Raw genomic sequence first — 144,179 nt, 5'->3', positions numbered from 1 at the left:
AAACAAGCTCCAAATGTGTTTCTAAGTGTGTAAAATGCCTTTTAGTTCAAGCTTTAGCATATATGTATCATACCGAAGCATTTTTAGATAAATAAAATAGAATATTTTATTGACAGAAGCGAAAATCATGAATGAAAGTCATGACTTTGAGATAACTTTGGTAGTTTTGCATTGTTTTTGCAGCTAACGAAAATTATCCATTTTGTACTTGATTTCTTCATCCAAAAGCCTTCTAAAAGCATTAACAAAAGTCCAAAAATGCATCTAATGAAATCTTAAAATAAAATAACACAAATTAAGCCTAAAAATATCAAATCAAAGCCAATAATTCAAACTCAAAGTATAATGCATATTTTTCTAATTTGAATAATCAGAATATATATAATTGAGCCAAAATAGATTAGAATCTAATGAAAATATGCTTAAATAACATGAAATTCTAGAGGTTAACACACCCTTAAACTTAGACTTTTGCTCACCCTTAAGTAAAACAAGCAATAAAATAGCTAGATTGACTAATAATCCATCTATTAAGCATGCATGAAAATATCCTCACTAGTTGCTCAAAATGTATATTAAAAAGGACAGCATTGGAATAAAATGCCTAATTCACAAATTAAGATCATGTTTTCTAACAATTTAGAAATGTGTGTATGACTAGAAAAAATTCTCCAACAACTACCAAGTCAAAATATAACAACTTAAATTGCATAAAACAAGCTCAATATTAAGACTTTGTATGACCAAACTCTTCCTCTCTCTCTATGAAAAGGTTACTTCATATAATCTAAAATCAATAGGACTTTGCAAGCTTATAGCGTGGCCAAAGGTTTTGGGCTACTTGAAAGAATAGGATAAACAGAATTCAAAAAATTGAGATAAATGACAATGAAAAACAAACCATTCCATCCTTACTAGCTAAATCCATTCCCCTAAATTTATCACAAATATCATTCCTTTTACTTCAAATTTATTGAGATTGAAACTCTTTTTTCTTTCTTTTTTTCATTGCATTTTTTTCCTTGTATATCTCTATTTTTTTTGTACTTTTTTTTATAACAGCACAACTAGTAATATTCCATACTTTATTCACATTCCTCACACCTAAATTTACAATAACAACAGCTCTTGTGACAACCAAACCAATCTTCACCACAAATTATATCTTATTGCTTATCTTAAGAGCAAGGTAATTAATGGTTTTTCAAGTTGTGAAGGTTAGGGTCTAATGTGGGTGTCAAAAAAGGAAATTCACATGGTTTTTCAATTCAAGGCTCAAAAGGAGTTCAAATGAAATAATTCAATAAGTAGGCTTGAAAGGCTTAAAAAATTTGAAAGAATGCCTAAATCATTTTTCAATGTCATGTGAAATATTAAAATGGCTCAAGAGATTCCAAGATAGGTTCTAGAGTTTTTCAACTTAAAAAAGATAATGCATGTTAACTTGCCACAAAATTCCCTAATAGAGGCATTCAATGATTCTCTGATTTAAAAGTGCACAAGAAAATTTTCACAAATTGCCAGAAAATAAGCCGTAACATTACAAATCAAGCATGCTAAAATATTGACCACAACTTCCTATAAAAAATATGTCTAAGCAACATTCATCTAGCTCAACTTTTAGAAAAGAAGAACAATAATATTTAAGCTTTAAAATTGAATTTTATGTCAATTTAGCCAAAAATACCCTTACCTCCAAACTTAAATTGAATAGTGTCCTCACTATCAAAAGGGTAAAATGAGGGCCTTTACTCATACAACCTAATAACCAAAATGAAGTTGCATTGGAGGTACACAAATCAAAACTTATAACATTATCTAAAATATATCCATAGGCAATTAAAATACAACTAACTAATCCAACATTTACAATAGAAATCAAGTTGTCATAGAATAACTAGTTGCAAGAGATCAGTCAAACATTATCTAAAATATATCCATAGGCAACTAAAAATACAAAACAACTAATCCAACATTTACAATAGAAATCAAGTTGTCATAGAATAACTAGTTGCAAGAGATCAGTCAAGTTATACCTGTTAAAGTATTGATCAACCACCAAAAGATCAAAGTTATCCCTAACAAAAGATGTTAAAAGGTAATATTTACTCAAAAAAGAGATAATTAGTGACTTGTCAGAATTAAACAGAAATAAAAAGCAGTAATTAAAGAAGGGTGAAGCTAGTCAACGTGAGCTTTCTAATCTTGGTCAACATTAGTATTGGCCTCCTCTTCTTCCTCTGGCAATAAAATCTTTGATGTAATAATAGCTTAATGTGGTGGATTCTATAGTCAATGCAATCAAGTTAGCTCTAGAGGCCCTTGTGCATATTCTATATCAATGCTATGGGTTGCTCAGTGTAGACTTAAACATTAGGTGGATCAATGCCTTATGCCATTCGCAGCTGTTCTAGCATGTTCCTTGTTTCTCATCACATTGAATTCATTATAATTGAAACTTTGGCAAAGGAGGGAGAATATAGTCTCCTTTGAGTAGGTGGAAAACTCTTTTCTAGGCACACTTGAGTAATCAAGTATGGGATCCCAATGCCTGCTTGTGATATCTGCTTCTAGGCAACTTTTGAACTGTACTTAAACATGATCTTTAGAAAGTCTGCAGGTTGCCTCATCATCAAAGCATATAAGAGGGCAGCTTGATTAAATCATCACATCACTCATGTGGGTTACTGGGATGACATTAGAAGCCAAGGAATGCCACCATATATGAGTTGTCTTGTTCAAATATAGCATAAAATGCTCTTTGGATTGTCGTGAGTGTTATATATATTAGAAATCATCTATGGAAGAAAGGTTATACACCTTGAAAAATGTGTCCACAATGATCTCCACCTATTTTCCCCTTATCTTACATTTCAATTATCTTCGTAAGCAATATAGGCATTATAAGCTTCAACAAGTGGCTTAGAGGCATGGCTCCTTTCATAAATAAGGCTTGCATGCTATTTACATCATGCAAATTAGTGTTAAAATTTTCAAACTATTTCAATGGGAAAGGTCTTTCTTAGACAATCTTCCGCTCCTTCAAATGTTGATCAAAATAATCTTGAATTGTATTACTGGCAAAATAGGTTTTATTCCTTCGTATGCCTTAAAGCTTTCACTAACGTCAATAACTTTGGCCTTTTTAGAAACTAGGATACTTTTCCTACCCATGGCCTACATAAAAAGCATAAAATGCAATAACTAACAAAAGTAAAAACAAAAACATTCCTCATGCAGTCCAAAATTCACAATAAATACAATCAATGAGCTCAAATTAAAATCATGAAAGTGTCCAACAAAAACAATTCAACTCATTTGTGTTCAATAAATTTAACTCATAACAAGCAAGAACAAACAATAACCATTTCTATCCCTAGGCCAAGGTCAAACATAATGTGACATAATGACAATTTCATTCAAACCAACATATTTTCTCAATCAACAATGCAATCAGCAATTTTCACAATAGTTGAAATTAAAATTAGTACCCACAACAAATTCTAGACCTCATTGTTAAAATTTCAAGCTACCTAAAGGCCTAAAAACAAAATATCTTAGCAAAATGTGTTATCACAAAGAGTAGCAACAAAATTTTCATAAATGCAATTCCTAGCATTCAAATAGCTAGTCAATATGAATTTCTAAAACTTACATTAGTCCATTATCATTAGAATAAAGACAACTTAGAGCAGTGAGAATTGAGCATCATCAAAATAGTAAAAAACGTTCCCTATACATCCAGAAATTCACACAATAATATTCAATCAAAGAGGTCAATTTAATTCATTCAAAATATCAACAAGGCATTTGCAAATATCTAACAATCTAATGCTAAAAATGTAATACCTATCACACCCTCATTGCCCAAATATCTATACCTTAGATCCAAATAATTAAGATTCAAACTTAAGGAAGGCTACAAAATTATGGAAAGCCAAGTAAAACCCTAAAAGTGAGAAATAGGTAGTGTTACTATTGCACATCTCTTTCCCATTTAAATCACAAAGAGAATAGGACATGTGAGGGCTTTTTCTTCAAAGAGAAAACCTAGTATTTTCAAATTAAAGAAGGTGGACGAAGTCATGTGTGAGAAGAGGATCACGGCTCATGCTTCAAAACAATGGAAGTACCATAGAGCTAAGATGCTTTGAGTTGCAAATGGTGAGGAAGAGGATGAAAGTTGATAGTGGTAATTGGCAATGGAGTGAGTTTGAATGAGAAACATTGCTATGGCAATTGAGGAACTTGAACTTGAACGATTCAAACTAAATGAATGTAGCTAGGGTGGATGAGTGATTGGGAGCTTGGGTTGAAGAGATAAAGATCGATGAGGTGATTGAATGAGATACGTTGAAGGCATATGAAACAATGGTGCTTGTGATTTATAGGCAGATCAGTGATGGGTTAAGAAATAGAGAAGATAATGGTGAGGAATTGTAGCTTAAACATTTGAAAATGAAGCTATGAACCATGAAGGAGGGTTGTGGCAGAGTAGTGAATTAGAGTGATAGTAGCATAGAGGAGAAGTGGTCTTCAGTAGAGGAAAGGAACACTATGGGGGAATGGAAGGGTGCGATGGATGACTATGGTAGAATAGAGAGCTAAACGATGATGGAAAAGATGAGAGGCAGAGGAGACAATACATAAAAAAAGAAGAATTTAGAGTTAAAGATTGTGTGCATTTGATTCAAATTGGGGCAAAAAAATATTTTTATTTTTTTGAAAAAGAAAATAGCTATAGTAAATGTAGCTTTAAATTTTTTTAAGAGTGCTACAAAACACATCACTTAATACACACACACACATACACACACACACAAAATTTAAATAACCCCACAGTTTTTTTAATAGGCCCAAAGTCATGATTTCAACTTAGTCTTAAATCCAAAGTCATGAGCCTAAAGTCTTGATGTTAGAACTTTTGACAGCAAATTCTGTAGCATTTTTTTCTCCATAAATCTAATTTGTTTACCCCTTAAAAACCTCTCCCAAGCATGGTATTCACTCCAAAATTAATCTCTAACTATCACCCATTAACTATAATAATTTCTCATTCAATTAAAATGCAATCAACCCCCAAAAAAGAACCATTTTTCATAAGAATCAAACCATAAAAATTGCATTTACTTCAATAATCTCAAAATAATTATCAAGATAAGTTTATAGTCATAAAAACAACTTAAATAGCTTGACTTCCTTGAAATTTTCCCTTCTCTTGAATCTTTTGGTCTTTTACCACAATACTTGATTTTCTAAAGGCTCATACTGTCTCATATCTTCATTCATATCTTCATTTAAACTTACAATAGACACAAGATCACGCATAACTTTACTAAAACAACTAAACTACAAAGAAAAAAAAATAAAGATAAGGTTAGAGTTTGGATTGCCTTCCAAGTAGCGCTTGGTTTATAGCATTCAGCCTGACTATTCTCTTCTTCATGAGGCATCAATAAAGGCAATGTGATTACTTCATAGTCTACCTCACCATCCTAGTAATCTTCAATCATTGGCCCGTTAACTTTGAATATTTATCCTTCAAGGCTTTTAACTCAATAGCACCATGAGTGAATGCTTGGACTATAGTTGTACAAGAGTACTTTTTAGCTTGGCTCAAATATCTTGAGTAGAAATCTCTTATCATGCCAACTCTTTGTCTTCTCCTTTTAGTGTGCACTTCTTATAGGTATTGAACTAAACGTCTTCAAGTTCATTCAGTTAAAGGAGTCTCCTTTCATCCATGACCTTATAATCAAAATTGAGCTTTTGAATAGCCCAAAAGCCACCATTTCCAATTCTATCTACTAGGTAGATGGAAATCCTTCCCAATAAAATTGGTATAGAAACATACCGATAAAGTTTTGTAAGCCATTATAAGCCCACAATGCATTGTCAAGTTTGGTAGACCAATCCTTTTTTTGTCCACTCCCACCATCTTCTCAGGCATCTTCTTAATTTCCTAATTAGAAATCTCAGATTATCCATTAGTTTAGGATGGTAGGCAAGTCTAATTTTATGCTTAACACTAAATTTCTTCAAGAGAGATTGAAAGTGGTTGTTATAAAAATGAACACTGCCATCACTCACAATAGCTCTTGGTGCTCTAAAACCAGTTGAAAATATACTTCTTCAAGAACTTGAGCACTACTTGAGCATCATTAGTAGGAAATGCTCTACTTCAATTTATTTTAAGACATAGTCTATAACAACAAGGATATATTGATTGTTTAAAAGACTTTAGAAAATGGTCCAATGAATTCTATTCCCCATACAATTAAATAATTCAACTTCAAGCATATTTTAGTGCCATTTTATTTCTTTTAGAGATGCTACCCCATCGTTTGGCACCTATCACACTCCAATACAAAGTCATATGGTATATTTGAATAATAAAGGCCAATAAAAACCACTTTACAAGATCTTAAATGCTGTCTTGTCACCCCCCAAAGTGGCCTTCATAATTAGAAGAATGGCAACACCTTATAATTTCTTGTTGCTGACACTCAGGAACATACTTTCTAATCATTTGGTTGGCATATTGGTGAAACCGATATCGCTCTTCCCATATGTACAACTTACATCATGTAAAAAAAATTCCTTTTGACGAGAATTTAACTCAAAGAGCAAGATTCATAAACAATAATTGATAATATCTGCATAGTATGGTGTTTGAATGTTGTTGTAAAGTCCCAACTCAATTCAAAAACTTTATCATTCCCAAGCACCCAATTAACAAATCAAAACACAATAAAATTAGAGTAATAGCCCTTTATTTATTTTAAAATCATGGGATTCAACTTTTAAAGCATATATTCAAATAAGAGGGCTAGCAAAAGCACAACACAATTAAACAACTCGATGAGACATAACTTCTTAACCTTGAAAAAGGGCCATGTGTTGTGGCTTATACCACATGCGTCGTGACATGTGGTATAGAGGAAGAAAGTTTATTTCTATTTATGACATGTGCCCTTGAGGCCACACGGTGGTCGCAGCACATATGATAGCAAATCTTTCTATCATATGATAGCTTAGAAGATAAAATTCTGCTGTGCGCCATTTTCACATCTTCTGACGTCCGATAAGAGTAATTCAAGCACCCACACAAAGCTTAAAAACATATACTAGCTAATGGAATAAGTTTAGATTCAATCTGATAGTCCGATCTAAAATTAGACAACCTAACTATAAAAAGGTCACTTTTCTTTCTTTCAAAAACTTTTACCTTAAGTGCTCAATTCTCACTATTTGTCCTATTAGACCATTTCGGGCCTTGAACTAAGTGCAAAAGAACCACTACACTTGATTGACACCTCTATCACATATAACATTATTTGTGTCCATTTTGGCCTCTCAATGCCATAATTACACACACTTGTGGACTTATATAAGGAATACACATACAACACATATTCACACACACACACACACACACAACTAGACTTGTTCCCACTTCTAACCCTCCGACTCTTACATATAGGGCTTTGCCTTATCATATGGTCAGGAATCACACAAATTTGACTCTTCCAAATGGGGCTCTGCCTCACCATTATGTCAAGTTCTCATATCACAACATAATTCACTATCAATACATAATCACTACATCAATTCACATAGCTACAAGTGGAACAAGTTACATAACAATAAAGACTTGCTTGAATAACAACTAGGCCTACCCATGTGCCCTTTACTAGGGCACTCTCAGCAAGATTGCACATATATGCATATACAAGCAAGATTCATAATTCAACTAAACAACACATTCACTTATGCATCCTAGTTGGCAACTCCAAACTCTATACATACTTTATTTATACACTCATTTATACATATGGTAATCATACCATTACCAAATGAAGCTATTATTTCCTTCTTTCCTTTCCTGGCCTTCTCGTGCTTCTTCACCTATTTTTAAAAGTAATGGAGTGAGACATACATCTCAGTAACTTAGAGATAACCCCAATTATTGGTTAGTAAGTAAAATCATAGACAATCGATAAAGTAGCATATGTATCAATAAAAGCAATATCATATGCATATGCAATAATTCATTCTCATCAATCTCATTATGCTCATGCAAACTCATTCCTAGTTCCACTTAGCGGAGTAATCTCTATGCTCGAACTAAGACTTTCAATCATATGGAATAAGGCTAATTATACTACTACTTAAACACCAGGTAATTCTCTTCATGTATGGGTGGTCTCCTAGGTCTGTCATGATGGAGTTAAATTATATGCTCCAGATCATCAGGACTTCCTAACCTTATACAGAGTAGGAGACCACGACCCTTTACCCTAATCTAGGGTAAACTCATAGATCATTCAATATCCTAGGTCCATCGTGGCAGAGTCAAGCTTTACGCTTTAGATCATTAGGATTCTTCTCTTAGGTTTGGATCATCAGAACTTCTTGGACCTCTCTTCACGGTAGGGCTATGTCCCCCCACCATAGTCTAGGGTATTCTTACAGATGCGATGCATGTCAATGCACATGCCACCTTAAATTCATTTCAATCAATAATCACACACTTGCATGCATTCTTTCACAATGTTGCTACTCTACTAGTTCACAACACAATTCACATAATTATATATAAAAATACTTGTAAACAATTTCACAAACAAACAAGTAAAAGGGTTACTCTAGTTACTTTTAACCTTGCTACTAAGGGTTACTAATCAAAACTAAGCTCCCAGGGGCGTAGATTCTCACGAGCAATTTTTAAAGTCATGTCACTCATAAGTTTTTGCATATTGGGCACACTAACAGCTAAATCACGCAAGTGTGAAGAAGTACTTCACACATGATTAAGAACTTGTGTTGTATGCTACCTTTTACTTTGTCTCTACATGTAAAACCATCTATAAAAGGCTTCATTATCTATGCAAGTTTAAGTACTAGTACTTTATTGTTTTATAACAAAGTGTAAAACCACGCATGAGACTGATAGTAGCCATGCATGATTTAGCACTTGTTGAATAATCACACTTTGTTTTGTTAAGTCTTAAAACTTCTCTAGTCAAGCTAAAATTGTTCACATGTATGATCATTGATTCACAAATCTATATCTCTTGATCATACAAAATCTTGCTTGTGTTATGCCTTATTCCATGTGTGAATATGCATAAAACAAGTTTATGTATTAGTACTTGTAATTTCACATGTGATATGTTTCTAGTTCCACGTGAGTTTTAATCACATTGAATGGCTTTAGCATTCTATCAGTCATTTCATGTGTGAGAGAGTAGGGGTTCCATGAGTGATTTGTCACATAGAACTAATGATAGTTCATTATATACAAAACCACATATGAGAGCAAGTGGTGCATTCATAAGTTTTAGCACCTTGATATGTTAGTATATTCATAAGTGCAAAACTATGTGAGAGAGCAATATGGTACCGCATAAGTTTTAGCATCTAGAATTGAATGTATATTTATGAGTGCTAAACCACGTGAGAGAATAATGAAGTACCACACATGATTAAGCACACATAACTAAATGGTTACTCAGAAGTGTAAAACCACAAGTGAAAGGACATAGTATTCACACGTGATCTGTCACACTCAGTTTTATGAAACTTCCTCAGTGTAAAATCACGCGTGATTATACTAGTCACTCAGAAGAAAATATACCAATGGATAGAATTATTGTTTCAATGTTTTATTAACTTCTAAAAACTATATAAGTGATTCAATTTGAACTAGAATAGAGACTAATGGTCTTTAAGCAAATAAATTATCATTTGTGCATTCAAAGAGCTTTCAAATTATGATGTTACGTATTGCATTCATTCATTATTCTTGAAAAGAATTGTGAAAAGCTCTTAAAGGTTTATAAGCTTTTATTTGTATTTTCATCTATCTTTAAGAGAGTTCTCTATAAAAAGCTATTGTTATCATCTCAAAAATCTTGAAAAGGAATTTTTCAAGTGTTGTAATAACTTGTTAGATTGTAGCAAGGTGTGTTAAGTGAATCAAGACAAGATTAGTCTTGAGAGTTGTACTATGGTGGCAAGCACCCATTGAAGGTTGTGATTTTAGTTGAAAATCTCAAATGTGATCTTGAAAACTGGATGTAGGCCAAGTTTGTAGCTAAACTAGTATAAATCTTGAGCGTGTCATCTTTTTCCTTAACTTTTTAGCTCTTTACTCCTTTCAAGTTTTCAAAACCCCCTTGGGTGCCAGCCTATCCTAACATTTAAGACCTAAACAATAGCTAATACATGTCTAAACAACAAGAGATTGAAATATAAATATGTATTCATTTATTAAAACCTTAAGGCATAAACACAAACACTTAGAGTATACAACTAGTTCAAGAATCAGGTATATATCTCCTTCTTTAAACAAGAAATTCAGTCAAGATAAGACAACTAAGACCTAGATTGAATCATCAAGAATACAAATGAAAGAATTAAAGAAGAAGATGAGAAGAATCACAACAAATGAAATGAAAAGCAAAGTTTGAAAAACTCAAGCATAGGCTTCATCTCCTTTAAGAGATTTAGGAAGATCTAGCTAATCATAGTAGTTTTCTTCATAATCTATGTAGAGATTCCTCCTTAAATTCCTTCATACCTTCAAACCTTAATTGAGAAGAGGATAATGTTGGCTAGATGTGAAGAGAATGATAGAAAATAGAGAGAAAATGAAATGAAGGCAGATCTAGAATTGTTAATTGAGAGAATGTGTGAGTGAGGAAATTAATGTGATTTGAGTGAGTCCACTTTATGAATCACATCTAGCTCACTTGGTCAACATGTAAGGGTGTAAAATAAGTGAAAGTGAGTGGTTTCTAAGTGATAAAAACTAAAGATAAATATAAAATTACTTAGCAATGTGGTTAAGGAGTTAAACAATGCATGTGACCACTAATCAAGCTAGATTAATTTGAGTGCATTGATAACTCTTCTTGTAGGCTTCCATACTTGATCAAAACTCACTAACAGTTATAAATACATAATCAAAGGGTCATTAATGGATTCTTGGTCAAAATCCTCAATACTTAGAGTCATTAAAAGCTCTTTGAATTAACTCTTGCACACGTGTCATTCTAGGGTCTTCTTGCTTTGTTGTTTGTCTTGTAATCCAATATTTTGGCCATTTAATCTTTATCAAAATCCTTGTTTGCACCTACAATTATATACATAAGAGTGATTAAATCATGTATGGAAAATTTTAAATTAAAACTCAAAGCCAATTACAAAATACAATGCCATTTCCAAGCTCGTAGGTTTATAAAACATGACAACCTAGTATTAATATTTTTGTCTTGAAACATCCTATGGCTTATGTCTTTTGATGTCTTTTTGTAACCTAGAATGAAATTAAATCTCAAACTTATTCCATTGATTTTAGGAAGACAAAAGACACAAACTAAGTTAATGTCCCAAAATCGCCTAAAAATTATCAAAATGACCAAAATACCCTTAGGCTATAAGTGAACCCTAATTGATTCAAAGGGCCTAGAAATGCCTAAGTATGAAAGAATTAATCCTTCAAGAATACAATAATGGAAGAATATCATCCTAAAATGTATGCAAATAATGCAATATGTCAATTGCCCCACACTTGTACTTCTGTACTCTTAAGCAAAAACTATCCAAAAATTAATTTAGAAATCAAGAAAGATTAGGTTTCAAACTTGTATCTTCATGCCTTTTCAATAATCAATGTCATACTAAGTACATTTATCATAAAAGAATCTTAAAAAAATAATACACCTATCAACTAAGGTAAAAGAATAACTACACAAGGATAAGTGTTTCTTACTCTCTTTCACATAAGTGTATGGTTATAATTTCACTCATCACCACATGCAAAATGATCTCACCATAGGCTTGTAATCCTCCTACCTCTCGACTACTCAAAAGAGTGTGAAAGTTTCTGAAGTATTGGAGTTTGCTTTAACCAGTAACTTGCTGGGTAAGTTTTATACCATCCTATACTACATTTCTACTCTAATTTCTTTAATTTTGGTCAATAGAGAAATTGAATCAAGGAGTTTTAAGGGGTTAAAATCTAGGAAAAAGGTTTTGAAAGAGCTCTTGGGTGTGAAACTAAGGGTTTGTGTCTAGTATATGGTTTAGTGGTTGAACTTTAGAGTTATGGGCTCAAATTTGCCTAAGTAATTAGGCTATTAAAAGTGAAAATTCTAGTTAAGTGACTTAAGAGGGTGTTTTGGTTATGTGATGATCTAAGAATGTGTTATTGCGATGAATGAGGTAATTGAATCCAAGAAGTATCATTAGAGTTGTTATAAGTACTAAGTGGTGTGGTCTGGTTAATTGTGTTTTGCCTTAGGTGTGAAACTAATCAAGGACATCTTATTGTGTAGATTGGGTAGTTGAGTAACTACTTGTGGGATTCTAAGTTCTTCAAGTAAAATAGTGCAAATGGTAACCCTTGATAAAAAAGGTAAAAGGTAACTAGAGTAACCCTTTTATCTATTGGTTTGTAAAATGATTTACAAGTATTTTATATTAATTGCATGCATTATGTTTTATGAAATGATAGAGTAGTAAAATTATGAAAGAATGATGCGTGTGTGTGTGAGTAATGCTTACAATGTATGCGAACAAGTATGTGCATTTGCATCCACAAGCGTACCCTAAACTAGGGTAGGGCATCATGGCCCTACTCTGTGTAAGGTTAGAAAGTCTAAAAAGGTCCTAAGCATTGATAATAATCTACTAAGGAGGACCCAAGAGTATATGCATCCATGAGTGTACCCTAGACTAAGGTATGAGGTTGTGGCCCTACTCTGTGTAAAGCTAGAAAGTCCTAAAAGTCCAAGCGTTGAGCTTGCTCTATTAGGGGAACTCAGGAGACCACCCATATTTATGATACCTGGTTTGAGGCAGTGGTTTGGTGGGCCTTATTTCGTGTAAGGCTAGAACTCGTTCAAGCATTATGCTTGCTTTACTAATGGGAACTAGGAGTGCATAAGCATAGTGGATGAATGAGCATGTCATTGTGTGTATATCTATCTATATTGCTTTTTATTGAAACTAATGCTACTTTATCTCTTATATTTTATTTTGCTTACTAATCGATAATTGGAGTTTATCTAAGTTAGTGGGACATATGTCTCACTCCATTACATTTATATATAGGTAAAGAGAGGACAAGAAGGTCAAGAAAGGAAGTAAGAAAAGATTAGCTTCATTTGGTGGTAGTGTTATAACTACCTTTATATGTAATGAATGTATAGCTTCATTTGGTGTAATTGTATTGCAAATCCTGACTATATGGTGAGACGTAACCCTATATGTGTAAGTTAGAGGTATAAATTGAAACAAGTGGTGTTGTGATTTGTAAGGTTATGTGTTGTGCCTCATATAAGACCACAAGTGTATAATGTGGCATTGAGAGGTCAAATTATAAATATGATGTGATATATGTAATATGATGTGTCATTAGGTGTATTTAGTCCTATTGGACTTGGTTCAAGGCCTAAAGTAGTCTAATGAGCAAGATATGAGAATTGAACACTTAGGGTGCTTAATTTTGAAAGAAAAGTAGCTTTTTTGCATTTGGGTTTCAAATTTAAGATCGGCCCATTGGATCGTATCCATAACTTGTCTCATTAGATAGACTATGTTGTAAGTTTCGTGTGGGCACTTGAATCACTCCAATCGGACATTAGATATGAAAATGGTAAGCAACGATAATTTGTATCAATATGATAGTAGAATCTAATACATGTGCTGCGATACATGGTGTGCAAGCCACGGCACATACTGCAGAGGCAGAGCACATTGCTCTTTACCACATGCCATGATGTATGTGGTAACCGCTGCGGTGCATGGCCAGTTTTTAGGAAAATATTTAGTTGATTTTTTTAAGTGGGTATGAATCTATACTTCTATTAGCCTTTTTTATTGAACATATTTTCTCTGAAATCAAGATCTCACATTTTAAAAATAAATTAAGGGCTGTATCTTTATTATTATATTGCAATATAAGATGTGGATGTGTAAGTAAAGCCTGGGGTGAACTAGCAAAGTTCCCTATACAAGAGAATTATCACATTTAACGATACTAATACCATAATCTACAAACAATACAATGCTAATTATTTTTAATACAATGCTAATTATCACTAATATAAGTGCTTATATAATAATCACACCTCAATCCTAAGGTTAGATTAATTAATCTCATTAATCCAAAACTATTGGACCTATTTAAACCCTTAAACCTACTCATAATCATAATCTTTACACTAATTTATCACTTAGTTGACCTCTACTATCCCTAATCATCATTAGAAAACACCCAAAAGACCTAAGGTTTTGGATATAATCATCTTATTGCCATAAACATTATTAAAACAACATAAATTACAGTTATTTAACCCTATACAACTTATAAAATTTGGACCTCACTAGTAGAAAATAGGGTTTTTAAACCCCTATATCTTCACCATTTATAGTGCCTATGGTGTAGAAAATAAAGGCGGTGGTATTTTTATAAATAATTTTTTTTGCAATGATATCTACATCGGTTCTATGAATAATTTTTTTTAAAATAATCATTTTTTGACTTATCTACATTAGTTAAGTAGAGTAACTAGAGTAGACATATTTACTATTATTAATATTTTTAAAATTTTTACGATATCTACATCGATTACATGGAGTAACTGTTGTAGATGCTTTTAATATTTTTTTTAAATTTTTATACCATATCTATGACCGGTGTAGATGACTTAGATATCTACATCGGTTATGACTATAATTGGTGCATATATGTTGATATTTTGCGTCAGTTCCATGAATAACCGATATAGATATGTTATCATCTACACTAATTATTGCCAGAACCAATGTGGAAAATAGAATATCTACAATGATTATTGTCAAGACCAATGTAGATATCATTTTTTTTAAAAAAAATTATACACATAATTTAACTTATCTACACTGATTTTGGAATTGGTGTAGATTGTTCAATAACTACAACTACATCAATTAAATAATCAGTGTTGGTAACGTCATCATATTTGTACCAATTGGAAAATCAGTGTAGATAAGCTATTTTAAATAGTGTAGATTTGCCTATCTGTACTAGTACTTAAAGAATGTAACCTTCATCCATCATAAGCCTTAGTGTTTTTCCTAGCTAAAAGAAGCCATAAGAGAAGATAAAAGGGTAGAATAATGATTAGAAAGGTTATTGTGAGTGATTAGGAGCCTAAATTCATACATAATCAAAGCTCTAAGTAAAACCCTAAAAGAGCACTTAATATTTCTCATATATCTCCACCAAACTCCGTTTCTTCTGTTCCATTTTGAACACCATATTTAGATTTAAAATTTTGGTCCACACATCACAGTGGACATCTCATGCACCATGACATATGTCATAGATCTAGCTATTCCACTAAACCCATAATGTTGTGCCCAACACCTACTTTTGACCCCAATTAATACTAATACATGATCTTAGGCTCAATTTTAATCATCATTAAGGGTGTAAAATAATTAATCAACCTCAATAAACCTCATTCACTATTTATTCCTCAATTTAAAACCTTAATTCACAATAACTCTTGTTTAAATCCTCCAGTTATCATCAATGTCCATAATTAGATTCCTAAATTAAAATTAGGATGTTACATTTTTCACAAAATAGAGTATGATCTAACATGCTAGAAATATAAAGAAATAAAGTAGGGATAGAGAAATTACAAACAATGATATATCTTTGTTCAACTTTAACCTCTTGACCTTACATTCAGTACTTAGAAATCTCTTGAGATTTTCTACACTATAATTAGCAAGTTTAAATCAAACACTTTGTGAGCTACTACAATTTCTCACTCTTTATGATGAATACTTCTCTCAAGAGATGCCCCTCTCTTGAATATCACTAGTAGGGATACATCACTCTTAATAAAATACAAGAAAAAATGATTTTGAATTAAATAATACTCTTTCAAAGAGCAAATAGAAACAATGAATATTTAGAATAGACCTTTTTCAAAGAGAAGATATTATAGTGAAGTCTTAAAATAGAGTGTATAAGAGCTTTTCAATGCATGATTCAATGAATCGAATGATAAAATAGTTATAAGCACTTTATCCATTACCTACCAACTTAAATGATGTTGTATTTAAAGTTTTTGAAGAGTTCTACCTATTAGAAATAAGATTATATATGTTGGAAATGCAAAAACACAAAAAGGAGACATTGTGTAGGAAAAGCACTTTATTGTAGAAGCAATAAGTATGTTAAAACAATAGATAACACATTATCTATGGATAGTTACTAACTATAATGAAAAAAAGTTCTTGCTGTGACTAAGACACACAAATTACCCATGCTGTAGCCAATTTCCTACTTTGTGATAGCCACCATTAACACTCATGCTTGTCATGGCCACCAATTCAACTTGCTGCTATGAAGACTGCATTATCAGCATAATCATGATAGCAATCAATTATTCAACCTCACAAACCCATACTTAAGCAATTAGGCCTCCAATTAAAGAAATTCAAGTGTCCATAAATATTCAATTAAGTAAGAAAGTTATTGATACTATTTCTATCTTAATTCAATACCAATTGAGGAATCTTGAAATACTATATGCCTTAAAGAGGAATTAAGCCCCATACATGTAAAGCAACACTGCTTGATCTAATAAATTTCTCTAATGTTGGAAAATATGTGTAATACCTTACACGAGTTGGATTGGAGGTTTTATGAATGCCTTAATCCCTTGCCAAGACGACATGTTCCCTTTTCCTGCCTATGGAAACCTATAAGGTTTATAAAAAACATAGAGTGAGATATGAGAATCCTAGTAACCAAATGACTTAATTGGAACCTAAACAAGTAGCATATGGGAGTGTGTGAAATTTGTGTGACAGGTTTGAATCATATTGTCATCATATATCATCCATAATAGCAGTTTGCATATATGAGTATATGTATATACATTCGCTTTAAACATACCATCTTAGGAAAAGATTATAAGGCATAGTAATCACTCTAGTGATAAACAAATTATCAATTAACTAAACTCTCCATGTACATATGAAATACTTATGTTCAATGCAACCACCTTATATCCTCTTACTAAACCCATAGGCTATTAAATCATATAGGCCTAATACATGTGATTGAAACTAGCCCTCTCTCCAATTATAAGGGGTTACCTAACTAAAGATTCTCATACTCACTCTTAGACCATTGGGTTCTCCTTACTCAAATTTTAAGGTGTCATAAGTTGTTTGACCATATTGTCTAATCTAGGATTAGTGATATTGAGCCTTATACTAGACTTATGCCACACCTATAGGCTACTGGCAATACTAAGCACATTAGTAATATAAATTGCTAATCACCATGCACAAACTCAATAGGGGATACAACACATGGATTTTCTTTGAACTGGTCTTTGGCTAATGACTAGGCTTCGCACACCTCACCAAAATAGTCTTAGAATTAACTCAAAATGTAATAGAAGGTCAATCTAGGTCATATCCTTATTGAGTGGGCTAAAATCTAATTATAAGGTTAACTAATGAATTAGTGACCAAATGTTTGAAGTTGGTTTCTATAAAATTACCAAGCAAAGAACTAAATACTAAGCTAAAATGAGTGGATTCAAAATTCCCTTTAAAGATTTGGAACCTTAGAGATTGGTTGATGAAAGAATCCTTATCTTCTTGATGATTTAAGGCATTAGTGCTTTAAAACTCCCCTTGGCCAAAATGTATTGATCCTAGGACAACTATCTTAAGCCAATCAACTTAGCTAGTTCAATTTTCTAAGTCTTATAAAAGTCCTTAGTTCATTTTGTTGGATGGCGAATGCAGTAAAAGCATTAAAATCAAAATTTAGAACCTTAATTACAATTGCAGACTGATCGAATTCATTTAAGTCAAGGTAGATAGAAGGAATACCTTTTAGAAGTCAAACTTTCAAGCTTTCTTCTAGCATTTGGACCATAGGAGCTGATAACGCAGATTAGCTCCCTCTACTGATATCCACAAAAATAGCTTTTAATATAAATAGCGTGCTAGGGCTCTAAAATGTCCATCCATTTTTTTAAACGTTGAACTTATCTCTTTTTTTAGGGTTTTTTTGTGGCTCTCAAGATATTTTGCTTTCATGACTCTTTCTAACTCTATACTGCTTAAGAAGCATGCCCTTCTCTATATATTATATAGACTAAGATTTTTGTCTTCCTTTATGAATTTTCAAAAGTAATCATAATTATTTTGAAAATCAAATCTTGAGCCAATGAAATAAAATTTAATTTATCTCATAAATTAAATTTATGATATTATATCTTATTTGAATTTATCTCATAAATTCAAATTACAGAACTAATATGATATCCTTTCATATCATGTTAGTTATTAAATTTAATTTATCATATAAAACTAAATTTAAAAGTAACACAATATAATATAATATAATATAATATAATATAATATATAATACACATACACATATCAAACACACAACACACAAATATATATTTTGAAAAAATATATATAAAATATAATATGTTGAATTTTATATTTCATATAAATAAATATATATACATAAATATTTATCATATAAATATTTAAATACATATAATATATATAAAATTTGTTCATCATAGATAAATCATTATATTCATTGAATTTAAACATATTCCATGTTCAATGAACTTGGACATTATAGCTTGAGTTGGACTATTTTTGTGTGCGACCCTATAGGCCCCATATAAAGTTAGTAGTAGGCCAATAATGCTATTAGCCTATAGGTCATAAGTGGTATCTGGCAAGACATTTCAACTACCCAATTTATATGGGGATTGATGATCCGATATAACCTATCATATAATCGTATTACATCCCTTTTGTCACGTGATATTTTGATCAAGTGTGAGACATGGAATTGTCCTCCTTTACTTGACTATTACTTTCTTGATCTCTGAGTGGACTGATTATAATAATGAAAAAACCCTTTTCATTATACTATAGCCATACTTTTTCTCAGTCTTCCTTATCAAGGGTCTCAGCAATATTTGGAGTGGTGAGTGAATTTCTTGAGGTATTTTCAGAAAAGATGTCTAGATTGCCTCTAGAAAGGGAAGTTGAATTCTCAATAGATTTGGTTCTCGGTACAGAACTAATTTCTAAAGCTTTGTATTGGATGTCACCCTCAAAGTTGAATGAGTTGAAGAAACATATTGAAGATTTGCTTGATAAATGGTTTATCAAACCAAGCATATTGCTAGTGTTATTTGTGAGAAAGAAGGATGGTAGTTTAAGGTTGTGCATCGATTGTTGGTAATTGAATAAAGTGATGGTGAAGAATAAGTACTATTTACCTAGAATTGACGATATGTTAGATCAGTTGGTTGGAGCCTCAATCTTTTCTAAGATTAACTTGAGGTTAGGGTATCACCAGTTAAGGGTCTCTGAGAAAGATGTACCCAAGACAGCCTTTCATACACGTTATGGACATTACGGGTTCCTTGTCATACATTTCGTCTGACTAATGTACTTGCAGTTTTCATGGACTACATGAACTATATCTTTAGGCCATACCTAGATCATTTTGTTGTAGTTTTCATCGATGACATTCTAGTTTATTTGAAAGATGAGGAACAACATGCCAAGCATCTTCGGATTGTGCTCTAGAATTTAAAAGAGAATAAATTATACACCAAGCTCAATAAGTGTGAGTTTTGACTGAGGAAAGTCAGATTTTTAGGTCATGTGGTGTCAGTAGATGGAATTTCTATTAATCCACATAAAGTTGATGCTATATTGAAATGGGAGTGACCTAACTCAGTTACGGAGATTTAAAGTTTTTTAGGATTAACTGGATATTACCGACAATTTGTTCAAGGTTTCTCTCAGATTACTTCTCTATTAATGAGATTGACCTATAAAGATAAGCCTTTTATCTAGGATGACAGGTGTGAGACTCCATTTTAGACATTGAAAGAAAAATTGACTATTGCACTTGTACTGATAATTCTAAATCCAAGGCCACCTTATGAGGCATACATTGATGCTTCTTTGAGTAGTTTGGGTTGTGCTAATGCAAGACGGATGTGTCGCAGCATATGCATTAAGGCAATTAAGAGTACATGAAGAAAATTACCCAGCTTATGATTTAGAACTTGCAGCAGTGGTCTTTGCATTGAAAATTTGGCATCATTACTTGTATGGTTCAGTATTCAACATATTTAGCAACCATAAGAGCTTAAAGTATCTTGTGGATTAAAAAGAATTGAACATAAGGCAGAGAAGATGGATAAAATTACTTAAGGATTATAACTTTGAGTTGAAATACCACCTAGGGAAAGCTAACGTGGTAGTTAATGCATTGAGCAAGAAGATGCCATACATAGCTAGTTTGATAGTCCAAGAGCACAATTTGATGGAGGCTTTCATAGGTTCTTAACAAGATGTACCATTGAAAGCCTTAGTGGGTGCTTATACTACTGTGATTAGTAGTGATTTTTGGAAAGAGTTGAGAATGGCACAGTTTGAAGATGAGAATCTTTTTGGGATTCGAGAAAAGGTCGAATTGAATTCGATTAAAAATTTTAGCTTTAATGATGATGGATTCATGGTATATATCAGGATAGAGTTTGTGTGCCTAATGATATGGATTTCAGAAAAGTAATTCTAAGTGAAGCACATTGTAGTAAGTATACTATTCAACTGAGAGTTATAAAGATGTACCAAGATGTTAAGCATTACTGGTGGTTGCCAGGAATGAAAAGAGAGGTGACTGAGTTTATAACATGGTGTTTAACTTATTAGAAAGTTAAAATCGAACATCAGAGGCTGACTGGAACATTATAGTCATTAGAGATACCTAAGTGAAAATATGATAGCATTTCTATGGATTTTGTAAAGTCCCTGAGTCCGAACTATAAAGTCCCGTCTCAACCCATGGTTTATCATTCCACACCGCTCAATCAATAAATCAAAATTAGAGTAATAGACTTTTATTTGTTTTCAAAATCACGAGATCCCAACTTCTTAAAACATATATTCAAATAAGAGGGCTAACAAAAGCGTAAACACACTCAAAAGACTCAAAATATCACAATTTCTTAATCCTAAAAAAGGGCTGTGTACTGTGGTGTGTAACATGTGCGTCGTGGCATGTGGCACAGAACCACATGCTCTGTTCTTGGCTGCATCATGCACGTGTACAAATTTCTATTGTCATTTTGACAATAAAAATGATGAACTTTCAGTTTGTGCCATTTTCACACCTGATGTTTGACGTGCCCACATGAAGCTTATGACGTATACTAGCTAATGGAAAAAATTTGGACTTAATCTAACGGTTTGATCTAAAATTAGACACCTGGATACAAAAAATCACTTTTTCTTTCAAAAACTTACACCTTAAGTGCTCAATTCTTATTCCTTATACTATTAGACCACTTTAGGCCTTGAACTAAGTCTAAAAGGACCACAAACACCTGATTAACTTCATAATACATTTATATCACATCAATAACCCATTTTGGCCTCTCAAAGCCACATACACACTTGTGGTCTTATATGAGGAAAACACATATATAACATATAATCATATATATAATTAGACTTGTTCCATTTTCAACCTTTCGACTCTTACATATGAGGCTCCGCCTTACCATATAGTCGTGAATCACAAATGTACTTGACTCTTTCAAATGGGGCTCTGCCTCACCATTTATGTCAAGTTCGTACTATTTGTGTCAAGTTCCCATCTTACAACACAACACATATTCAATTCATACAATCAATTACAATCAACACATATATACACTAGTGGAATAAGTTACAATATCATACAATTGCTAATGTTCTATAGACTCGACATAATTTCCCTTAATGGCATGAAAGTTTTTGACCTCTTAATTTACTCCAAAATTTTTGGTTTCCTTATACTTGAAATATTGAGCTCCTCTCATCAATCCCCCTACTTCAACCTTTTTTTCACTCCTGTATGTTATTTGGGTTATGGTTTCAACAAGTCGGCATCATGTTACAATAACATTGAATATGCAAAAAGTGTCATTAACAAGTTTCTTTACTAAATTAACAACTAGCATTTTTGAAATAACAAGTTAACTCACAATTTTAACAAGTCAACATTATGTTGTAAAAATAATATATTAAATACACAAAACTATTATTAACAAGTTTCTTTACTCAATTAACAAGTGACATCACTGAAATAAAAGGTTAGGTTATTGTTTTAACAACTGTTTAAAATTATGAATCTTTGAACATTCTAATTTATAACTAATAAATGAACAAGATTGAAAAATGACAAGTTCTATTAGGTTTGTAACAAGTCCACTTCTTGTCATAATCATTAAAAGTTTTGGAAACAAAGTTTATTATATATATATATATATATATAAGTTTATGCATTGTAAAATTAAAGAGATTCAATGGCTTAGTGGTGAATAGATTTCTTGAAGAGTCAAGGGTCATGGGTTCAACTCCCTACCACCTTAGAGAATTAATTCTCCAGCCATCGCTTGCAACTGGAGCTCTCGCTATAAAGGTCTAGTGGTTGTCGTTGCTGATAGAGCTTCAATCATCAACAATGGTGTTTCAATGATGGTGACTAATAGATTTGTTTTTATAATAAATGAAGTTTATTTTAGTCATTTCCTATAAAAATTAATTTCAATTTAGTCTTTGGGTCATCTAGTTAAGATTTTGTTGGGCTTGATCTACGAATAAGTCACATCTTTGGTCTTTAAATGAATTCTCCCTAAAATAAACAAGTTTTGAATGATATTTTATTGATATTAGACAATTTATGCTTCTATAAAATATTTTAGTTAGAATTCTTTTTTGAAAAAAATCTTGCATTGATCAAATTTTAAGTCTTGTGCTACAATACAACTAGCATCTTGCTATGTTCAATTTATTGAAATGCATTTATCCTTATAAATTTATTTGAAACCAATATAAAGATACTTATTGGCATCAAAATAAAATAGAATGTATTGAAACATAACCCAATTAGCAAATGGGTGAAAATTTTATGCAGTTAAAAGACATTTTTTCTATCTTAACTATTTGTACAAAAGCATTTGATATCCTTGAAAGTCTACCCAAGAAGGGGTGAATTGAATTTTATAAAAATTTGATAAATGATAGCTAAAATAGGAAGGAGAGTTTAGAGAGATATCACAAAGTAGAGAGAAGATAAAGAAGAATAAGCTTGTTCATATATTTATCCTGATTCAGCTCCAACAATTTGAGCCTACATCCAGTCCTCAAGTTTTCCTTGAGATTTCTCCACTAACTTTACCAAGATTAGTCTAGGCTCTTAGTAGCCTCAATACAATCCTTGACTTAAAACTAAAGTTTGTATCACTCCCCCTTACAAAGATAATGAAGTAACCTACTTGAACTCCCTGAGTTTATGTTGCTCTGTTATTAATCAGTAAAATAAAGACAAACAAAGTATGTTCAAAAGTGAACAACAACTATTAAATACTCTCACTCAGAGTTGATATATAATCAATGAAGTTTATTGAAAATAAATATATGCTCAGAAGGTTGCTGAACAATAAATATGAATAACTTGAGCTTTTTCATATTTCTTCATGTCTCTTCCATCTTCATAAATATTTGCATTTATAGTTGAACTCGTTAAGGATCTGTTACTCTCATGAATATAGCCGTTAGAGTCAACGGCTTCTTTTCTCTAAGATATCTGAACAATCACTGAATTTGGACAATGGAACAATGCTTTTTGGTGAAGCTTTCTCTGTTACAGCAAGTAAAGGAAGAACGTAACTTTTCATTAAATGTTCTGACAAAGTAGGTGAGAAAGTTATTTCGAAAGAGAGAAGCTTATTTAGGAATAAGGATTTTATGCGTAAGATCAAGGGAGAATGATAATTAAGGACCTGCTAAGAACATTAATCCCAATTACGGACTGTGAAATTTTGAAATCAGAGTTAAGGACCATGGTCCTTAATTATAATAAAAAAATGTAATTTGTGAGGTAGGATTCACTAACGCGACTTAGAAATTCACTAACCCAACTTGAGAAAATTACTAACGTATATTGTGAAAACATGAAACCCCACTTGGAAATGGAATGTTTAACAAAAAGCACCACTTGGGAATTCACTAACTAGACTTGAAAAAATTTCTAACGTATATTGTGAAAAAATGAAACTCCACTTGAAAATCATTAATAAAAAGTGACTTATCCAAATTGGTGTTTTTTTATTAAACAATCGATTTCCAAGTGAAGTTTCATGTTTTCACAATATACGTTAGAAATTTTTTCATGTCGAGTTAGTGAATTCTCAAGTAGCGCTTTTTGTTAAACATTCAATTTCCAAGTAGGGTTTCATGTTTTCATAATATACGTTACAAATTTTCTCAAGTTGGGTTAGTGAATTCTCAAGTAGCAATAATGAATCCCACCTCACAAATTACATTTTTTTAATCACAATTAAGGACCATGATCTTTAACTAGGATTTTAAAATTTCACGGTCCGTAATTGGGATTAATATTCTTAGCAGGTCCTTAATTGTCATTTTCCCTAAGATCAAACTGAGCTCAACTTATCCCAATAACACATTTAGAATGATTCTAGAGATATTATATGATTAATAGACACTCAAAACGTGAAAAGAATTGGTTCAACAAAGGTTACAAAAAACCTCTGTTTTTCTTGCATGAAATTAAGTATGAAAGAATATGATTGTTTCAAAATAGGTGAGGCTCTTTAGGAATAAGGAAGAATATATTAAATGAAAATGCAGAGAGCTTATTTTGAAGTAAATAGCATATATTGGAATAAAGTTACGAAATGATAATTTGAAGGACTTTATTTGGGAATAAGAAGAGCTATTCCCAAATAATCTATTCCTGACTAGACTATTCCTGAACAAGCTAAACTTCAAAAAGACTTAATGCATATAAGCTTATAAAGATCAGACCACTATTCTAAAACAAGTACTGCTATTCTGAAATAGGCTATTCTTGAATAGGCAGAAGGGATGATACTTGGGAAGAAGGGAGACAAACTTGGGGAATAAGCTATTTCGGAATAAGGTCACTATTTTGAATAAAGACTAATGATCAGGAAAATAATAAAGGCACATAGATGAGAGATTTTGATTTTAGGAAAGCTTGAGACACCTTTTAGGAAATATAAGATATTAAGATTAAGTCAAATACTTAATCTTTTACAAGAAACACAAAGCAAGAAGATCAAAGAAGATTTTACATATTTTTACCTATTTAGGAAGAAAGCAATTATTCAAGAACAGCGAGTTCTACAGAAAGTTAAATCTAAGTTGATTAATTCCCTTACAAGATATTGATTCTTAATTATTAAACCTATCAAACACAACCTTCTCTTATTTTGTAATAATCAAAACTAGGGTTCAACATTTCTCCCCGTTTTTAATGATGAAAAAACTAGATGCATTATATTTATCCTAAAGAGAGTTTTGATTCTCCCTTAAACAATTAATAGATAGAGAAATAAATTGAGTCATGAACTGAATAAGCACATATATTGAAATGAAGTAAGAACAATACACAGTTATAACTGTAGAGAACAAAGATAGGCTATTAAAACATATGCTCAATTTTAAACAAAGGAAGGATAAGGTTTGGTGTTTTTTGGATTTAGAGAAGATAGGACCCTTCTTGATCTTTACTACATCAACTCTGGCCACAAATCTTTCACCCAATCATTTGTGAGGATATCTTTCAAAGGTTTCTTAGAAATTTTTAAGGGAGGTGATGATAGAGGCTTAATCAAAGGGTCTTCTTCCTTGACAACTATGGGTTTGAATTTCCTTATAGTTCTCTTCTTTCTGATCACAGGGAATCCTTTATGCTTGTCTGACCTAGAATCCATAATTGCTTTTGGTACTTTACATACCAAAACCACTACCAGAACCACTCTTCAAACTCTCTGACTCTGACTTGTTCTCCCCCTTTTTCTCAGCATCAAGGGGATGAGGAGTCAGGGAAATTGATGTAAAGAAATGAGAAGGTAGTGTAATTGGAGTGATTAGGGTAGCTGTTTTAACCTTCTCTTCTAACTCCTCCTAAGAAGGTTAAGGGAAAAATTAAGGAGAGAGTTTGCCAATCTCACCAGAGGCTAGTAAGATAGTCAAGGGCTTAGGATTCATAAATACTTATGAGTTCTACTTCATAAGGTCTTAAAAAAGAGCTATAGTAGGAACACCTAGAGATTTGGGTGAAGATTTTTGTGAAACAGAAGTCCAAGATGTCACCTCTTCTACATTAGAGTCCTCATTATTGTAGGTATGAGCAATGGCCATAACTGCTTTTAGGGCTTCATTTGCTAAGCTCCCTTTCTGTTTGGGAGATTGACCATCTATGTCAATTGGAGGATTAAGATCAAACTTCTTCTTAGTACCATGAGTTTCTGGAATGCCTAAGGTACTAGGACCCTCAAATTCTTCAAAATCCTTCTTCTCTATTCCATAGGAAGATGTATCAGTAGTGTGTAAGCTTTTGATCTCTTCAAGTAAATCTCCAAGGCTACTGATTGGAGCCTTAAGTAACTCAACATCTAGCTTAAGATTTTACAGCTTAAGTTTATAACCTTCATTCTACCTTTCCAGACACATTGTGAAGACTTCAAATAGGGTCTTGAATCTCCTAATTAGCCATGTTACCGTATGTGTATCTATATTAGGAAGAGGCTTGTCTTCCTAAATAGGTCAATAAGAGGCAGGCATAGAAAGATCAACTATTCTCTTCTTACTAGCAGATAAGTGCACAAAGGAGCTAGGTGCAGTTTGAGGAGCAAAAGAGGAGCTTCACTGTAACATCCCAAAAAATTTAAGACTCAAATTTATTTTAAAAATAAAATAAAATATCTATAATTAAATTAAAATTTAGAATAATTTGATAGAGGTCCAGAGTTTGAATTTTACTAAGCAAAAGTTGAGTTTTATTTTATTTTTAAATATGGGAAAATTTACTAAAGTTGACTCGGGCTTTTGTGCTATAATAAAAAAATGTTAGGCCCTTTCTTGTAATTTTTCCTAAAGTCTTATATTAGCTTTTTTAAGGAGAAACTAAATGCAGATCTACATAGAAAAAAAGAACAAAGAGCATGAGAGAGTGAGAGGAAGAAGAGAGGAGAAAGAGAGGGAGTTGGGCTTGGATTTAGGAAGCTTTTTGACCGTTGTGAGCTTAGCTACACAATAGGTAAACTCCTTACTTCAATCCTATTCTTGTAAGCTTTTATTTTTTTGGATTCTAGGTAAGATTTTTTGAGTTTTTATATAGTGATCTAATGTTTTGAGTGGATAATTGGATGAAATGAGAGATTGAGTTTTTGCTCCTTAATGGTTTAAGCTTATTGATTTAGTTATAATTTTGCTATTTGAGCCCAATAAGATTTAAATTAAGGTTTAGTTTTTATAAGTGCTAATGGTGAAAGTTAGTGACACTAAGTGAAGGTTTTTAATCGATTAAAAATTATATAAATTAAAAATTAGCCTAGTGATGGCTAATAAATGGTTTTGGTGGTTAAGTAGTATTATGTGAACGGTTAGTTTAACATATAGATATTAGGATGGATTATGACTCATTTACTCAAGTTGTGTGGTATGAGTTATAGTCTTCATTAATGCTATTTGTCATGATAAGTGATGTGGATCACTTATATATTGTAGGGATTGTTGGTGAAATTTGTTTGGAAGTTAAGGAACAAGTCGAGTCCTATTTTGTACAAGAGGAACCCTTTTGGTACTAAAGGGTTGAGGTAACAGGAAAATTTATATTTCTTATTACTTTGTTTTAGCTATTTTTGAATAAATATTACTAGCTATCATGCATTACATATTTTAAAAGATTAAATGTGCTCTATAAGGGATTATGGGGTACTACTTTGATTATAGTGTAAATATATTTTCTAATTATTTAACAATAATGTTTTTATGAAAACAAGATTTGTTTACATGTATTGTAATCATAAGGAATAGAAGTTGTACTTAAGGAAGTGTAACTAAGTAAGGTACCTTAGATAGGCTAAGAAATCATTTAAGGGAGATTTATAAATGTTATACTACCTTAGAGTGTTGAAGTGGTCAATACTTGGGAAAGGTAGACACGAATAAAAGGCATGACCTCGGTGGGAGTTCACCAATAAGAAGTTATGGACTTTTGATATTCTATATTATACTGCCAATACTTAGTGTTGCCTTACGTATTATGGGCTTAATGCACTAAAGTGGTTAGTGTATTGAGTGTTCGACACCTCTCAGTGGGGAAGGGAATTCAACATATGAAGTGTGAGGTTGAATGCCTAGGTCAAGGTAGCCCTCACATATAGAGTAAGTCAGGCTGGCTCTGGGAGGGAGTTAGCTTTGATTGCTCAAGATTCGCGTCGAAGGGGCATAGGCGGTTTGGTGGATTAGATTATGCCTTAGATTATGTTTTGTGCCTGTGGAGGTATAAGTAGGTATAAGATTTACCTGCGAGTTAAAGAGTGCCAAGAGGCATTCTGTTGGTCATTAAAGGCCATAACGGCCTATGTCATGCATACATGCATTTTAAATGGCTAAATTATATATTATGTTGAATTTATTATTCGTTTATTCGATTATGGCTTACTTTGTAATAATCAATGTAGATTTTTCTATTCTATTACTGAGACTGTGGTTGTCTCACTCCTTTCTTTTCAATATTTTCAGGTCCAGGTAAAGGAACCAGTGGAGGACGAGGAAAGGAGTAGAGCTAGGGATTGTTTGTGAATTGTAAAGAACTGCAACCCCTTTCTTTTGAGAAAATCTATTATAATGTATTTAGGATTAGGGTGCCAATAGGATGTGATTATGTATATGTGTGTGAATATGTGTGGATTGTATGGTTTGTGTATGAATTTTTATTTGCTTGTAGACTTGTGGCTAGGAAACTTAACTATGGTGTGTGGTTTTGATGGATTTATTTAATAGACTAAGTTTTCACTACAAGCAAATATTTATGTCGGTATATATATGATTCCACAAGCAAATGCAAAGTAGTTGCATTGCAAATAATGTGCTATGGGCAAACATACACCTTAGATAGAGAGAGTGGGTGCGTGGACCCCATAAAGATCTCTGAGCTAAGTGAAAATATTTAGCATGTGTATTCATATATGTCTATATGATATTTGGAATAGTTTTTGGCCACTCTTGTGTGATTTGTGCATTTTGGGGGTTTAGGGTCCATTTTGAAAAATGGCACCCGGGTGGTCAAATTTTAGTATAAAGGGTTTTTCTATCATTTAAATATTATATCAGGTGTTTTTAGTCCTATTTAATATGTCCAAAGTATTCCCACAAGTTTGTGACTATTAGGATAAGATCTAGATAATTTTGAAAATGGTTTTTACCAAAAAACTGTACTTTTACATCCGGGTGTCCAAATGTTAATCCAATCGTTGGATTTCTCTAAAATTTGGGTCACAAGTAAAACCTTTTATAAGCTTCATGTGAGCTTTGGAATCATGTTAATCGGATATTAGACGGAGAAATGGTGTACTCCTTAATTTGGTCCGGAGGAGTTGTCATGACAGCACTTTTGCTGTCATGACAGCAACATTGATGATGTTGCAACATGCACGAAATTCAATTCATCTATTAGATCTTTCCAAAATTTGGTATGCTAATAGTACTATTTAAAAGTGACATGTGAGCTTTGGAATCACTTCGATTGGAGGTCGGATGATGAAATGGTGCACCCTGGAAGTTAGTCCGAATGTGCTGTCATGACAGCTTGATAGCAAAAATGATCAAAATTTTAATATGTCTAATTTTTAATCTAACCGTTGGATCTTTTTAAAATTTGGTATACTTATAGTACCCTTTGAATATGATGTGTGAGATTTAAAATTTCTTCAATCGGAGATCGAATGACAGAATGGTGCCTCCCAAAAGTTGGCCTGTGAGGGCTATCATGACAACAATTCAATGCCGTCATGACAGCATCTTTTTACCTTGTTTTCACCTAGCTTGCTTTCATGCACTATAGGTAAAACCTATAAATTTTTTTTATTTAAAAAAGGGTTTAAATATTTACTTTGCAATCATGTATCTACTCAGTGATTTAAATGGTTTGTTTCCTAAGTTAGTTTTAGGATTAACTCCTTAACCACATTTAGTTTATTTGAATGGTGTGATTTTTGGATAACATTCAGGGCAAGTGTTACATTCACTGTGTCCTTTTTTATGCAAGAAGTTGCATCTTCTTTAGAGTAGTATGTCCTATGATGTCCACTTGAGCAATCTTCCCCTATCCTCTAAGTACTTGATTTTTTGATCTTCCAGAATCTTGGAGATGAGAGAGCCATACAGAAAAAATTTACCAGCTCGCTTGTGATTTAGTAAGACCAATAATCTTGTTACATGGATTTTCATACCTTTAATCATGGGAGTTAGATAAACAAAATCTTCCTAAGTCAGAGTATTGAATCTAGTTTGTTTACCTAAGATAACTTTGGTTAAGATATGATGTAGAATTCTATGCTCTGGAGGCATAGTGGCTAGCTTAGTCATAGGTGGATCAATTAGTTTTCAATAAGGTACTAAAGTCTTCTGCATAATTGGCTTTATGAAGTTGAAATCAAAGAATCTCAGTATAGAGCCATTAGTTAGTAGTTCCAGTAACTCGATCAAGTAATCTTTTGTGATTTCAAACTCTTGGTCTTAGATTTTTGCCTTCAACTTCTTCCCATTATCAAAAATCCAAATAGAACTATAGAAGGCTCATATGACTTCTTCACACATGGGGAGTTTGATTTCCAGCAATTTCTTGTATGGTTCCACATATTTGGTTATATCCAAACCATTGTCATGTAGTACTTTGAAATCTATAGACCAACTTAATTCAAGACTTTTGGGTTGCATCTTGAGAAGTTCTACCTGAATAACCCCTTTATTTAGGCTTCCACAATTATAATCAGACCAGTTTATGCTGACTTTCTCTTTTCCTTTTCACTTTCTTTAATTTTAGACACTGGTTTCTTCCTCATCGACACCTTTAGTTGATCTTTCAACAGTTCCAGAGCTTTATGGTTTAGAAATATAAGAAGGAAATTAGATTGTACCTTGAGCAATATCAAGAGTACCTTAATGTTCTTCACCTTCCTAAGCAGGCTCTTAAATCTGAACTTGTTTTACAAAACCTTTTTTCTTTTGTGCCCTTGCAAATTGCTTTGCTTTCTTCATAACATCATCATGTTTGCTACCAACAGAGGTACTAACTTATATGCTGTCTTTTAATCACAACATCCCTTGCCTCAAAGAAATCTTGGGGAGTAAGATTGCGAGCTGCTAAAGATTTAGGAGTATTCTTGGTGCGAGCAGCTTTCAAGGAAGACCCAGACAAAATTGATGAAGGAGAAGAGTTTGAAGGATAGGTTATGACCGAGTGTGATAGGTAAGGGTTTTTGGAAAATATTTAAGATACAGAGTGAATTTAGTGGTGATTCAGAGAGATATGAGGTTTAGGGCATTCTTTCAAAAGAGGCCAAAGTACAGGAAAGGACTGAGAAAAACATAAACATAGCCTATTTCAAAATAAGAGTTATTAAAGAAACTAGCCGTTATGGAATATAAAACGTCAAAGTTAAAGACATACCTTATCATTCTGAAATAGTTATTACTATTTTGGAATAGTTGTCTTGTGTCTCACATTAAGCTTTATTCTGAAGTGATTTGACTTCTTTGCAAATAGCTTATTCTGAGATCAACATGCTTATTCTGGAATAGCTCACTTTGACTCACATGCTATTCCAAATCAGTTACTTTCTGAACAAGCATTCTACCATCTTCCTTATTTTTAAATAAGTAGCTTATTCCAGAATAGCATTACTATTCCTGAATAAGGATTTTGAACCTTCATTTACTCAGAAACCAGTTAATCACAATCAATCTTATATTAAATAGAAAGATCCTGTACAAACATCTTAAAACACTCTGAAGCTTAAGTTAGATGGTTTTCCATAAAACAATAATTACAATTTAGGATAGAAATACTTACAGCTCATTGGGATTTAGTAGTCCTAATTCTCTCCTTATGTATATAAATTGATCAGTTGCCAATGACTTGGTAAGGATGTTTGCTAGTTGAAAATTAGTAAGGATGAACTCAACCATCACATCTTTCTTTTGTACATGATTTCTAATAAAGTGATGTCTAATATCAATATGCTTGGTTCTAGAATGATGTACTAGATTTTTTGTCAAGCATATTGTACTTGTATTGCGTAATATCCTCCTCCTTCTAATCCCATAATTAAAACCAAATCTCAAGTAATTAGGAAATGGGATTATAGTAATTAACATAATACCAAGTTTTTCAATGGTTAGCAAAATAAGGATCCCAAGTTTACAAAACTAAAATTATTTTCAAAGTCTTATAATTAGACAAATCAGAGTTCACAAATTTGCAGAAGCATAAGATCATTACATATGTGAGTACATTTGTTTAAGAATTTGAAGCAAGAAAATTTTAAGGCATGCACTGCAGCTCATTAAACATGTGCTGTAGCAATTGCATGAATTTTGATAGTAATTTCCACTGTCAATTTGACAGCATTATGGACAACTTCTGACATGCCCTAAATCTCCATCCGACATCCGATTGACGCCAACTAGGTGTCTACAGAAAGCTCTTTCTAAGCTCTAACTAATGGCATTGGTTACAAACTCAAATTCTTTCTAAATCAAAAATTAGACACACTTTTAAAACTTACACTTTTACAATAATTTTCACAAAACCAAGTGTCCAAACCATTTATCAAAAGCCAATAGTCATTGACACCAATTTGACCACATGCAAATCATTAAGATTAACTCATGTAATGCACCATATCACATGAAATACTCATAGATCAAATTTCTACTGCTCAACCCTTTAAGTCTCAAAAACATACCAAGGGAAGTTTACCACAATTTTCATCAAATACTCCATAGTCATCTCATAATATGCTTTACTCTTACTGCATTAGTATTTTGGCCCTATCATAAATAACATATATCATCAACTCACTCTATAGGGTCCAAAATACACTTACAACTTATAATTTGCATAATGCAAGTAAGGATTAAATGAGAATTTCTAATTTGGCAATCAAAATTGTCATACACACATAAATACTCAAAATAAAGAGGCCTACTATAATAGGATTGCGGTCCTCAACCTTTGGGTGATTTTTCCTGTCCATACCTCTTGAGCTATTCCCTATAATATTGAAGATAGTGGGGTGAGTACAACACTCAATAACTAAGGTCCGACTAACCCATACTAATGCATGTCAATCAAATTAAAATGCAAGTGGCAAATAATATCAATACTTTAAACCATGTAAAACATTTGAGAATCTATGTTCACACTTCCAAGCATAATAGTATATACTTGGAAAATAAAACTTTTCAACAATATTCACATCCCAAAAAGTTTGTCACACAATACAATCACACATAATCATGAGTAATTATCACTCAATTCATGAATATTCTCATTAAGGTCACAATACAGACAATCATGTACACTTACTCACTATATGCATGATCACACTTCCTTTATATCCTCCTTATTCCTCTAACATGAAACCATAAGCTATAACACAATGAGATAGTCTATATTCCATGACTTCTCTAGCTTAAATACTTTTGTTAGGATTATTTGACCAAGGCACACCCAACTCACTTATGAGACATGGCTTCCTGCCATTTCTCACACTATGGGATGTCATACATCCTAGGCTAGCATCCTTATTAAACTAATAGATAGTTAGCTAGGTTCAAGTCCCTCGTAAAATAAGTAGGATAATATGGATATTATTAATCCAGCAAACCATCACATAGATGGGGCCTTACCATGTGAATGTTATCATCTACTCCTCTTCCTAGGAGAAATCCCACCTCTCAAGATCATGCAATGCATATTCATGCAATAATTCATACTTTATATGATTTATAGAACTTCACATTTTTAGTTTCATTGAACTTCATCATTACACAAATTATTAGAATTCTTAAACACATTTTTATGGAACTTTAAACCAAATAAGTCATTGAACTTCAATTTTACAATCATTGTACCTCACACTTTCAAAATCATTGAACTCCACTATTCTAAACATCATCGAACTTCTCATAAAAAAGATTCATGTTACTACTTAAATCACAAAGTCATTGAACTTCTAATAAACATAATACAAAAATCCACCGATATTGTACTTAAATCACATCATAAGGCATAAAGGTTACAAAATCAATCCAGTGAATTTTCTAACAAATCAAGCCACATGCATTTCATTTTAATTTACACATTTCAATTATCAATTATAAATTCATAAACTAATAAATACACTAAAGCATAAAATAGAATTTTTTCAGTTAGCTCAAACCTTTGAGAGGTCAAAGGTTTTACCCTTCAATTATTTACTCTCGAAGCTTCTAAGAAGTTTGAATGGTGTCGAAGGTAGTTACTCTACAATCATTTATCATGCAAAACATCAATATCCATTTTTGAGCCATTTTTTTTCACTAACACTTCAACATTTCTTAATACTCAAGATTTATTCTTAACTCATGTAAAAGTATCCATAAGACTTCTTAGCTTCCTTTAACCCTTATTAATAATATTGAGCTCTTAAATGGTCATTAATGGAACCATATTAGTCGCAACCACCATATTTATGAGAATTTTAGACATTTAATGTCTTCCAACTATCAATCATCATAAAACAATAAATACCAAGTTTACTTAGCTCAATCTACTCCTATTAACTCTATTTAAGTCAATAGGTTTAGACCCACAGCCGCTATGGATAGAAAATCATTATTATAAATCAAACCCTAACTCTGCCATCAATAAAAATGGAAGAAGAGAGAAAGATTTAAGTAAAGAAGCTTTCTTTTGGTGTTTATGAGCTCCAAATTACTCTTATAAGTTGATTTATTCAAGCCCTAACTTAGCTCTTTTGCCTCTTTTTTGGTACTTAATATAGTAGAAATTTGACCATACACCACAGCAGCTTATCCACAAGCCGCGGTGTTTGGCACAAAATTGCTTTCATTAGAAATTCTTCCTCTTTCATTTTTGGGTGACCCGATTCTCCTTTGCACCTGTCTTTAGAATTGAAATCAAGACCAAACGTGACCGTTAGGTCTCTCTACCCACACACCTCACTAATAGAATTAATTAGTCTATTTGAGCTTAATTAACCTGGTTTAAAATTAAGGATGTTACATATTGTCACACTTGATTTGAATTTCTTTAAGATTAATTCCAAAATATTTAAGCTATTGCTTCATCCAAAAAATTTGTGAATAGTATAATCCAACAGCAATATATTCTAATTTAGTTGATGATAATGAGATAGTATTTTATTTCTTGCTTGCCTAAGATACAAGTGAGCCACCAAAGAAGTGACAAATCCTACTTGTGCTTTCCTTTTTGTTTTACATCCTCTAAAATCTGTGTCAAAATATCCAATCTAGAATTCACTTCCTCCTTTAGGATACTAAAGTACTAGTGTATTGGTATCCTTGAGATATTTAAATATTCTGTTTACAGCAGTCACATGAGATTCCTTTAGAGATGATTGAAATCTAACGTAAAGTCCTATACTGAAAGAGATATCAGGTTAGCTTGTAGTGAGGCATAGAAGTGATACTATCATCCCTCTGTATAATTTTCAATCATACTTTGTTCCAGCTACATCCTCATCCATTTTAATAGATAAATGCATGGAAGTTTCTCTTCCATTTGCTTGATCCATTTCAAACTTTTTGAGCATCTCCTTTAAATACTTTGTTTGAAAAATGAAGATACCATCACCTTTTTGTTTAATTTGGAGTCTTAAGAGAAATTTAATTCTCCCATTATTGGCATTTTCAAACTCACCCTACATTAGCTTAGAAAATTTCTTACACAAAGATTAGTCAGTAGCATCGAATATTATATCATCCACATAAATTTCTATAATAAGTAAATGTTCTTTTCTTTTCTTAATGAATAGAGTAGTATCAACTTTACCTCGATTGAACCCTTTTTCTAAAAGAAAATAGCTTAGTTGATCATACCATGCTCTAGGTGCCTACTTGAGTGCATATAATGCCTTTTTGAGCTTGAATACAGCATTAGGGTTCTATGGATATTCAAAACCAAGTGGTTGTTCAACATACAATCCTTCGAGTATGTATCCATTAGAAATGCACTTTTCACGTCCATCTGATAGAGCTTAATATCCTTAAAGTAGGATAAGCAAGAAGAAGACAAATTGCTTCTAATCTTGTAGCAGGAGTAAACGTTTCTTCATAATCAACCCTTATTTTTGATTGTATCCTTTGGCTACCAATCTTACTTTATTTCTAACAATAGTACCTCCTTCGTCAAACTTATTTTTAAAAAGCCATTTGGTTCCAATAACTGGATAATCTTTAGGTCTTGAGACTAAATCCCAAACTTGACTTCATTTGAACTGATTGAATTCCTCTTGCATACATCTATCTAGTAGGAGTCAGATAGAGCCTCTTCAATATTTTTGGGTTCAATTTCTAAAATGAATGCTGAGTGACCAGCTACGTTCCATAGATAACTTTGTGTATATACAAGATCACTTATTTCTCTAATGATATGGTTAAGGAGATGATTCTTATTATTCCTCCAAGCCATTGGTTGTTAAGAGTCTGCTTCTATCTTAGATGAAGATTTTGCTTCTCAATTGCTTCTACAATTTTTTGAGATTTTAGAAATTGAGGATTATTGATCATTTCAGTTAACTCATCTATGTCAGAGTTATCCTTCTTTGATGGATTTTCATCAAAAACAACATATACAGACTCCTCTATAACTTTTATTTTGAGATTGAATACTCGAAAAGCCTTGCTCCTATTTGAATAGCCCAGGAAAATTCTCACGTCTGATTTTGCATCAAACTTTCCTAAGGTTTTCTTTGTTGTTGTTGTGTATGTATATGTTACTTCCAAATGCATGGAGATGAGAGATATTTGGCTTTCTTCCATTGTAGAGTTCGTATAGAGTTTTGTTGAGTTTTGGTCTAACATTGGCTCTATTAATAATGTAACATGCTATACTCATTGTGCCTGCCTAAAAAACTTGAGATACTCTATTGTCATTCAGTATAGCTCTAGCCGTTCCAGTAAGTATTCTATTCTTTCTCTCTACTACGCCATTCTATTGAGGAGTTCTTGTGTAGAAAAGTTATGACTAATTCCTTGCTCTTCACAGAAATTCATGAAGTCTCCATTTTCAAATTCTCCTTCATGATCAAACCTAATAGACACAATAGATATACTTTTTTTCATTTTGGACCTTTTTAGCAAAAGTACTGCATATAACGTTTCATCCTTAGAACTCAGGAAAAAGGTCCATGTAAATCTAGAGAAATCATCAACAATAACAAGTGTATATAAATTATCACCAAAACTTTTAAATCTTAAAGGACCCACTAAGTCTATATGTAAGAGTTGAAGGGGTCTTTCAGAGCATATAAAATCCTTAGATTTGAAAGAAGTTTTAGTTTGTTTTTCAAATTAACATGCTTGGCAAATTTTTCTTCTATCAAAACTTAAGGGTAGAAGTCCAATGACTAAATAATTTTTCACTAATATTTCTAGCTATTTTGTATGAACATGTGCCAAGCATCTATGCCATAAAAAGCTTTCCTCATATTTACTCATAAAACATTTTTCCAAACAAGACTCATATTCTAAATTGAATGTATAACAATTACCATCATGTGTCTGGAACACCCACTGTCAATGTACCACTTTTTTTTCTTTGAGACAGTAAGGCAAACCTGCAATTACAAGATCATTTCTTTTTAGGTATCCATTTCTTTTTGGGTCCTTTTTTGTTAGTTGAACTCTCAAGTACATAAGTACCTTTAGGAACCCATTTCATAAACACACTAATGCCATTTTTCTTATAAAGACAAGATTTGACATGATGACCTTTCTTATTATAAAATGCACATGTGATAAAAGGACTAGATGAATGCACATAAGGCTTTAAAAAACTATGATAATACTTTGCTGCCTTCTTTGGTTTTTTCTGAAAGGTGTCATTTGTGGGATTATACCCGATTCCTGATGTATTAGAAATACAACATTGAGAACCAATTAAAATATTTAGCATCTCGATACTTGAAGTGAACTTAGCTAAATCATTTTTCAGGGAGTCATTTTAGTTTTGTAAAGATTTACATTTATCACATAATTCATCCTTTTTAGAAAAGGACTGAATTTTATTTTTTAATTTAGAAATAGTCCTTTTAGCATGTAAAAGCTATTTGGCTTTGTTCTTGAAATAAGGTAAATGAGTCATTAAATTCATCTTGAAGTAAGTTAGAGTTTACCTCATCCGATTGTGATTCAATCAGATTGTCTTCTTCCTTTCATGCTATAAGACAAAAATTGGCTATTTCTTTTTCTTCATCTTCATCTTCTAAAGAACTATCTCCCAAGCTGCAAAAGCTTTCTTTTTCTAAGGTTTTTCTTTCTTCTTCTCCTTTTCTTCTTTCTTTTGCCATTGAGGACAATCCCATTTGATGTGACCAGGCTTCTGACATTCATAACAAGTGAGATGTTCTTTTTGATCCTTTTTGTTGCTAGAAGATCCTCTTCAAAAATTCCTTTTGCCTTTGTAGAATTTTCTTAATGTTTTGACCATCATGGAAAACTCCTCATCTTGATCGGACTCCGTAGCTGAATCATCATTTTCCACAGCTTTCGAGGCAATTCCCTTATTCTTTTTATTCATATCTTTCTTGTATTGTAGAAGTGTTGATTCATGTTCTTCTAAGCTACCAAAGAGAGCAGCGACAGACCTCATTGAACCTTGAGCCTTCGTGATAGCAGTGATCTTTGTTTGCCATTCTATTGGAAGGCTTTTGAGAATCTTTCAAACTTATTCTACTTGAGTGTATTTCTTTTCCAAATTCATGAGATGATTTATGATATGATCAAATTTGATTTGCATATCTTGATGCTTTCTCCTTCTTTCATTTTGAAGGTCTCATATTCATGTATCAAGCTACTCTTCCTATTCTCCTTAACTCCATCAATTCCTTTATGAACTTGCCATAAAGCATCCCACATTTCTTTGGTAGTCATACAATGAGTAACATGATAATATATAGCATGATTAAGTGTACAAGCTATCATAAGCTTGGCCTTAGTATTGAGATTTACAAGACGTTTATCCTTTTCACTCCATTCTTCTTTTCTTTTCTCTCTCATTAGCCCATCATCTCCAATTGTCATCGTGACATATGGATCTTTAGTGATGATATCCAACATTTCAATATCAAGGGCTTCAAGGTACATCATCATTCTGCTTTTCCAGAATGGGTAGTCTTCTCCCTTGAAGGAAGGTGGTCTAGTTGTGGACAATCCTTCTCTAAAGTTATCATCTGTAAAATTAGCCAGTAGTAGGATTTTTGTACTATGACTATTAAGTCAATAATGAGCAACCTTGCTTTGATGCCAATTGAAAGTCCACCTAAGATGGGTGTGAATTGGGTTTTATAAAAATTTGATAAATGATAGATAAAATAGGAAGGAAAGTTTAGAGAGATATCACAAAGTAGAGAGAAGATAAAGAAGAATAAGCTTGCTTAGATATTTATCTTAGTTCAGCTCTAACTACTTGAGCCAATGTCTAGTCCTTAAGTTCTCCTTGAGATCTCTCCAGTAACTTTACCAAGATTAATCCGGGCTCTTAATAGTCTCAGTACAACCCAGACTTCAACTAAAGTTTGTATCACTCCCTTTACAAAGGCAATGAAGTAACCTACTTAAACTCCTTGAGTTTATGTTGTTCTATTGTTAATCAGTAAAATAAAGACAAATAGAGTATTTCAAAAGTAAACAAAAATGTTAAATACTCTTGCTCGGAGTTGATATATAATCAATGAAGTTTATTGGAAATAAATACGCTCAAAAGGTTGGTGAACAATAAATATGAATAACTTGAGCTTTTTCATATTTCTTCATGTCTCTTCCACCTTCATAAATATTTGCATTTATAGTTGAACCTCGTTAAGGATCTGTTACTCTCATGAATATAGCCGTTAGAGTTAACGGTTTCTTTTCTCTAAGATATCTGAACAATCACTGAACTGGGACAATGGAACAATACTTTTTAGTGAAGCTTTCTCTCTTACGGCAAGTAAGAAAAGAATGTAACTTTTCATTAAATGTTTGACAAAGTAGGTGAGAAAGTTATTTCAGAAGAGAGAAGCTTATTTAGGAATAAGGATTTTACGGGTAAGATCAAACTAAGCTCAATTTATCTCAAGAACGCATTTAGAATGATTCTAGAGATATTATATGATTAATATGACACTCAAAACGTGAAAGGAATTGGTTTAGCAAAGGTTACAAAAAACCTCTGTTTTTCTCGCATGAAATAAAGTATGAAAGAGTACGATTGTTTTGAAATGGGTAAGGCTATTTAGGAATAAGGAAGAATATATTAAATGAAAATGCAGAGAGCTTATTTTGAAGTAAATAGCATATATTGGAATAAAGTTATGAAATGATGATTTGAAGGACTTTATTTGGGAATAAGAAGAGCTATTTCCAAATAAGCCATTTCTGACTAGACTATTCTCAAACAAGCTAAACTTCAAAAAGACTCAATACATATAAGCTTATTAATATTAGACCACTATTTCGGAATAAGTGTTGCTATTCCAAAATAGGCTATTCCTGAATAGGTAGAAGAGATGATCCTTGGGAAGAAAGGAGGCTTACTTGGGAATAAGCTATTCCAGAATAAGGCCACTATTCTAGAATAAGGACCAATGATCAAGAAAACAATAAAGGCACATTGACGAGAGATTTTGATTCTAGGAAAGCTTGAGACATATTTTAGGCAATATAAGAGATTAAAATTAAGTCAAATACTTAATCTTTTGCAAGAAACATGAAGTAAGAAGATCAAAGAAGATTTTACGTGTTTCTACCTATTTGGGAAGAAAGCAATTATTCCAGAATAGCGAGTTCTATAGAAATTTAAATCTAAGTTGATTAATTCCCTTACAAGCCATTGATTTTTTATTATTAAACTTGTCAAACACAACCTTCTCTTATTTTATAATCATCAAAATCAAGGTTCAACAATCCTAAATTTTTTTACATAATGTTCTTTTCAACATTTAAAACTAATGAATTGGGCTATTAAAATTTTTGAAATAAATTGATTAAATAAAAGAGATATAAAATTAATATCATTGACTTTAATTCTAAGAGAAGGAATAGAGAAATGAACATTATGTGTTCTAATTCGACCAACCTCTTTGCCTACATCCAATGCCCATACTTAACCCTTGAGATTTTTCATTATATCCTCTAAGATTGGTTTGGGCTCTTGGAAGCCTCAGTATAAATCAGACTCTCCGAGTTTGGAAAGCTCCCCTTATAAAGGTAATGAACTACTCACTTAAATTCCCCTAACTTGAGTTACTGTATTTCAAGAGAATGAAATAGAGGAGATCACTAAGTGATCAACTTTATAGTGAACTTTCAAAAGAGTAGGTATAAAATCAATGAAGCTCATTAGAAATTACTACAATGGCAAAGGGTAGTTGAAAGAATTGAATACCACAATATGTGTACTATTTTATCTTCATCAATGTTTATAAATGAGTCCTTTTATAGTGTCTTGGTGCCAAGTGTCCATTAGACTCATAAATGTTTCCATTCAAACTTGTTTCTCATTAATCAATGTATTGAACACTTTATCCAATGGTTATCCTTGATGATGCTGTAAGTTTTTGAGAAAACAAGGAGGATAGAAGTTTTTCTGACTGGATTATGTGTTTTGGGTTTAAAGCAAAAATGCATTAAATGTTCTAACATCATTACATTGAAGCAAAACTTCAAAATATTGGAGGAAACTTTGAAATATTAAAATTCAAAGTTTTTGGATCAAAGAGATTAAACTTGATATAGTGTAATTTAATTTAATGTTAATATGAACATAAACAAGTTTATAATCAATAAGGAATGAGTTCAAATTGATTGGAAAGACAATGAGAGTGAAAATAAAACAATCATGAGAATCTGATAGACTTCAGCTTATGAAGAAATTTTGAAATATTGAAAGAAACTTCAAAATATGGAGGCTCAATAAAAAAAGAATTAAATACTCCAAAACTTTAGAAGAAAGTTCAAAACAACAATTTGAGTTCAAAGTGTAGAAAATATTTTGAAAGATTGAACAAAACTTAGAAAGATTGAAGTTTAAACAGAGGCTAAGATGAAATCTTTTGAAATATTTAAGAGGTTGTATCAAAAGATTAGAAAATTTGAAATATTAGACAAACCTTTGAAGTAATATAAAGAATATAATAGAAAGCACAGATATTTCAAAAAATTATGTAGAACCTTGAAATATTGAAGAATCAAATGACTTAAACACATATATGTTGAAATATTGACACAAAATTAGAAAGATATTATGGGATAGCATAGGGAAACATCATTCAACATATTAGAAGAAAAATTTTAGAAGTTTTAAAGTTTAGCATAATTGATATTTCAAAATATTTGAGCAAAAACTTCAAAATATTGGAGGAAGTTTGATAGAAATAAAAATTAAAAGTTTTAAGCTATCAAACTTAATTTCTTACTAACTCTTTGAGTAAATTGGACTTGCTAAATACAAAATCTTCTCTAACTTTGTTATAATCAAAACTAGGGCAATATATTTCTACAAAAGGGAACATCAAAAAGCACATAAAATGATCAAGAAAATTACAAATAAGTATCATATAAAAAATTAATATTGATTAGGTTCTTCAAATTGCAAATAAATTTTGGATGAAAATTTATAATTGACTACACTATTTTAATTTACAACCTAGCTACTAGATAGTGTAAAAAATACATTCATCAATAAATCTCACATATACTATTTGAGCAATTAATTTAATCAATGATTTATAAATTCTAGAGCACCATTCATAAATAATAATATTTAAATTATTAATTATTAAAGTATTAACATTTAAAATAATATTATTAAAGTTATGTTGTCTATGACCACTACTATAGAATACTCCCTTACTTGACAATTAAAAACCATTAAGTATTTTAAACATTACTTAATGGTTATTTCAAGTAAAGCTTCATTTACACTTCTGCCTTGTTCCATATGACTATGCTCGAGGGTAATGTCTAAATACTTTACAATTATTTCTAAATAATCGTCAAATAATTTTGGTAAATTCTAACTAATTATTTGCCAAAAGTAATTTATTAGAAATAACCGTCAAGTAATGTCTAAATATTTTACGGTTATTTCTAAATAATTGTCAAATATTTTTGATAAATTCTAACCAATTATTTATGAAAATTGATTAACGATTATTTAGAAAGCAGTTAAGTATATGTTTACTTAACGATTATTTTGAAATAACTGTCAAGCATTTATGGTATTTTTTTTAAAAAAATGAGGGTTTCTTTTTAGTCAGCCCCTGACAAATACAAAGCAATTAAATATATATATATATATATATATCAGCCAGCCAACAATAAAAAAAACAAATGAACCATTATTTATGTTAAAATTACTATTCAAATGTCTTTTATTTCTTATACCTTTTATACCCTAAACCCAAAGGAAGCTCGTTCTTCTTAAAAAGTAATTCTACTTTTAAATACCCAAGTAACTCGGTGAAGCTTGCATCACTCCATCTATGCTTTGCCTTCATGTTGTACAATTTTAACACAGTCGACAACTTTAATGCATTACAACCAACATACACTGATGTCTCCATATCACTTTTCAACTTCTCAAATATTTTCATATAATCCTCAAGGTTCTCTTTAATTGCTTTGGCCATCTGTTCGAGACAATCTTCCTCAAGTGTGCGTATGTCAAAATCATCAGGAGATGATGCACAACATTCACCATGCTCATGGCTACAACCAATATCATCCTTGTCTCACCATGCATTGTCCAACACTTATAACTTTGATCCATCCCATTAATTACTAAGTGTTCTTCACAAGTATGTAGACTAACCCACTTCATAAAGCCACACTTTAAACACAAGCAAACAATCCTAGCAGGGTCCTTCACATGCTTAACTGCAAACTTAATGAAATCCACCACCTTATCCCAATATTCCTTGGACAGACAATTAGCAGACATCCATTCTTTATTCATAATTAAAGTGGCTGGTCAAACTAGCATTTGGTCTTCTACACGGATAAGAAATAATGTTTAACTTTTTTTATTTGTAATTTAAGAGACATAATTGCTATTAATTTTTAAGTTAACGGTCATTTTTGCCCTTAAAATTTTCTTGTATGGTCTATGGGTATCATGAACTTGATTTTAGGTCATTTTTGTTCTTGAACATTTGAAATCATTTGGCCCATTCTGCCACCATTCACATGCTTAACAGTTCATTATTGAGTCCTACCATTTTACATAGCAGGCATTTTAATTTTTTTTATAATGAAATATTAGGTTAAGGATCATTTTTACCCTCAAACTTTTCCTATAAGGTCTATAAGTGTTCAAAACTTAGTTTCGTTATTAGGTCACACCATTTTACACCTCTACCTCATTATCTTTATGTTGACGCACCTTAAAGATTGTGTTTCTCGCTTTGTGTGCCCTATCATTTTGCGCAAGTGGCTGACACCTCATCCTCCTCTCACTCTCCCTCCTCCCTCTTGCCTCTCTCTCCTCCTCACTTTCTCATCATCCTCTCTCTCTTGTAAATATTAGTGACAACTTCCCTTCTCTCTTCTTATCATACTCTCTCTCCTTTGCTAAATAAAAATAGCCACACAAACTCTTTTATTGCATTTTTGCATAAGGTTATTCTTAACAAAGTAGAAAATAGAACTGTTAAGGATTTATGTTAGGATAACAAAGTTCAAGGAAAAAAATGACTCTTAACCCAATATATTTTATTATAAAATATTAAAAAATGCCAATTGTGCAAAATGATGGGACCCACTAACAAAAACCACTAAGCCCATGGACGATAGGGTAACAAAGCATTTTAAATGTTTAGGGATAATAATGATCCAAAATTGAGTTCAAGACACTCATAAACCCTATGAGAAAAGTTTGAGGAGAAAAATGACCTTTAACCCTTAATCTTTTAAATAATACTTATTTACAATTAGGTTAAGGGTCACTTTTGCCTTTGAACTTTTTCCGTAGGGCTTGCAAGTCTCTTGACCTCAATTTTGGTACATTATTATCCCTAAACATTTGAAATAATCAACTTCATTACCCCACCATCCACTCACTTAGCAATTTTGTTAGTGGATCCCATCATTTTGCATGTACCCTCAAAATCAACATTGGTCATTTCTATCACTAAACATTCAAAATGCACTTCCTCATTACCTTACTATTAACACATCATAACGTCTATTTTTGGTTGAGTAGGTCCCATTATTTTTAATAATAAAATAATAGATTAAGGGTAAAATAATAGATTAAGGATAACTTTTGCCCTCGATTCAAGGCACCTGTAAACCCTATATTTATTATAAAAAGTGACCATTAACCCAATAATTATTATAAAAAATAATAAAAAATGGTAGGACCTACTCTACTAAAAACATATGTTTAGGTGCATTAGTAGTGAAGTGACGAGGCAGCACATTTCAAATGTTTAGAAACAAAAATAATCCAAAATTGAGCTTAAAATATCCACAGACCCTAAGGGTAAGTAAAGTTTATGAACAAAAATGACTCTTAATCATTTATAATTTTTAGGTATTTTTCTATATATTTTTTTGTATTTTCTATAGTTTTAGTCAATTAATAATCAAACTTAATGATAAAAGTAACATAATACGATTTTCAATTATTGAAAGAGAATATTAAAAAAAGGGGGGGAATTTCATTTTAGACCTCTTGAACAAACAAAATGAAAAAGAGAGCTCCTTAAATTCTAAAACATCACTACACACTAAGGGTAGTGAAATGAGATTAAAATGCAAACCAAAATTACCTTATTATCCCTAGGGAAAGAGAAAACATAGTAACATAATTGAGCATTCCCCTCCGATTCTCTTTATTAACGAACAAGCTCTCTAGTCTCAATACTTGGTTGAGCTCATCATTAAAAGCTGTCAGCCATCGTCAACCTTGCATGGTTGTTCTTGGGCAAGTACTAAGGAGGTACAATCTGGCTTAGTCCAATGAAATTGATTTGTTCAATCTAGCTTTGAAGCCTATAATAAATTGTTCTCGTTGAGTTTGAGTTGTTTTGTTCTAAATATGCTATGAAAATTGATTCCTTTCCACATTGCTTATGAGCTTCTGTACTAGAAGTCACTAGTATCATGGAAAAGCTTTAAGCTTGCTAAATTACATTGATTAATTTATGATAAAGTTAATTAAAGGTAGACAAGAAAGAATCTTACTTAAGATTGGCTTTCTTGTAATTTTAAAATTGAGATTGACAAACTTGTTAGTTGACATACACTGAATTGTTAATTTCCTTTTACACTTGTTAATGTAGCATATTGAAATTGTTAGAACTTGTAGAGGGAAGTTCATTGAGTCCTCCTAATTTGGTGATAGCAAACACTTCTTCTCCCTTGCAAAGTGTGCCAATAGGTTCAAGCATTCAAAGCACACAACCTATAGTTTATTGGCATTGGTTGTTTTTTATAAAGGGAGTTTACTGAAATGGGTAGATCTTTATAAATAAGGTTTCTTGGTATGCGATGCCTTTTGTAAAAGTGGTTTATTTGCATGGGAAAAAATTTCATGTAGGTACTTGTTCATAAATTGGACGAAGTGCCATGATGAAATTATTTGATGCAAATGTCAATGATAGTTTATTAATATAAGTTGTTAATTTGCAAAGCTATACATGAGTTGTTCATTTTTGAACTCAAGCTGTTCAATTTCCCTATGCTAGTTATTAATTTTGCATACTACAGGTGCTCTTTTAACTAGTATGACTTGTTTTTTAGGAAAGTTGATTAATCAAGTTAAAAGACACTTGCAAATTTTCCCTACAAGGATAGCTTGTACTCTCCACCTTAACATTACCAAAAATTCACTACATAATCACAACAAACAATCATAATTAGGAGCAAGAATTGCTCCTAAGCTTACATTATATATATAAGGGTTAAAACTAGTAATCCTTTAGAAATAATTTTGAAAAAATTTAGGATCCCATAAAAACCCTTCAAATTAGTAGTTTGAGCTCAAACTTAATGATTTATATAGGGATTGGAAGCATGGAAAAGTTTTAGGAAGCAAAACACTTCAAAATAGGGCCAAAAATGTCATTTTTGAGTGTTTTGGTCCATGCACCGTGGCTCGTGGTCCATGCGCTGCGGCATGTGGCACAGAATGCTAAATTTTCTTACTATACCGTGCACCGCGGCTTGTGTGAAATACGCCGCGGCACACGTGTCCATGACAGCAATGTTGTCATGACATCTTTTCTAGACGAACTTCGAACGCACGCCATTTTTAACCACTGATGTCCGATTGGAGTGATTCAAGCACCCACGCGAAGCTTATTCAATAAGATAACTAATGGTATAAGTTTTGATTTGACATCGTATGAGAATTTTAGACACTCGGATGCGAAAGTCAATTTTTAAAGAAATTTTCAACCATCCAAGTACCCAAAACTCATAACTAATACCATTGACCCATTGTGAGACTTGAACGAAGTCTAATGGACCAAAATACACTTGAGTGACCAATCAAACACACAAAAACATACCAAATACAAAATTTGGCAACTCAATGGCCATTTTACCTAATATAGCCAAGATACCAAAACAACATAATATAAACTATTTGGCCTCTATTGCCATACAATACACCCCAAATACATTTTCACTACATAGATAAAATATTCCTTGCACTTGTATTAGCATTTTAGCCCATCACCACAAAAATTCTCACATATTCACATCATATACAATATTGGGCTAAAATACAAAACAACATAGTATGAAACAAGTGCAACCAATCGCAATAATATGTATTCCTAGTTGATAACATATAATATCATATAACAAGTTTATGTACACGACTCAAATCAAAATCGGGCTTTACAATTAGAATGCAGCAAGTATGCTAGCCCTTGCCCGATTCCCTCCTGGCTCAGTCTCACTGGTAGTACCTGTAAAATGATAACCACGAGGTGAGATAAAAATCTCAATAACTAAGATAATCTACATTATTGATTAACAAGCCAAGTTATAAACGAGCATTAAAATAAGTAACATAATCATATCATATAAGATCACCACAAATTGCATGCATGATCCCTAACCATCCAGTCCTCCAATACTCCTGACTAAACCAGTAGGTTATTTCACAGAACCAAACCACATGTATGGTCCCCAAGCTCACCATACATGGTAGGACTACCATGCCAAGGTGTTCTAAACCACTTCTGGACTACTGTGTCCCCCTATTACAAGTAATTAGGGTGTCTTACTCCAACACCGCATCCTATGGATGCTAAGGAGCATAGTCTCCAACTCCGCTCCCTTTTAGGTACTAAGGAGAGTAAGTCTCTAACACTGCACTCATTTTCGAGCATTAAGGAGAGTAAATTCTGCACCTAGCGTCCCAAGGTGCCAGCAATGTCATATGGACTTAATCTTTACTATCTCCACTAGGGTGACCTCTCACCCTCTAATATGTCACATTTCACTACATATCTCCACTTGACTTGCATAAACAACTTTCCAAACTACTATAACAAATCTTACCATTTACTTCAAAAATATAGAATTTCACAAACCAATACTCCACTCATTTTCTAAAATAGTTAACCTTTAAAGAATTTATACATATATACTCAACAAATCATAGAAAAGCACTTGAGAATAACTTATACAAGGTAATAAACAATGCAAATTATCTAGTTACTTCAACCCTTTTGTTACTAAAAGGTTTATTTGTGGTACTAAATTTCTTCTTGTGTCAAGGTAAGTCTTCTCACACCACAATCTACAACAAGTACTATATATTAATTTTCAATTAACACAAGCATTATTAATTATCAATAACCTTCCAATTCTCCCACTTCTCACTCATATTCTCAACAGAGAGGCTTGTTAAGATTAGAATTTGTTCACAACATCCCTTTAAGTCTCTTTCTAACTATATCACAACATAAAACTTAATATCTCAACTTATCACACTTCAACACCCTATGATCAAGTTAAGGCTTGATCCAAATTCACCAAACAAGAAAGTAGCTTCCTATTACCACATATCCAAGATCAATAAACCTAAATTAAACCCTTAGAGTCAATAGAAACGTTCAAAATATTGACTCATGGCTTAATCCAATCAGACCAAATTCTCACTCTTCCAAATCCCATGGAAAATGAGATGAAAAGATAGAGGAGAAGGGTAGGAAACTTACCCAAGAGTTTGGATACTCAAATCATCTTCAAAATCCTTCCAAATTGATGCCCCAACAGTGCCCAAAGTTTTTCCCTTTGTGCTCTAGGTTTTCCACCCTAAAATCTGTCAATTTCTTATCATTTTCAAAATTTTAAGTTGCCTGCTGTGCCGTGCACCGCAGCGCACGCCATGCAATCTGTGGGTCATGATGCAGTAAGCAACAAGTTGATTTTCCTCCCCCTGATGCCTCCCGACTTGATCCAACTTTCATCCTATCTCAATTTAGAGCCAAATATGATCCAAAAATCTAATTAGCCACCCAAAAACATAATTAAATAAATTAATCATATTTTTAACTAATTTATCCCTTAATTAATCAAATTTTTCATATTTAAAGTTTTAGGATGTTACATAGCTCATTTCCCATACTTAAGTGAAAAATTTGTCCACAAGAGTTATTTGTATACATAGCTTCATTTAATTTTATTCTTAATGGTGTTATCATAGTAAAAAAAGTTGTAAATTCCTTAAATTAAAGTTGTTTATTTTCCATACTGATGTAGTTAATTTGCCTAGTAGAGTTGTTTATCTGCATAACTTCACTTGATTTTATTCTTAATGTTGTTACCATGTCAACAAGAGTTGCAAATTTCTCATACTGGAGTTGCAAACCATGCTTCTCCTATGCTTGCAATTTTCATCAAAATATTAGATTTTAAATATTTGTCTATAATGGGATCCTATTTTTAGATAGGGAGGCACAACAGAAGATTAAAATTTTAAAATCTCTATCTTAATATGGACTGAACAAACTCATTTAAGTCAAGGTGGATAAAAAAGTTACCTTTTAATTCTTCAAACTTGGCGCGTGTTATCTTTAAGAGTTTGGATCTTAGGAGCTAACAATATAGATCTGCTTCCTCTACCGGTATTCACATGAATAGCTTTCTAACTCGAATAGCGTGCTAGCGCTTCCAGTGTCTGTTCTCCTTTGAACGTTAGTTTTTCCTTTTATAGGGTGTTTTGTGGCTCTCAAAGTGTTTTACCGTCAGAACTTTTCTAACTCTCTCCTACTTCATAAAGGACGTCCTTATTTATATATAATATATGGATTAGGGTTTTCGTCTTCCACTTAAAGAGCCCACAAAAATTTAAATAAATTTATCTCATAAATTTAATCCTTGATATCATATCTAATTCAAATTTATCTTATAAATTTAAATTATAAAACTGACATGATATTTCCTCATATCATCTTAATTATTAAATTTAATCTATCATATAAAATTAAATTTAAAACTAACACAATATAATATATATCATATCTACATATTATATTATACATATATATACAAAAATATATATATATATATATTTTAAATATATAAATATATAAATATATATATATAATTTATTTACCCTATATTACATTCATTGAATCTAGACATATTGTAGATATAACGAACTTGGACATTATAGCTCGAGTTGAGCTATTCTTGTGTGCGACCCTGTAGGCCCATATGAAGTTGGCAATAGGCTAATTACGCTATTAGCCCACAAGTTATAAGTGGCCTCTAGTAAGACATTGCAGTTACTGAATTCACATAGGGATTGATGATCCAATATAACTTATCATGCAACCGTATCACATCCCTTTTGCCATGCAATATTTCGATCAAGTGTGAGACATGGGATTGTCATTCTCCTTAACCTAACCATTACTTTCTCAATTTCTAAGTGGACTGATTATAGCAATGGAAAAACTCTTTTTATTGTAGTATGACCATACATTTTCTCAGTCTTACTCATTAAGGGGCCCAGTAATATCTCTCACTTAACATGAGGGACAAATTTCATCTTGATCACTCATATTTCTTTGTATGAATATCACTAAACTCAATCATAGTCTTTATGATCACCCAATCAAAGGTGACTGTTAACTAGGTCAAAATTTAGTAGTCATCATGTAGGAATTCATGATGATCTCAGGTTAAAGGGTTTAGTGATATAGTTATATATGAAATAAGCGTATGACTTATACCATGCAACTTTCTCATAGCGGGTCAATTCAGCACCTTGTACTCTTTCAAGTGCCTATGACTTTGATTTATATCTCTATAATTCATTAAAGTCATACTAGTCTTGTTTCATCTATGATCCCTCATAGATGACCGACCAAAAACATTTAGGACAATTGCTATAATTTGTTCAAGGATACAGTTATCATAGTGAATATGCAATTGATATGACAACAAAAAAAAATTCATTAAATAATAATGTATATAGTATAATAATTGACCATAGGGCACAATTTCCAACACCTATTAGGCATCCTTTATTTAATATCAATTTTATTGTTATCTAATTACCTTATTTATTTTCTAAATTATCATGATAGGCTTATTTTATAATGTTTAAACCTTTTCTAATATGTCAGACCCTTTTTTATTATAATATTTTATTGTAAAAAATCTCTTTTCTATCATGATAAACTTTTATAAAATAGATTTGACTTTTTATTACCATAGTAAAGACTCATTTTTATCCTGATAGAGTTTAAAAATGATATCTAAAGCTCTTTCTACCATCATAGCATTTTGAAAAAAAAAATTGGTTTTACTTTTTATTACCATGATAGATACTTTTTATGATGGTAAGTGTTTAATAATTAATTTTTGATTACTAAATCATATTTTCACAAAAATTCAATGTAAATTTTAATAGTGTTACATACATAACTTTACTTGATTTTATTCTTAGTGCTATCATCATGGTAAAAAAAGTTACAAATTTCTCATATTAAAGTTATTCATTTGTCATGATAAAGTAGTTAATGGAAGAGAGAAGTCCAAGGATTAAGGGGGAGAGAAGAGGAAAAGGAGGTTGTTGTAAAAAATAATTAAAGAGGGTAAATTTTGTTATTTTCCTCAACATTTTAATTTTATTTCATGATCCTCGGTGTGTAGTGAAGTTTCAGGGTCTAAAGAGCTCTCTTTATTATTATGTTTGGCCAAGAGATTTAGGTTAAAAAATTTTCCAAAAAAATTAGGATGACAAACATTCAAATAGTTGAGTGATAAAAATAATACTCTTTAACCTAATTTTGTGTGCGTGTTGTGTGTCATGAAATTATAAATTAACATTATTGATATTTCATATCTCAATTATTTTATTCTGATTTAAAATATTTATTAACGTTTTAAGTTACATCTTTACTTATCTTTACTCACATTATTTCTTAATTAATTGTGTGGCCCTTTTTATTTAAGACATTTTTTATATTTTTGTTATTATTTTTTACTTTCATTTAGAATTTCATATAACTAAAACGTATTAATTCAATTACTACCATTTCTATCATTATGTAACCATTGCATTTAGGGTCTCAATCGATTCAAGTCCAATTTTTAACGGTTAAAATTTGAAATACTTAAAAGCTAAAATTAGTTAGGATAGAGTGGAAAGTGTGAAGACAATAAAAAGAAGAGAAAAAGAAGAGAACTAGGAGAAGAAACTTCCAAAAATAGTAAATTTTTTTACTATTTTTACGAGTTTTCTCTTTAGCTATCCTTTAAGGTTAAATGTCTTTCAATCAGTCTAAATTCCACATTTGGCATATGAAAAGAAAACAAAAAAAAAAAAAAAGGCTGTTATGGAAGAATGAAATTTACATAGTATCTACAGGACCCTTTATATCATTAGTTAATGACAGCCATTTTTTTGATCATTACTTCCTTATCAAGCCAGATAAGAAAATTTTAAATTATAAAATCACATTTTTTTCCCTATTTTCACATTTCATTCTTAAAGTTCCCCTGGCAATTGAAGAATGCATTAAAAGACACAGAATAAACAAGGGTGAATCCCTATCAAAGGCATTCCGTATCGACTTATAGCCATCAAATAGAGTTCACTCTATGTACAACTACAGAATTACTTTTAATTATAATTATAAATAACAATTTCCTCAGTAAAAAGAGAAAGCCGAAATTTGCTTAGTGCAATATATAGCTATACACTATAAGTGCTAAATATCATCTCTCAGTACAGCCAAAATCTGTTCTTCTTAGGTCTAATACTTTCATAGCATACCAATTTCTAAGTCTAAGAAGGATGCCTAGTATGTTGGTTACCAAGAACTGGACTAATATAATATTAATGTACGTGTGTATGTGTGTGTGTATTTATGTGTATATAGACATGGATATAGATAGAACTAGAAAGATCTATAAAGAAAAGTTATGATGTTTGTTGAAGGTATGCCTATATTGCAATGCACATGAGGAGGCAAGATAGAAGTCACTTCCAAATCTTGACATGTTTGTCGTGACTAGCTGAGGCCACCAACCCAGTAGCATTTGATGCAGCCAAAGAAGATACAAGATTGTCATGTGCAGATATAGGCATTATCTTGTTCTCACTTAAGTCCCGGAGCTCTAGAGTCTGAAACATCATATGATTCCACAAGTGAAAACAACAAAACTCCAAATCAGCAGAAGATGATGATGCTTGCCAGTTCAAAGTTAGCAGTCAATTATACAGGCTTTTTCTTAAATTTTGCTAAAACTGTAAGTGCCTTTCCTGCATATTTCAAAACATTCATATTCCTTGAAACAAAAAGTGTATTACATGCATATCTTCTTAATTTTGCTAATTGAAACTACAGACCTCCTCAAAGTTCTAAAGGAATTACATGAACTTATTTTCTATTTGGTTAAATAGAAATTTGAATCTTAAATTATAGATTTGGGAGCGATTTGAACCTCGAACTCATTTTTAGTATGATTTGAATTGGGGGGGAGGGGAGAGAAAGTGGGGCCTTGCTTAAAGTAAGGGTATCTAGTTCAAATTAACGGGCCAAATTGCCCAAAGTGTAATTATTTAGGGGTTAAAATGTATAAAAAATAAATTTAGAGTTCAAATCACTTCTAGACCTATAATTTAGGATCCAAATTATCATTTAATTTTTTTTTTCTCTTTTTCAAGCAAGGTTTATGGATATTTTGAAAATAAAGAGGAGGTCCATGTAACTTCAATGAAATTGGTAATGAGAAATTTGTGTAATTTAGCAAAATTCTGAATTTGATCTGAAAAAAGGGGATGTTCATATTATTTCAGCAAAAGAAAGAGGAAGTTTATATATTTATAACTTATAATAATTGGCAAGAGTACAAGTATGATAAGAACTAGGTAGCTAACCTTATGGCAGCCAATAACCAGCAAAGGATAGGAAGGATGGAAAACACCGGTGTTGAATTGCTTGCCGGATGCATTCAACTCATGAATGCATTCCCCTTTACCAGATTTAACTGTCCACACTCTAATCAAGTTATCACTCACAGATGCCAAGTATTCTCCAGAAAATCCCAGCACACAGAACGGACAAGATTTTTGTGGCCCTAAAATAAGCATCAAAGCATGATTGATCATTAATAACCAGTTAAAAAGTCCATCACAAGAACCTAAGAAAGGTGGGGGAAGCTGATGGATAAGCTCCAAGTCATATTGAGAAAAATAATGCGATAAGATTCCAAATATCAGCCACATCAATCTCTTGTAACACCAGAAATAACGCTCTTTCACGAATCATGAACTTTGGTCAACATAAATAACTCCAATTCATAATTAGAAAAATAGCAACTTTATGATTTTATCGGGTAGAATTAGTGCAGTCATATTAATTGGAACAAGTGATGTTTTCAGTCAAGCTTCAGTAACAAAAGATTTATTAAACATCCCAAGCAAGAAAGGAGGTAGCCACAGAAAACATGGTAGAAGTTCAACATATATGATCATCAAAAGTTCTCCAGTAAATATGCAGATATTCAATTTAATAATGGGAGAATTTAAGGTGACGGCAAAAATCAATCACCCCCAAAGAAACAGATTCCTTGAGGTAGGAGACAAGAAAATATTGGTCATATTGAAACATCAGTGCAATTGAATCTCATGTTTCAACTTGAAGAGTCCACAAGAATCCATGGAATTTTCATTACTATTCAGTATGCTCTCATCTGCTACTTTTCTCAGTTGAAAACACATTAATCTATCTTATCTGACAGATAATATCAGATACTCGACAATAAAATTGATTGAACTTTCATTATGAAAGCGTGTTTCATTTGAAAATATAGATTTGAGCCATACTGTCCTTCAAATGAAAATGACAATACCAACCCATTTTTCTAAGGTTGAATTCATTTGATCTTTTTTTTTTCAATAGAGGAAAATAAATAAATAACTGACTAAAGGCCAGAGATACAGATGGGTAAATGAAATTATCAATAATGTTCCTAGAGTAGCCTAACATGTAAATATGTTAATACAAAGCTCAAAGCAAAGATTTGAAGGGAACCTGTAATAAAGTCTCCAAAACGGATTTTCTACGTCAATAATAGATATATAATTATCTGCTGCAGCAACAAGAAGCATTCCTGAAGGTTGAAATCTCATCTGAGTAGCATCACCCTAACAAAATGAAGAGCAAACTAACATTTGTAGGCTTGAGAAGGGGAAAAATTATGTTTCAATCAGATTTACAATTGTGTTGAGATTATTTCACCTTTAAAACCCCAGCACAACCGCCATTCTTAATACTACTCCAGTATTTTATCTCACTATGATTATCACAAGAGAATATAACGTCCTCTTTACAAGGGTGAAAGTCCAGTGACCTTACAGCTGTTGAGTGTCCAGTGAATGTACGGAGTGAATAAACAGGCTGTAAATGGTAATTCAATTTCAGCAATGATCATATGGCATATAAGAGCACTGAAACAGATAAAAAGATTGTTCATGATGCACTCAACAGACTGATGAAACGGTGAATGTAATAGGACCAAAACCAGTATCTCAACGAAAAACAACAGTAAAAACAGTAGCAACAATAGATGAGGGGACAATGCTGAGGTTTTTCATTCAAATGAGAGAAACTGAATCAGAGTTACAAGGACTTCCTCTGATTCTAGCCAAAACCCTATCTCTTGACTGATCACAATAGTAACAGTGACACAAGATACCAACCTCATAAAAGTGAGTTCCCTCCTTCTGGTGTTCAAGAGGCCGGTCTCTCCTCACCAATCTCACCAAAAAGACACCCCCTCCCAAAACAAACAAAAGACTTATAAACTCACGGCATGGCCTTTTCCTAGCTCTTACTATCCAAAAGATACTAATCATAACACAAAATCATGATTCACTATTCCATACAGCCATGGACCAAGGGATAATCATCTTGACCAGTCAATCCCTTTCCATATGAGTCATTCTTCTTCTGTACTCTCCTCTTATAAGTCTTAGAGAAATCACAGGCTCTATCATTACCTTCCCCTAAAAGTTTCACCTTGTCCTCAAGGGGAAAGGATGGAAATTAGTTGCTAATCAGTTCTGCACATTCCCAAGAATTTTCAAACTCAGGTAAATCTTGCCATTTAATCAACACCTCTTGCTGTCCATTCAAAAGCTTTCAAAACAGTCTTATATCTTCAGGTTGTACTTGTAATTCTAGTTCATTAGAAAGGGTTGGAGAAATGGTTGGACTCACAACTGCAGAAGGCACATATTTTTTTAGTTGTGAAACATGAAACACAGGATGAATGCAGGCTGTGGGCGATAATTCCAGCTTGTAGGCTACTACTCCCACCTTCTCAAGAACCTTGAAAGGGCCATAAAAATGAGGGCTTAGCTTTTAATTGACCTTCCTAGCCAAAGTTTTCAGCCTATAAGGTCTTAGTTTCACATAAACAAGGTCCCCAACTTCGAATTGCACATCCCTTCTATGCTTATCAGCTTGCTCTTTCATTTGGCTCTGAGCCTTAGCTAAATTGTCTCTTGAAAGAGAAATAATCTGATTTTGAATCTGGATTTGCTCATTCACGTCTTCAATAGCTGAAGGTTCACCGCTTAATTTCAAGAATGCAGGGGGATCCCTACCATACACTGCCTTAAAAGGTGTCATATTAGTTGCACTGTGGTAAGAAGTATTATACCAATACTCAGCTCAAGATAGCCATGTAGCCCAGTAAGTAGGCTTTTCATTTGCAAAGCAACACAAGTAAGTCTTTAAGCTCCTATTTAAAAACCTTAGTTTGTCCATCGATTTGAGATGATAGGATGAATTGAGACAAAGTTGAGTACCAGCCTACTTGAACAATTTTTGCCAAAATTGCCTTATAAAGACCTTGTCCCGATCAGAAACAATGGTTTTAGGGAAACCATGCAGCTTCACAATCTCCATTATGAACCTTTCAGCAATATCTTTAGCAGTAAAAGGGTGGGAAAGAGAAAAGAAATGAGCATATTTTGTAACCCTGTCCACAATTACAAGTATGGTATCATACCTCTTTGACTTAGGGAGCCCGGTAATGAAATCCATGCTAATATCCTCCCAAAGATTTTGTGGAATAGGTAATGGTTGTAACAGGCCAGTCGGAGACAATGCTTGATGTTTATTCTTTTGGCATAACTCACAGCTTGCCATATATTGTTGGACATCCCTTTTCATTCCCTCCTAATACACAACATTAGACAGCCGCTTGTAAGTGCGTAAATAGCCCAAATGCCCCCCATTGGAGAGTCATGATATTCCTTAAGCAACAAGGAAATTCTGGTGGAACCTTTTGGTAGAATTAACCTCCCTTTATAGTGTAGGCACCCATGTATTAAGCTGTACCCTTCCACCCTTTTTTTTATTATTGATGAATTGCTGTAGAATTTTGCTCAATTTCAGATCAGCTTGCACCTCTTTCTCCCATTCCTCCACATCATTATACTACCATAAGCAAAATCCCATCAATTCCAGCAATTCTCCTTGTCTAGATAAAGCATCTATAGCCCTATTCTCTCTTCCCGGCTTGTACACAATTTCAAATTTGAATCCCATTAATTTAGAGACCCATTTTTGTTGGTTTTCATCAACTACCCTTTGTTCCAGCAAATATTTTAGAGCCTTCTGATCAGTACGGATGATGAACTTTTGTCCCCAAAGATAATGTCACCACTTTTTGACTGCCATCACAATAGCCATAAGCTCTCTTTCATAGATAGAGCATTGTTGAGCTTTATTTGAGAGTTTTTGACTGAAATATGCCATAGGTTTGCCTTGCTGCATCAAGATTGCCCCACGCTGGTCTCGGATACATCATTCTCTAACTCAAAAGGGAGTATGAAATTAGGCATAGCTATTTTGAGATTTTCAAAGGCCTTCTTGGCTATTTGTGTCCATTTAAAAGCATCCTTTTTAAGCAAATCAGTTAGAGGGCTAGTGATCTTTCCATGATTCTTGACAAATCTGTGATAGTACCCAGTAAGCCTTAGGAATCCTCTCAAGGATTTCACATTCTTAGGCTTACGCCACTTCACCATCCTCTCTATCTTGGCCAAATCTGCTTGAACTCCTTCCTTAGATATAAAATGACCCAAGTATTCGATCTTGGGTTGGATAAAGCTGCACTTCTTCAAATTTATCACAAGCTGATTTTCTTGTAAAATAAAAAATACAGCTTCTAGATGCTTCAAATGTGAGGTTAGGTCATTGCTATATATAAGAATATTATCAAAAAACATTAGCACAAACCTTCGTAAATATTATAAGAATATTATCAAAAAACACTAGCACAAACCTTCGTAAATATTCCTTAAATACCTTATTCATTAGTGATTGAAAATTGGAGGGGGCATTAGTTAACCCAAAGGGCATCACCTTGGATTCGTAATGTCCCTCATGTGTTCGAAATGCTGTTTTATGCTCATCCCCTGCCTTAATCCGAATTTGATGGTATCTAGACTTCAAGTCCAGCTTGGAGAAGACCATTGCTCCCTTCAACTCATCCAACAACTCATCAATGGCTGGAATGGAAAATTTATCAGGCACGATGAATTTATTTAAGGCTCTATAGTCAACACAAAACCTCTAACTTCCATCTTTTTTCTTCACTAGCAGCACCAGACTTGAGTAAGGGCTATTACTTGGTTGAATAATCTTGGCTTTCAGCATATCTCTCACCATGCTCTCTATTTCATTTTTTATAGATGAGGGTACCGGTAGGGCCTTAAATTAGGGGGTTGTTCACTCAGTTTGATGACAATTGTATGATCCTTAGAATGTGATGGAGGGAGTTCCTTAATGGGTTGACAGACTATGGAAAATTTTTCCATCAAAGTCTAAATTTCTGGACTTAGAATTGTTATACCTTCAACATCGCTAGCTAGGCCATTATATTCAATCAAGAATCCTTCCCCCTTCTTCCCAATAGATCTAATTAAGGACTTGAAAGTAGGAACACCCTGTAAATAGATTCGTTCCCTTTTCTTGCCAATTTTCATTGTTAATTGACTCCAATTAATCTTCTTATCACCCAATGACTTCAACCATTCCATACCGAAGACTGCATCCACCCCACTGAGAGGAAAAGGGTAGAAGGTTTGATTAATCTTAAGCCCTTGCACCATCATACTAAGGTCCTTACAATGTTTCCTCCCTTTAACAGTGAACTCGTCCCCCACTGTGATAGTGTATTTCGATATTTCATCAGTTAGTAACCTCAATTTCTTCTGTAAATCTTCCACAATAAAATTATGTATGGCCCCACTATTAATGAGAATGATTACCCCCGTGCTCCTAATAGAACCTTTGACCTTCATAGTATGAGTGTCGTCGAACCCAGCCATGGAGTTTAGAGATAACTCCATTTGTGTCCCTTCTTTATTAGTTTTAGGGTACTCTTCATCTAATTTTGTTGCTGTGTCTCCCTCGTCTGTGAGTTTTTCATTCCCCATTTCCATTATTAGCACCTGGAGGTTCTTGTTCTTGCATTGATAGGTTAGGCTATATTTATCTCCACACTTGAAATAAAGCCCCAGCTCTCTTTGGCGGGCAATTTCTGAATCAGGTAGGCACCGAGTGTTGCTCCCCTTCCTCATGGTGGTCCAGCTTTCGAGTTCTTTGTTCTTGCCTCTAGTTTCCTTGTTTTTTTCTGCGTGTGACGTTGCTGCATTTGCTGGAGTCTTGTTTGACTCAGTCACATGAGCCACCAGTGTGAAATAAGAGGGTGGGCCAAATTTGATTTGGGCCCAAATTGGTGACGTTGGGTTCAGTTAACCCTAACTTCTTTGCATTCTCCTAGCATTTGATTCTTGTAGGGTCATGGTTTTCATTAGCTTCAGCTTTGTCTGTATCTTGTCTTTTAATCTAGAGCAAAATGCGCTGATCAAATACTCCTCTCAAGCTTCATTCAATGATATAGACAAGAGTTCAAACTCTTCCACAAATTCTAGCACTATCTTCTCTTGTTTTTCTGTGAAAAGCCTCTCATAATCACCTCTTGGTTGTGAAGAATGAAAACGATGAAGCAGTTCTTTCTTGAATTCAACCCAGTTGCATAAATGTGTCCTCGTGTCAAGCCATTGGTACCAATTCAAAGCTTTACCTTCTAGACATACAACTGCAACTTCAAGCTTGTCATGCTCAACTATGGAATTGACATGGAAATACCTCTTTACTTGGAAAAGCAAACCAAGAGGGTCCTCTCCTGAGAAGACAGGTAACTCTAACTTCCTGTACTTCCCTACCTCTGTCTCAACCCTTGGATTACTTCTGGATGTTTCCCTGTGATGGGTACCTTCCTGTTCATCCCTATGGGTTCCTACTATTTTGTTTTGCATCCGTTCCAAGGTAACATTTATACCCTTCGACATTTCTTTGATATCGCTTACGTCTCTTGTCAATACTCAAACCGTCTCCTTTAACTCTTGTACTTCACAATCAGAGTATTGTACTTTGTCCACCATAACTCCTCACTCTAACCACTTAAAGATCGTACTGCTCTGATGCTAATTAATAGGACCAAAACCAATATCTCAACAAAAAACAATAATAAAAACAGTAGCAATAATAGATGAGGGGAAAATGTTAAGGTTTTTCATTCAAATGAGAGAAACTGAATCAAAGTTACAAGGACTTCCTCTGATTCTAGCCAAAACCTTATCTCCCCTGACTGATCACAATAGTAACAGCGACACAAGATACAAACATCACAAAAGTGAGTTCCCTCCTTCTGGCATTCGAGAGGCCAGTCTTTCCTCACCAATCTCACTAAAAAGATACCCCCTCCCAAAAAAACAAAAGATTTATAAACTTATAACATGGCCTTTTCCTAGCTCTTGCTGTCCAAAAGATAATAATCATAACACAAGATCATGATTCACTGTTCCATACGGCCATGGACCAAGGGATAATCATCTTGACTAGTCAATCCCTTTCGATATGAGTCATTATTCTTCTGCACTCTCCTCTTATAAGTCTTAAAGAAATCATAGGCTCTATCAAAATGTGAAAAGATACTGACGGGATTCATAACACAAGGTGACCTAATGGAAACTTTCAAGGTAATCAACTTTTCCTGCCAAATGCAGCCGGTCTTGTCAAAGGATTGGGTAAAATACTTACAAAAGATCAAATCTTCCTTGACTAATTTCAGTTCATATGCTGCATCACAGTAGGTAAAAACACTGTTTCCATAAGAAGTAAATTTAACCATATGCTAGGTATAATAAAGTAAGGATTATTCAGAATTCAGAAACAAGATTTAAAATGATCGAGTTTAATATAAAATAATTAGCCAAATTGTAAAGGATTAAAATCAGGGCAACATTTGTTTAAAGATCAATTGTACAAATATATGGAGTTATGGATGTAACATCCTGAATTTCTTAATCCCATGATAGCTGTTAATTGAGGGTAAAGTGGCAACTAGTGTAGGATTAGAAATTTGGATGATTGTGTGATGATTTGATTCGTTGGGATGTTAAATGAACAAATATTGGCGGAAGAATCGTGTTTTGGGTCGAAGCAAATGTACATGGTGAGAATTATTCTCATAGTGCCACGCACCATGACTTATACTGTATGCACCATGGCACATGAACCAGAAAGGGACTTCTTAAGTCATGAAATTTCATGAATTTTAAAAAGGGAAAATTAGAAACACATGAAAGAGAGAAGAGAAAAGTGAAGGATGTGCTAGGGTAAGAGATTTCGAAGCTGTGGACAGTGCTTCTGATCAGTAATTTAGCGGGTAAACTATGTATAACTCTTACCTTCCATTCTACCCAAATTTCTCTGAATATGAGTTATAAAAAAATTGAGTCGGTGAAATTTAAGGGGTTTGATTCTCATTTAATAGTAATAGAAAAGTTCTTGAGAGTTAAATTAAAGCTTTGTGACTAGTTTGGAGTTAAATGATAAAGCTTTAAACCTGTAGGCTCGATTTGACCCTAAACTAAGAGGAAATTAGGGTGAAAATCCTATTTGAGTGAAATGAAACTAGTTGAGGTGATAGTAATTAAGTAGAAACGAACTTAGAACAAATAATGGAAAGGAATAGACGGTTAAATGTAGCTACAAGTAGTAAATATGTATTTTTGGACAAATTGGACCAATTGACCAAATCATGCCAATTGTGTTTAGATTGGCATATCAGACATGTGAATTGAGAAAGGAAGCTTGCGACAAATTGTAGTGGTGGATGGAATTCACGAGTAACCTTTCTAGTGACAGAAAGGTTAAGGTAACCGAATAACTTCCTTTGTTTGACTATTTCTTGTAATTATGTGTGAGTATGCTATCTATTGTATGAAATTGTTAAACTAAACATGTTTTGTAGCATTGTGTGAATGTTGCATGAAAATGACTTTTAATTAAATAAATGAGCAAGAACATGTGATTTCATACCTTATATAAATAAATATTATGTATTGAGGATATATGTACGAATGAGAAACCTATGGATGGTTTGGAAAGTATGATCATAAGGGTAGGAGTTCACCTGTGTGGTGTGTTGTGATAAGAACATATGTCATATTCTTCTTAGGCTCGATGGGATGTAGTGTTGGAGAATTATACCTCCTTAGTGCCTTTTGAGGTGCGGTATTGGAGATGATCTCCTTAGTATCTATTAAGGTGTGATGTTGGAGATATGGACTCCTTAGTATCTGTGTGATATGGTGTTGGAGTCAGCGATATCCCATTGTGTATATTAGGGGAAACTATAGTCTAAAAGTGAGATAAAATACCTTTAACTAAGTGATTCTACTATAAAAGGTGAGCTCAAAGCCAATAAGAGTATAAATTGGTTTAAGGCGGGCCTATGGTTTCGTGTTAGAGTGATTTGGAGGTTTGATTGGTAGCAATCATGCTATATGCTATATTGGTGGAAAAGTGGAGAAAAGTGGTGAAATAAGTGTAAAAGTGATAAAATGATTGATATAAGTAATATTTGAAATAAAACGTTTGATTATGTAATGATTAAGGGTATATTATGCTTTACTTTCATATAGTTGCATGTGATAGTCAATAGGAGTAAATTATTTTGTTACTGAGATTTTTATCTCACCCCGTGGTTTCATTTTTACAGGACTAAGCAGTGATCAGGGCAAGGGAAAAGAGTCAGGACTGGCTTAGAGTTGTTGAAGCCATGTGAACTCAGAGTATTGTGTAATGAACTGAGAACTTGTGTGTGTGTATATATATGAGTTGTCATAAGGATTGCATGCATCCTTTGAGTAGTGAAATAGAGAAAATGTAGTGCTTTTGTGAAATTTTAACCTAATTGTGTATATATATAGTGAAATGAGAATTAGGGCTAAGATTTGGTTGTGAATGTTGTGAGTTTTAGTGAATCTTAGCCTATGCATAAAATTATGATGAAATAAGTAATTTGGGGTTAAGATTGAGTTATGATTATGTTATGAATATAGTTTAATGTGATGTTGGTGAAAAAAAGGGCCAAGTAGGTTAAGTACCAAATTGTCACAAATTGTGAGAAGTTGAGAAATGTGAAAATTGGCCTTTGAGGGGCCAAATTTTGGTATAGGTATATATATGTGATATATTGTGATTAATCAGGTGTAATAGGTGTTTTTAGACTTAGTTGAAGGCCATATGTGGTCAATGAGAAAAAGGAATCGATTTGAGCAATTGGGTGCCTTAATTTCTTTGAAAAAGTGACTTTTTGCACCTAGCTATCCAAATTTCAATCAGACTATTATCTCTTATCCAAACCTATATCCTTAACCTGCTTATGAGATAAGCTTCGTGTAGATGCTTGAATTACTCCGATTGGATGTTGTATGTGAAAACAATGCATGCCGAGAGTTCATCATTTTTGCTGTCAAATGATAGTAGAAAATTCAGACTGGCGCACCATAGCGCATGGCACAGAGAGTCAGACATATGGCTCTATGCCACATGCCATGGTGCATGTACTAGACGCCGCAGCACATGGCCCATTTTTCAACTTAATTTTGTGGTTTTTAATGCATGCAATTAGTGTTATGAATGCATGTGAATTGCTTCCACTATGTAATACTCAAATGTGTTGTGATTTCAATAGTTTTGCAAAACAAGTTTTGGGTCCAAGGTTTTAAAACAAATTCTTTGATTACTGAGTTTTGATTAATGTTGTGATTTGGCTAACTTTCTCCTATATCGAGCAGATATAGGAGGTTACAATGGACATTGAAATTTAAGTTAAAAGGACTCAAATAATAGCTTAGCTGCAATATTCAACAGATCAAAATTCAAGCAGGGATTTCCTTGAAACTTCAATAATTATGATTCTTGTAAAATCTTTTTGAAAATTTACAATGCTAATTTACAAAGAGGGGATTAATACAAAACAAAATATATTAGGTAACGTCAAACGTGGGTGTGATTTAAAATGAAAGATGGTGATTTCTCAAAACAATTTTACTAATTAAATTGATAATTCTATCTCTCAATCTCTGTCCAACTATATCCAATTTTACTTCAATCAATTCAAATTTGAATTTTACAATTCAACTAAGATAAGAGATCATAACTAACATTATCAACATCCTAAACCCTAATAGTTTAGTTAGATGAGGATGTAGCAATGTGTGACACGCTGGGACTAAATCAAACACCAGTTACCCATTCAGAGTGCTCTTCAAGTGCAAACTTCAAATCAAATGAGTTGATGCACCACAATGAAGCCTATACCACAAAATAATAAAGCAAACATATAACATTTCTTCTTGAAAGGAGATTGCTGTTGAAGTTCAAGAAACACAGGAACTACCTTTTTATTATGGCCAGTAGTAGCAAGCAACTTTCTATCAGATGAGAAGTGACAACATTCAATTTGATGTGTACTTTCCATTATAAGATTGATCTCTTTAAATGCAAATCCTAAAGCATAGTAAGAAATTAAATCTTGGAAAACATGTGGTTATATTTTGTTCATATCTTGCATTTATGGAACTAATTTTAAAGAATTCATAAACTAAGTCTTTATTTTGTTTTATTTCATTTCTAGTTCCTGATAGTCATTCCTTTTAATTCATTGTTTTTCATATCTTGACAATTATTTGCTTGTATAAAGGTATTTAAGTCCTCGCTATCATAAGTCTCTCTCCATATTTAATATGATTTGTCTCTGCAGAATAAAATAAAATTTCAAAATACAGAGTTGAAACAGAACATTGAAATTCCATAGTTCCAGAATTCTACATATTTGTAGTTATGCAATTGATCCAACACACATAAACTTCTCTAGGAGTTTCTGGCTCGGCCAAAAATGAAAATACCCTCCTTCCCCTTTGATGAAATATAGGAATTAATATATTTTAAAGAAGCTTTGTATAAGAGGAAATCTATCTTAATTTTATATTTTAATACTTTTTGTTTTTTACTCTATTTAGCAAGTGGGTTGTTTTATCCTTTCATATATTAAATGGGTTGGCAAGTAGATGTTTGGTTGTATGGGAGGAAACCTCTAGTTTATATATACATGTTGCTTTTGTAACTTTTAGGTAGATTTGATTATTGAAGTCATTTGAAATATTCCGAAAGCTCAATCCCTCCAATCTGCATCTCTCTACCTCTGTTCAAATCAATTTGAGTGTGTGTGTGTTTTACATCAACTTGGCATCAAAGCAAGGCTTTGAACACTCCTAGATTGTTCCCGCTGCTGAAGATTGGAGAAAACTCATCAGGAAGCCCAACATACTTTGTTTCACACTGCCAGAGCCCAGAGCCACACTTCCCAACATCACATCCTAAAATGGACACCACCATCATGTTTAGGAGGGGAAATCTAGTTAGAACTAGAAAACCCACCTTTGTCTATAACTGCACGCACTGTCATGTACCAAAGGACTCTCCAACGCATGGTCTTCACATGCACACGTGCCGCAACACACATCGTCCGAACAACGTCTCCAGAATCTGATTTTCAGCATATTTGGTGTTTTCAAGGAGTTTCTTCAAGTTTTGATCAACCTAAGAGCCTTGAATCATCATCCAAAGTTTTATTTGGGGTAAAATTTCATCTTTTGTAGCTTTTATAGCTTGCTGGCCTATCTTATGTGCAAGAAATCATTTTTGGAATTTTAGTTTTTTGTTCATTATGTCCAGAATCCTTAAAAGTGATCTTGAGGAATCTAAAAGGGTTCAAAAGTAATATGTGGATCACAAAATTCAAGAGTTGAAGGGGTATATGAATACTAAGTTTAACGAAGTCTTAAGGGCTCTTAAATGTTTAAGCCATCAAAGGGGCATGGAGATAACTTTTTCAAGATAGAATGATGATATTTTCAAGGCACAAGAGAATGGTACCCTCATAAAAAAAGCTACACACCTATGTCAGTTATACCAAAAAGGGATACTAATAGTATTCATGGTCCTATTACTGGGAGTGAAACCATTCTTATGAAAGAGCTTAAGTTAGAAAATGGAAGTGACATAGATGTTACTATGAAGCAAGAGAAAGAATTTGGAGTCAAAAGAAATCTCTATAAAAAATGAGAGTATTAGTCTTAAAGTGAATCAAGGCTTCAAATTGTTGACTAAAGATTATCATTTAGAGGCAATAGAGACTTATGAGTGGATGCCAATAAGTGATCTTGACAAGAGTATTCAACTTTGCCAAATTCCTACTTCTAATCATCTATGTGCTACACCATTTATTGAAAAAGCTGTTTTGGTTATGAAAGAACATATTATTTTCCCATTTGATAACAACTTCTACAGCTACCTTATTCATCAAGAATATTTTTTAAATTATTATGATCATATTGCTTATTTTCCACACGGTCTCATTCTCCAGATTAATTGCTACTTGGAAGGATGCCCTACATCACGCTCTAGTAGAGTTACTTCAACATTTTTTTACTCTCTGAAGGAGAGTTCCATCAAACAGGGGAAAAATGATGAAATATAGGAATTAATATATTTTGAAGAAGCTTGCTATAAGTGGAAATCTATCTTAATTTTATATTTTATACTTTTTGTTTTTTACTCTATTTAGCAAGTGGGTTGTTTTATCCTTTCATTTATTAAATGGACTACAAGTTAATGTTTCCTTATATGAGAGGAAACTTCTAGTTTATATATAGACATTTCTTTTGTAACTTGGAGGTAGATTTGATGAATGAAGTCATTTGAAATATTGTGAAAGCTCTCTCCCTCCAGTCTGCATCTCTCTCCCTCTGCTCCCTCTCCCTATTAGTTCTGTGTCTCTCTCCCTCTATTTAAATCAGTTTGAGCATGTGTGTGTGTTTTACATCACCCTTAAGACCATTTGTAGAATACTCACTCAACACTCAAAACTGAAAAATACCCCAAACTGTTTCCCTTCACAATTTAGATCCTTCTGCTCAGCTGTCCATTAACAATACTAATACATGGGAATTAGGAATAGTAAGGGTAATTAGGGCAATTAGGGGTAAAAGGGTAGTTTGGGAATACGTTTAATATCCCTATAAATTGGACCTAATTGGTGTTAAATGAATGATATTATATTTTGGTAGGAATATTTAGTAGTTATTGTAAATATTATATGGTCTTTATTAGGCTTTATTAGCCATTATTAGTAATCATTTCCCATTGTGTATATATAGTCAACTTGTGCTCAGTATTCTGATCAATGAGAAATATTATTTTTCTACCAAAATCCACATGGTATCAAAGAAAGTGATTTGAAATCATCATTAGGGTTCTTTAGGTTATGGTTCGTAAAAGCTACTCTGTACAAAAACTTAAGGCTATGATGCAGGTGTTGGTTAAGATCGTTGTGGCTCTCACCACCCCCTTAGGTGTGTTCAAAAAGCTCCAATCGGCAAAACCCCCAAAGGACATGATGATTGCTGGCACGTGTGGTTTACACAAGCTGCCAAAAAATCTGCCATCAAAATTGACTTAATGGCGCATGGCAGTGCATGCCACCTTTGTTCAGGCCGCAACTCCCCTTTTCGACAACACAGACCCTTTTCTAGTGAGATCTAAGCCTCATCTATAACTGGATACCCTTTCCTCAACATTGGTTTATCCCTACAATGTGTTTGGGGGTCTGTTTGAAGGAATTTGGGGTGCTCTTGGGATATGGTTACTGATTCTTCTTTGCTATATGGGCTTTGTCTCATGGTAAGTTTTAAGAGTGGTTATTTGGACTCTCCTAAATATTCTAATGAAGTTGACTAGATATTGGATTGTAGTGTCAGTGGAAAAATATGGGCCTAAAGTAATAATTGCCAAAAGAGGAACGTTTCTTTAGGCCCTAAAAACATCTTGCAATGCCATAGTCAGGATGGTTGATTTGAGAGCCTCCGACCACATGACTTGTTCTCATGAGTTGTTTAGTACTTACACCCCATGTGCTAGAAATGTTAAAGTTAAGATAGCAGATGGCTCCTTAGCACCTATAGCGAGAAAAGGGAGTATTCAAATTTTTAATTCTAGAGTGTTGGCTTCTGTCCTTCATGTGCCTAAACTTGATTGTAACCTACTTTCAATCAATCAATTGATGACCAAATCAAATTGTTAAGCTAAATTCCTCCTATCCCATTATGTGTTTTAGGATCTATCATTTGGAGCGACAATCAAAAGTGCTAAGGAGTATGACGGGCTTTACTATTTTGAAAGCCACCACTTGAGTGGTAACTCTCTGATTGTTGGTAAGTCTATCTCTCTCTCTAAAGTTAATGATGTTCTATTATGGCATAAGAGGATGGGTTATCCTAATTTTCATTACCTTCAATGATTGTTCCTAAGTCTATGTCCAAACTTGAATATTAATGACTTTCATTGTGAGGTTTGTGAACTAGCTAAACACCACAGAACATCCTTTTAGAGAACCAAATACATACCCACCAAACCTTTCACAACCATTCATATTGACTTGTGGGGACCATCCTGTACACCTAATCGTACTAAAGCCACATGGTTCATTTCCTTTATTGATGACCATACTCGTGTCAATTAGGTTTATCTTTTACAAAACAAGTTTGAGGCTACATCCACATTCATGACTTTCTTCAACATGATCAAAACCCAATTTAATACAATCATCCAAGTCTTACACACCAACAATGGCATCAAATACTTTAACCAATCTTTGAAGACTTTTCTCCACATGCACGGTATTGTCCATACTAGTTTTTGTGTCCATGCACCTCAACAGAATGGGGTTGTAGAAAGAAAAAATCATCATATACTTGATGTTGCTAGAGCACTCATGTTTACCTGTAATGTGCTTAAATTTTATTGGGGGGATGCCATTTTAATTGCAACTTACCTAATCAATTGAATGTCCAATCAAATCTTATCCTTTGAAACTCCTCTTCACAAATTGCAAAGTATTTTCTCCACATTCCATATTAAAACCAATCTTCCACTTCATGTGTTTGGTTGCACAGCATTTATCCATAACCACTAAAGCACCAAACTTGAACCTTGAGCCATTAAATGCATATTCCTTGGCTATTCTCCTACTTAAAAAGGATATAAATGCTTTAACCTAATCACAAAACACACATTTGTCAGCCTGGATGTCACCTTTCATGTAGCTACTCCATGCCATCCCATTTCTTCAATGTAGGGGGAAAGCATAAGTGAATTTCAAACTTGGGAACAAGAATTTAACAGAGAACTAGTGCTTTTTGAGCCATGGTTTGCAAGAATTGAAACTGAGCCATTACCTTCATCTACCCTTCCAACATCCCTTCAAATACCATCTCCTCCTATGCCACAATTTGAGAAACACATACAAATAGGAGGAGATGCAGAAAGACCACAAAAGGGAGAACTCTTAGTTTACACTCAAAAAAATATCAAAAGATAGTGAGCAATTTATACCTGAAGCACTAAGAGAGTTGACACTAGAGGTAGCTCCTAAAGCAAAAACTCATGGTGACATAGAATTTAGGGTAACTCCTAAGACCGTAATGCTTGATGGTACAAAATATAATGCCCTCATTCACATTACCATATGATCCTCCACTTACTCTACTAATTTGTATGAAAATCAATTATTTAGAAAGTTTTGGTATTCCAGATAAAATATTTTCAAAATCATTTCATAAATTATTCAAACTATAAAAACCCTACACAACGAAACCACTATGTGAAAGTGCATCAAAGATCAAGAAAACATGTGCATTTTAATTAAATTAAGTCAAAATAAGGGTCATGTGTCACAGCTCGTGCCACATGCGCCGCAACATGTGGCATAAAGATCATAGCTATTCGCTCTGTGTCATGCACCATGGCATGTAGATACACACACCATGGCACACACACCTAGCTCTATTGTCACACAATAGTTTTTAGTGCAAACTTCGATGTGCGTTGTTTTCACATCCGATGTCCAATTAAGATGGTTCAAGCGCCCACATGAATCTTGTTTCAAAATCTAACCAATGATACTGGTTTCATTTAAATTTGATATTTTATTTGAAAATTGAATATCCAAGTGCATTTTGACCATTTTAAGTCAAAATTTGCCACTTGAGTATCTCTAATAAAAACTATGTTATTAGCCGCTTTTAGGGCCTTGACCATGTGGACAATATATGCTTGATTGACTAATGACATAGACAATATAACACACATACACACAATTAGCCTATAAACTACCCATATCACACATCACACATCATACATTAACTTCCTCACAATCAAACTTTCTCTCACTACTCTCTCTCTAGATTAGGGCAAATTGTGCCTATATCTTCAAAGCTTTATCGTTATGACTCAAACCAGTCACAAAGTATTAGTTTAGTTCTGGAGAACTTTTCTATTACTATAGGGTAAGAAATCATTTTCTTAAAACTTTTGAATTCAATTTCTCACTAGTTAAAACTAAAAAAAATAAGGTAAAATTGAACACTATTAGAGTCTTATTGTTTATGGCAGCTAATTTTGAGTGGCCTCTTCATCAACTTGACATAAAAAATGCTAGTCTGAATGGAGAATTGAAGGAAGAAGTGCATATGACTCTACCTCCTGGGTTTGATAAAGACAAGGCAACTCAAGTTTGTAAATTGAATAAGTCTATATATGTCTTAAAACAGTCACTAAGAACTTAGTTTAACAGGTTCTCAAGAGTCCTAAAGTTTGAAGGTTACAAGCAAGCCCTGTCAGATCATACAATGTTTGTTAAAGTCGAGGGAAGGAAGAAATGTATCCTTATTGTATATGTTGACAACATAATACTCACTAAAGATCACCTTGAGGAGACAGAAAGAGTAAAGGCAGTCCTTGGTAAGGAATTTGAAGTCAAAGATCTCGGGAAGCTAAAATACTTTCTTGGGATGAAAGTTGCTAGGTTAAGGAGAGGAATCTATGTTTCTCACAAAAAATACATACTTGATCTTCTTACTAAGATAGGTATGTGAGGTTATAGACTTGTTGAAACTCCTATTGAGGTCAAGAAACCTAAGGATAAGAATGGAAAAGAGAAAGACACTGAGGAGGAAGAAAACTCATATAAGGAGTATGAAGAAGAAAAGGAAGAAGCTATTGACAAGGAGAGATATTAGAAACTTGTTAGAAAACTAATATATCTTTCCTATACGATGCTAGATATAGCATTCACTGTCAGTGTAGCCAGTCAATAAATGAGCTGCCCAATAAAGAATCATATGGAAGTAGTCTACAGGATTTTGAGATATCTAAAAGACACTCCTGGTAAAGGGCTAGTCTTTAGAAAACATGAGGAAAGATCTATATAAGTTTACATTGATACAAGTTGGGATGGAACTTATAAAGATCAAAGGTCAACCTCTAGCTATTGTTCATTTGAGTGGGGTAATCTAGTCACATGGAAAAGCCAAAAGCAAAGAGTTGTTTCAAAAAGTAGTGCTGAATCTGAGTTGAGAGCTTTAGCTCAAGGAATAACAAAGGAGTTGTGGCTGGTATGAGTAAATAAAATACAAGTTGAAGCAAGTTTATCATTGAAGCTCTATTGTGATAATAAAGCTGCCATAAGCATGGCTTTAAATCCTGTCATGTAGAGATAGACTGCCACTTCATCAAAGAAAATGTGGAAGAAGGAATTATATGTTTGACATATTTGCCTACAAAGTTACAAGCAGCTGATGTTTTGACTAAAGGATTGCTTGGCCCCACATTTGAAGATTATATAAGCAAGTTGGACATGTTAGCATCTACAATCCAACTTAAGGGGGACTGTAGGAATATTTGATATTTATTGTAAATATTGTATAGTCTTTATTAGACATTATTAGTAATTATTTCCCCTTGTGTATATACAGTTAACTTGTACTTAGTATTCTGATCAATAAGAAATATTATTTTTCTTCCAAAATCCACAATTTTCTTAGTTTCCCTTTCCCTTTTACATCTATCAAATATTGACTAAGATGTCACTTCAACCTCTTTTAATTGTCACATTCACTCATCCATATGAGATCGCTCCTTAGAACTTCCTTTTGGCTATCAAATCACAAGAAATGTTATGTTAGAAGATTTTCTGACTCAATGAAAGTGATTTTAGAGTGCACAATTTTATGGTAATCCATTGTAGAATGTCATGCCATAAATGAAGGAGTCTCAAGTAGCATCTCAATTAGTGGTTTTAGTTAGAACCAGATATAAGTGTTGAGAGGAAGTTTGCATATGACATAAAGTTGAAGGGAGATAATAGCAATTTTCCTATTTTATTTATGAAAAAACATAACTTTTAAGCCTTGCACTTTGCTCATATTTTTCTATAAGTCCCTACTCTTTTCTTTTCAGTGGTCTAGGTCCCTACACTTTATTTTTCATTATTTTGGGTCCCTCCATGAACAAAGTGTAGGGATCTAAGAAGGACCCAAAACATCAAAAAACAAAAGGGACTTAGAATACCAAAACAAAAAGTGCAGGGACCTAAAACAAAATGCGAGCAAAATGTGGGGACCCAAAGTTATATTTTCCCTTTATTTATTTTCATTCATTATCTGGAGCAGGGAGGGCAGATGATAGCATGATACATTAATCAAAAGCTCCCATACATGTACCAGATCTATTTCTAGGGTCTGCATCATTAGGAGATAAGAATGACTCCACGTTGTCACCCAAAGATGCATAAGCTAAAAGACAGTCTATTTCTACCTACAACATAATCAGTTATCTTATGTGATACAATCATTAAAGAAAATAAATAACCATAGTATTATAATATCTCCAACAAGAAACCAAAAAAATTATTATATAAAAGTCTCCAACCAATTGATTCTGTGCTGATGTGAATGAGCTAAGACCATCAGAACCAAACACAAGGGATGACTAAGACAAAGGAACATTCTGTTGCAGAGTTGGCACTGTCATCACATCTACTGTTTGTGTAGAAGGTGTTGTCGGTGAATTACTAGATGGCACTTTGGAATTTATAGTTCCAGAACTATTAGCAAGACTGGAAGATGATTCTTGCTTTCGCTTTAGCCCACTATGACTTTTGGAACACTTAAATGAACAAGAACTAGTTAGGAAACCTATATGTTTTGCGCACTATGCATCTAATAACATTAATTCACAGATAGCTGGTTGAAAACCTGGTCATGTCCTTAAACCATACGAGGCATGTTGCCAATGCCAACCATTTTGTCTTATTGCCTGAGATTCGGAGATTGTTGGCTAGAAAGAATATGATGTGAATATTGTTGAACTTGCAGACTGCTCTGTTGCCCTTGCCGCTACAGTCAAAATTTAAATAGATGCAAAGAATACCTCTGACAAGCTTAACAAAATAGCAAGCATGAAAACTAGGTTGACTGAATTGATGATTGATAAGCTATGGCTTGTATTTTTCTATTACTGCCCTTGTATTAAACCTAATTTTTGACTATATAATAAATAGAAACATGAGGTGCCTAACCATTCATCTCATTCAAATTCTTTTCTTTTTATGCATTCACATGCTTTGTTAACATGAGATACCCTCTATATCTAGCGGCCAAAAAAATCATAAAAGATAGTGACCAAGAGAGCCATACAGGCTAAGGTTCTAGGGGTTGTCAGGTGGTGCTATTGAAGTAACATGAGGGAACCAAATGATGTATTTTGGTGAGGGCTAGGATTAGAAAGGCATGATTTTAGCGAGTCCATGCCAATACCTTAAATGATGTATTTGAGTCAGGCATGTCAAGAACAGATCTTCCAATATTGGGAACTAAATCACCAACAGGATTTGGAGTGCCATCTTTCTGAGGACACATATTTTGATTATTAAGAAGCATTTTAAGTCTCTAGCTTTCCAAATTGTTGATAGACATGTCCACTAAATTCTGACGTGCTTAGAGCATAAGTTACTGCTGCAGTATAAGTTAATTGAAGGACTCTAGAGACTAAATCAAAGTATTTGGTGGGAGAAATCTAGAGCAAAGCTGATCCAGTCCCTAAAATAATTGAGATCTTATGAGGATAGAATATGAATAGTTGATAACACCAAAAATGTCAAAACCCTAACATTTTTCCATTGTTAAATATGCAGTTGAAGGCACAAACAACATTATTGAAACTTGATTATATAGGAAGATGCAAGTAAAAGAAAAGGCACTGAGATAAACCTAGCATGTTCTGTAACAACCATACCAAAACAAATTTTAGCTATTTTTCAATTCATTACAACCTCTCATAAGTCAGAATTCAGAATCCATATTAAATTAGACATACATGTATTGGACATATATCTGATACAAATACATGCATGGTATGATAGCATATTTACCATGCCAATTTTTTGGATGGTTGCATTTCAAAACATTGAATTTAATTTTGAAGTGTTAATACCACTTCAGAACATACAGGGTACGTTTTCAAATAGCACCAAAACACTAACAGTATGAGACAACATCATTTTGTTCAATTTATTGCTGATTGGAGTTCTTAAATGCTAATGTTTTTCATTCACCTAAACTCTCATCCAAGCCTTAAGAATTCTTCTTTATTTTCTATTCATCATCATAGTGATTTGTCATTCTTTATTGTCTGGTTCTGTTAAAGATTCACAACACACATTTTCATTTGAGTATCATTCTTGGTCTTTGAACATTTCCTTTCTATGTTCACTTCAAACACAATAACTTCTACAATGAAATCACATACGATGAACACAAAGCTGGGTAAATTGAGGTAGTGCATAAGGAAGAAGATCCAACGCTCAGGAACCAAGCTGGCTAGTCCAGCAAGTCTGGCGTGAAATTAAAAGTATACATACATATATAGGGACCAACATAGAAAAAGGTTATTTAGAGGCCATTTTGCTAGTATTCTGGGAAAAAGATTTTACACAAACTAAATAAATCATAAACTGTTAAGGGTCCAAGTCATTGACCAATCCCCCAGGGTATGATTATTACATGAAGATGAAAGAAATGATTTTTTTTTTTGTGAAACTGTTTTGCCAATAACAAATAAATATTGAAAACATGCATATTTATTGTTTTGGGGGGGTGTTTGGAGGCAAAAACAACTCAACAACCTGAGTTTTTCAGAGAAACCAGACCAAACTTCTTTTGATAGTTTGCAGCATGCTTGTCTCAAAACTACTTAAAAAGAAAAGGACAAAAAAATGAGAAAGAAAAAGAAAAGAAAAGCTCCATGTTACAGAATTTTGAAATCCCATTTTCAGCTCTTGTAATTTTTTTTTTAACTTTTTCTTCCTCTAGACCCTCATTTGTCCATTTTCACAGGATAGATCTAACAATATGCATCAAGTTGAGAGGTCATATGGGCAAAATGTTCAAGTAATAAAAAAAGAAAATTGTAAAATGTCTACATAGGTCTAACTTTAACTAAGCCAAGCTCAAGCCAAGAACCAAAATTTCATTGCCTGTTTGTAAATGGGCCAAGCAAAAATAAAGCCCTGTCCATGTCCCGCTCCATCCTCTGTTAGAAGGACAAGATCTATTTGTGTCATACGAAAGTTCTCTTCATTAGTATAGACAACATCTCTAAGAAATTTCCCATGTAAACCAGCACTCTCAAGATCAACAGAAAAAGATGGGCCAAATACAAACCAAGAAAGATGAGCTAGAAAGGAGAAAACAAATTAATGGACACAATAACAGTATGACAATTTTATCAAGCAGATGCAAACAAGTCTTACTACTAAAGGCCATCCTTTTAGAGTCAAATTGTTACCGCCTTTATTTGATCCTAAAAATTGAGAATAATCATCAAACATAATCTATGATTACACAATTAAAACAATAATATAAATCAAAGATAGATCAACTATGATCTATGATCCAAGCAAGTAGCACCAAATGTTTTAAGTCTGACAAGAATGGTAAGCAAAGGAATAAAATATCCTCATTTTTACCAACTAGTACTATATCATAATGGAGAGAATGCTTTAGTTAGCCAAGAAATGATTTAGAAATTCCTACTGAAGTATTATCCACACCCAATAAAAAAATGGAAAAATTGGATGCTTAGAAATCCAAAATACTATAAAAATCAAATATGAAAACATTAATTATATCTGTGCAAATCTGGAATTTGGAAATTTATTACAATTCATTTGCATTGAAATAACAGTACTCCTCATAAATGAGATAGTTGGCTCAAGAAATATGCAAGCCAATCTCAAATGGAGGAAGAGAGAAGGAAACACATACATCAAAACAAGACAAGAAAATAAAAAAAGTAAAGAAATAAATTGACTATAACCTGCAAGTTGCTGGTGGCAACTCTGAACTTGTTGAACATTCCCTGGTAAGCCCCTAGGTGCGACAAGCAATGTTTCACTGAAAAAAAATTCCAAAAACTTTAAAACTCAGACTAAATGAAGAGAAGTATCCTAAATAAATGACAAAGAAAATTTTTCTGACGAAAAGAAAATTTGACGATAAAGGCACCCTGTAGAATGTCCAACAGTTGCTGTTGTATTTGCTGCTGTTGTTTTCAACAATGAGGCATGAATTGGTCTGACAAGTTGACCTGCATCACCAACAATCTTTTGCTGCATAGAAAGTGGCATGAAAAATGATACTAATGAAATAAAAGCAATGACTAAATATTAAAATCTCAAAAACACCTGACAGATGCATCATCTAAGGCATCTCCCTAGAGAGGAAATTTCAACCTCTCATCATACGCTTTTGTTGACATGGTTTTTACAGTCACATGGTTCTACCTCATTAAATTATTATTGCTAAGAGAACCAGTGGTGCTATCTCTGACAATTTGAGTCTCGCCCCTATATTGTTGTTGCTGTGGCTGTAGTTGCTGTAAGGCATGCCTCTACAAGAGATGCTACATTTGCATTTATTGATGTTGATTTGGTTGTTCGTGATCTTTTTCTTGTTGCTTCCACATCTCGAGCCTTAGTTTGTTGACTCTGTCAGTTTGAAATTTACAATGAGCTTGTTTATGATCCACACTACATACTTAATGTAGAGAAATAAGGCCTTAGGCCTCTTCACAAAAATTGAAGCATAAGGCAGATGGCATAAGACCTAGTCATTTTCTGATGATGACAAACCCTTATTAAGTTTAGTGTAAAATTAGAAATAATAACCATTTACATAATGAAATAATAAGCATATAGAGAAATAGTGCTAATTAATTACCAGATCCAATGACAAAGATATAGGTCTAATATAGACAATTATGAGCATCAATAAGAAACACACTTCTAGCTTGCGCTTCCACTGCTACAAGCAGTTAACAACACTTACAACATATATTGGAATGCACACATAAAGCAAAAAAAACTAAAAATTGATACATGTGAATTTAATAGCAAGAGAACAACAACAACAAAAAGCCTTATCCTACTAAGAGAACAAGAAGAAGAAGAAGCCTTATCCTACTAGGTGGGGTAATCACAAGAGGGGGAAAAAATCAGACAAATGCAAAACCAATTACCCACCTCAATGTAAGATAATGCAGCTTCTGAGTGATTCTGATCTTTCCTGGTAGTTTTGGCAATAAATATGTCCCAAAAGATAGACCACCACTCAAAAAGAAAACCACTAGGCGCATCTACAGCTAGAAAATTGACAAAAAGGAGGGGTAAAATGGAATAAATGTTTAGAAAAGCTATATCAAGTTCATTTCCATACAAAGTTCTCAGTATCTTGATCTTACCTACAGGATCTGTTGAGACATTCCCTTCAGCCTGAAATGCCCTCGCTGAAGCATGCATTTTTCTCTTCATGAGATAATCAAAGATATGCACATCTAACCTATCCCCCATAACAAAAAAAAAAACAGATCAACAGTAGTAATTAGGGAACAAATAAGTAGTAAATAATCAAATTATAGGAAAACAATTTGCAGATAAGACATACAGCCCAAATGAATCATGAAACATAACAAATACAATCCAATCCCACAGAATTGGACCCCTGAACTTAATAAGGAAGGCTGTGAAATTTTTTCGTTTTCAAAGTGAGAGATAAAAAGGAGAATTATCGAATTATACAAATTCCAGATAAGAAAATAAGGTAGAAAATATCATGCAAAGTCAATAGTGAAACACGTAATTAATGGTTTGAATAAACTTTTCATCAAAAGGAACAAGGAATTCAAAAGTCCACTAGACTGAGCAGAAGCATACTATGTCTTTAAAAAGCTAAATTCCTTAGAGCTTAAGGTACAGAAAAATGGAGTAAAGAACTGAAAACATATGTCCAAAAGATTAGATTTCAGCAATATATATATATATATATATATAAAGAAATGTCAGCATCATGAACACTGAAACAAAACGCTCAAATCAAAACTACAGTAAAGGTCAGGTGTGTGGCTCTGTGCCACATGCCGCGACATATGTGTTGCCCGCCATAGTGCATGGCCCTAAATTTACCTTATTTCTCTTTTTCAGAGGAATGCAATAGTTTATATGAATGCATATATCTTGTTTTTGCTGCGTATTGTTTTAATATGTTGTGATTTTAAGAATTTTACAAAAGAAATCTTGGACTTAAACTTTTCAAACAAATTTTTTAATTATCATTTTATGATTTTGGTGCGGTGATTAAGTTAACCCTTCCTAATAAAGTTACATTTTGGTATTAGTTTCTTGAGTTTCAAGACTTGATTGTGGTGATTGTTTGATGTATTCATTTTATAGATATGGCAACTTATTCTTATTCATTACACAACTCTTTCCCTTATGCTCACTTGTCTTTCTTACTTTCGTCCTTAAGGGGGGAGAAAATAGTATACGTTATGAGGAGAGGTAGTCGTGCTAGAAGTGCTATTTCTGGATGGATAGTTGAGAAGGAATAGGAGTTGAAAGTTCAATCAATTCAGTCGCAAAGAGATAGAAGGGATGATTTGCTAGAAGAGTTGAGAGATTTAGTGGTGGATATAAGGCAGAAGGTGCAGGATCATGATACAATCCTAAGAGGTAGAGAGCAAGAGGAGAGAGTTAAGGCTCAAGGCATTTGATGCAAGAGGGAGCACATAGTAGACCTAGACCATCTCAGGATTTGGGTAGTTGGCAAGAAGTTCCTAACACTGATCCATCAATTGATCATTCTTGGAAAACTTTTATTCAGTTAAACCCACCAACATTTGGCTGGAGTATGAGAGAAGGGGAAGTAGAGCTATTGGATTGAACGATTAGAGACTATCTTTGAAGTCGTGGTTTGCACCCCTGAGTAGAAAGTTATCTTGGCCACAATGCAGTTAGTTGGGGCTGCTAAGAGGTGGTTGGATTTTATGAGGCTGACTAGTGGTATTCGTCTAAGTTGGGAAGAATTCAAGAAGATGTTCTTCGATCAGTACTTCTCAGTTTCTTTTATAACTAAAAAGGAAGAGGAGTTTCATGCTTTCAGCAGGAAGATTTAGATGAGGAAGAGTTTATCCAAAGGTTTAATGATTTGTCATCTACTCTACCTACTTTAGGATAGTAATGACACTAAGTGAAGGGTAGAGCAACTACTAGAGAAGATAAGACATGAGCACCGACAGTAGATAGCATTGTTTGATGTGATAACATATGAGGATATGTGCCATAAGCTAAGAGTAGCAGCTAGGCGTGGTAGAGGTAGATGCAGAGAGGAGGTGAGATAATAACTCGGTGAATTAACTTGTTGGTGTGTTGTATGAATAGATATGGGTGAAAGGAATGCATTTCGGGTTGAAGCAAGTATGCATAGTGAGAATAAATCTTACTGTGCCACGTCCCACGGCTTATGTTGTATGCACTGCAGTGCATGGACTAAAAATTACTTTTATAAGTTGAGAAGTTTTAAAAATTTCAAAGAGTAAAATCTAAAAACATATGAGAGGAAGAAAAGAGAAGGGTTGAGGAGCTAGGGCAAGCTATTTCAGGCCAATAAAAGGTGCTTATAAGTGATTACTTGTTAGGTAAGCTATGTATAACTCTTACCTTCCATTCTACACAAATTTCTCTAAAAATGACTTATAGGGAAATTGGATGGGTGGAATTTGAGGGTTTAATTCATGCCCAGAAGTTAAATTAGAGTTTTGTGACTAGTTTAAAGCTGAACGATAGAGCTTTGAACCCGTAGGCTCAATTTGGCCCTTAGAGAGAGAAAAGTTAGGGTAGGTATTATGTTTGAGTGAAATAAGACTTATTGAGGTGATGTAAAGTAGTAATTAGATAATAATGGATTTAGAATGGATAAATGGAAAAGAGTTTATGGATAAATATAGCCCTAAGTAGTAAATATAAGTTTTTGGTCAAAATGGACCAAATGACTAAAATGTATCAAATGTGTTTAGATTGACATATTGGACGTGTGAGTAGAGAAAGGAAGCTTGAGATAAGCTATTATGGTAGTTGAAATCTATAGGTAACCTTTCTAGTGATAGAAAGGTTGAGGCAACCAAATAACTTTCTTTGTTTAACCGTTTATTGTAACTGTGTGTGAGTATGCTATGTAGTGTATGAATTGGTTTCAACTAAGCATGATTTATAGCATTGTGTGAATGTTGCATGAGAAAGTTTTGATTGAAATAAAGCATTGAAATGGGTGTTTTCAAATGGTGCGTTAATATATATATATATATATTATATGAGAAAATGTATAAAATGGTAAATGGGAACCTTAAATGGTTCGAAAAGCATGATCATAGGGGTGGGAGTTCACTTGAGTGGAGGTGGTGATAAAGACCATATAGCAAGGTTTCTTTAGTACCTAATAAGGTGCGACGTTGGAAACAATTCTCCTTAAATGCCTTATCAAGTACAATGTTAGATAAGATCTCCTTAGTGCCTATCAAAGTATGATGTTGGAGAAGTAAGACTCCTTAGTATATTAGGGGAAATCATAGTCTGTATGTGCACTAGAAGATCTTTGGCCACATGATTCTACCACTACAGGTGAGCTCAAGCTAATGAGAGTGTACATTAGTCTAAGGTGAGCCTATGGTTTTGTGTTGAGATGATTTAGAGGTTCGTTCAATAGTGATCATGCTATATCATACTATATGATGCTATGAGATGATATGAGATTTCATGGAATGTTATATATGAGAAAGTGGTGAAATATGGAGCATTGATGTAACCTAAGTGAATATGTGATATATATTATGTTAATGAGGTTTTAAATGTTATAATATGCTTTACTTCCATATTGTTGCATGTGATAGTCAATAGGGGTGAGTTATTATGTTACTAAGATTTTTATCTCACCCCTATGGTTAAATATTTATAAGACCGAGCAGTGATTAAGGTGAGGAAAGAGAGTCTAGACCGGCTTAAGTTGTGAAACTATGTATACTCGGAGTTGTGTAATGAATAGAACTAAAAATATTGTGTATATATGTGTAAATGAGTTGCCATAGGATTACATGCATGATTTGAGTAGTTATTTTGTGGAATCTTAGCCAATTATATGTATTTGTGATGAAATGAATCAAGGGGCTATGATTTGAGTATATATGTGTTGACATTGTTGTGATTGTTGGTGAATCTTAAGCCCACATGAGAAATTATGATGAAATGAGTAATTTGGGGCTAAGATTGTATTGTAAATGTGATTATATGTGTATATGTTAGGAAAAAGGCCAAGTAGCCTATGTTATACTAAGTGATAGCAAGTTATGCAAGTTTGTGAAAGTGTGAAAATTGGCCGTAGGAGGGTTAAATTTCAATATACGTGTGTGATTGAGATATATTGTGGTCAATTAGGTGTATTATGTCTTTTTGGACTTGATTTAAGGCCTTGTGTGGTCTAATAAGAGAAAGGGATCGATTTGAATGCTTCGGTGCACAAGTTTTTCAAAAAAAGTAGCTTTTTGTACTCGAGTGTCCAAATTTTATTCAGACTGTTAGATCATGTCCAAACTTACCTCATTAGCTAGACAACAAGTTAAGCCTCATGTGGGTGTTTGAATCACTCTGATTGGATATCATATGTGAAAATGATGTATACTAGAATTTCATCATTTTTACTGTCAAAATAACAACAGAAATTCAGATAGGCTCACCGTGGTGCATGGTGACACATATTGCAGCATATGACACAGAAAGGTTGAGCATATGGCTCTGTGCCACATGCTGTGGCGTGCAATATGCATGCCGTATTGCATAAACCAAATCCCAACTTGATTTTGTGATGGAAATGCATGCAATTGAGATAGGAATGCATATGGTTTGTGTCTACTACGGATTAGATAAAGATATGACTATCTTTTGCTATGTATTGCTTTGATTGTATTGTGATTTTTGATGATTTTGTAAATTAAGTCTTGGGCTTAAGCTTTTTAAACAATATATTTGATTACTGATTGTTGTGAGTGATGTGGTAACACCATAATCTTCTCCTGTATATGGAGGATATAGAAGGAGGTTACATTTGATAGGTGGAGTCTCGAAGAGGCCTGGATATAGTACTGGCAGCTCTAACTCATCTAGTAGAAAGGGATTTGTCAGAGGATCTCAATCTCAATCTGTGTGGAAGGGGTTAATACAGAGAATTGGGGGTGTGAGAAATTGGCCTCCAAAGTCTTTAAGGCAAGCGTCGAATGTTCCAACGTCAACCTTGAGTACTGGAAAGTCACCCCAGTATAACATTTGAGGTAGATCTTATTCAAGAAGATGTTGCACTTTCTTAAAATATGGCAAGTCAGGTCACTTGTAGAGTTGAGGGAACTGAGCAGCGTTCCACTATTCCTAATTGAGTGTTTGCAGTCACGTAGGAAGAAGCCAGAGCATCTCTGAACCTAATTAGAGGTATAATTTCTATTTGTGGTCACCAAGTAGAGGCGTTATTTGATTCTAGTACTGCACATTATTGTGTTCGAGGAGTATGTGGATTGTTTGCATTTGTCATTAAAAGAGTTACATGTGCTTATTAGAGTAATGACACCTTCTGAAATGTCTAGTATTATTAGTAGAGCATCTTAGGGCCACAGATTTAATTTAAGGATAAAATTTCCAAGATAAATTTGATCTGTATTCTTATGAGAGGAATAAATATAATTATTAGCATAGATTGGCTAGCAACAAACGGTGCTATGCTTGATTATGCTAGAAAGATGGTTTCACTACCAATGTGGTAGCAGCAATGGATTCTTCAAAGTAGGTCAAGTTCTTATCAGTAGTTAGTGTCCAAAAGTAAAGGATGTGAGGTGTATATAGTATTCTTTTCTCCCAATATTATATATGATGGACTTGAGAAGATCATAGTCATAAGGGAGTTCCCTAAGGTATTTTTAAATAAACTGATTGGATTACCTCCTGAAAGGAAAGTAAAGTTCTCAATTAATTTAGTTCTTGAAACTGAACCAATATTGAAGGCCCTGTATAGAATATTACCATTAGAGTTGGCTAAGCTAAAGAAACAAATTGAAGAATTGTTAAATAAAAGGTTTATTAAACTGAGTGTGTCAGCCTGAGGGTTGCCACTATTGTTTGTGAGGAAGAAAGACAGTAGTCTGTGTCTTTGCATTGATCATCGACAGTTGAATAAGATAGTTATAAAGAACAAGTATCATTTATTAAGGACAGATGATCTTTTCCAAGATAGATTTGAGGTTACGGCACCATTAAGAGTTAGTGCAGCAGATGTACCCAAGATAGATTTCAGAACCCAGTATAGACACTATGAATTCTTGGTTGTGCCATTTGGTTTGACCAATGCGCCTATAGTGTTCATGGGTTATCTAAATCGTATCTTCAAGCCGTACTTAGATCAGTTTGTGATAGTCTTTATTGATGACATCTTAATCTATTCAAAGAATGAGGAGCAACATGCGAAGCATTTGAGGAAGGTGCTCCAGATTTTGAAAGATAAGAAGTTATACACCAAGCTCAGTGAGTTTTGGTTGAGAGAAGTCTGATTTTTGGGACATGTGGTGTCAGTTGATGGGATTTCTATGGATCTACACAAGGTTGATGTAGTGCTGAATTAGGAATGTCCTAGTTCGGTTACAGAGATATGCAGTTTTTTAGGATTAGTTGGGTATTATTGATGATTTATCTAGGGATTTTTCTTGATACCTTCTCCTTTAACTAAATTGATGTGAAATGATCAGCCTTATATTTGAGATTACCGGTATAAAGTGGCATTTCAAAAACTAAAAGAGAAGTTAATCACTGCACCAGTACTGATCCTAATTTGAGATTACCTTATGAGGTATACATGGATGCATCATTGAGAGGCCTTGGTTGCATTTTGATGCAAGATAGTCAGGTGACAGCTTATGCTTCTTGATAATTGAGACCATATGAAGAGAATTATCCCACATATGATTTAGAGCTTGCAGCCATGATTTTTGCTTTGAAGATTTAGCTTTATTACTTGTATGGTGAGGTATTTATTATGTTTTATGACCATAAGAGTGTAAAATACTTAGTGGACCAGAAGGAGCTTAATATGAGGCAGAGAAGATTGATAGAGCTTCTTAAGGATTACAACTTTGAATTGAAATACCATCCGAGTAAAGCGAATGTGTTTGCTAATGCATTGATTCTGAAGACATTGCATGTGGCGATTCTATGGTGAAGGAACATAAATTGATGGAATCTTTCATAGAGACGCAGCAGGATGTGCCATTAAAGGCATTAGTTGGTGGCTATTCATAAAAGTTAGTAACGAATTTTGAAAGGAATTGAAAATGACACAACTAGAAGATGAGTGTCTTTGGGGAATCAGAGAAGAAATTGAAGCAAATTAGGCCATCAATTTTAGTTTCAATGATGATGGGTTCATTGTCTACTAGGACAAGATCTATGTACCTGACAATGTCAATTTAAAGAAAGTGATACTAAGTGAAGCTCATTGTAGTAGATACATAATCCATCTGGGAGCTACAAAGGTGTACCATGACATGATGCAGTATTGGTGGTGGCCTAGGATGAAGAGAGATGTTACAAACTTTGTGACTTGGTGTTTAACTTGTCAAAAGTTTAAGATTGAGCACTAGAGACTAGTAGGAATGTTGTAGCCAATAGATATCCCTAAGTGGAAATAGGATAGCATATCTATGGATTTTATAACTGGGTTACCAAGAATTCAGTCAAGGCACGATGCCATATGGGTAATCATTAATAGAATTTGGTATTTAACTGTTAATCAGGAGTAAAGTAGTAATTAGTAAAGGATTAGAGATTTCGATAATTAGTTGACAATTTGTGTATTTAGGATGTTAAATGAGCATATATAGGTGGAAGGACCGTGTTTTGGAGCAAAGTGTGTGCGTGTGGCAAGGATTCTCCTTGCTGTGCCATGTTCTACAACTAATGATGCCTACGCCATGGCGTATGGGCTAGAAAGTGACTTAATAAGCCATGAAATTTCATGAGAGCTCAGAAGGGAGAGGAAAAAAAGACGAAAGGAAGAAGAAAGGAAGCAAGGGTTAGCTAGGGTAAAGGTTTTTAGAGCATTAGAAGGTACTTCCAATTAATAACTTATTGGGTAAGCATTGTACAACCCTTACCTCTTATTCTACCATAATTTCTCTTGGTATGAATTATAGAGAAATTGAATTGGTGAAATTTTAAGGGTTTGTTTCTTATCTGATAGTAATAAAAAGGCTCTTAAGAGTTAAATTAGAGCTTTGTGACTAGTTTAGAGATAAACTTTGCAGCTTTAAACTGGTAGGCTCAATTTGGCCTTAATTTAATGGAAATTTAGGGTAAGAATCATGTTTAAGTGAAATGGGATTGTTTGAAGTGTTGTGAAGTGATAAATGAGTGGTAATAAACCTAGAGTGGCTAAGTAGAAAGGAATGAATAGATAGATGTAGTATTAAGTAATAAGTGTGTGCTTTTAGTCAATTTGAACCGATTGACTAATTGTGCCAAATATTTGTAGATGGCATATCTCATGAGTAGAGTGAGAAAAGAGGCATATAGACAAGTGGTGATTGAGAAAGTATCACTAGTAACCTTTCTAATGACAGAAGGGTCAAGATAACCGAATAACTTCCTCTTTTTGACTATTTTTTATAGTTATGTGTAAGTATGCTATTAAGTACATGAAATTGTTTTCAGCTAAGCATGTTTTTTAGCATTGTGTGAATGTTACATGAAAATGGTTTCTGATCAAATAGATGGGTGAAAGCATGAGATTTTATGTTTTATATATGTATATATGTACATATGAGTATAGGGTGATTGACAACATATGATTGGTTCAGAAAGCATGATCATAGGGGTAAGAGTTCACCTGTAGTGCAACATCTTAAATTTCTTAATCCCAAGATTAGTGGTTAAACGAGGATAAAGTAATAATTTGTGTAGGATTAGAGATTCAGATGATTACTTGATGATTTGACTTGTTGGTGTGTTGTATGAGTAGATACAAGTAAAAGGACTGCGTTTCTTATTGAAGTAAATGCACATGGTGAGAAGGAATCTCATTGTGCCATGTGTCATGGCTTGTGCTGCATGCGCTTTAGCACATGGACCAAAAAATTACTTCATAAGTCATGAAATTTCAAAAATTTCAAAGGAGAGAATTTGAGAACACATGAAAGGAGAGGAGAGAAAGTAAAGGGTGTGCTAAGGCAAGCTTTTTCAGAGCTGTGGAAGGTGTTTTTGATCGATAACTTATCAAGTAAGCTACATATAACTCTTACCTTTCATTCTACATAAATTTTTCTAAAAATGAGTTATAGGAAAATTTAATCGGTGAAATTTAAGGAGTTTGATTATTGCTCAATAGTAATAAAAATTTTCTCAAAAGTTAAATTAGAACTTTGCGATTGGTTTAAAGCTGAATTGTAGAGATTTGAACTCGTAGGCTCAATTTGACCCTTAAAGGGAGAAGATTTAGGGAAAAAATTGTATTTGAATGAAATAAAACTAGTTGAGGTGATGTAAAGTACTAATCGAGTAGTAATGGACCTAGAATGGATAAATAAAAAAGAGTTTACAGATGAATATAGCCCTGAGTAGTAAATATGAGTTTTCAGTCAAAATGGATCAAATGATTAAAATGTGCCAAATGTGTTTAGATTGGCATATTGGACAGGTGAGTAGAGAAAAGAAGCTTGAGATAAGTTATTGTGATTGTTAAAATCCACAGGTAACCTTTCTAGTGACAAAAGGGTTGAGATAACTAAATAACTTTCTTTTTTTGACTATTTATTGTAACTATGTGTTAGTATGCTATGTAGTGTATGAACTTGTTCTAGATTAAGCATGATTTATAGCATTGTTTGAATGTTGCATGAAATAGCTTTTTATTGAATAAAAGCATTGAAATGGGTGTTCTTAAATAATATGTTAGTATATATGCTTTGTATGAGAAAATGTGTATAGTGGTAATAAGGAACCTTAAATGGTTTGTAAAACATGATCATAGGAATGGGAGTTCACCCGAGTAGAGGTAGTGATGAAGACCATATGGTAAGATTTCCTTAGTACCTGATAAGGTGCGATATTGGAAACAACTTTCCTTAGTGCCTTATAAGGTGTGGTGTTGGAGAAGATCTCCTTAGTGCCTATTAAAGTGTGGTGTTTGAGATATGTGAGACTCTTTAGTGTCTATGTGATACGGTGTTGGAGTCAACAATACTCCATTGTGTGTATTAGGGGAAATTTAGTCTGTATGTGCTCTACAACATCTTTGGCCGAGTGATTCTACAATTGTAGGTGAGCTCAAGGCTAATGAGAGTGTACATTAGTCTAAGGCAAGCTTATAGTTTTGTGTTAGGGTGATTTAAAGGTTTGATTGACAATGATCATGCTAAGTGATGCTATAAGATGCTATGGAATGCTATGTGAATGATGAAAGTGAATGGAAATGAGATATATGATATAAATGCTATTTTAGTGAGATTTAAATGGTATACTATGTTTTACTTCTATATTGTTGCATGTGATAGTCAATAAGAAGGAGTTATTCTATTATTGAGATTTTTATCTCATCCCTGTGGTTACATGTTTATAGGACCAGGCAATGATCAGGGCAAGGGAAGAGAGTCTGAACTAGCTTGAGTTGAGAAGCCATGCTCTGAGTTGTGTAATGAACTAAACCAAGATCTTGTATGTATATGTGTAAATGAGTTGCCATAGGGTTACATGCACGACTTGAGTAGTTATTTTATGAAATCTTAGCCCAATTGTATGTATGTGTGATGAAATTAATCAAGGGGCTATGATTTGAGTATATTTGTGTTGAAATAGTTGTTGATTGATGGTGAATCTTAAGTCCAAGTGGGAAATTATGATAGAATGAGTAATTTGAGGCTAAGATTGCATAATACATTTGTTGTAATAGGTACATATATGAATGTGATTAGAAAATGGCCAAATAAGCTAAGTTATGCTAAGAAATGGCAAGTTGTGCAAGTTTGTGAAAATGTGGAAATTGACCGTAAAAGGGTCAAATTTTGATATATGTTTGATTGTAATGAATTATAGTCAATCAGGTGTATTAGATCTTTTTGGACTTGATTCAAGATCTTGTGTAATCTAATGATAGAAAGGGATTGATTTGAGCGCTTAGGTGTGCAGATTTTTCAAAAAAGTGACTTTTTATACCCAGATGTCTAAATTTTAATCGAACTGTTAGATTGTATCCAAAACTATCTCATTAGCTAGCTTACGATCTAAGCTTTGTGCAGGCACTTGAATCATTCTAATCGAATGTCGTATGTGAAAATGGGACATGCCATAAGTTCATCATTTTTGCTATCAAAATGACAGCAAAAAATTAGACAAGAGCGCTAGTACATGTGACACATGCCGCGGTGCATGACACAGAATAAGTTAAGCGTGTAGCTTTGCGCCACATGTTGCAGTGTACATATTACACACCATGGCACACAAACTAAAACCCCAACTTGATTTTGTGTTGTAAATGCATGCAAGTGAGAAGGGAATGCTTATGGGTTGTATCCACTATGCTAGATAAATATATGATTTTCTTCTGCTATGCATTCTCTAATATGGTATGATTTAAATGCTTTTTGCAAAATGAGTCTTAAGCCCAAGTTTTTCAAATAAATCCTTTGATTTGTGATTAATGTATTTATGTGGTAATTCTTGTAATCTTTTCCTGTATCTAGAGTATATGGGGAAGGGTTGCACGTAGTGTGGAGAGGTAGAGAAACCCCATATGGCATTATTCTCCTTAATGCCTGACGAGGTATGGTGTTGGAGAATTTGTATCTCCTTAGTGCCTTTCGAGGTATAGTATTGGAGATTATTTCCTTAGTGTTGATTGAGGTGCAGCATTGGAGATTCAGACTCCTTAGTATTGATGTGATGTGGTGTTAGAGTCAACAACACTCCATTGTGTGTATTGGGGGAAACCATAGTTCAGAAGTGCGATAGAAAACTTTTGATTGGGTGATTCTACCATTAAAGGTGAGTTCAAGGCTAATAAGAGTGTATATTGGTCTAAGGTGATCCTATGGTTTTAAGTTAGGGTGATTTGGAGGTTCGGTTGGCAGTGATGATGCTATATGTGAAAAAGTGGTGAAAAGGTAGTGGAAGAAGTGAAATGATTTATATAAATGAGATTTGAAGTGAATATGTGTTACATGTTATTTTAATGGTATATTATACTATACTTTCATATAGTTGCATGTTGAGAGGATAGACTGGGGTACCTAAAAGGGGGTGAATTAGGTAACACTTAAAAACTTTTAAATACTTGAAAAGAGTGAAGAGCAAAAGAGTGAAGGAAGAAGATAACACACTCAAGATTTATATTGGTTTAGCCGCAAACTTAGCCTACGTCCAATCTTCAAAATCACACTTGAGATTTTCAACTAAAATCACAAGCTTCAATGGGTGCTTGCTACTATAGTATAACTCTTAAGACTAACTTTGTCTTGATTTACTTAACGAACATTACTATAATTCAACAAGTTATTACAAACATTTGAAAAGTCCTTTTTCAAGATTTTTGAAAAAAATAGTACAAGCTTTTATAGAAAACTCTATTAAAGAGTAGATGAGAATACAAATGAAAGCTTATAAACTTTTGAGAGCTTTTCACAATTCTTTTTAAGAATAATGAATGAATGTAATAAATAAAATCATGATTTGAAAGCTATTTAAATACACAAATGATAATTTATTTGCTTAAGGATCATTAGTTCTTGTTCTGGTTCAAAATGAATCACTTATATAGTTTTTGAAAGTTGACAAATCATTGGAATAGTAATTCTATCCATTGGTGCATTTTTTTATGAGTGATTGGTATAATCACACATGATTTTTGTAACTTCCTTTTATATTCGCTCAATATAAAAGAAGACCGTGGTGTTACCACTACCTCGCATCAATTACAATAACCAATTTTTTTTTAAAAGCTTCGGTCGAAGACTTAGTTTGTAAAATCAATCAATTCACAATACAATAAGAGAAAAACACAATGGAAGTAAATCATACACTTCTCAAATATATAGTTGACATAACCCACCAGCAATCCTATCCTAATTGTATACATTTCAACACAAAAAAATAAAACTAAAATTTGGTCAGTACACTACGGTGTACAGTCAGTATGCCACTGCATGTGTCACCATGCGCTGTGGTGGCTTATTTGAATTTCTGCTGTCATTTTGATAGCAAAAATGAAGAACTTTTGACGTGTGTTGTTTTCACGTATGATATCCTATCAGAGTGATTTAAGCGCCCACATAAAGCTTAGCTCATATACTAACTAATGATATAGGTTTGGATACGATCTAAAGGTTCAATCAAAAATTGGACACTCGGGTGTAAAAAGTTACTTTTTTTGAAAATTTTGCGCATCCAAACACTTAAATCAATCCCTTTCTCTCATTAGACCATACTAGGCTTTGAACGAAGTCCAAAAGGATCTAATATACCTAATTGATCACAATTAATCACAATACATACTCATATATCAAAATTTGACTCCTCTATGGCCAATTTCTATAATTCACTAACTTCACATGCTATGCCATTTCTTGGCATATTTTAGCCCACTCGGCTATTTCTCAACTCATACATATGCAATTATATTCATAATACAATCTTAACCCCTAAATTACTCATTTCATCATAATTTATCCTTTGGCTTAAGATTCACCAACACATACAACTAATTCAACACAAACACACTCAAATCAAAAGCCCCTTTTGTCTTAAAACACATATATACATAATCGAGCTTGATTTCACAAAAATTCAGTTCAATACATGCATGAAACCCTATGGTAACTCATATACACTTATATATACAATTTTTTTAGTTCAGTTCATTACACAACCTCAGAGTACACGGCTTCACAACTCAAGCTGGTCGAGACTCTCTTCCCTTGGCTTGATCACTTCTTGATCCTGTAAACATGTAACCACAGGGGTGAGATAAAAATCTCAATAACAGAATAACTCAGTCCTATTAACTATTACATGCAACAATATGAAAGTAAACATAATATATCATTAAAACCTCATAAAGTAGTATTTGCATCACATATCACATTTCATTTTCAACTTTTCATTAATCCCAAAAGATTCCTGTTATCTCAAGATATTTCATCATATACATAAAATACTAGCATGATCTCTACCAACCAAACTTCTAAATCACCTCGACATGAAACTATAGGCTCATCTCAGACCAATATACACTTTCATTAGTCTTAAGCACACTTACAGTAGTAGAATCATCCAGCCAAATATGTTCTAACGCACAATACAGAATATGGTTTCCCCTAATACATACAATATGGCGTCGTTGACTCCAACACTGTATCCTAAAGATACTAAGGAGTCTCTCATCTCTAACACCAAGTACTAAGGAGAATTATTTCTAACATTGCACCGTAATAGGGTACTAAGGAAACCCTACCATATAGTCTTTATTGTAACATCCAAAAACTTTAAATCTGGAAAAAATTAATTAATTAAGGGATAAATTAGTTAAAAATATGATTAATTTATATAATTATGTTTTTAGGTTGCTAGTTGGAATTTTGGGTTATACTTAGCTCTAAATTGAGTTAGGATGAAAGTTAGATCAAGTCAGAAGACATCGGGGGGATCAAATTCAGCTTGTTACTTGTTGCATTGTGAGTCGCAACTTACGTAGCATACATTGTGGTGCACGGCACAGCAGGCAACTTAAAATTTCACAAATCATTAGAAATTGAGAGTTTTTGGGGTGGAAAACCTAGAGCACGAAGGGGACAACTTTGGGCACTACTAGGGTATCAATTTAGGAGGATTTTGAAGATAATTTGAACCTTCAAACTCTTACTTAAGTTTTTTATCCTTCTCCTCTACCTTTCCATCTTATTTTCCATAAGATTTGGAAGAAGGAGAATTTGGTCTGATTAGTTTAAGCTATGAGTCAATGTTTTGAAGGTTTCTATTGACTTGAAAGGTTTGATTTAAGTTTATTAATCTTGGATATATGGTAATATACAGCTATTTTGTTGTTTGGTGAAATTTGGATCAAAGCCTAACTTGATCATGGGGTTTTAAACTGTGATAAGTTAAGATATTAATTGTTATGTTGTGAGAGAGTTAGAGGGAGGCTTAAAGGGATTGTGTGAACAAATTATAACCTTAAAAAGCCTTTTTGTTGAGAATATGAGTGAGAAGTGGGAAAATTGAGAGGTTATTGGTAGTTAATAGTGCTTTTGTTAGTTGAAAATTAACATATAGTACTTGTTGATGTAGATTGTGGTGTGGGAAGACTTACCATGACACAAGAAGAGATTTAATACCATGGGTAAACCTTTTAGTAATAAAAGGGTTGAGATAACTAGATAATTTGCATTATTTATTACCTTGTATAAGGTATTCTTAAGTTGCTTTTCTATGATTTGTTAAGTATATATGTATAAATTCTTTAAAGGTTAACTATTTTAGAAAATGAGTGGAGTATTGATTTGTGAAATTCTATATTTTTGAAGTAAATGGTAAGGTTTGTTATATTTGTTTGGAAAGTTATTTATGCATAGTCAAGTAAAGATATGTAGTGAATTATGGCATATTAGAGGATGAAAGGTCACCCTAGTAGAGTTAGTGAAGATTAAGTTCATATAGCATTACTAGCACCTCGGGACGCCAAGTGCAGCATTTGCTTTCCTTAGTACCCAAAAATGGGTGCGGTGTTGGAGATTTACTCTCCTTAGTACCCAAAAGGGTGCAGAGTTGGAGAATATGCTCCTTAGCATCCGTAGGATACGGTGTTAGAGTAATGACACCCCAATTACTTGTAATAGGGGGAACCAATAGTCCAAAAGTGGTTTAGGACACCTTGGCCAGGTAGTCCTACTATGGATGGTGAGCTTGGGGACCATACATATGGTTCCTTCATAGTTCCATTAAATGTTGGAGGGTTAAACCGAGAGAAAGTCCTCCATGCTCGATCAATAGCCATCCTTGAGCATCTCCATCCGCTCTCGTCCCAAACGATCCAGGTCTACTACCGGAACCATGAAGTGGTTCCAATTTGCTCTCATGAGCTTCCTCTTGTCTCCTTTGTTCCTCGTCACAACCTCTATTTTGGAGCATAACATTGTGGTCTTGAATAGTTCTCTGGATGTTCATCATCATGTCTTACAATTCTTGAAGAATTGCATCATTACCCTAGGGCCTTTGTTGTTGTTCTACTTGTATCTCTAGTTGTACCTTTGGTATAGGCCCATCATTCTCTGGTAAATTACTGGCATTTTGGATGCTTCTTCTAACCATTTTTCTCCCCTCCTAAGGAAGAAACCAAGTAGAAAAAGGGAATTCGTGGGAAATAAAGGAAATGAGACAAAAGGAAAGAGTTGTGTACATAAAGTTGCCAACTAATGAGAATGAATGCAATAGACACATCACCAAAACTAAATCTCATAACTCGAGAAATTGATACCAAACTGTAATGTCCACCTTGACATTATCAAAATTCACCACATAATCACAACAAACAATCATAATTAGGAGTAAAGATTGCTCCTAAGCTCACATTATCCATATAAAGATTAAAACTAATAATAGTTTAAAAATAATTGTGGAATATTTGGGATCCCATAAAAACCCTTTAAATTGATAGTTTGAGCTCAAACTTAATGATTTATAAAGGTATTGGAAGCATGAAAAAGTTTTGAAAAGCAAACAACTTCAAAACAGGGTCAAAAATGTCATTTTTGAGTGTTTTGGTCCATGTGTTGCGGCTCGTGGTCCATGCACCGTGGCATGTGACATAGAAAGCCAACTTCACTCACTGTATCATGCACCACCGCACGGGCGAAATGCGCCGCGGCGCACGTGTCCATGACAGCAATACTATCATGATAGCTTTTTTGGACGAACTTTGAACGCGCACCATTTTTGCATCCGATGTCCAGTTAGAGTGATTCAAGCCCAACGTGAAGCTTATTCAATAAGCTAACTAATGGTATAAGTTTCGTTACAATCCGACACCGTATGAGAATTTTAGACACTCAGATGCAAAAGTCAGTTGTTAAAGAGATTTTCAAGCATCCAAGTATCCAAAACACATAACATATACCATTAACCCATTGTAAGTCTTAAACCAAGTCCAATGGACCAAAATACAATTGAGTGAACATTCAAACAAACAAAAACATACCAAACATAAAATTTGGCCACTCAATGGCCATTTTGCCCAATATGGCCAAAATACACAATTAACACTACAAGCACTATTTGCCTTCTATTACCACATAATACCCTACAAATACATTGTCACTACATAGATAAAACATTCCTTGCACTTGTATTAGTATTTTAGCCCATCACCATAAAAATTCCCACATATTCACATCATATACAATATTGGGCTAAAATACATAATAACATAGTATGAAACAAGTGCAACCAATCAAAATGATATGCATTCCTAGTTGGCAACATATAATATCATATAACAAGTTTATGTACACCACTCAAACCAAAATTAGGCATTACTATTTGATGTAGCAAATCTATAAATTCTTGCTCGATTCCTTTCCTTACTTAGTCTCAGTTGTAGAAGCTATAAAATGGTAACCACAAGGTGAGATAAAAATCTCAATAACTAAGATAATCTACATTATTGATTAACAAGCCAAGTTATAAACAAGTATTAAAATAAGTAACATAATCACTTCATATAAGATCACCATAAATTGCATGCATGATCCCTAACCATCCGATCCTTCAATACTCCTAATTGAACTAGTAGGCTATTTGACAAAACCAAACCACATGTATAGTCCCCAAACTCACCATCCATAGTAGGACTACCCGGCCAAGGTGTCCTAAACCACTTCTGGACTACTGTTTCCCCCTATTACAAGTAATTGGGGTGTCGTTACTCCACCACTGCATCCTCTAGATGCTAAGGAGCATAGTCTCTAACCCCGCACCCTGTTGGGTACTAAGGAGAGTAAGTCTCCAACACCGCACCCATTTTCGGGCACTAAGGAGAGTAAGTGCTGCACCTGGCATCCCAAGGTGCCAGTAATGCCATATGGACTTAATCTTCACTATCTCCACTAGGGCGACCTTCTACCCTCTAATATGCCACAATTCACTACATATCTCCACTTGACCATGCATAAAAAACTTTCTAAACAAATATAACAAATCTTTCCATTTACTTCAAAAATATAGAATTTCTCAAACTAATACTCCACTCATTTTCTAAAATAGTTAACCTTTAAAGAATTTATACATATATACTCAACAAATCATAAAAAAGCAACTTGAGAATAACTTATACAAGATAATTAATAATCCAAATTATCTTGTTACCTCAACCTTTTTGTTACTAAAAGGGTTACCCGTGGTACTAATTCTCTTCTTGTGTCAAGGTGAGTCTTCCCACACCACAATTTACAACAACAAGTACTATATGTTAATTTTCAAGTCTCCTTCTAACTCTATCACAACATAAAACTCAATATCTTAACTTATCACACTTCAAAATCCTATGATCAAGTTAGGGCTTGATCCAACTTCCACTAAATAACAAAGTAGCTTCATAATACCATATATCCAAGATCAATAAACTTAAATTAAACCTTTAGAGTCAATAGAAACCTTCAAAACATTGACTCATGACTTAATTCAATCAGACCAAATTCTCACTCTTCCAAATCTCATGGAAATTGAGATGAAAAGGTAGAGGAGAAGGGTAGGAAACTTACCCAAGAGTTTAGAGACTCAAATTATTTTCAAAATCCTTTTAAATTGATGCCCTAATAGTGCCCAAAGTTTTTCCCTTCATGCTCTAGGTTTTCCACCATAAAATCTGATTTTTTCTGATCATTTCCGAAATTTCAAGTTGTCTGTTGTGCCGTGCACCACAGTGCACGCTACGCAAGCTACAGCTCATGACGCAGCAAGCAACAAGTTGATTTTACTCCCCCCGATGCCTCCCGACTTTCATCTTCTATCAATTTAAAGCCAAATATGACCTAAAAATCCAATTAGCAACCTAAAAAATAATTAAATAAATTAATCATATTTTTAATTAATTTATTCCTTAATTAATCAATTTTTCCAGATTTAAAGATGTTACATGTTCTATTAGTTACCCATGAATTTTCATAACAATTGATGTCCCCACTAGCTTCCTCTCTCAATTTACACGATCAACAAGAAAATCTATACACAATTAGCACTATTAGTCAATTAAGCAAATTGATCACAAGTACTAATTATTACTAAAAACCACATTTCACTATTCTTTTCCTTCCAATCACCTCTTTCTATCACTTCAATCAATTCCAACACACCTTACTCAAATCTTCCATTCCTTTTTACTACTAATGCAGGGTTTAATTATGGTTATAACTCTAAAGCTTTATCGTTTAACTCAAAGCTAGTCGCAAAACCTTTTTTTGATTCCTAAGAACCTTTTCATTTACCAAAGGATAAGAAACAAACCCCTTAAAACTTCCTGATTTAATTTTTCTATAACTTATATTAAGAGAAATTAGTATAGAATCGAAGGTAAAGGCTATACAAAAATTACCTAGTAAGCTATCAATCAAAAATGTCTCGCAAGCTTCCACAACTCAATGCCCTAATAGAAAATTGTCTTCTCCTCTTCTCCTTTCATGCTTCCTCTTTCTTTTCTTTATTTTTCACAAGATGACCACATTTTCATCAGCTAACTTATGTGCGGTGCACTATGGCGCAAGTAGCTTATGTCACAGTGCTTGACACAGTGAGGGAAATTCTCATCACGAACATCTGTCTCACTTTAAAACTCGATCCCTTCACTCCCATCTTGTCATTCAACATTCTAAAGAATCAAAATACCAAATTGTCACCTAAAGTCTTAATTACTCATTAATTACTAATTTATCCTCAATCAACAATTAGTTTCTAAATTAGGAAATCAGGATGTTACACACAACCTATATAATAACCATTTAAATATCAATCTCTATCATGCACCCATTTGCATGGATGGCCTCCTCCCAAAAATATGAACGTCACACAAAATAATGCCTAAGTTTGACAATGAGGGCTATATACAAATGAAAATTAATCCAAGCATAAAATCTTATAGTTAGGAAAATATAAATTTAATTACAACATAAAGGCAACTTGGAAATTGATATTAATACATGAGGATGAGATTATACCATCTTAGTAACCAAGCCAAAAAATTAAAGTATATTAAAGTATAATATTCATAATTAGTCAAGTATAAATGTCATAAGAGGCAAACTACACATATCCACAATGCATCATTATGCCATAATCCATATGATTACATATACCCACCTTATACCACTTCTTATCTCATTTGATCGAATCCATGGCTTACCAATTCATATGAACCTAACTTGTGTAACTAGGCGATCCCTACTCTCTACTTGTGAGGGTTTACCTAGCCAAAAATATTGAAAATTATGTTATAGGGCTAATCATTATACATAAATATTGTTATTTATAGAATTTCTCTTTTGTTATCATAGTAATTGCATGTTCACTATGATAATTGTATCCTTAAATAAACTATGTTGATTATCCTAAATATCCCTAGTCAGTCATCTATAAGGGATCATAGATGAAACAAGACTAGAGATATAAATCAACTATGTTGACTTTTATTAATTATAGAGATATAAATCAAAATTGTGGGCACTTGAAAGGGTTTAAGGTGTTGGATTGACCCACTATGAGAAATTTACATGGTATAAGTCATAAGCTTTTCTCATATGTAACTATATCACTAAGTCCCTTGACCTGAGATCATCATGGATTACAATATGATGACCACTGAACTTTGACCTAAAAGTCACCTTTGACCAGGTGATCATAAAGGCTGTGATTTAATTTAATGATATTCATATAGAGAAATATAAGTGGTCAAAATAGAATTTATCCCTAGTATTAATTGAAAGATATTACTGGGCCCTTCGATGAGTAAGATTGAGAAAATGTTAGGTTTGAATATTGCACTTATAGTGATGTGTACTGTGATAAATTGGCCTAGAGTGATTATAGATAATATCACTTATGGTAAAGGCTAATTTTTGGTTATAAATGCAAGATATGGTGATTTGTGTGCATTATGTGAATTTGGAATATTTTGGCCTAAGTGATAATGTTTGGTGAAACTTTGTGAAATTAGGCTAAAATACTATTACAAGTGCATGTGATGTTCAATAGATGTGAAATGTGGTGATCATTTGGCCTAATAGCGATGAGAAGTAGAAGTGTGATGACTAGCCCTATTATATGATATTGGGGCAAAGGGTGGCCAAATCTTAGTTTTGATATGCTATTAGTTGTTTATCTATTTAGTTGGGTATATAATGATCCATTAGACTTAGTTCAAGCCTAAAAATGAGTTAATGATATAAGTTTTGAGATTTGAGTACTTAAATGACTTATATTGGTTATAAAACTTGACTTTTGCATCTAGGTGGCCAAATCTCACATATGGTGTCAAATCATAATGAAAGTTTTACCATATTGTAAAATAAACTTCATGTGGCTACTTAAATCACTCCAATCGGACATCGAATGTAGAAATGGTGCATATCAGAAGTTCGTCCTTAAAAGCTGTCATGACAACAAAATGCTGTCATAAACTAGAACATGCACCACGACATATAGAACCGTAATGAAATTGAGCCCTCTATGCTGTATGCCAAGCATATTGACCACATGCTGCGGCATAAATGCCAAAATGTGCAAAAATGACATTGATGGCCCTGTTTTTAGGTATTTTGCTTTCCAAATTTTTCCATGCTTCCTATATGTTTAAAAACTATTAAGTTTGAGCTCAAACTACTTATTTAAAGGATTTTTATGGGATCCTAAATATTTTAAATTATTTTTAAATGTTTAATTGGTTTAATCGTTTTATGTTTTTTGTAAGCCTAAGAGTGATTTATAACTCCTAATTACCATTTTATGCTATAACTGTATGGTGATAATAGTAATGTTAAGGAAAACATTATAATTTGGTATCAATTTCTTAGGTTTTAAGATCTGATATACTCTGCTTGATGTAATGCATTCATATATAGTAATTGGCAACTTATATACATTCATTATACCACTCTTTTCTTTTGTCTTAGAATTTATATGATACTCATCCCTAATATAGGTACTTTGTTCCTTAGGAAGGGAGAAAGGTAAGTCAAAACCTACTAGAAAATCCTGAATCAATGCTGATGGAGTAACCGGTATGTGATCAACTAAGAAGTTGAGGTAGTGATCCTCTATTAGAAGAAATGTGGGAAATATTGATTGATATCCAGAGTAAGGTGCATGAACATAATGCTTTTCTTTGAAATCGAGGTAGTGATGAGAGAAAGACCATAGATGATGAGGGTAGACCATAGAACTTGGAGAAATTAAAATAGGCTTGTCTTAGTTAGAAGTAGAATTAGTGGTAGCAAATTACAGATAGCAGCAAGAGGAGGTTGTGTAACTAAAGTTAGGAAAAAAAGAGATACTAGTGGGAGATTTTCATCTCATTTTAGACCTATAAATGGGATATCTAAGAGAAGCAATTGTGGCTTGAGCCAACTAGGGTTTTAAAAAAGAAGAATTACACTAGAAGGTTTTAAGCTCAAGACTCGATGTAGAGAGGTGGTGAAGCAAAAAGTATTGGGCCTTTACTACTTTTACCTCAAGCTCCTATTACATCTACTTTTACTAGGGGTGCTACATGTCCACTACAATGCATAAAGTATGACAGATTTTGTTGTGGGAGGTGTTGGTAGTGTTCTAGATATGGCAAAGTAGGCCATTTAATACAGCAGTGTCCAGAGCAAAAAGCTAAAGCAATTGAGCAATCTACCACATTTGGAGGAGTGATGAAACTATCTCAAGAAAAGGATAAAGTATCTCTGAACTTAGTTCAAGGTAAAGATTCTTCCTTTGCAATTAAAGAGTAACTTTTATTTGATTCTAGTGCTATGCATTATTTCATTTCTAGGGAATGTGTAAAAAAAAAAAGATTACAACATCTTTTGTATGAGTTGTTATTTATTGTTAAATTGGCTACTCTGTGAAAATCATTTGATAAGGTTAGTGAGGTGAGTTAAGTGTGAGGTTAAGTTGAGGATTGTTCGACCATATTTGACTTCATTCGAATATTTATGAAATGGTCAGATTATAGAGATTGACGCAGATTGTTTTATCATAATCAAACCACGTGGCACTATACTAGGAAGACAATTTTACTATTAGAACATACAATATCCATAGTATATCCTCAATTAATCAAGTGGAGAAGCTTATACCATGATGTTGTTAAGCATACATTGTGTTATTCTCGGTACATATGTTTATAGTTGCATAATTGCCAAGATTAGCTTGGTTTTCAATCAGAGTGGCAAAGCAAAAGCGATGTGGTGCCTTGAACTGTACTAATCTCTAGAACTCTGCCTTAGATATTACCATTTGAGTTATCATAGTTGAAGCAATAGATTGAGGGACTTTTAGAGAGGTTTTCCTAAAACTAAGTGTACACTTTGGTTTGGTTTAAGAGTGAGGTTTAGAGTGTGCCAAAATTGGCCCTTAAGTCTATATGATAATCAAGGAGTGCTAGAAATTGGCCCTTGAGTCTACATGAGGGAGTGCCAAAAATTGGCCTTTAAGTCTACATGGTATTCAAGGAGAGCTAAATGTTGGCCCTTGCATATGAGATTTGAGGTGACCTAGATGTTGGCCCTTCAGATATGGGATTCAGGGTGAGCTAGATGTTGGCCTTTAAACATGGTAAGAATTTGAGTTCCAAATCAATAGCATGCTACAAACTAATAAGTTTAATGGATGCTTCGAGGTGTGTCACTTTAAGAGTCACTTATGGTAGTGGTCAAAAAGCGAATAGGTACTGACTACGATAGTTAAGTAAGGTCACAGTGAGAAGAGTACCGTATGTTAAGAAATAGTGATTTGTCAAATAAATTGACGAGAGCATCAATTTTCTTGAAGATCACCTAGAGTTTAGAATATTAAAAATAGAGGATTTGTGTGGATAATGTGTTGAAAATGATTTTCGATGTGAGATATAACCACCACAAGTTTATAAAAATGTCATTCAGGGTAATGAATATGCCAATGGATCTCATGAAATATAACAACTGCATTTTCTAATCGTATCTAGATTTGTTTATTATATTAATTCATTGACAATGTTCTAATATACTCAAAACAAGGGGTAACATACAAAGCATTTAAGGATGGTGTTGCAATTCTAAGAGATAACAAGCTCTATGTGAAGCTTAATATATTTGAGTTTTGGTTAGAAAAAGTCAAATTCTTGGTGCATGTGTTGTCTGTAATGTCCACCTTGACATTATAAAAATTACCACACAATCACAATAAACAATCATAATTAGGAGCAAAAAATTGCTCCTAAGCTCACATTATAAATATAAGGGTTAAAACTAATAATCCTTTAAAAATAATTGTGAAATATTTGGGATTCCATAAAAACCCTTCAATTGATAGTTTGAACTCAAACTTAATAATTTATATAGGTATTGGAAGCATGGAAAAGTTTTGGAAAGCAAAACACTTCAAAACAAGGCCAAAAATGTCATTTTTTGAGTATTTTGGTCAATGCGCCATGGCTCCTGGTCTATGCACTGCAGCTTGTGGCACAAAAAGTCAAGTTTTCTCGCTGTACGTGTATCGCAACTTGCGCAAAATGCACCACGACGCACATGTCCAAGACAGCAATGCTGTCATGATAGCTTTTCTAGAAAAATTTTGAACGCATGCCATTTTCACATCTAATGTCCGATTGGAGTGATTCAAGCGCCCACACGAAGCTTATTCAATAAGCTAACTAATGGCATAAGTTTCATTACAATCCAACATCGTATGAGAATTTTAGATGCTCAGAGGAAAAAGTCAGTTTTTGAAGCGATTTTCAAGCAGCTAACACTAGTACAAAAATGACTTTTTACAGCGGTTAAAAATGACTTTTTACAGCAGTTAACGAGACGATGTTGTTCCAGGGGATGTAAAAAGTCCCTCTTTTTACATCGGTTATAAACCCGATGTAAAAATTAAATTTTTTACATCGGTTATAGAGCCGATGTTGAAAGTTATATACAAGAAAATTAAAAAAAATTTACTTTAACTTTTTACACCGGTTGATCCCAACCGGTGTAAAAGTGCACCTTTTACACCGGTTGGGATTGGAACCGGTGTAAAAGGTACACTTTTTACACCGGTTATGACCATAACTGGTGTAAAAAAATATTATATTCTACAACGGTTGTGGTAATAACCGGTGTAAAAAGTATTTTATTTTTTTTATATTATATTTATTTTATCGATTTTACCCATTCCTGTGCATAGAAATTGCCAAATCAGACAGCCCAATTAATTTACAATTGTTTATCAAGTATTTATCAACTATACAAAGCTATTTAACTATTAAAAAAACTAATAATTGTCTAAATTGTCAAAATTGCCATTCCTGTGCATAAAAATTGCCAAATCAGACAGCTCAATTCATTTACAATTGTTTATCAAGTATTTATCAACTATACAAAACTATTTAACTATTAGAAAACTAATAATTATCTAAATTGTGTCAACTATCAAAATTAAAACATGTCTAAAAGTAACAAAAAACCTCACAAGTTCTCCACAAAATAGGTTGCCCAACGTATGCGGATGTCTTCAATTTCAGCTTCAGAAAATGCATCCGAATTGTCGAACATCTAAAATTTAATTCATAAAGTAGGCATATTAATCAATCTCAAATAACATAATAAAATAAAATTTTTAAAAATATATATATTTACCTCTTTTGTAAATTCGGTCATGCCTAATGTGATAATATTGAGCATGTGCCTCATGACATATAGACCGCACAAGTTCGTCCTCACCGGTTGTCTATGACTCTATATAAGAACAAATCATAAAAAATTAGTAAGAAATCTTAATGGTTGAATATATTAATAAAGTATAGCATCACCTTTGGCTCAATCCATGTGGGATCCTTGAGCTCATGTCCATGCTTTTGTAAGACTACATTTTGATATGTTCTCATTGCCCTATGATCAAGATTACCAAGTTAGTAAAAATATTCAAAAAAAATTAAATTAAATAGTTTAGTAAAAGTATTCTTACAAGTCTATCGTCTTCTTCATTTCTTTCCCAAGTTTGTAATGGAGGGAGCATAAAAAGACGACAGTGTTGCTCTTCATTGAAAGAACAAATAACTGCCAATGGTCCCTGCTAAATATGATACAAGTTAAAGTAAATCCATATTAAAAAACTATTAATTATAAATTGATCCTTACGAGTGCACATATGGAGCCATAAAAACGTCCTTTTTGACTTCACATATTCTCTGTTGGAGGTACGCGGCCCTTAACTCTGGAGTATTACCTTTCTCTGTCATGTGATGAGGGCAAAGGAATCCAAACTTATCACCTTTGCCCGATGTAATGCACAAATGATGAAGATACCTACAACAATGCAATTATATTAGTTTACTAAACTTGATGATTAAGTTTACTTACAACAATGCAATTATATTAAAGAAAAATATACTTACATCATAAATAGTTCAATGTGTGGTGTGGTAAGCTGATTATTTGACAGAAGTCGAACCAAATCTTCCCGTTCAATTGTCACTATCATGTCTTTCTTGCCCACAACCTCCGGATCCATTTCTAAACTCTTGAACTCGAATGATAAATCATACGCCATTAAAATCATTCGCTGATGCGGAGTCAACGAGGGTTGTGGAAGCTTTGGGAGATTCGACGAGGAAAGCTTCTACATAATAAAAAGACAAGAAATAGTTAATAAAAAACATATATTAGGAAGTTGCTACATAATAAAAATTCATGAAATTTCGTACCACAGCTTGAACTAGATTCACAAGTCTCTTGGGCCATAGGATAAAATTGCCAACAGCTTCAACCACAGTCTTCACCTCATCAGTAGGGAATGGAACCAAAGCATCTGGCACTTTTGGATCTGCAACCACCACTCTTACTTGATCATCTTGAATTTGCTTGTGGTGGATGGTTGACCCCAAGCTATAGATGCTACCAAGAGCAACCAAGCGTTTATCAGGATCTTCTAGAAATATCTCACATGGTTCACCAATGTTGTCACCAGAAGGACCCTCTGACACATGCTCAAGAATATTACTCCCTTTTGTACTATGAAATGCAGGAGATGTATGAACTGGTTCAGCAGTTGTCTCCTGTCGTGAGCTCATCATGCTCATCATCTCCTCCTTCATTTGCTCTTTCATTTGTAGAAGCCGAGCTTCAAATGAAGCTTCAAACTCATCCTTAGTCTGTTGCCTCACAGTGGATATCAATGTATCAAGCTCTTCTCTAGTCACTACACCTCCTGAATTGGGACGTGCAGGTGCTCCAAAGTAGTCCTTAATGCCCACACCATATCCAACGCCCCTCACACGACCCGGATGCTCTGGCTTGCCTGTAGCAACTGTTAAGATATCATTTCTGCCCTCTGAAATGAAGCTTCCTTGGGCTTGTTGCTCCTTAAGAGTATCCTATAATATAAAAATAACAATATTAATTAATAATATATACAATTGTATAGAAATTTAAAGGGACAAGGAATAATAATTTTACTTACAATCCTCTCGGCAATCTCCCGTGCTGTCTCACTTGTATAGCCTCCTTTCTTGTACTGATGTCCATATCTCCATTTCTCCTCTCGAGAGACAGGTGATGGTGGAGAAAGGAGTATGGAAGGATCAGACTTGGCTTCTTCTTCTCTCTTCTTCTGTTTCTCTGCCATCAGTATATCATCAGCTCTAGCATAACCTCCACGAGATAGGGTGTGGGGGCATTGATTCTGCCGAGCAATTTCTCGCCCTTTAGCTCGTTTTTCCTGTTAATAAATTGAATTTTAGATTTATAATTAAAGTAAATCTAAATAAAACTTAAATAAATTAAAAGTTAACAAACCATAGCCTTTTCAGAAGTCCGAATCCTGACAAATTCTTCCCAAGTATCTTCATCAAGGAACTGGTATGTATCAAGAGGATTGGGACGAGCCTGACCCTCTGGCACCTCGATAAAGATATATCTTCTAGCAAGATCAGTCTTAAAATTTCTCCAACGTGTTCCACAGTAAGAAATCAATTTGTGTCGACAATCTTGATTAGATGGAACATCGTATGTGAGCTACAATGAAGACATAAGATAATAATCAATAATTGCCCAATAATATATAACTATAAAAAAATTTTAATTTTTAATTACTTACCTGAATACTTTCCCAAATCTGTTCCTTCACACGTTCTGGCACATCAGGCCAGTCCTCAAACACAATAGGAGGCTTGGTACGCGATAGGAGGCCAAGAAAACTAACAAACTTGGCTTTATGTGGCCCTATCGGATTCCATCTCCGGTCAAATTGAATTGGTAACCTACGCCCAGCACTCCTACTTAATGTCAGATCTCTTAATCGTGTGCCACGTCTCCCCCTCCTCACAGACTGGCTCTGACTCGGCTCCTCACTAGGGGTGCCCTGACTTAGCTCCCCACTAGGAGCAACATCACCAATTGATTGGCTCTGAGTGTCATCACCTTGATTCTCCATATTCCTATTAATTCAAATAAATGAAATTAATTAAAAAAATAATCAAAGATAAGATAATTAAGAAAAACAATCCCACAACATAAATTTAATTGAACTAAATTAACATACTTTAATTTCAAAACTAAACTCATATAGGGATATTCTCCCATATCCCTTCATGGTGATCACTTCTTATGGCATGTTCATCATCTACTTCATCTACCACATCCAAAATTGGTAGCCCACTTGAGAAGTTAGGAGTTTCAGAAATATCAAAATTTGATTCATGATCGTCATTACTATCAATCATCCTTTTTCCTTTAAGTGCTATTGACCAATTTTTATTTGCTGGATCCGTGACATAGAAAACTTGTTTAGCTTGGTCTGCCATAATAAATGGCTCATCTCCAAAAGTTAGTTTTTTAAGATCAACCATTGTAAATCCAAACTTATCATCACGAATACTATTGACGTCAACCCACTTGCATTTGAAAACAGGAACTCTAAATTTTGTATAATCAACCTCCCAAATCTCTTCAATAACCCCAAAGTAAGTCCTGGATGCTAGTTTAGGTTTCATATCTTTTGAACTAGAAAAGTGTACGGCTTCAGCCATTATCATAACTCCACTATTTTGCACCGTACTCTTCTCATCCAAAGACTTTGTATAAAAGGAATACCCATTAATATCATAGGCACTCCAACATATAACATCAAAGTTAGGACCTCCAGCCAACCATTTAACTGTTTCAGAAACACCACTTTCATTCAAAATTTTCTGCTTGAACCAATTCACAAAAGTCCTATTATGCTCTTTCAACAACTTTTGTTCTGTCATTCTCATTCGATAATTTTTTGCCTTTAAAAGTTCTTTATGAGAAGATATGTAATCTTTAACTTCATCAATATTATTCAAGATATATAAATGTGCTTCTTGTAATTCATCATGATTCATGCTCTTCACTGATACTCCACGTGTGCCTTGACCATATTGCCTTTTCTCATGACGAGATTTAGGAAGTCCAATTGATTCTGTACTTGACAAGTAATCAGAACAAAACTCCATAGCTTCTTCAGCAACATATTTCTCAACTATTGATGCTTCGGGTCGAAATGGATTTCTGACATACCCTTTCAGTATTTTCATGTATCTCTCAACTGGGTACATCCATCGCAAATAAACAGGGCCACACAATTTTACCTCCCTTACTAGATGCACTATTAAGTGAACCATAATGTCAAAAAATGTAGGAAGAAAGTGCATCTCAAGTTGGCACAAGATAGTACAAGCTTCTTGTTCTAACTCTTCCAGTTTACGGGGATCAATAACTTTACTGCATATAGCATTGAAAAAGAAACAAAGTCTGGTTATTGTAAGTCTTAAATCTTCTTTCAATATGCCTCGAATAGCCAAAGGTAATAGTTGTTGCATCAAGACATGGCAATCATGAGATTTTAAGCCTACCAGTTTCAACTCTTTCACAGATACAAGCTTCATAATATTTGAAGAATACCCCGAAGGAACTTTGATTCCATGTAAACACTCACAAAAACTTGTTTTCTCAGATTTGCACAATGTATGAGAGGCTGGGGGACAATAAGTTCGTTTACCTTCTGGTCTTGGGTGTAAGTCTTCCCGTATTCCCATTTCTTTCAAATCCAATCTTGCATTCACACCATCCTTAGTCTTACCTGGTATGTTCAGAAGCGTTCCAATAATACTATCACACACGTTTTTCTCCACATGCATAACATCAATACAATGCCTTACTTCAAGATTGCGCCAATATGGGAGGTCAAAAAAGATAGACCTTTTTTTCCATATGCTTTTTGCACCAGTATTCTTTTTAGTCTTACCGAAGACAATATTAATGTTTTTCACACGTTCATATACTTGATCCCCAGTCAAAGCATCCGGAGCATCATTGTGTTCTTGGTGACCATGAAAAGCTTTCTTCAATCTACGATATGGGTGATCTCGTCTAAGAAACCTCCGATGGCCAAGGTAGACTGTCTTCCTTCCATGTTGAAGTTGATGGTAGTTTGTGCTTTCTTCACAAATTGGACAAGCTTTATGACCTTTCACGCTATAACCAGACAAATTTCCATATGCAGGAAAATCATTTATAGTACAAAAGATCATAGCACGTAACTTAAAATTCTCCTTCTGATTTGCATCAAACATTTCCACACCTACCTCCCACAACACTTTCAAATCTTCAATCAGAGGTCTTAGGTAAATATCAATATCATTTCCCGGTTGTTTTGGTCCCGAAATCAACATGGATAGCATCATGTACTTCCGTTTCATGCACAACTTAGGTGATAGATTGTAAATCACCAAAAGAACAGGCCATGAACTATGTATACTACTAAGACTACCATAAGGATTCATTCCATCGGTAGAAAGTCCAAGCCTCAAGTTCCTTGGCTCATTGCCAAATTCGGGAAACAATTGATCAATTTTCTTCCATTGAGGAGAATCGGCTGGATGTCGAAGTTTTCCATCAGATATCCTCTCATTTGCATGCCACATCAAGTTCTTTGCATCATTAGTATTTGCAAACAAACGCTTGAACCTTGGTATAATTGGAAGATACCATAAGACTTTTGTAGGAGCCCCCTTCTCTTTGTACCGTGGTGCCTCACATTTCGGACACTTCTCCTCCCCTTCAAGCTCTTTTCTGTACAACACACAATCATTAGGACATGCGTGTATTTTTTTATACTTCATACCCATTGGACACAAGATCTTCTTGGCATCATAATAACGATTTGGTAGTACATTGCCCTTCGGAAACATTATTTGAAGTAACTCTAACAACCATGTGAAACTTTGATCACTCCACCCAGCTCTTGCCTTTAAGGTAACTAGTTTTAACACCCCAGATAACAAACTAAAATCAGTGCACCCCGGGTATAGAGGCTTCTCTGCGTCAGTGCACAAGTTATCATACACATGTGCTCGTTCAAAAGCCTCTTCCCCAACATCACGGATCATGTCCTCTAATCGATCTTCATTCATTTCTACTTCATCATCAAGATTATCAACTCCCACACATTGAGATGTGTTACTATAATTTTCCAATCGTTCACCATGCCAAATCCATATTGTATAATTTTTGCAAATCCCATCACAAACTAAGTGCTCTCTTATTTCGGGAACACCTAGTCTCCTCTCATTCAAACAATTAACACAAGGACAATAGAACCTTTCACTATTGTCAACAGCATTTTTCTTAGCAAATTCCAAAAATTCTTTCACCCCATTATCATACTCGTCACTCGTTCGTCTAGCATTCATCCAACTACGATCCATATGTCACCTCCTAAAGAATATAACTAATGTTATTATCTTCAAACTATTTTAAAAAACTAAGTTCCTAATTAAATTAAGATTTGAAAAAATTTCGGCAGAATCTCCCCTAAAAATTGGATCTCCCAAGACTTTTAAAAAAAATTTACAAGAGAAAATTGACAATTTTAAACCAAATAAATGATCACATACAACAACCTGAGGCCTTATGAAGCCACTAACAGCACTCCCAGCAACAATCAATATCATTAAAAACTAAATTTAAAAAAATTAGAGGAAAGAATAAATTCAAAAAAAATTTCGACAGAGTCTCCCCTAAAAATTGGACTTCCCAAAAGTTTTAGAAAATTTTACACGAGAAAATTAACAATTTTAAACCAAATAAATGAATCACATGCAACAACCTGAGGCTTTATGAAGCCACTAACAGCACTCCCAGCAACAATCAATATCATTAAAAACTAAATTTAAACATTATAAAATTTAAAAATTTATATTCAACACATACCTGGGTGGTGGCAGCTGCAGCAACGGCTCAACACTGAGAGGGAGGGAGAAGGAGTGGTGGAGGGGGGCAAGAGGGAGGGAGAGGGGCAGGGGGCGGGAGAGTGAAGGGGTGGGCAAGGAGAGGGGAGGGGGAAGGCCGAGGAAGAGTGGGAGGGGACGGGCGGCGGGAGGGGGAGGGGAGGCGGCCGAGGAGGGGGAGTGGGAGGGGGAGGGGGCGGCGGGACGAGGGGAAGGGAGGGGGTTGGGCGGACCTAGGGGGAGGGAGGGGCGCGGGGGCGAGGGGGAGGGGGGGGCGGCGGGACGAGGGGGAGGGGGTTGGGGGACCGAGGGGGAGGGGGAGTGGCGGGCGGGGGAGGAGGGGGAGGGGGCTCGGCGGACGGGTGGGAAGGCTGGGCGGAACGGGGGGGAGGGGCCGGCGGGAGAGAGGAGGGGAGGGGGGAGGGGCGGACGAAGGGGACGAGAGGGAGGGTGCGAGAAGGAGGAGACGAGGGAACTGATGATGAAGGGAGAATGAATTAAAAAATATTTTTTAACACCGGGTCCAGGCACCCGGTGTAAAAGATACTTTTTTAAAAAGGGTCCTTTTACACCGGGTGCCCACACTCGTGTAAAAAATATACTTTTTACACCGGGTGCCTGGAACCCGGTGTAAAAAGTATATTTTTTACACCGAGTGGGGGTAAAGCCGGTGGTAAAAAGAATAACTTTTTACACCGGTGCTTGGACACCCGATGTAAAAAGTGTCACTAATTCAAGATAATTACAAAAATACTACCGCCTTTATTTTTACACCGTTTGCCTTCCAACCGATGTAAAAAGTACCCCATAAATTTTATATTTTGTACTAGTGTAAGTACAAAAACTCATAACTTATACCATTACCTATTTGTAAGGCTTGAACCAAAGTCCAATGGACCAAAATAAACTTGAAGTGAGCATTCAAACACACAAAAATATACCAAACAAAAAATCGGCCACTCAAGGCCATTTCACCCAATATGTCCAAACCACACAATCAACACTCATGCAACTATTTGGCTTCTATTGCCACATAATACATTACAAATACATTGTCAACACATAGATAAAACATTTCTTGCACTTGTATTTAGTATGTTAGCCCATCACACATAAATGTTCACATATTCACTTATATACAATATTGGGCTAAATACACAACATAGTATGAAACAAGTGCAACAATTAAAATGATATGCATGCCTAGTTGGCAACATATAATATCATATAACAAGTTTATGTATACCACTAAAACCAAAATCGGGCATTATTATTCGTGATGTAGCAAATATAATAGTCCCTTGCCGATTCCTTTCCCTGCTCAGTCTTAGAGGTAGAACCTATAAAATGATAACCACGGGGTGAGATAAAAATCTTAGTAACTAAGATATCTACATTATGGATTAACATGCCAAGTTATAGACAAGCCATAAATCAAGTAAAATAAGAACAATATATAAAATCACCATAAGTTACATGCATGATCCCTAACCATCCTATCCTCCAATACTCTCGACGGAACAATAGGCTATTTCACAGAATCAAACCACATGTATGGTCCCCAAGCTCACCATGCATGGTAGGACTACCAGACCAAGGTGTCCTAAACCACTTCTGGACTACTAGTTCTCCCTATTACAAGTAATGGGGTGTCGTTACTCTAACACCGCATCTTACGAATGCTAAGGAGCATATTCTCCAATTCCACACCCTTTTGGCATCCTGAGGTACTAGAAATGTCATATGGACTTAATCTTCACTAACTCCATTAGGGTGACCTCCCACCCTCACATATCTCCACTTGACCATGCATAAACAACTTTCCAAACAAATACAGCAAATCTTACCATTTATTTCAAAAATATAGAATTTTACAAACCAATGCTCTACTCATTTTTTAAAATAGTTAACCTTTAAAGAATTTATACATATATACTTAACAAATCATAGAAAAGCAACTTGAGAATAACTTATACAAGGTAAATAAATAATGCAAGTTATCTAGTTACCTCAACCCTTTTGTTACTAAAAGGGTTACCCATGATACTAAATCTCTTCTCGTGTCAAGGTAAGTCTTCCCATACCACAATCTACATAAGTATTACAGTATTATTATTATATTAATTTTCAATTAATACAAGCACTAGTAACTACCAATAACCTCCCAATTCTCCCACTTCTCACTCATATTCTCAATAAAGAGGCTGAAGATTAGATAAAAATTTGTTCACACAATCCCTTTAAGCCTCCCTCTAACTCTCTCACAACATAACACTTAATATCTCAACTTATCATACTTTAAAATCCCATGATCAAGTTAGGGCTTGATCTAATTTCACACCAAAAACAAAATAGCTTCATATTACCATATATCCAAGATTAATAAACCTAAATCAAACCTTTAGAGTCAATAGAAACCTTCAAAACATTGACTCATAGCTTAAACTAATCAAACCAAATTCTCCCTCTTCCAAATCCCATGGATGGAAATAAGATGGAAAGGTAGAGGAGAGGAGAGAGAAGGGTAGGAAACTTACTTAAGAGTTTGAAGGCTCAAATTATTTTTAAAATCCTCTGAAATGGATGCCCTAATAATGCCTAAAGTTGCCCCCTTCTTGTTCTAGGTTCTCCACCCCAAAAAATGTCAATTTCTGATGATTTCTGAAATTTCAAGTTATCTGCTATGCCGTGCACCGCAGTGCATGTCACGCAAGCTGTGGCTCATGATGCAATAAGCAACAAGTTGATTTTGCTACCCCTGATGCCTTTCGACTGATGATCTAACTTTCATCCTAACACAATTTAGAGCCAAATATGACCTAAAAATTCAATTAGCAACCCAAAAATATAATTAAATAAATTATCATATTTTTAACTAATTTATCCCTTAATTAATCAATTTTTTTAGATTTGAAGTTTTTGGATATTACATTGTCATACTAAGTTAGAATAGCCTAGTGTGTGGTGGAGATCATTCTAAAGGTTTCCCTGAATTGGCTTTGTCGGACTAAGTTGACTAGTTATTATCTAAGATGGCAAGAGCTTGAAATATCAGGTAGAATAGAAAGAGTCAAGCATGAGATAGAAGGGGTGAACAAAGTTCCTCACGGACTACTGTTTTGAACTTAGGTACTATCCGATAATGTGAATGTGGATGCTAGTGCCTTGATGCAAGAGATTTTCCATGTAGCTCATTTGACAATGCATAAGCACAATTAGAAATGGGTATTCATCAAGATGCATAGAAAATGACTTTGAATAGTTTTCATTCAACTAAAGCCACAAGAAAATTTTTTAGAGAGTTGAGAATAGCGCAATTAGAAGAGGAGCACCTTATGGAAATTTAGGGAGAAATGGAGATAGAATAGACCATAGACTTCAATTTCAATGGCAATGGGTTTGTAGTTACAATACTAGAGATTGGGTTCTGATAGATGAATAAATAAGGAGGAGATTATTAATAAGGCTCATTAGAGTGGATATGCTATTCACTCTAGAACCATTAAAATGTAACAAGATATGAGAAGTAATATTAGTTGTTCCAGATGCAAGAGGGTTGTGATATAGGGTTCATAACTCAATGTGTAACTTGTCAAAAGGGTCAAGATCAAGCGTGCAAATCTAGTAGGGATCACACAGTCTTTAGAAATACTAAGTGGAAGTGGTGGTGTAACATTTCTATAACTTTAGTTTGGAGTTGCCAAAGAGACCATCTAGTCAATATCTTGTCTGAAAAACTCGCACTGACTCTTGTGCGATGGATAGCAAGCATCAATTTTTAAAAATAATATCATATAGATGTTTTTAAGTAATTTATTTTATACAAATAAAACTAATGACCATATACTCATATAGTTCATGCCATATAAGATAAGATTGAGCTTGTTTAATTGAACAAATAAAAGTTTGGATAATTAATGTTTAATTGAAGTGAATTGATTGCACGTCCTAACATTGAGCTTGTTTTATATATCATTGTCTTTGCTTGAAACATCTTTTCCCTATTAATTACAATCAGTTTTACTAACCCACGCATTGAACAAAAAGCCGATACTCTATAATGTTAATTATTTGGATTATTAAAAAAATCTGAAATTTTTTGCATTAGATTTACCTTTATACTTGTACAAATTTTATGGAAAAATAATAATGTTGTGATAAACTGAATGAACAATTGACATGTGTGGAAGACAATTTTATTATATTGATATAAATGTCACTAAAAAAACATTTGTAAGTACAAATAGGAAAACAATTAATAATATTTTCTCATTCTCATGATTGAAAATATAATCAAATTCTAAAATTAAGTTCTTAACTATATTTTTTTTAATAAAGTATATTTTAAATCCTGCACCCCCTCCGCTAAAGAGAAAAAAAAGACATCCATTTTAAATAATTGAATATATAAAAATAAAAAGATAAAACGAAAAAATATATTATTAAATTATTTCTTATTAATTTGAAATCTTAGCCATTGATTATATTATTAAAATGAAAAAAAAATTAAAAAAATAGTACACTTGGTAAAATTATTCTACAAAATAATTAGCCTCGTGCAAATTTAACTTTATTTTTTTAATCATATTATTACGCTCACAAGAAGGAACCTAAATTAAAAAAATAGCTTTAGATGTAAAAAAATATAACAATAAAATTGAAAAATAGAAAATTATCAACAAAGAATGGTAATGAAAAAATTGACATTAAATTAACAGACTAATAAAAAGTTCTTAGACTGTATAGCATTTCCTTCATGCCTAAAAAGATGAATGAAAATTATTTTGGGTCTAAAAAATGAAGGGAGAATGACAATTAAAGACCTGCTAAGAATATTAATCTCAATTAATCATCACCAACTGGCATCTAAATCATTTTATTACGCTTACAATGAAGAAACTGAATTTAAAAAATAGCTTTAGATGTAAAAAAATATAACAATAAAATTGAAAAATAGAAAATTATCAACAAAGAATGGTAATGAAAAAAATTGACATTAAATTAACAGACTAATAAAAAGTTCTTAGACTGTATATAGCATTTCCTTCATGCCTAAAAAGATGAATGGAAATTATTTGTGGTCTAAAAAATAAGGGAGAATGACAATTAAAGACCGCTAAGAATATTAATCTCAATTACGGACTGTGAAATTTGAAATCTCAGTTAAAGACTTGGTCCTTAATTGTGATTAAAAAATGTTTTTATGAGGTGGGATTCATTATTACCACTTGGAAATTCACTAACCCAACTTGAGAAAATTTGTAACGTATATTGGTGAAAACATGAAACCCCACTTGAAAATTCAATGTTTAACAAAAAGCGCCACTTGAGAATTCACTAACTCAACTTAAAAAAATGTCTAACGTATATTGTAAAAATATGAAACTTTCCGTGAAATCGATTGTTTAAAAAAAAACATCAATTTGGATAAGTCCATTTTTATTAATGATTCTCAAGTGGGGTTTCATTGTTTCACAATATACGTTAGAAATTTTTTCAAGTCTAGTTAATGAATTCTCAAACGGCGTTTTTTGTTAAACATTCCATTTTCAAGTGGGGTTTCATGTTTCACAATATACGTTAGTAATTTTTCAAGTTGGGTTAGTGAATTTTCAAGTCGCGTTAGTGAATCCCACCTCACAAATTACATTTTTTTTATCACAATTAAGAACCATGGTCCTTAACTCTAATTTCAAAATTTACGGTCCGTAATTGGGATTAATGTTCTTAGCAGGTCCTTAATTGTCATTCTTCCAAAAATGAATAGAATGAAGAAAAACTTAAGAAAATAATACACGTGGTAAAATTATTCTACAATAATTAACCTCGTGCAAATTTAACTTGTTTTTTATCTAAGTATGCCAATTTTTTTTAGTACATCCGATGTAACAGTAAATCTTTTCTTAGAGATAATCATATTGTATTTGTTTGAAATTTATTTTATTGACACAAGTTTTAAGCATTTACTCTCCCAAAGATGCTTGGAAAACATACACTTTCATTGTACTCAATTAAAGAATTTTACAAATAAATATTATAAAAAAATTGCAATAATCATCACCAACAGGCGTCTAAATCATATTATTATACTTACAATGATGAAACTAAATTTAGAAAAGCGCTATAGATGTAAAAAAAAATTAAACAATAAAATTGCAAAATAGAAAATTATCAATAAAAAATGGTAATGAAAAAAAATTGACACTAAATTATCAAAAAAAAAAAAGTTCTTAAACTGTATAGCATTTCCTTCATGCCTAAAAGATGAATGGAACTTATTTTGGGTCTAAAAAAAATGAATTGAAATGAAGAAAAACTTAAAAAATAGTACGAGTGGTAAAATTATTCTATCAAATAATTAGCCTTATGCAAATTTAACTTTTTTTTAATCTAAGAATTCCAATTTTTTCTTAGTACATATGATGTAATGATAAATCCTTCTTAGAAGTAATCAAGTTTGTATTTGTTTGAAATTTCTTTTATTAATATAAGTTTTAAGCATTTACTTCTCTCTCTGAGATGCTCGGAAACATACATTTCTATTGTACTCATTGAAGATTTTACAAATAATCTTATAAAAAATTACAATAATAATTAACAACAGGTATCTAAATCATGTTATTATACTTACAATGATGAACTAAATTAAAAAAGAGCTTTAGATGTAAAAAAAAATTAACAATAAAATTGCAAAATAGAAAATTATCAACAAAAAAATGGTAATGAAAAAAATTGACACTAAATTATTAAACTAATCCGTGCTATAGCTCTCCTCTTTTTCTAACTATCTGTCCCTCTGACTACAAAATTTTTTCTTGTCTCCAAATTACTGTGACTGGCTATCAGCTTTTACATTTGTGTTTCCAAGAATTTATATGTCATCATTTATATGGCAGAACAGTACTGCTCTTGCAACATGTGCAGGGTAACAAACCGGTCATTCAAACATATTAAAAATAAAGTTGCAGAAGATTTTCAACAACACGCACGATAGTCTTGCCGGCTTGCTTATACTTTCTCCTCTTTCCCAAGGCTTTCCTTCCGCTCAATACACGTTGTAACAACATGACAAATGGATTGAGTTATATTCAAGCAGATAAAAACAAAACAAAAAAATTTGAAGAGAAATTGGATCATGTATTGAGCAAAATTACTCAAGAGTTACGTCAAAAGGCACACTTCTTTCCCCTTCTTTTCCTTCGAGAATCCAAGGAGGAGGATGTTTAAAGATACAGCTATGCCTCACCATGGAATGGGCAAAATGAGCTAACCTGTCAGCCTAACTAACAGCCTCTAAACATACAATTAACGTTTACATCTCATTCCCTACAAACATCAATTTAGCTTGGTGAATATCATCGCAAAATTACTCAAGAGTTACGTCAAAAGGCACACTTCTTTCCCCTTCTTTTCCTTCGAGAATCCAAGGAGGAGGATGTTTAAAGATACAGCTATGCCTCACCATGGAATGGGCAAAATGAGCTAACCTGTCAGCCTAACTAACAGCCTCTAAACATAAATTAACGTTTACATCTCATTCCCTACAAAACATCAATTTAGCTTGGTGAATATCATCAGTAAACGGACGGTCACTGTCTTGTAATCAAACCAACTGCAATCACACAATCAAACACCACCGCATCACGTTTTATACCCAGCTCCCAACAGTGATTAAGACCTATGATAATGCTTATAACTTATGTAATTGTGGGTGGGAGGATTCATTAAGACAAATCCTGCAACCCATCTGCGCCTGTGATCTCCGATTATGCCCCCATAGGAACTAAGTCCATTAGGCATAAAACAAAAAATTTCACAAAAAGGTCAATAAAGTATAAAAATATATGGTCTCTAGCATATAACTCTGTCTCACTCAAGCTCTCACTCTTTCTAAAATTGATCTTCTTAAAGAACCCTTAAAAGCAAAAAGTTACATTTAATAATTATTGCTTAAATGCGCTGACAAGATACAAAATGTGCTATCACCTTCTTCTCTTCCTCTCATCCTCTTTTACTCTCAACAACACTTGCAACATACCAAGCCTCAAAGCAAAAGATTTTCTGTCAATGAAACTCGCCTTTTGCTTTTTGGTCTTTCATGTCCATGGCTGAGAATAAATCAGTGGAAAAAAGGGAGCCAAAGGAAAAGGAAGTAGCTTTATCCAAAGCTAACGAAAGCGAAGTGACTGAGTGGCACAGAAACCAAACAAAAGAGAAAACTCTTATTTTTATTTTAAGTTTGAACTGACTCATACAGCAAAGCTAGCCCTATTTATAGTGCTAGGACTTTGAACGAAATAGGCAAACAGATAAGATGTAATAAAAGTAAATGCTAGACATTTTTCTAACTTAATGAATTAAGATGTTATAAAAGTAAATGCTAGACATCTTTCTAACTTAATGAAGGTGTAAACAGAACAATGTTTCTACTTCATTTCTATAACTCTCATGCATCTGTTTTGTGTCTGTTTCATCCTCCCCAGGTTCAGTAGAACTCGCCATCAAGTCAAATTCGACATCATGATCAATGTAAGGAGATAGATCAGCAACATTGAAGGTGGTAGATACACTATTAGAACTAGATAATTCTACCTTATAAGCATTGTTGTTGATCTTTTCCATTATCTTGAACGGACCATCAGCTCTTGGGGATAGCTTGGCATTTGGTTGTTTAGGAAATCTTTTTCGTAAATGTATCCAAACCAAATCACCCACATTAAAAGTTTGATACTTTCAATGCTTGTCACGTTAAGTCTTGTATCTCAAGTTTTGCTTTTGTATTTGTGCACGAACTTGTTCATACAACTTCTTGATTTCCTTAGCCCTTTGGTCAACATCAGAACTATATTGCTACTTATCAAGTGAAGGAGTCAAGTCTAACGGGCTAAGAGTACGAGTGCCATAAACAACTTTGAACAGACACTTTCTAGTTGCCTAGTTGACAAAGTTATTGTAAGAAAATTCAACTTGAGCAAAGATGAGATCCCACTGCTTCAGATTCTTCTCCATGAAACTGTGAAGAAGATTACCAAGAATCTTGTTTATAGCTTTAGTTTGACCATCTATCTGGGGGTGACTAGCGCTGCTAAACTAGAGCTCAGTTCCCATCTTTTTCCATAGTATCCGCCTAAAAGTGATTGAGAAAACATCACATCACGGTCAGAAGTGATAGTCTTGGGAATGCCATGGAGATGCACAATCTCTTTAAAGTATAAATCTATTGCTTGAATAGCATCGTTGGTCTTCTGGCATGGAATGAAATGGCCTATTTTTGAGAAACGATCCATAACTACTATGATAGAATCTTTTTGCCTCTGAGTTCATGGTAAACCCAAAACAATATCTATAGTTACATCTTCCCAAGGTACTTCTGGAATTGGCAAAGGAATGTATAATCTAGTATTGTGACCCTTAGATTTGGCCAAGTGGCAAATTCTGCATCTTTGTATATGCCTATTGACATCTCATTCAAGTCGAGGCCAGTAAAAGTTCTCTTTCACTAGGTTAACTATTTTATCCCATTCAAAATGTCCAACTAATCCACTGTCATGTGCTTCCTAAATTTTGGCTTTCTTCAGGGAACCCTGTGGAATGCATAGGGTTTTGCCTCAAAATAGAAACCTGTCGTGTCTGTAAAACTAGTGGAAAGGTTGATTTGTAGTTGCTTCCCACACTCCTCAGAATGAAGTCAATGGCAAGCTATATGTCTCTCATTGCTATGGCCTTCCCAGAGAAGGTGGCATGCATATATGGGAACAACATCATACAAAACTTCATCACAATATTGATTCCTAATAGAAAATGTCACAAGACATTGTTTAGAAACTTTTACCTCATTCCCCTTGTTGAGCCAGTAAAGCTTGTAAGGTTGTAGATGACCCTGTGTTGGCAACTTCAATTTCTCCACTATGTAGTCAAATACTACATTTTCACAGCTTCCACTATCAATAATGACATTACAAACTTTTCCTTGGGTCATGTGACGAGTGTGAAAAATATTGTGTCGCAACCAAGGTTCTTCTTTGACTATAGTTGTATGCAGAATTTGTCTAAGTACTATTGCTTCTCCCTAATCAGCAGGCGTGACCTCCTCATCATATACAGGATTAGTGCCATAAAACTCAACCTCCTCCTCATCTTCTTTAGGTGTTTCATACTCTTGTCCTTCTCTAATGGTGACAACCTTAGTAGGACAATCTGCAATAATGTGGACAAATCCTTGGCATTTAAAGCATTTGATTGCTTTAGAGCTAAATTCCTTGATGGCATAGGGTGATAGTTTGTGCATAATGCTAGATTGTGGCTTACTTAAAGAGTTGGTCTACTGAAATTCTGCCTTGTGGGCTTCTATATTAGAGCGGTAATTCGGGCGGGCTGGGCTTATTCGGACCGGCTCAATTTGGGCTGGGCTTATTCGGACCGGCTTAAAGCATCCTACCCTTCTATTAAGCCCATATAGCCAAGCCCGACCCTAACACCTTCAGGCTTCGGCCTTATTCGGACCGGCCCGAATACCCGAAACTTTTTAAAAATATTTTTTCTTTATTTTTTGAACCAATTTTAATTTTTAAATAATTCTATTAAGCGTAAAATATTATCTTAATTTTAAAAGAATAAAATAAAAAATAACTTATCAACTTTGTATTTAATTAGCTCTGTTATTATTTTGTTGTATTATGTAATATGTATAATTTATTCATGAATGTTTCCTTTACTTGTAAATTAATGTCTTAATTATTTAAATATTGCTCTTATCATAGTCATATATAAATATTTTATGTATTTAAATTAAATTAAATTATTTTAATTATGATTAAATGATCTTAATTCAATCATAGTTAGATTATTAACTTAAAATTATTATTCCAATTAGTTTAAAGTTTTTAATAACTTTTAGATAAATTGTACTTTTCAATTTTATGAATATAAAAAAATTTCCATCATTATATTATATAAAAAATTATTTAATTATGAGTAAAATATTATTTTTTTGAAATCATGTTTCTTTAAATTTTTATATTGCTTAACTATTACATAAAAGGGATTCTTACTCTAGCTTACTCTTAATTTTTAACCAAATCTAACATGGACAATAACCAAGTAATTATTCAAGAATATTATTCTATTTATTATGTTTATCTAGTAGTAGAGTCGGGAATTCATACATGCCTAAATTTTATTTTTAAAATTATTTTTAATTTTATTTTTACTTTAAAATTAATTATCTTAATTATAAAAAATATAAAATTATTTTTTTATATGCAAATGATTTATAGGACTCAAAATTTTTTTAAACAAAAATTGGGTCTTAAAATATTAAAATCAATATTAAAATATATTTTAAATATTATTTTGAGACATTTTATTGATTAAAAATAAAAAAATATGAAATATAACTATTTTTAATTTTTTTTAAAATAAACTAAATTAAAACACTTATATATAGTATTTTGATATAAAATGATATAAAACTTAAAAAATTAATAATATTTTATATTTTTATATTTTTTTAAAAATTTATTTTTTATTCGAGTATTCGGGCCAAGCTTGAACCCAATCGGACTTGGCCCGAATTTCCTCAAGCTTATTCGGGCAATCCGAATAGGCCCGAACAATAAAAAATAATATTTTTTCGAGCTTAGCCCTAAAATTTTGGGCGGGTTTGGGTTAGCTCATCAGGCTCAGCCTAAATTACCGGCTCTATTCTATATAACCCTTAGAGGAAGAAGGCTAGAAAGAGGATCTCTTAGGCGTCTGCTTCTTAACACATATGGCTAGATGGATTACATCATCCAAAGTCCAATATTACTGAAGCTGGACTGGCTAACTGATATTAGTGTTTAAGCCTGTAAGATACTGGGCTATTGTTTGCTCCTCCTTCTCCTAAATGTCACACTTCATCATGAGTTGCTCAAATTCTCTAGTATATTCTTCTACAAATAAAGACCTCTATCAAAGATTTTGCAATTGGAGAAAATTATCCTGGTGGTAATAGTTTGCAAAAAATTTCTTAGTGAGCTAGTGTTTCATTTTCTCCCAGATCTCAATCTTATATTTTCCCTCATGTTCTCGCTTTCGTTTGAGGTTTTCTCACTAAATAGAAGCATGTTTCTTGAGTTTGAGAGTGATAATCTTGACTTTTTGCATATTTAGAGTTTCCTTGTATTCAAATACTTGTTCAACAGTCTGAAGTCAATCTATGAACTCATGTGGCTAGAGTCTTCCCTCGAATTCAGGAATGTCTACCTTGATATCATTAGGGTGGAATTGTTGTTGTTGTCATAGACGGTGGCGGTTGTCAGTGGATGGTGAACCGCTACTTCCTGAATCTCCCTCTAGGTTTTCTCTGTTATTGTTTAATAGAGTTTGCCGCATTTCTACAGTGGCTTCCAACTCTCGTATCCTACGTCTCATCTCTTCCATCTCAACCTCATAACATGCCTGCGTCTTGGAGGCATTTTGATAGGTGTCAAGGCTAGCGCTATTAGAAAGATTGAGGTGCAAAATGGAAATGTCGAAAAGATATAGGGGAAGAATGGGAAATTTGGAAAGTATAGGGGCAAAATGGAAATTTTAGAAAGTCTAGGGGTAAAAATAGAGATTCTAGAAGTATGGGGTCAAAGTGTAATTTATGAAAAATATAGGGGTCCAAATGGAATTTAGGTAAAATTAAGGGGTAAAAGTGTGATTTCAAGAAAGATTTATGGTCAAACTTGAATGTCAAAAACTTTTAGGGTCGATATAAAATTTGATAAAGTTAAGGGGTCAATATGGAAAGATTTGGGGTGAAAATATAATTTTAGAAAATATGGCTGACCGGGTAGGATGATATGGCGATAGTGACACATGGCAAAAAATTATTAGGTTGACCTATCATTGATAGGTCAAATTGATGATGTGGTGGCTGACATCATCATCTTCAACCTTCAGCTGGCGTGTGCGGCGCGTAGAGAGATGGCGACAGCGCATGGTCTTTAGGCAATGGCACGTGGAGGCGCATGAAGACACTTCCGATGACACGGAACCTACTATCTCACATTTTCAGACCTCCTAAGTGTGATGGTGATGTTAGTTTTTGGAGAAAATGCTTGGAATGTAGGGTTTGAGCAAGTCATGGTACACCTCATTCTCCCTTTTCTTAAGTGTATGAAAGGATCATTAGCACACATTGGTCCATAACATTAACCATCGAGTACAATTTTCAATAAGACAAATCATTAACTACAATCCATTCTTCCTTTTAATACAAGTTAGATCAGAAAATGTCATTTACCATCAAGGATAAAGCAATTAAGCATCCTATACCTCTACATCTTCAAGTTCATGTGCACTAGTTCTATCTATTTATTATATGAGTAAGACACATTCATTGTATCTGCAGCAATTTGAGATAGATGTACCAATAGAACAGTGAATCAAAGCACCTTCTGAATATAAAAGAATCAGTTAGGAAGAAGTACCAACTACCTAAAACATTAATGACATGAACTTTATTAAGCAAAAATGCTTTGATATCTTTCACAAATATTGAGATTTCATTCCATAAAAGACTAATGAATATTATGACCTGACTAAATATGGAATAATGAAATTTAAAAAAAAAGGAAACTTGAAGAATAATTCGGTTGATGCACTATTCTTACTTCTTAATGTACGCTTGAGTGTGTCAATTCAGTTAATGAAGTACAGGCTATCTAAAATCATATATCCCCTTTGCCATGCATTTCTGTAACCTCAGCATATTGTCATAACTTTTTATAAGGTTGTTTACTCAAAATCCACAGGTGAAGAATTTAGAAAACATAAATAGGTAAGTATAAAAATAAAGACAATATGATAAGATAGGATAATAAATGACAACAAAAGTCTTGTAAGATGGCAATTTCTTTAGGAATAGTTCATTGCAAGGAGTTATAATGCAAGTCTTGGAAGTTGCTGATAAGATAATGAATCACTTGAAGATGCAGGAGTAATGCCTTGGGTATAATTAGCATTTATGGACTATCCAGTTCATTTTGTTGAGGATTTTAACATTAAGTCACACTGACGATTTGAATGATTAGATTTTTAAGCTTGATTGATATCAGTTCATACAATAAACATGTAACATGAGCATCTACAAGTTGAAAAGCTTATGCATGGATAAGTGCATTGCTATAAGGAATTACCACTACAATCATTTAGATCCCAACTCACTAATTGATTCCTGTGCTTTCTCACCATATTCAGATCCTAAAATCTAATAAAAAAGTAACATGATCCTAAATAGAAAAAGGAAAACACTTGCAAAATAAAACAGCAAAAGACAAATTTATATAAAATATTTATAAATGAAAAATACATGAATAGTTATGTGGTTTCTTCTCTAATAGAAAAAAAAAGTAAATAAAAGAAAGCCCGCAAACACAAATGAAGGTAGGGAGCATGCATATAAATATAGGGTCATTGACTACAATAGACTCCTATATAAAGGGCAGCAATTATCCTAGTCACAATGGAAATTAGAGTTGTTACCATGAAACCCAAACTGATAATACCAGATCATAATCAGAGAAATGAATTATTGCAACAAAAATCATTGAAATGAACAAAGTTTCCATTCTATACTCTTAGTAATCCTTGCAATGAAGATAAAAGAAATGAACCAATTAGAAAAATGTTTTAGGATCCTCCATACAAAAATCATAACGAAGCCTATTAGTTGCCCCCTCTAAGCAAATCGGTGATGATACTTAAATTCTTAGTTAATGACTTTATCTTCAAGATAGCACAAACCATTAGATGAAGAAGGAATGGAAGACAAGGAATAAAGTAGAAAAAGATGAAGAATAAAAGGAGAGAGAGAAAAAATGAAGCAGAAAAAGAAAGAGAAGTCCCCACCTTTGAAACCATAGAAGTGTTATTCCAGGTCAAGAAGAAAGAATTGATATCACTATTCATTTTAATTCTCATTACTACTTTACCACCTTAATCACCATCCTTGTTGCTTCTTTGCCATCACCATGATCGATAGATCTCCCCACTGTCTCCATGTGTAGATTGTCAAGAATGAAAAAAGGGAAGAAAGTAAGAACCCTTTCTCTCCTACCTTAAAGCTTCAACACAATTCTCGATCTCTCCAACCTCCTGGATTTGGTGAGGAGAAATAGAGATTTAGGAAGATGAGAAGGAGAAAGAAGTAGTAGGGGTTGAGATGTCATTTTTGTTCTACTAACTTGGATTTAGCTTGTTAAGCTCTGCATCTTTTTTTTTTTGCTAATTGACCATTTGTCATGAAAATTAAAAAAAAAAGTAGTTAGGGTTTTTTTAGACCATGTGCATTGAGAGAGGGGCTTTATTATGGAAGGAGGTGATTAAGACTACATGAAGGTGCTAGAAGATATTATATCTAATCGCTATCTAAGATTCACTTTGAGCTTAAGGAGAACATTGTAGAATATAATGGGTACTGATTTATAAATTTGACATGGCATATGACCTATAAATGGATAGGGATAGAGGGAACAATGTAGACTTTGGAAGAGATGTAGAGAACATATATATTAAAGTTGTGGGATGATTGGAATAACCACTTGCCATTAGCTAAGTTTGCATATAATGGTGGTTACTCCAATATCCAAATGGCATAATGTAAGGCATTGTATGGAAGGGAGTGCTAATCACCTTTTATTAGATTGCATAAGATTAGAGAAGTAGTTTAAGTTAAAATATTTTGGATCAGCCCCACAAAGGATTTAGTTTGTAAGGCAAAGATTTCTAACAACACTGAGTAGGTAAAAGTGATAAGCGGATAGGCATAGAAGGCCATTAGAATTTATAGTAGGTGACTGTGTCTTCTAAGGGTTGCTCCTATGATAGCAATTTAAAAGGTAATAAGATCAAAGAGTATCTGGGGTTTTATTATGTGTTTCATGTGTTTCAGTTAGGAAAGTACTAACTTGACCCACATTATGTGGCATAAGTAAAAGGAGTGGAACTTTCAAGTAATATGACCTATCTAGTTGAGCCATAATAAATAATGGATGTTAAGGGTAAACAATTTTAGAATAAGGTTTTCTAACAAGTTGAGGTGATTTTAAAAAAGAAAAGAAATAGCTCTTGGTGATGCTACCTAAGGGACAATGAATAAATTGAAGTAGTAATACCATGTCTATTTCCTTAAGTATGTATTGGGATTGTAGTTGAATTTTGATGGCAAAATTCTTTTAAAGGAGGGGAGAACTATAACATCCTAGGTTTTAAATCTGAAAATTAATGGTTAATTAAGGGTAAATTTGTAAATTAATGGAGTAATTAAGTTAACCATGTTTTTTAATTGCCAATTGACATTTTGGATTATTGGATAGCTCCATGGAAGGGCTAGGGTCGAAGTTAGGTCGAATCGGGATAGGACGGCATGGTACAAGTGAGATTGAGCTCACTGTATTTTATGCCACGGCATAAACAAATTGTGCCACAGTGTAATACACAGGTTTGTGAATTTAAGTTGCAAAATTCATTAGAAAAATAAAGGAAAATATGGGGAAAAGGTTAAGGCATGAAGGAGCATGATAAAGGCTCTGTTAAGGCTTGGATTTGGCTAAGGTTAGAGGCTTCTTTGAACCTCAAATCATATAGGTAAGCTACCCAACAACCTTCTCTACCTATCGACCTTGGTTTTCTTAGATTTTTAAGAATGGGAGGTTGGGTTCTGAGTTGAAGGGGTATTATACTCAAACTCTAGGTCATGTATGTGATTGTGAAAGTTTGATTTAAAGGTTCTAAAACACTCCAAATATGCTCCTTAACTTAACCATAGCTGAGCACCATCACCTTTAAATTCCCTCACTCTTAAAACTCTCTTTTCTATCTATTTCAACTGTATAATCAAGCTTTAAATTTTAGGGTCTTCTACCTATTTTAAAATACTCCAAACTCTATGATTGGGTTCTAAATACCCCTATTAATTAATTAAACCTCTTAATTGATTAATTAATCTAATACTTGGATTACAATTTAAGATGTTATACTTATCGTCTCCTAAAAAAGTATTAACAAACGGGAGTACATTACACAATCTTAGCAACCAAGCAATTTAATTAAGGTATATTAAACTATAGTAGTCATAAGCAAGTAAAGCATAATTTACACCTGGCATTACATATGATAACACAATGCATTAATAAGATATATTTTACATGATTAAATGCAACCACCTTATTCCTCTTCTTATATCTACTGACCAAATCTATGAGTTAATAATTCATATGGGACTAACCTGTGTGATTGGATTAGTCTCACTCTTCAATTATGAGGAGTCACCTGGCCAAAGGCTCCTATACTCATTCATGGGCCATGGATTCCCTCTTCTCAAATTATAAGGTGTCTTAATTTATTCGACCCATACAATCCTCAATATTAACTATTGAGAATCATGTTGACCCATGCCATACTTGTAGATTAATGATGATACCAAGTACATGTAATCAATAATAATTTCAACCACTATGTGCAAACTATAATGTTCACTCAACATTACCAAATTATCATACTTAACTCATTGATAAAATTAAAGGTCCTTTAGACATCTAATGTTAGAAAAATCATAATTATTCTAAAATATTAAAAACAAATACTTTGAAATGATTAGGATCCTAAAACCCTTTCAAAAATCATGGAAAAGCTTTCAAAAGTAGTTGTTACCACTCAATAGATCATATGAGCTATAAATACCATACAATGTCAAAACTGAGGCAAATAACAAATTTCAGCAAAATGACCATGCGCCGCGGCATGTGGCACATACGCCTTGACATTTTGTATAGAGTTAAAAGCGTTCATTCATGACATGTGATGTGGCATGTAAACCATGAGCCATGGCACACGTATCAGTTTTTGTTGTCATTGATAATTCACTAATGTGAACTTCTAAAGTAATGTCTACCTTGACATTACTATTAATCACCATACAATCACAGTATATAATGATAATTATGAGCTATAGATCACTCCTAGACTTACTGTAAACATAGAAAGGTTACAAAAATTAAAAATTTATAAATAATTTAGAATATTTAGGATCCCATGAAAACCTTACAACTCAAACTTACTGGTTTTTAAACATATAGGAAGAATGGAAAAGTTTGAAAAGAAAACCACCTAAAAATAAGGCAAAAAGTATTATTTTTGCATATTAAGGCCTTTATGCCGCGGCATATGCAGAGGGCTCAATTTTGCTATTGTGCTATATGCCACGGCATACTCAATTTATATTGTAGTGCATGTGCCAGTTCATGACAACATTTTACTAGCATGATAGCTCTTCTGGGTGAATTTCTAAGGTAATAGAAGTTTATTCAAGAAGCTAACTTATGGTGTAAGTTTCAATAAGATCCGACACCGTATGTGAAATTTGGATACCTAGATGCAAAAGTCATATTTTAAAATGATTTTCAAGCATTCAAGTACCCAAAATTCAAAACTTATACCATTACCCATTTTGAGGCTTGAACTAAGTTTAATAGACCAAAATACATGTGATTGACCATTTAAACAACTAATAACATTTCACAACTAAGATTTGGCTACTTTATGCCCTATTATCACCTAAGAAGGTCAGTCACCATATTTTCACATATAAGAGCTATTTGGCCAACTCACCATCACAATTCACATCTATTTATCACCACATACACTTGTAATAGTATTTTAGCCTAATCTCACAAAGTTTCACTAAACATTCCCCTTTAGGCCAAAATATTATAAATTCACATAATACACACAAATCACCACATCTTGCACCTATAACCAAAAATTAGCCTTTACCATAAGTGATATTATCTACAATCACTCTAGGCCAATTTATTATAATACACATCACTATAAGTGCAATATTCAAACTAAACACATTCATATACACATCATGCTTATACTAATATATTAGCCTTACACACATGAACATCAACACCCATACCAAGGCTAACATATCAAACTATCATACAAGCATGCATCCAAAATATGCAATCTCCTAAATTAGCAACTCAACTTATATACATCTTGGCCTACAACTTATTTACAACAAAAACATAGTGCATTACAAAGAAAGTAGATAAGCTACTCTTAGCCTAGCTCTTTCCCTTGTCTCCTCTCAACTTTGGAACTTGTAAAAATGTAAATCCACTAGGTGAGATAATGTCTTAGTAACCAAATATTCTACACTATTGATTAATAGGTAAAGTAATAATAAGTAATTATATAACAATTATCACCATGTACAAGAAACATATTATAATTCACTACTAGTATATGGCACGCATAACTAAGAAATTCTATTTGATCCTCTATTACTCCTTGACTGAATTCGTAAGCATCTATATTGGACCAATCCTCAAAAGATTAGTCCCTACTCACCTTGCATGGGAATAACTACCCAACTAAGGTGTTATCCCACTTTTGACCTATGAATTTCCCCTTACTACAAGTAGTCAGGGTGTCGTTAACTCCAACTTCACACCTTTATAAGTATTAAGGAGTGCTTGAGGTGACTACCCAGACTACTCATGGTAGCAATCTTGAATACGTGCCATACCTAGCATCCTAAAGTGTTAGTAGTGCCATATAGATTCTTCACCACAATTTCACCACTTTTCTCCTTAATGTCTCCCCCTTATACTATAAATCACCATGCATGCATAAACAATTCACCATAATGCCATGCATGCATATTACCACATAAAAGGATATTAATCACCACTTTCTTCCATCTACTTGTCACACACATATGCACATATAGTTTGCAAACAACTACTAATGTACAACTATGTCTTATCTCAATTATATTTAAGATTCCATAAAACATGTTTATATAAATATAATGCATATTATGCACATGCAGCTACTTATACGTGCTTAAACCAATTAATAAATACTACAGACTATTCAGTTACCTTAACCCTTTTTATCAATAAAAGGGTTACCCATAGTCTATCTATGCTCTTATTGCTTCCTTAACCTTAAGAAGGTCTCAATTACAAAAATCTACAACATATGCACCATATGTTAGCTTTCAAGCCTAACATAAGTATTCTTTAGCTAAGTTTAGTTAAAGGTAGCTACTAAAAAAAAATCCCTAACTTGTATTGTTGAGCTATTCAAAGCTATAACTATTTATAAGATCTTCATTTAGGAATAAAAAGCTAATTTGTATCATTACTCAACTCCCACAACTTCAAAACTCTCAATTTATGGCTAGGGTTCAATCAACCCTTTAAATCTACTACCCAAATCTTTATATTAACACTTATTCAACTTAATAAAGCTTAAATCAAACTACCACAATCATATATAAGACCTAGAATTTGAGTATAATACCCCTCCAACTCAGAACCCAACCTCTCATCTTAAAAATCCAAGAAAAGTAAGGTAGTTGTATAATAACTTGAATTTCTTAATCCTGTGATTAACTAATAATTGAGGGTAAAGTAGTGATTAGTATGGGATTAAAGATTTAGATGATTACTTGATAATTTAACTCATTGAGATGTTGAAATTAAAAGGTATGGGTGGAAGGATGCATTTTAGGTTAAAGCAAGTATGCTTGATGAGAATAAATCTTACTGTGCCACGCGCCGCGGCTTATGCTACATGCATTGTGGTGTATGGACTAGAAAATGACCCCTTAAGTTGTGAAATCTGGGTGATTTTTAGAAGAAGGAAATTAGAAATGCATGAGAAGAAAACAAAAGAAGGGCTGAAGTGCTAGGGCAAGCCATTTTAAGTCATGGAAGGTGCTTCTAATGGATAACTTAGCAAGTAAACTATGTATAACCCTTACCTTCCATTCTACACAAATTTCATTAACAATGAGTTGTAGGAAAATTGAATCAGTAAAGTCTAAAGGGTTTGATTCTTACCTAATAGTAATAAAAAGGTTCTTGAGAGTTAAATTAGAGCTTTGTAACTAGTTTAAATCTAAACTATAGAGCTTTGAACCCAGGGGCTCAATTTTGCCCTGATGAACCCTTTAGTCGTCTTGGGTTATCAAATTTTACTAGAATGTAAAAGTGAGTATTCTAGGTCATTTCCCTAGAGAGCAAAGCATACAAATCATTGTTCAAATGCCACAAATTAATCTGAATTTTCAAGTGATAAACTAACTCTATAATGCAACAATAAATGTTTGTAAAATTTTGTTTTAGTTGGAATGAAATGAATGATGATTATGGTGAGCCCAAGTAAGATTTTCTAACATTAATCATTGATTTCTAGAATTATAACATCATAAACCTTCTTGATTAACCTAAAATGAGATACTTAGAAACCTCTAAGTGTGGTGCACCATTAGACTCAATAGACACAAATGAATCTAGGTCAAGTAAATTTAGAAATTAACACTATATTCAGCCTTGTTCTACACAAGTTTCATACCAAAACTAGTAGAAGAAAAACACCTTAAGTCAAATTCATATAACTAATATGGATCTAACTCAAGTCTACATAAGAACTTAAACAAGAACTAGCAAGAACCTATGAAATAATCCTAAATCATAAATTCCAGAACTGAAAATAGCATGAAAATCTAAATTCAACATTCATATTCTCATCAAATCTGAATTAGAATCATAAAGTCTTCAACTAAAACAAGTTTAAAATTTGAAATTCTCAATTAATCAAGACAAGAACATGAAATTAAGAAAATAAACAACAATTATAAATCTGAAAATCTCATAATGTCAAGTCATCTTTCTTGGAGCTCTAAATGATCAGCCTCTTATGTTCTTCCTCTTCACTTGAATCAGAACTTGAGAAGCCTCCATGAATGTATGAAGATGAAGATGAAATCTAAAGATAAATGTGTGCTGGATGAAATCTGGAGGAGAAGAAGAAAATGGATGAAAATTTTGAGAAGAACGAAGGCAGAATTCAACCTGAATGAAGGAGAAAGGAGAAGAAATGATCTGGATAGTGAGAGGATGAGAAGATGGTGTGATCTGGACAAGAAGATGAGAGAACTGAATCTGGAAAATTGGAGAGTGAATATGAACGAAAATTGAGAGAAAATATGGCTGAAGTGAGAGAGTGGGATCTGAATTATAAGGGTCCAATTTGAAAATTCAACTTATGTATGTATGAATAATGTGAAGGTGATGAAACCAAAGTGAGTGGTGATAAAAACAAGGAAAATCTAGATCTGAAGTTGGTTAATTTCTAGCTGAAAAATGGGATTAATTGGCTAAAATTCAAACTGAATCTGGCACCTCATAACTGAATGAATGAGCATAGAAAATGTGACTTCATGCATGGGCAAAAACGTGACTCTCTCAGCTGGCTCATTTCCATGTGAATTTCCATGCATTTCAGAAATGATTCACGCCTAAATTGCTTCTCCCTTGCATCATGATGATGTCAGCTATTGCTTCCCATGTGATCGGCTTCAATTCACGCCATTATGCACTTCTTTGTTTCCCTTGATGATGTCATCCCATAAATTCCTTAGATCAGATTATACATGTGCTCTTGACTTCTCCAAATTTGTTGACCAAGTCTTTGCTCCTTGATTCCAAAATTGCCCTCATACAAATCTGAAAATAAAGACACAAAACTAAATAAATTCTAAAAAGACAACTAAAAAGGAAGAAAATGAGAATTTAAGCCCAAAAGTTCAATCAAGCATCTTAAAGTCTCAAACCTTCCACCAAATAGCATTATTAGGGTCTAAGTAGTCAATGTGTGAAACATAGCTAAAAATTGGGAAACAAACCCTAATATGCACTATTTGGTGCTAAAAACCAAGTGTATAACATGTAAAATATGAAGTAGATCAGGCCCTAAGAGAGAGATTTTAAGGAGAGAATCTGATTTGAATGAAGTGAGACTAGTTGAAGTGATGTAAAGTAGTAATTAAGTAGTAATAGATTTAGAATGGATAAACAGAAAAGAGTTTATGGCTGAATATAGCCATAGGTAGTACATATATGCTTTTGGTCAAAATGGACTAAATGACTGAAAAGTGCCAAATGTGTTCAGATTAGTATATTGATTGTGTGAGTTAAGAAAGGAATCTTGTGATAAGCTGTTGTGGAAGTTAAACTCCACAAGTAACCTTTCTAGTGATAGGAGGGTTGAGGTAACCAAATAAATTTCTTTATGTGACTATTTCTTATAACTGTGTGTGAGTTGCTATATAATGCATCAAAGTGTTTTGAACTAAGCATGTTTTATTGCATTGTGTGATTGTTCCATGGAATAGCCTTTAATTAAAATAAAGCATTGAAATATGTGATTTCAAATGGCATGTAATATTTATATATGTTATGTGTAAAAAAGTATGTAAAGTGGTGATTTGGAGCATATAAGGTTTGGAAAGCATGATCATAAGGGTGGGGGTTCACTCAAGTGGAGAGGTGGTGATAAGACCATATGGCATATTTTCCTTAGTGCCTGATGGGGTATGGTGTTAGAGAATTATTCCTCCTTAGTACCTTTCAAGGTGCAGTATTGGAGAAGATCTCCTTAATGTCTATTGAGGCGCAGTGTTGGAGATATGAGACTCCTTAGTGTCTTTGTGATATGGTATTAGAGTTAATGACACCCTATTGTGTGTATTAGGGGAAATCATAGTTCAAAAGTAAGACAGAATATCTTTAGCTGGGTGATTCTACCACTAAAGGTGAGCTTAAAGCTAATGAGAGTATACATTAGACTAAGATGAACCTATAGTTTTGAGTTAGGGTGATTTAGAGGTTTAGTTGGTAGAGATCATGCTATGGAATGCTATGTGATGTTTGTGCTAGTAAAATGGTGAAAAGTAGTGTAAAGAGGTGAAATGTGAGACATTGAGGTGAATTTAGTGGAACTTGTTATATATGCTACGTTAATGAGGTTTAAATTGTATAATATGCTTCACTTTTATATAGTTGCATGTAATAGTCATTAGAAGCAAGTTGTTTTGTTATTCAAATTTTTATCTCACCCCCATGGTTACATTTTTATAGGACAAAGTAGTGATCAAGGTAAGGGAAGGGAGTCTTGTTGGCTTAGAGTTGTCGAAGCTGTGTGAACTTGGAGTTTGTGTAATGAACTAAACCAGTATGAATCATATGTATATGAGTTGCTATAGGATTGCATGCATGTTTTGAGTAGTAATTGTGGGAAATATTATCCCATTTGTGTATTTTTGTGACGAAATAAATTAGGGGCTATGAGCATGATCGTGTTGAAATTGTTGTGAATGTTAGTGAATCTTAAGCCCATATGAGAAATTATGATGAAATGAGTAATTTGGGACTAAGATTGAGTTGTGATTGTGTTATGAATGTGATATATGTGAATATGTGATGAGAAAAGGTCAAGTAAGCCAAATTGTGCCAAGTGTAAAAGTCTATGAAATGTGGAAATTGGTTGTTGAGGGGTCAAATTTTGATATGTTTGTGTAATTGTGTTATATTGTGGTTAATCAGGTGTATTAGGTCCTTTTGGACTTGGTTCACGACCTTGTGTGGTCTAATGAGAGAAAGGGATCAATTTAACTACTTGGGTGAGCAAAATTTTTAGAAAAAATGATTTTTTTTACCTGGTTGTCTAAATTTTGATTAGATCATTAGATTGTGTCCAAACTTATCTTATTAGCTAGCTTATGAGATAAACTTTATGTGGGCACTTGAATCACTTCAATCGGATATCGTATATGAAAATAGAGCACGCTCAAAGTTTGTCATTTTGCTATTAACATGACTGTAGAAATTTTAAACAAGTGTGCCATAACGCATGGTGTCACATGCCATGAGGCATGGCACAAAAAATTAGGCATGTGGCAGCCACATTCCATGATGCACATACTACATGTCGTGGTGCATGGTGCCAATTTTCAACCTGATTTTTATGGTTTTAAGGCATGGAATGAGTATTGTGAATGCGTATGAATTGCTTCTGCTGTGTGTTACTCAAATGCAATATGGTTTTTGATTTTTTTATGAAATAAGTCTTTAGCCAAATATTTTCAAATAAATTCTATGATTACTGAATTGGTGTGTTATGATGGTAATTCTATAAATCTTCTCTTATGTCAAGTAGAAATAAGGGAATGTTACAATTCTAGTATCAGTTTCTCAAGTTTCAAGACTTGATGATGGTTGATGCATTTATTTAGAGATATTGCAACTTATAATTGTTCATTACACAACTTTTTCCTTAATGTTTTTGTATTTCTTATGTTCATCCTTAGGGGAGGAGAAAATAGTACAGCATGAGGACAGACGCTCGTGCTAACGTTGTGTCTAGATGGGTTGTAGAGGAGGAAAGAGAGCCAAAAGTTTAACCAATTCAATTATGAAGGTTAGACATGATGAACTATTTGAAGAGCTCAGAGATTGTTAAATAAGGAGGCACAGTAAAAGATAAAAATTTTAAAGTCCCTATCCTGATATGGACCTAAAAAACTTGTTTAAGTCAAGGTAGATAGAAGAGTTATCTTTTTGTTCTTCGAACTTGGTGTGTGTTCTCTTCAAGAGTTTGGATCTCGAGAGCTAACAACATAGATCTGCTCCCTTTACTGATAACTACAAGAATAGTTCTCTAACTCAAACAGTGTGCTAGCGCTCTCAGAATCCATTCTTCTTTGAACGTTAGTTTTCCTTTCTATAGGGTGTTTCGTAGCTCTCAGTGTTTTTACCATCAGAATATTTCTAACTCTCTCCCTTACTTAAGCACATCCTTATCTATATATATTATATAGATTAAAAGCCCATAAAAATTTAATTAAATTTATCTTATAAAGTTAATTCATGACATCATATCTAATTTGAATTTATCTTATAAATTTAAATTATAAAACTGACATGATATTCTCTCATATTATGTTAGTTATTAAATTTAATCTATCATATAAAATTAAATTTAAAACTAACACAATATAATATAATATAATATATCACATATACATATTATATTTTATATATATATGAATATATATATATATATATACATATATATTTAATTTTATATATCATACACATACACACACATATATGAATATATATATATATTTCAAAAAAAATATATATATATATATACATATATAAAATTACATTTTGAATTTTATATTTCATATAAATATATATATTTATTAAATAAATATTTAAATATATATATATAATTCATTCACCCTATATTACATTCATTGAATCTAAACATATTTTAGATTCAATGAACTTGGACATTATAGCTTGAGTTAAGCTGTTCTTGTATGCAATAGGCTAATTACGTTATTAGTCCACAAGTCACAAGTGGCCTCTAGCAAGATATTGTAACTACCCAATTCACATGAGGATTAATGATCTGATATAATGACAGAACACATTTTTTACCCACTTTTATTTGTCAATTAGGACCTATTTATTAATGATTTATTACCTCAAAGTGCACAAATTATATTAGATTTGGAATTTTGCCTAAGTTTCTAGGTTTAGTGCACTAGGGGCATTTTGGTCCAAAAAATAAAATTTTGAGAAAATGTATAAAAAAATTTAGAAACATGCATTTTATGTCCAGTTGATGAGTGTTGAAATTATATTTTTAAAACTCATTTTAATTTGGGAGTAATTATATAAAAAGTCAACACTTTCTAAAATGTCTTAGTTTGACCTAGTTTTCAGTTTATCTTTATGTGAAAAATTTTATATAATTTTGTAAGCCTAGAAATTGGTTAATTTAAGAAATTATCCCTTCTAATTATGAATTTAATTTTAGACATTAATTATACTTTATTTTATCACATGCTATTTAATTGAATTATATGATTTATGTGACATAGGCGGCATGAGACTTGTGCATCAATTAGGCAATTGAGGTCAAGACTCTTTGAGGTAAAAAGATTATGGTTTTCATGTGACTTAGGCTTTGTTTGGGGATTAAATCAGCTTGAAAATATGGATGAAACATGGGAAATTATACACACATTGGAATCATCTACTAACTAATAGGAGGTTGTCACCTTGCAAGTGTGACAAGGCTCCCATTTCCATTTTAATTTCTTTTCCTTTTTGTTAATTAGACTTTAGCTTATGGGAAACACTTAAGAGCGCGTCCATTCACCCTATTTTTCAAATCAATCATCATCTCATTTACCTTTCACACTTTCTCTCTCTTATTCATCTTCTTCTTCATTTTTCTCTTCCTTCTCTCTACACCAGATTTTCATACAGCCACCTCTCCCTCTTTTCATCATCAAATCCATTCAATGCATATATGGTGTTCTTTTCTTCTAGTATGGTGTATGATTGTGGAATTGAGAAGATTAGGGTAGTAAGTGAGTTCTCAAAGATATTTTTTGATAAAGTGATAGGATTACCTCTTGAAAAGGAAGTAGAGTTCTTGATTGATTTGGTTCTTGGAATTGAACCAATATCAAAGGCCCTATATAGAATGTCACCATCAAAATTGGCTAAATTAAAGAAGCAAATTGAAGACTTGCTAGACAAAAGGTTCATTAGACTAAGTGTATCACCCTGGGGATCACAAGTGCCATTCGTGAGAAAGAAGGATGGTAGTCTATGTCTTTGTATAGATTACCAACAGTTGAACAAGGTAACTATAAAGAACAAGTATCCTTTACAAAGGATAAATGATTTTTTGGATCAATTGGCTAGTGCCTCAGTCTTTTCTAAAATTAACTTGAGGTCTGGATACTATCAGTTGAGGGTTAGCATAGTAGATGTACCCATGACAGCTTTTAGGACTCGGTATGGCCATTATGAGTTTTTAGTTATACCATTTGGTTTGACTAATGCACCAGCAGTGTTTATGGACTATACTGTCAGTGTGCCACGGCATGTGGCACAGTGCCACACTCTCATCTTGTCTGTGCCGTGCACTGCGGCATGCGTCTCCATTTGTCGCGACGTGCCTGTCCGAATTTCTGCTGTCATTTTGATAGTAAAAATGAGGAACTTCTGGGGTGCACCATTTTTGCATACGATATCTGATTGGAGTGATTCAAGCGCCCACACGAAGCTTAGCTTGTATACTAACTAATGAGATAGGTTTAGACATAATCTAATGGTCTGATCAAAATTTGAACACCAGAGTGTAAAAAGTCACTTTTCTAAAAATTTTGCACACCCAAGCGCTCAAATCGATCCCTTACTCTCATTAGACTACACTAGGCCTTGAACTAAGTCTAAAAGAATCTAACACACCTGCTTGACCCCAATTAATCACAATCATACACATATATCAAAATTTGACCCCTTTATAGCCAATTCTCACAATTCACTAATTTAACAAACTATGCCATTTCTTGGCATAACATAGCCTACTTGGCTACTTCTCAACTCAATCATATACAAACATATGCAATCATATTCATAATACAATATTAGCTCCCAAATTACTCATTTCATCATAATTTTGGTCTTTGGCTTAAGATTCACCAACACATACAACCAATTCAACACAAACACACTCAAATCAAAGCCCTTTGTCTCAAACAACACATACACACATAATCGAGCTTGATTTCACCAAAACTCAGTTTGATATATGCATGCAACCCTATGAAAACTCATATACACTTATATATACATTCTTTCAATTTAGTTCATTACATAAACCCAGAGTATACAGCTTCACAACTCAAGCTAGTCCAGACTCTCTTCCCTTGCCCTGATCACTTCCCGATCCTATAGACATGTAACCACGGGGGTGAGATAAAAATCTCAGTAACAGAATAACTTACTCCTATTAACTATCACATGTAACAATATGAAAGTAAACATAGTATACCATTAAAACCTCATAAAGTAGCATTTACATCACATATTACATTTCATTTATAACTTTTCATCAATCCTAAAGGATTCCGTGATATCTTAAGATATTTCATCATATCACATAAAATACTAGCATGATCTCTACCAACTAAACCTCCAAATCACCTTGACATGACACCATAGGCTCATCTCATATCAATGTATACTCTCATTAATCTTGAGCTCACCTGCAATGGTAGAATCACTCAGCCAAAAATGTTTTAATGCATAATACGGACTATGATTTCCCCCAATACACACAATAGGGTATCGTTGACTCCAACATTGTATCCCAAAGATACTAAAGAGTCTCTTATCTCCAACACCATACCTTAATAGGTAATAAGGAGATCTTCTCTAATATCGCACCTTTCAAGGCACTAAGGAGAATTGTTTTCAACATTGCACCCAAACAGGGTACTAAGGAAACCTTGTCATATGATCTTTATCATCTCTTATACTTAGGTGAACTCCCACCCCTATAATCATGCTTTCTCAAACCATTTAAGGTCCCATTTACTATATCACATTTTCTTGCTCATTCTATACAAATAATACTTTTCATTTCAAATTAAACATTTTAATGCTCATTTTAACTAAAAGTATTTTCTCACACAACAATCACTTAATGCTATAAAACATGCTTAGTTCAAACTATTTCATGCACTACATAGCATACTAACATATAGTTACGACGAACAGTCAAACAAAGGAAGTTATTCGGTTACCTTAACCCGTCTATCACTAGAAAGGTTACTGTGGATTTCAACTATCACTCAAGCTTTTCTCAAGCTTTCTTTCTCTATTCACACGTCCAATATGCCAATCTGAACACATTTGGCACATTTTAGTTAATTGGTCTATTTTAACCAAAGACTCATTTTTACTACTTAGGGCTATATTCATTTGTAAACTCTTTTCCATTTATCCAATCTAAATCCATGACTACCCAATCACTACTTTACACCACCTTAACTAATTTTATTTTACTCAGATCAATTTTTTTCCCTAACTTTCTCTCTCTAAAGGCTAAAATTGAGCCTTTAGGTTCAAAGTTCTACTGTTTAGCTCTAAACCAGTCATAAAGCTCTAACTTAACTTCTAAGAACCTTTTTATTACTATTACACAAGAATCAAACCCCTCAAGTTCCACCGATTCAATTTCCCTATAACTCATTTTCAAAGAAATTTGTGTAGAATGGAAGGTAAGAGTTATACGTAGCTTACCTAACAAGTTACCAATCTGAATCACCTTCTACTGCTCTAAAATGACTTAACATAGCTCCTCAGCCCTTCTTCTCTCTCTATCTCATGTGTTTTCTAGATTTTTCCTTTTGAAAATCACCTCATTTCACAGCTTAAGAAGTGATTTTCTAGTCCATGCACCGCGGCCCACGAAGCACAAGTCACGGTGCATGGCACAGTGAGACATCTTCTTACCACGCGTACTTGCTTCAACTCAAAACGTGCTCCTATCATCCATATCTATTCATACAACACACAACCAAGTCAAAATACCAATTAGCCATCCGAATCTCTAATCCTACTTTAATTTCCACTTCACCCTTGATTAACCTCTAAACTTAGGATTAAGAAATTTAGGATGTTACACTTGTACTGTATGCGCCATAACACATGAACCAAAAAATGACTTCTTAAGTCGTGAAATATCAAAAATTTCAGAAGAAAGAAATTGAAAACACATAAAAGGGAGAAGAGAAGGGTTATTCAGCTAGTTCAAGCTATTTTAGGTTATTGGAAGGTACTTCTAATCAATAACTTAGTAGGTAAGCTATGTATAACTCTTACATTCCATTCTACATAAATTTCTTAGAAAATGAGTTATAGAGAAATTGAATTAGTTGAATTTGAGGGGTTTGATTCTTGCTTAATAGCAATAAAAAGTTTCTCAAGAATTAAATTAGAGCTTTGTGATAGGTTTAAAGTTGAACAGTAAAGTTTTGAACTGGTAGGCTCAATTTGGCGCTAAGCTAGAGAGAGAAAGGGGTAAGAATTTAATTTGAGTGAGATAAGACTAGTTGAGCTGTTGTAAAGTAGTAATCTAGTAGTTATGGACTTAGAATGTATAAATGAAAAAGAGTTTACAGATGAATATAGCCCTAAGTTGTAAATATGTGTTTTTAGTTAAAATGGACCAAATGACTAAATTGTGCCAAATGTATTCAAATTGCCATATTGGACATGTGAGTTGGGAAAGGAAGCTTGTGATAAGCGATTGTGGTAGTTAAAATATACAGGTAACCTTTATAGTGATAGAAGGATTGAGGTAACTAAATAACTTTCTTTGTTTGACTATTTGTTGTAACTGTGTGTGAGCATGCTATGTAGTGCATGAACTTATTTTGGATTAAGTATAAATTATGGCATTATGTGAATGTTGCATGAAATAGCTTTTGATTGAATAAAAGTATTGAAATGGATGATTTCAAATGATATGTTATATATATATATATATATATATATGTTATGTATGAGAAAACATGTGAAGTGGTAAATGGGAACATGTGAATGGTTTGAAAAGCATGATCATAGGGGCAAGGATTTACCTAAGTGGAGATGTGGTGATAAGACCATATATCATATTCTTCTTAGTGCCTGATAGGGTGCGGTGTTAGAGAATTATACCTCAGTGCCTTTTTAAGGTGTGGTGTTAGAGAAGATCTCCTTAGTTCCTATTGAGGTGCAGTGTTAGAGATATCAGACTACTTAGTATCTGTGTGAAATGGTGTTAGAGATAACAACATCCCATTATGTGTTTTGGGAGAAACCATAGTTCATAAGTGAGATAAAACACCTTTTGTTAGGTGATTCTACTATTTAAGGTGAGCTCAGGACCAATGAAAGTATACATTGGTTTAAGGGAGCCTATGGTTTCAAGTTGTGGTGATTTGGAGGTTCAGATGATAGAGATCATGCTCATTGAAAGGTCTCCCTTACTAAACCACGTTTAACTCTAAATCATGGCAATCTAGGGTTTAACCCTCAAAGGATTACCAAATTGTAAATATTTATGAAGGGATTTTTTTAAATTCTTTCAAAGGAATCCTAATTTCATAATTTAAAATCTCAAACATTATTTAATAAGTTCATATCAGAGTTTTGAAAGTAATATAGAAACTTGGAAATCAATTGAGATACAAAATGAGTTTTAAAACTCAAAAACAAATTTTGTATAGAAAATGACATGTGCACCACAGCTTACGGCATATGTGCTGTGGCTTGTCTTCTCTGTGCGATGCGCCATGGCACATTGCATGAATTTGACAGCATCAGTGTTGTCATTTGATAGCACAGGGGGTAAGGTTTTGATGCATCTCAAATCTTCATCTGACATCTGATTGAGATAGTTTTGGTGTTTACATGGAGCTTTCTCTTAACTCTAGCTAATGGCACCTTTTTCCCACTCAAGGTCATTTTCTATAAAAAGTTGGACACCAAAATCCATTTTGACTACTTTTCCACAAAATTTCACAAATGGGTGTCCCAACTCAACCACTCATACTAATAGCTCACACCAACCATCTAGCCACACTTAATGGACTTTTGCGGACCTGTGCAATGTACCATATACAATCAAGAACACTTATATCATAAAATCATTACTCTATCGTATTTTTCACAAAACACAAAGGGGGAGAAAATGTTGCATAAAATCATCAATTTCATCTCAAATCTTTCAAAATACATATGTTTCTACTTGCACAAGTATTTTGGCCCTATCCATGGATTTACAACCATAATTCACTAACCCAGGGCACAAAATATACAGATTATACACAAAATCATGTAAGTAGTGCATAAATTATGTAAATTATTCTAATTGGCAATTATATTAATAAATACACATGAAAGTGACAAAAAGAGGCATAAAAAGGATTACTCCATAATCCTAAGCCTTTGTGTGTTTTCCTCGATTCGAATCCGATGAGCTAAGTATTGAAAATTTTTAGAATTGAAGGGTGAGTACAACCATTCAGTAATCAAGTTTCACCTAACCTATATAGTCACATATCAATTGTAAATATATGAAAATAGGTAAATATGCATAAGTATCATGAATAAACTCTCAGCTAGGGTTCACAAAACTAATAACTATGTGACCGAGCTTACCACAACACATTTTATCATGATATTTCACAAAGCATAATACAGGGTCATAAAATAACAATCATGCGCCCTTAACACATGTTAACCACAAAACTAACAACCATATGGCCAGACTTGTATGCATGATTATATGCCAACCTTATATCCTCTTGTTACCTCCGACACAAAACCGGTGGCTATCATATGGCTACGTCCTTCACAAACTAACCCAGCCTTCCACTTGTGAGGAGCTATCAGGCCAGGGTGAACTCACTCACTTATGTAATTTGGTTTCTCCTAATACTAATAACCATAGGGTGTTGTACCCCTAATCTAGCCTCCTTATA

At 33.5% G+C, this 144,179-nt stretch overlaps 1 long non-coding RNA gene and 1 pseudogene across 1 annotated transcript; both read right to left on the bottom strand.

The window, feature by feature from the left end:
* Window positions 1–53,719: 53,719 nt before the first annotated feature.
* LOC129308924 (transcriptional corepressor LEUNIG-like) lies at window positions 53,720–119,563 on the bottom strand (annotated as a pseudogene).
* On the bottom strand, window positions 104,326–105,182 carry LOC129308215 (uncharacterized). Its single transcript, XR_008592561.1, has 5 exons — window positions 105,086–105,182; window positions 104,917–104,996; window positions 104,656–104,760; window positions 104,501–104,579; window positions 104,326–104,426 (listed from the first exon to the last, which is right to left on the bottom strand). It is a non-coding gene; the product is annotated as an uncharacterized LOC129308215 (long non-coding RNA).
* Window positions 119,564–144,179: the final 24,616 nt, after the last annotated feature.

This window comes from Prosopis cineraria, unplaced genomic scaffold, assembly GCF_029017545.1.
Source record: "Prosopis cineraria cultivar Desert tree isolate PC_DT_omini unplaced genomic scaffold, ASM2901754v1 PC4, whole genome shotgun sequence".
Lineage (NCBI taxonomy): Eukaryota > Viridiplantae > Streptophyta > Magnoliopsida > Fabales > Fabaceae > Prosopis > Prosopis cineraria.
The sequence above is the reverse complement of the archived record's forward strand: the minus strand, read 5'-3'. Positions and strand labels throughout refer to the sequence as shown.